This window comes from Pezoporus flaviventris, unplaced genomic scaffold (genome assembly GCF_033815535.1).
Source record: "Pezoporus flaviventris isolate CSIRO_AGI_PZ_B2104156 unplaced genomic scaffold, CSIRO_AGI_Pfla_v1 ptg000097l, whole genome shotgun sequence".
Taxonomy (NCBI): Eukaryota; Metazoa; Chordata; class Aves; order Psittaciformes; family Psittacidae; genus Pezoporus; species Pezoporus flaviventris.
In genome coordinates, this window is record NW_026892645.1 from 755575 (window position 1) to 877470 (window position 121896).

Here is a 121896-nt window from a genome sequence, read left to right on the forward strand (position 1 = left end):
ACTGCACAGGCTCCAGTAACAACTCCAGCTGTCACTGGTGTGCTTCTCGTTGCACTGGGGCCTTACACGTCGTCGTTTCATTTACAACCTGGCATTTGCTTTTCCTTCCCTTAATTCACCTCCCCAAAACCTCATTACGTTGCTGTTTGTTGCAACTGGGAGCAAATCACAGCCCAATCCAACCTGCCCCCAAAACCTCCTCAAGGTCTCCATGCAGGGGGGGAAGGACAGCAAAAAGACATGGAATTAGGAGGTGCCGAGGCTCATTTGAGAGGCGAGGAAGGGACTGTGGATGCTGACAGGATAGTAATGCAAATCCCCTTTGGAGCACCCAAAGAATCAGCCTAAATGGATTGATGTGAGGACAGAGAAGAAATGACTTCAGTTGTTTCCATAATTTGATTCAATTTATTTTTATATGGCATCTTCATAGAGAGCATCCCACAGCTGCTTCCCCTTCTGGGGAATAACACAGAGGCCGCTCTGGTGGGAGTGCTCACCAGTACAGCGTGAGAGCTTGATCAGGAAGGCACGTGCCATCTCTTCCTCTTCCCCAATTTCAGTATCACTGATTTCCCAAGGCTTTCCTCGGGGCATCTCCACGATGCACTGAGCCTGATTCTGGTCTCACGCTGCGTTTACAGCACTGTAACTCTGACCTCACACTGGTTTTACACCAGTGCACTTCCACTTACTTCAGCTGAGTGCATTCCTGATTTATGCTCATGTAAAAGGCAGCAGGAATAGGCCCATGGTTTTCCCTGGAGCAAGACCTGGCCCCTGCTGGGGTGAGGGAGAGGAAGGCTGGGTCCCTGGCAGTGCAATGCAGAAAACTGCCATGAAGTTACATCTGGACCTGACTGCAGGTACAATTCTGCTTCCTTTCAGAAGGGTGCTGTCACAGTCACAGACACACGGGACACCAGCCGGGAGGCAGCGCAGGGCACGCAGCTCTGGTGGCTTGCAGCCCCTCTTCCCCTCTGCTTTTGGGGGACAATCAGCCTGCACCCCCTCCTTGCTCCTGTCACCCATCCGTGCACAAGCCGCTGCTGTCCTCCCGGATCCAGTTCTGCCCATGGGTGCTCCGGGTTAAACTGGGATGCGTGTGTCCTGCTTGCTTTAAAATAGGGAAGTGCCATCCTGGGGGATGGAATCCCTGAGGGCAGCACAGCCTGAGCCCCGTTATCATGGGGAGGGCCCTGAAGAGCACCCAGGTGTGAGCTCCAGTGGGTGCCTCTGCAAAGAGCCACTGAGGGAACTCTGATTCATTTACTTTCTAAGGGGGAGCGGTCAGTGCCTTGCCCTGGCTCTGCTTTGTTTGGAGCATGGAGCATAGATCATCTCCTTGATTGATTCTCTGTGATGGGAAAGGACGTAACCAGCATCTCGGTACCTGCCTCCGAGGCTGCCCGGTCCCCTCCCCACAAACCACTGCAGCATTCCCAGCTCCTGAATCCCCATGCAACACCTGATCCCTGTTAGTGGCTGCTATTAAAAGCAGCTCCCCCGGCTGCAGGGCAGTGCTGCTGGATTGACACCAGGCATCTGTGCTGGGACCTGTGCTCCTGACCCCCCTCCAGACCCTGCTGCAGCCGAGGGGTCCTGCTGGGCTGCGCCCTCCACACAGGCAAGTCTCATTCTCCCTTGGCTCTGTGGTGGAAGGAAGTTGTTTCTGCTCAGGTGTGGGTCTGGTTTTGTGGACAGGGGTCCCTCAGGCCCTGTGCTGTGCCCTAAGGAGCCTTTTCTTGCAGTGTGAAGCCGCCAGCCTGTTGTGGAGGTGTGTGATGGTCAAAAGAGCAAATAGCTCAGGGTCAGTGGTGTCACCCACAGCTTTCCCGTGCTCTAGGCCAGGCAGGCCCTTGCTGGTGCACATGGGGGATTGAAGATTCGTTTATCTCCATCCATTCTCTGCCTGCTGTGAGCTGGTGCAGGGAAGCAAGTGATGCTGCAGCCCCTCCAGTGGTGCCCTGGCTTTGGGCACACAAAACCAACGGAGGGAACAGGATTCAGGTGCCCCAGCTCCCAGAGCCACGCTTGGGAAGCCTTGTAAGCATGAATCCGTGTGGCTCTATTGTTTTACAGGGCTATGCTGAATTATGCTGGCCGAGGACCCTTTGGCATGGCCCAGCCTGATGGACAAACATCCCCCTTCTCACCCAGCTCCTCCCCTGAGCCCCTCTCCTCCTGCTCCTCCTCATCGTCCATGCCAGCACAGCCTCCCTGCGCACACATCCCAGAGCATCCCCAGGGAGCATCCCTGGTGCTCCCCAGCAGACCCAGGAGGATGAGCTGCCACAACCTGCCATCAGCAGAGTAAAATATGGCCCTGGCAGTAACCTGATAGAGCCTGGTGGTAATTTGGGGTGGGGGGAGGAGAGGAGGAGGCATTGAAAAAGGAGGCATTGGAAGTACACTTCCTTTCAGTGCATTGCTGGGAAGACCATTAGGAAAACCACTAGATTATTTTTCACATTCTTCAGTGCAAAACTACTGCATTTTATGACCACTATCAATAACAGCTATCATATTACTAATGCTACAGTTGCCACATATATAATATTTAAATCACATTTGCGGCTGACAGAGACCTATGGATATTCTCGATCCCAACAGGCTATTACAGTTCATATCATGTCTGTCATATAAATATTATGAATCATTTTCCACTATCTTTATGGGGGCTACATTGACATCATCAAAAAGGCTCTGGGTACTGCCTGATACTGCATATTTATACACACCTTATGTATATGTATGTGAATGGAGGGAGATTTATACAACAATCATAGGTAATAAATGCCTATGATAAAGCATATTATCTTCACACTTCATTTGCAAAGTGTTCTGTATGCAGGGACGAGGAGGCTCTAAGTGACTGAGTCACATCCCAGCCCTGGTGCACATCAGTTGCTTCTGTGCCATGAGGCTGTGCAGCAGCAGGGCAGGATGAGACGCAGCAGTGCCCAGGCTCCAGTTTGGTCCATGTGCTGCTGCCTCGCTGCAGGTGAGGACTTGGCTCGTGTCTGGCTGGCTGGATGGGTGATGCTCCATGTGCTTTCCCAAGAGCTGTAAATCTCCTGGTTCATGCACTGCATTTCATCTTTCACTGCTTGCTTTGCTGGCTTCCTTGGCAGCCAAGCCCTGGCCTGGGTGATGAGATGAAATAAAGACATCTCCAGGTGCTGCAAAAGGCAGAGCCGGGCTTTCCATTAACAGAGTATTTCTGCAAAGCGGTTAAACTTCTGTCCCTGCAAACCAGGTGAGAGATGCTAAACCCAATCCACCAGCAGAGCACAAGAGGGGAGGGAACCTCCCACCGGATCATTCAAGGGAGATCCAGACAAGAGCCCAGGCACCCCGAGACCTCTTCTCCAAATCTGTTTTAGCTGCTCAAACACTCTATTAAGAGTCGCTCCATATGTGGAGACAGACAAGAACAAATGCAACTTTATGGCTTGGAAGTCAGGAGGTCTCTGATAAGCATTTAATGTCCGGTTCTGGAGCAGCTGGAAGGGCAGCGCAGGACTCGTGCCTGTGCAATGCGTTCTTTTATCTGAGCAGGCTCCAGAAGAGGGGAGAATGTGGAGTCTCTGCCTGTCCTTGGCGTGGGAATGTGGCTCTCCAGCTCCAGCAGATCAAATAAATCATGTGCATTCACTTCATAAACAAACATCAGCAGCCTGTTAAATGCTGCCGGGAACAAAGCAGAGCAGTTTGAATCTCCAGCACTCGGAAATGTCTCAGCCTGCAGAGCTTTTGCTGGTTTGTGTGTGTGGAGCCTCCCCGAGGAGCAGGGACCTTCCCCTGCATCTGTGTGGGTTTGCAGGGCTGGTCTGATGTGTCTGACAGGGCCTGGCAAGGGGACTGCGTGCCTGGGGACTGCCTCTGCTTCCAGCCTACAGGGTCCCTGTGGGATGCCACAGCCCCTGACCTGTCCCCCATAGTCCTGCTGTGTCCTGCAGCCAGGGAGCCTGGCTGATAATGGGAAGAAAAGCAACACATGAGCAGCTCATGCCCCTGAGCACAAGAGGCAGGTCCTGTCCTGAAGACCAACAGAGCCGGTACCCCAGGCAGAAAGCTCCAGAGTGCAGGGACGTTTCAGCAGCCTGAATGTTGGGAGTGATGGATAATTCAGACCCTGGCCTACCGCATCCAGAGTGTCCAAGGTCCTGGAACCTGCAGTGGCTTTGTGGGGAGCGGGTGCTGGAGCTGACACGCATGGAGTGTGCACAAACACCTTGAGGCTGGAGCCACCCTTGTCCCTGCACCAGTGTGCTCTGGGCACCCCTCGCTGTGCTGGGGGAGATGGAGCCCAGACATGGCCCAGGAGCTTCTCCTGCTCAGGCTTGTGTTTGTTCTTTCTTTAATCTGTAATGAAGTGCAGTGGGGGGGGATCGCTGGTATTTTCTCACTGTGCAGGACGGTAGGGGCAGGAGGGGAAGCACAGCAGGTTCTGCTGGTGTCCCATCAGATGGTTCTGGGTTCTGGGCAAGATAAGCTGGACTCACTTAAAAATGATAAAGGCTGTGATTCCCAAATCCCCTTAACTGGGTCCAAGGGCCCTGTTCTGGATACGGTGTCAGCCCCCACAGCAACTCGGCACCAACCTCCTGCTGATGCCCACGCACACCTACATCCCTCTGTCCCAAAGTCTTGAGCACACGTGGTGAGGATGTGGGGAGAAGCCTTTGTTTAATGGACTTTCATTAGTGTCTCTGTTAAATTCAGCTGGAATTGGGTGATGGGACTGATGGGGCAGGCGGATCCCAAATTACCCCATTGTGTAAGGCTGCTTCCCCAGCATCCCAGGCTGAGGGGTATTTGCATTGCCCAAGGGCAGAGGGAACAAGAGCCGCTCAGGCTCACCTCACAGCTCTCCCAGGCAGCGCAGGACCTTCAAGCATCCTTGCGCCGAGCAGATGTGTGAGCCAATGACCTGCAAAAATTATCTTAACGTCCCCCCATCGCCCCCCGTGACGATTTAAGTCCTTAGCTGGGAAGTGCAAAGCTGGAGTTGAGCACAGCATTAGGCAGCCTGGTAGAGCTTATTAAATTAATAGTGCATTAAAGAAGTGAGAGGAGGCGGGTGGGGGGGAAAGGGAAAGAGAAGGTTTGTAACATCACAGAAATATCCTTGCTACCTTCTGGCATCTTCAGGAGACTGGAAATGTGGGACTGCATCCAGCTGCCTTCTCTGGGGCAAAATTCCTTTGGCTTCTGTGGGAGGTTTTACCCAAATAAGGACTGCAGGATCAGACCTGTTATTGTCACTGCAATTAACATTTAGATCCACATCTAACACGAACTGTTACAGGCTGGTTAGGGAGAAATTTAATTTGCTCTAAACAGCTTGATGGGAGAGGAGCGTGAAATGTCCTAGTTATGGTAATTTCATGTGTTAGAGTCTCACAAAGGTGGATTTTCAGCCATGGGTCTCACAGCGCTGGTATCTGCTGCAGCCATCATCTGAGTGTGCTTTGGGATGCTGAGGTTTGGGGCAGACCCTGACCCATGCTTAGTGGTGTGAGCTGTGTACACCAATGGGTTGTGTGGTCTCTGTGGACCTGCTCAGAGTCGTTGAGGCCCTCACTCACCTTGGGCTGTTTTGGCACTGGTGTAGTGTGGGCACGGTGGAGAGTTTGCCCTCATCAGACACCAGGATGAGCTTTAGTTTATCAAGAAACCAATTTTACCTTTCTGTTGTTGGGTTTTATACACAGATCCATGGGATCCATGACTTTACCCTGCTGATCCAATCTTGGAGACTTCAGGCCCTCTTTTTCTAACACCCCCCAACTTTCTCTTATATCCTTATGTATTCCCCTTTTTCCCCCTCTTCTCCCAGGAGTTAACGTATCTCAGCCATAAAAACTAACTTGGAGATGAAACTTGGCATTTAAGGTCCCAGCCCGGGAGCAAATGAAGTTACCAGTTATAAACACACACCAAAATCTGTTTGGACATGCTGAAATTACAAGAGCAGAGGATAAAAAGGATCCAAGATGTTTTATTTTGCTTCAACTTCTGCAGCTCCGCATGTCAGCTCGCAGCCTGACGCAAGATGGGTCCTCTCGGTGTTGCTCTTGGTGGTGGTGCAATTAAAGCTGAGCATCTCAGCGTGCCAGGGAAGAGGCAGGATCCGCAGCAGGACCCTGAGGGGCTGCTGGCTGCGCACCCCTCACCTCACCACGGCGTGTGGGTCTGCCCCGGAGCCAGGGCAGGGGCTGTCCTGGCAGCCAGCACAGAGGAGCAGGCAGGAGTTGTAAGGAATCAGGTATTAGGGCCTTTCCAGGGCCTCTCCTTTAGATACTACAGCGACAGATAGGAGATAGACTGATAAGGGCACGCAGGTGATAGACAGGGATATGGCAAAGGAAGATAAGAGGCTTCATATTTATAGGAGGAGGTGCTGGGTTGCTAATATTTATGACACAGGACGCTTTGCCAATTAAAGAGTAAATCACGGCAGATAAGAGCCTCGGAAGCGCTTCCACAGCCGGATCCACCACACACGAGGTGATGGCTGGCGGCAGCAGCGCACCCACGGCTGATGGTTGTGTGCCAGGATGGTGCTGGGTGCCCCTGCCTCCCCCATTCCCCAACCCCATTCAGTGCAGGGAAGCTGGGCTCTGCATAAGGGGCTACCTCGGCCCCCAGAACCCCCAGCAGTTGTCCTAGTGTCATTTCAGGCTTCCTGCACGGCTGTGGGGCTCCCACTGTGTGCGACCAGAAGCAGCCGTGAACCTAGCCTGTTTGTTGTGCGTGTTACAGCCATAAGGAGAGAGGGTCGATATGATGTTTAATATGCTTCAGGCACAGCGGAGTCGCTTTGGTCCATCAAGTCACTAATACACATTCTTAGGGGCTGAGTATCATTTATTAAACCCCGAGGCATGTGGAGATGGGGGGGGGGGGGGAGCTGGGGCCTGGTGATGCCGCTGGGGTGGTACCCACAGAGTTTGTGGCCGCACACTCACAGAGACTTATTTGTGGTGCCTCGTTTGTGGGGAAGGGGAAAAATAGCGCTGTGAACGCTGCCCACTGCGCAACGCACCCCGGGGATGGGGCACACGGCTGGGGGCAGTGGTGGTGGCTCCGCATCGCCCTGGAGAACCCGCACCCGCACCGCTACCCCCATCTCCGTCCTTATCGTTACGTGTCCCTATTTTCCCATTACGTGTCCCTATTTTCCCATTATGTGTCTCTGTTTTCTCCCCTTTCCCACCGCTTCAGCAGACCCCGCGGGCCGGGGCCGGGGCCGGGTGGCTGCGGGCGGGCGCGGGGCGGCGCTGCGGGGCGCGGGGCGGGCGCTGGCGGCGGTCGCGGCGCTCGCTCCCCCCCTGCGCGGGCCCCGGCGCGGAGCCGGAGCCGCAGCCGGAGCCGATCGCGCCCGGCGGAGCCCCGCGGCCGAGGGACGTTGTGGGGAGTTTGCAACAACTCCGCGGCCTCTGCGGGGCCGCCGGTGCGGGGCCGCCGCCGCCTTCCCCGCCTCCTCCTCCTCCCCTTCCTCCTCCTCCTCCTCCCCCTCGGGCTTTTCTCCCCCCCTTCCCCTCCCTCCCCGCTCGCTCTGATTCCGCTCTCCTCCCCTCCGCGCCCTGCGTGTGTGTTTTTCGCCGCCGCTCTCCGCCGAGCCCCTTGGCATGAGTTAAGCCCCAGCCATGGACACCAAACACTTCCTGCCGCTCGGTGAGTTTTGTTCCGAAAAAGATTCTCCATTCCTGCGGCGGGGCGGGGGGGGGAACGCGGTTAAATAACGTGAACCGAGCTGCGGCTGGCCTCTTCCCCCCGTGCCGCGGGGTGCGCTGCGCCCCTGCCGGGGAAGGGGGGGGTTCCCGGACCCCCGGGGGGAGCCGGTGTCAGCGCCGGGCAGGCCCGGGCCCCCCTCTCCGCCCTATCCCGGTTGTTGGTCTTGTTTTGGTTGGGTTTTTCCGGGCCGGGCGCGCAGCGCAAGCGGTATTTTCAAACGGGGCAGCGGGGCTGGGCCGGGGGCGTCCCCCCCCGCCCCAACTCGGGGCTCGGTTTGCGGTAAGGGGGGGGCGGCACCGCGCAGCCTTCGCCCCCCCCTTGATTTGCTCCATCGGCTTCTTTTTTCCCCCCTTGCCTCCCTGTCCGCGCCCGTGGGGACCCCTCCGGCGGCATCGCCCCTCGCCGCCGACCCCAGCGCTCGGGACCCTGTGCCCCGGTGTTTTCCTCTCCTCCTTCCTCCCCCTCTGCTTCTTGGTTACATTTTAAAGCCTATTTCCAGCTGGAGTTTGCCACTGTTTCGGTGCCTGAGTCAAGTCCTGGCTTGTAGGGGCGAATGCCTCCTCGCGTCTGGCTTTCGGGAGCAGCGAGATTGCGGAGCCCAGCCTTGGGGTGGGGGGAAGAAAAGTTTTGGCCAAGTAACCCAGCGCCAAGTCCAGGAGGGGGGGGGCGGTTCGAGCCCTGCCGGCTCCAGCACACTCCGTGCTTGGGCCACCAGCCTCCGGCCGAGCGAGCCCAGGGCCCCCAAGAACATCCATTGCCTAGTGAGAGCAGCCCTTCTCTGGGCTTTAAATCTGTGCTCATCTCTGCTCCCCCGCGGTGCTGTTTTGTTTCTTTATTTCTTCCTTTTTTTCAGTGTTTGTTATTTTTTGCGTGTTTGTTTAACAATTGCAGTTTTAGTTGTTCCTTTCCAAGAGTAGAACAAATACAAACAGCACCAGATGCCCAGCCAGCCCTGTCCTATGGGACTGCCGGGCTCTGGGGGCTATGGCAGGGAGAGCCTGGGCTGGCAGGGCTGTGGCAGGGCTCTGGCACCTTCCTCCCCTCCTCAGATGCTGGTTTGGCCGTGGTGTGCAATGTGCCCGGGTTCACTTCCCCGGAGCTGTGGCTCTGCTGCATTATCCCTTGGGAGCAGGTCTGGCATTCCCAGTCCCACCGACCCCGTTTGGGTGCCTCCGGCGCAGGTATTGCGGTCAGCACAAGCACACCGAGGCAGAAGGTGCCTCTTGCTGCGCACAAGTGGTTCAGTCTTGGGGGTGGCTGCTTTGAGTATTTCGGTTTCCTTTGATGCTCTTGTCCAGATCCCTGTGGATAGGGGCAGGATCAGGCCCCTGCGTTCTCTTCCAGAGCTCTCCTGTTACGCTGTAGATGATAAATAATGGGCTGTGTGATTATATTAGTGAGGTTGGTCCCGACAGGGGGAGAGGGGCAGCACGTGTCACCTTGCTGCTGGCTCGGGAAGGGTTTTCACACTGGTGCGAATGGAAAACAACTAATTTATCTGCTCATTTATCCATGGATGTGTGTAATGGGGGTCTGAGCGTCCAGAGGAGAACCAAGGCAGGCACCCCAGGATGGGGGTGCTGGGTCAGGGCTGTAACTTTGTGTTGCTGGCTTAGGAGAAAATCCAGCCCTTTTGGGGTGTGTGGTCTGGGCTTGTGTCTGCTGCACGTGGGGCTGCTGCAGAAGTGGCTCCTGAACTTTATCCACTGGGCTTTGGTCCCTGATTAGTGGCAGAATCAGCTTTGGTGTGAGGGCAGTGGGTTCTGCGGGGTTTGGAGGGGGAGATGCGGGTCCTGCCCTGAGCAGGTTGAACCTGAGGGGGTTTGAGCAGGATGGAGAAGCGAGGGTGAGCAGAGACCTTCCCATAAACCAGAGTGGAGCTGGGGGGGCCTCGGTGCTTTGTGGAGGTTGAATGGTCCAAAACCTGCCGGGTCCTGACTTCACAGAGTGCCAGGGTGTTTCACCAGCCCCGTCCCATGCCACGGCTGGGAGCTGTGTTTGCGAGTTCAGGGGGAGAAAAGAGCCAAGCTCAGAGTTCATTTCTCTGCACACCAGTGTAGGCCTGAGCTGGAGAATGGGAGCAACTGGGGACCAAAAGCAGGCGCCGTTACTGTGTGGCCCCGTCAAAATCTCAGCTGAGTTTGGCATAAAAAGGGTAACCTGGGGGAGGTTGTGCCAAGCGCTGCCCGTGGTTATACTCGGATAACCCCGCTGAGGTCATGGGGAAGCGTGGCCAGCGCTGGCACTTTTAATAGTAGTATCTCATTTTCCTGCTTGTCCCGGGAGCTCTGGCGGGTGCCAGACAGAGAATCCTGTGAGGACAGCGCGTTCCCCTACTCCAGGACCTGCCTGTGTGCTGTGCTCCTGCATGGAGCAGGTACCACCATGGCTGGGGTCAGGCTTCAGCACCTCAGGGTCCTGCAGATGCTGCCTTGGGAGCTGTCTGGGCTATGGATCTCCCTTTACTAGGCTTTGAACAATGGGGATGTCTTGCTGTTGCTCCTGGGGGGAGGCGGTGCTGTGCCGAGTCTCCAGGAGGAGGAAAATCAAGGAAAAGCCATTTCTGTAGTGGTTGTGAGGCTGTGGGGATCCACATCTCCAGTCTGGTGGGTGCATGGTCAGGCTTTGCACAGGGCCAGGCTGTGCATGATGCACAAACCGGGGAACTTGGTTCTTTGGGAAGCTGCTGGTTCCCAAGGCTCTGAGATCCTTTCATTGCTTCGTCTTCTCCTTTGCACACTCCGGTGAGGAGGTGGTGGCTCCTGGGGAGCAAAAGGGGATGGTGAGTTCAGGGAAACCCTCCCTGAGGCTCAGCTTCATGGGGGGAAGAAGCACTTAATGAGTGTCCGAGCTTCCCTGCCGCAGGTCAGCTCGCCAGGTTACAACCCCTGGAGCCTCTTCCCACTGTGTGGCCATGCCAGGGATGCTGCAGCTGCTCAGGATATGGGGTGAGAACCGGCTGTGCACGAGGCCAGGCCGGGAAGCAGCAAAACAGCCCCATGTCCAGCGGGGGAATGACCTGGAGCGTGGGAGTGGGAGCAGGAGCATCCATGAGACATCTCCATCCTGTGTCCCCCGGCCTTGCCACTGCGTCCGGGATGCAGGAACCCGGGGCAGGGTGGTGGGAGCCTGTGCCTGGCTGAAACCTCAATGTGATCCTTGATGCAGCTTCTTTTAGCTTCGGAAATTCACAGCTGGCATGAAATCCATTGGGAGGAGAAAGCCTGAAAGTGTCAGGGCTTGTTTGGCATCCCTGGGAGGAAGGAGGAATCCTCTGCCCCACATCCCGAAGCTGCTGGAGCTGCTCCGGAGAGGGGCCTTGTAGGAGCAGGAGATAAAGTGTAGTCACATCCTGGTCTCTTGCTGGAGCAGAGTGTAGGGCTCGACCTCTCCCCATTGACATATGCAAAACAAGCTGGGAAGGAATTTCTGCCTTTTCCAGTTTCTGGGCTGTGACAGTTGAATGAATCCTGTGTGGGTCCCTGCGCTGGGTCCGTGTCATCCCACTGCCTCGCAGAGAGCGTTTGTGTTTCTCATGTTTGGGGCATTTTGTTTGTTTAAGAGAGCGCGGGGGAGAAAGCCACAGAATTTTAGTTATTCCTTGCAAATATTATTATTGGCGTTTGGCTGCTCTTCGGAGAGAAGAAAGTCAAGGGGGGAATCAAAACATTTCACTGGAAAATGCACCCTGGCTCCGTCCCACCGCGGCTCAACAAGAAATGTTTATTGAGAAATGGGTTAAAAACCTTTCTGTTGGAGCATTGTCTCTGGGAGCTGGGATGGGTTCCCATATGCTGGAGCCACCCGGCTCAGTAGTTGGCTCTGTTGTGTTGTTGCAGGATGGGTATGAGAGCAAGCAGACAGCGGAGCTGCGGATGCCGCGGGCAGGGGCTTGGGGTGTTCTCTGGTCCTGCCTCTTGCACAGGCTGCTCCTTCCTACAGCATCCCGGTGCCTTTTGGCCGGGGGGAACCGCGTGTGAGCCTGGGGCTCCCATGGGGCTCTGGGCTGCCTGGAATCACCAAATCATTCCTGCTATAAATATCCCCTGGCCCCGCTGCAGGAGGCGGCGACAGTGAGGGGTGGTGGCCCCTGGTGAGGGGCTTCACCGGGGCGATGGAGCAGGGATGCTGAGGGGTCCCTGTCCCCTGGCTGGGCTGCTGCTGGTAACCAGAGCCAGGGACACCTCCAGTCACTGCTGGCCAAGTGCTGGGTAGTGCAGGGACCTTCCCTGGGAGCTGGGGAACCTAATTGGGCTCTAATTAATCCTGTTCTCTGGCTCCGAGCCGTGGCGCGTCTGCCCGTGTCAGAGCCCTCGTCACCTCCCTTGGACACGCGGCATGAGGGGATGCTCGGCACAGCGAAGGGATGCTCGGCACAGCGAGCTTGCCACCGGTGCAGGAGCCAACCCAGCAGTTCCATAATTGCTTCCAAAAAGGCCCAGGTGGGCTTTCAAAGTCAGCAAAGCTGCAAAGCAATAGGGGAGGCAGCCTGGGTGGTTTTATTTTAATTGATTTTGTCAGGAGTTGCTGTATTTTATTACAGTGAAAGACGAGACTCTGGAATAACTTTGAACGTTTGACACGCACACAAAAAGCAGCTTTCTGACATTTTCCTCTTTGCTTGTCTTTTATTTTCTTTCTCCCCTCTCCTCCTCCTCAAAGGGAAGCGTGTGCCTGGGGGGAGGACGGGAGGAGGGAGGGGTGGTGGTGCCTCTCCAAAGGCTGCTCCGACATCAAGGCAGCGCAGAGCAGATGAAATAATATTGCAAATAAGGATTTAAAAGCCCTACAGAAGGATCCCCACGCGCGCCAGCTCAGGCTGCTCCGAGATCTTCAGACAGCAGCAATTTAGCCTGGGAAAACGCTCCCCGGTTGAGATGGAAACTGGCTGCGAGAACTTGCCTTTTCTGACGACGTTTTGCTTCGGAAAAGCAAAGCAAAGTCAGGGAAACCACCTGAGTTTGTGTTTGGAGCCGGAGCGTTTCAAAATGGAGGGTGTCCTCCGAGGCAAACAGGGAGCGATTCCCTCGCACGGAGGGGAAGCAAGGGCTCCGGCGCAGCTCCCTCCTGTTTGACGTGCAGTTAAAAGCTAACCCAGTTCAAACGGGCCCCTCGTCACAGCGCGGTTGTGTGGGGTTTCCTTTCTGTCACCGGGATCCACAGCAGTAGTTGCAGGGCTGCACCTCCCAGCTGTAGCTCTGATCTCGGCCCCAGCTCTTGGCTCCTGCCTCCGCAGCACCAGGGCACGATCGTGCCTTGGGAAGTCAGAGCCTGCCCGGGTGAGACGGGCTCGGGGGGAAACTGAGGCACTGGGAGCGTCTGCGTGAGCAGGGAACGGGGCCTGGGGCCGGGCGGTGTGAGAGCTGGGCTGGGAGCAGATCCGGCTGGGATCTGGGCTCCACAGGGCTCCTGTGGGTGTCGGAGGGTCCCGGTCCCTGGTACCCAGAACCCCCCATAGCTGCTTTTTGGCCTGGGAGCAAAGAAAAGCTCATAGATATGGTTGTGTGTAAGCCAGGAGCTCCCACACCAGAGGGGAAGGAAAACCCACCCTCAATACTTGTTCTATTAAGCATCGGGAGAAGGGCTTACGTCCCCTTTCTCTCCAGTGGAAGATGATTCCTGGCTTTGGTGGGTTTGGGTCTTGTCTGAGCCATAAGCCCTTCCCTGGGTGGCATTGGCTGCAAAGCAGAGAGAGGAAAGGTGCCCGACTGGTGTTTGTGAGCAGTAAAACGGCAACGGGATCCCCCCTGCCTGTTCTTCTCTTGGCCTCCTCTGTTGTGGAGGTTTGGTTTGTTTCGGCTTTTGCAGACTTTAAACACAAGGACAGAATTGTGTGGAAGCTGAGGAAGCGCTGGGGCCCCCTGAGTTTTGCAGCCCCTCGGCACCCAGAGCAGTCCTTTGGGCTGGGGCTCCAGGAGCGGATCGGGGAGGGATGCCCTGTCTCGTTTCGACTGTGCCACACTGGGCGTGAAGGCAGAGACGCTTGATTATTGATTCCCCAGTTTTGGCTCACAAGTAAGTGCTGGAAGGTTGTGTTTTCCCATGAGCTCTGTGGGCTGCTGCAGGACGGCTCTGCTGTGAGCACCAGCTCCTGTGTGCCCACCACAGAGTCGATACGAGGCGATGGCAGCGATGAAGGCAGAGCAGAGGAGAAGCAGGAGAGGGACTGTGCTTCCAGCTGGAATATACTCACATATGGGGATGTGATGGAGGAGGCTCAGTGGTGGGCAGTGGCACAGGTACAATCTCCTTCTCCTTCCACCTCCTCTTCTTGCTGTCCTGTTTGTGCCATGAGCGGTGTTACCAGGTGTGGAAGCTGTCCGGAGGGGCTGTGGCCCTGTGACCCGGGGCAGTTAATGGTGTATCAGTTTCTGGTTGTGCTGGAGGCGTTCCCTTGTGCTGCGTGGGGAGACCCTTGGCCCCGTGCTGCTGCGCATCAGTGGTGGGGGCCTTCTGGAGACCCCGCACCCGGGAGGTGCTGCTGCAGCCCATGGGAAACCCCCACCTCGCAGCCCTGCACCCGCATGGCCGGTCCCCTCCTCACCTGCGCTCCTCCACGTGTGACTTCCAATTGCTGATGGGAATCCAGCGGGATTCCCGGCGCTCCAACCCACCGGGCTCCAGCTCTGCGCCTTCCCTTCGCGTGACAGAGCAAATCGCCCTCGGGTTCATCCTCCCTGTTCCTAACTGCTGCTCCCTGGGTCTGCTCCCCCCGCGCGCTCCTTGAGTTATAACCCATCAGAAACGGTGGCTTAGGATTTGATTTAATTTCCTCTCTTTTTATTCATTTATTTATTAAGAACCCCCATTTCAGCCCAGGCTCCCAAGCGTCGGGCTGGGGAGGGGGTGCAGCTCCCGCTCCATCCCAGCACAGACCCCGTTGCGTGCATGTGGCTCACAGACAGTGAAATTGCACCCTAGAGTTATAAAGCAATTGTCTGGCTCAGCAGCAGGATGAGCATGAAATGGTGCAGAAAGCAACTAAATAAAATTGGGTAAGGCAGATGCATGGAAATAATGACATCTCTGTGCTGCAGTCAGGGCGCTTCTGCTTTCTCACACACGCAGATAAACTTTTATAACAGGCTTTGCATTCATTTTCCCAGGAATCTCTCCTGGAATGGAGATGTGTGTCAGTGTGGTGCGAGCCCTGTGTCCCCTTTCCCATGCATCCAGGGCTGCCGTGCCGAGCATCGCTGCTCTGTCCCTGTGTCCCTTGATTCCAGAGTTGGGGTTTTGCGCTCAAGCCCCAAAGCAGTAACCTTTGTGCCTTCAGTTCCCTTCGGCTGCGGGGGCTGACCGCCGTGTCCCATCGGACTGGACAGGAGATGCTCTCCGGGCCTGCTCTCCCTTTGGAGTTTTCTCCTTTGTTCCCCCCAGGATTATGGCAGTTGTAAGGATGGGACCCTGCGGGCTGTTGTGTGGAGCTTTAGGAGATGTGAGCAGGGATGGAAAACCCAGGTCAGTGCACCGGCCATGTCCTGCATCCCTCCTTCCTGTTAAGGGCTGTGGAAGCAGGGACACCCGCTCCCACCCTCTGCATTTATGTGGCTGTGCAGGTTAAAATGCCCCAGACTGGGGGCCTGCAGAATTGATCCAAACTGCGATTCCTTCCTGGTGCTTCCCCAGGCTCTGTGCTGCTGGAGGAGGAGGAGGAGGCTTCAGACGATGCCAAGGCTGCGCTGCAGCAGCAGAGCAGGGAGGTGCACGCATGCAGGAATCAGTGTGAAGGCATAAATCAGGCCGGGAGTGAAAGGTTAAAGAAATCCAGAGGAAGCAGAATGATGTGTGCGATGGAAGGGGGTTTCCTGTACCCACCCAGGCCACACGGGCTCCCTTCCTGTCAGGGAACCTGCGAGCAGCACAACTTTCTGCACCCCTCAGCACATCGTGGTCTCTGGGCGGGCAGGATGAGAGCGAGCTGTGCTGGTGGGGTGCGAAGGCTTTGTGCTCTGCCCCAGCCTCTGGAGGTGGCTGCAGGATGCCTGGGAAATGCTGGAGCCGGTGGTGGGGAGCAGGAGCAGAGCTTGGGAAGGGCAGGATGCGATGACCCATGTTGGAAGCTTTGCTGCTGCCCTAAACCCCATCCTGTGCGCTGCATCCTTACTGGGGTGGTTTACCACAGGTGATCAGTGCCCTGTGCTCCTCATCAGGGACTGGGCATCAGAGGTGGCTCCGGGAAGAGTTAAGATTCAGGACAGTTACCTGCAGGCCCCAGTTAAGCGCTTAGGAAGGCTTAGGCTGATCCCAGCCCGAGATAGCCTGGCCCCAGGCCAGCAGATACCCATTGTTTGCAAATGTCAGGGACTGTTATCTAAAGAGGGGTTCAGAGCTGGGGGCAGGAATCCCACGTGCTGGGGGAGGGGGGCTCTGCTGACCTGCTGCAGTGTGTGTGTGTGTGGGGCTGACCCTCTGCAGGGGCTTGCTCCTCACGCAGGTATCAGGGCAGCAGCCCAGGTTACTCCCTGCCAGCAGGTCGTGGGAATGGGGTCACAGATTTGGTTCGTCGGGGGTTTTGCCTGCTTCAAGCTGTATTTGTCTGGGGCTGTGCTTGGAGCTCAGGGCAGCCCTATCTCGGGGTGTCACCATCCCCTTGGGCTGCCGCAGCCCGTGGTCCCCCGTGGCAATGTGCTTCCCTTTGGTGCCTCACCTGTGGGGCAGGTTGGGGCTGTGCCGTCGGAGGCCACCCGTCACCGCGGGCGTTGTTCCGCCCGGGCACTCGCCGTTCCCATCTTTGTTGTCTCCCCGCCTGCGCTGTGATCCCATAGCGGCCGGTGCTATCCCATGGGAGCCGGGGCTGGGCGGGCACGGGAACCGCGTCTGGCTCCTCCAGCGAGGTTTCACAGCCCCGAGGTGCGCGCAGGAAATGTTGCAGGGCAGGGATTTCTTGCAGCGAGCTCTCGATGGCAGATAACAGCGCGGTGCCCGTCTGAAGCCCTCACCTACGCCAACGGGAGGCTCCACCTCTCCCAAAGGCAGCGCAGGGCATGTGGGGCTGATCCAGGCGTCCTCCCGGGTCTCTTCATTGGAGCGGTGGTGTTTGCCCTGGACGCGGCCCTAAGGTGCAGCCCCCCGGGGGTATCTCAGCAGCACCCGGTGTCGGGAAAGCCCGAGGGTTCTTCTCAGGGATGCACAGGCAGGCGAGCCCCAGGAGCTCGTTGTTCCTGTTGCTGGGTGGTGGAATGGCTTGGTGCAGCGCCGGCACCTTTTCCAGATGTTCACCGTGTGTCTTGCTGTGAGAAGGTGAAGTCCTGAGTGTACCTTGAGGGAGCATGTGGGAGAAGGACGTTCCATCCAGCTCTTGGCCCTGTCAGTAGCTGCAGCACAAGAATGTTATAAGGAGCCATTCATCATTGCAATTATTTTATTAAGAGTACACAGTGTGCTTGGGAGCTGGAAGAGAGGGAGCTTTGGGATGTTTTCAGCATTATAAATACCGGTTGGATACATCACCCAGCGTTAAAAAATGGTGTGTGTTGTCGTGGGGATGGAGGCTTTGCAGACAGCCTTGGAGAGCAGAGCTGGGTGCCTGTTCCCACAGGGAGAGCAGCATCCTCTGCCCCTGCATCTTCCTCAGGACCGGCGGGGAGAGAAATCTGCATCTACCCCTGTGCACAGTGTCTGGGGGGGGGAATCTGTGTTTGTGGGTGCCTCTTAGGGGCTGGAGATGGGCGAAATGGGCTCCTCAGGGCAGCAAAGCACTGTTACTGTCACACAGCCCCGACCCCGCGCTGCCATTGCTGCCCGTGACCTCGTGCCACTGGACCCCAGTGCTGCTCTGAGGTCCTGTCATTGTGTCCCATGTGGGACCTGCGTGTTCTGGCCCTGGTGGCACCCAGAACACTGGTGCTGGTCCCACTGCAGGTCCCACATGGGCTGGCACCTCCGTGGCGTTATCACAGCCGCGCTGCACTCGGGGTAAAGTCCACGATGGGAAAATGCCCGATGGACTTTTAACAGGAGCCCTGGGGAGAGCTGGCTCTGAGCCTTTAACTGTTTTGTGCCTGGGAAACAGAGCAGCGGGGCATGGGGTCAGGTCCTGCAGCAGTGATGGGCACTGCACTGTGGTGCTGGGGTCATCACTGCACTGCACGCCCCTCCTCTGGCTTTGCTACCACCCCCTCTGGGCACATCGAGGCTGCACCGGGGTCACTGGGACCATCCTCATGGACACATCCCAGCGCGGTCCCTGCTCTGCTTCCTCCTGGGCTCTCCCTCCTGCTGTGTGGCCTGAAAAGATGAACCCTCCCTTCGGGAGGGGTGGGCATTGCTCTGCAGCATCCATATCAATGGGAAGCTGCATCTGGAGGTTGAAAGGGGGATTGGCTGCTGCTGGTGTTGCTGTGCTGTGGCTGGTTTTGCTGTTCTTCAGGCACCTGCATGGAAGGGGGGGATGTGTGCATTTCATCATCTTCATCCTTATTCCTCTTGCCCTTTCCCTTGCCTTTGGTTTGAGTACTTTGTTTCCCTGTGAGTTGTGAGGGGGTGTGAGGGGTGTTTGCTCTGGGTGGGTCTGTGGGGGCTGAGCAGGTCCCCACTGCCAGTGATGCTGGTAAGAGCAGGATGGGCTCAGGGACAGGCCGTGCTTCCCCAAAGGAGCAGGGCTTCAAGGGGGGATATTCCTGCAAGCAGTGGCAGTGCAGGGTTTGTGGCCGTTGGGAGCAGCTCAGCATGGGACAGTGTCATTGACATTCCCAGAGGCTTTGCAGGGAGTGGGAAAGCTCCACGTGTGCCACAAGCTGTGCCCTCAGTGGAAGTGATTCCTGGGTGAGAAATTCCCACTGTGGAAGCCTTTATTACCGGGCAGAGCTAGGTTTGTTTTGTTTATCATCCATTTACTTGCCTTTGGAGGCATGCCCAGAGTTCTCCAATTCTCTGTGTGTGGATGTGTGATTTATTAGGATTCAGGGCTTTTTTTTCTCTGGTTTAATTTCACTTCCTCAAGCTGACAGCCCGCTTGAGCAAACTTCTGCTGGATGATTTCCTCTATAGTTTTAAAGGGACACCGAAAGAGAAAGAGGGGACGTTGAAACATGGTTGGTGATGGAGAAACACCGGGGCTGCAGTGGTGACAAACCTCAGCCCTGATTTCGGTGACAGAGGGTGAGGAAACGCCACAATTTCAGTTGTGGGTACTTGGAGCTTTTGGTAGCAGCACCCCGGGGATCTCTCTTGTTCAGTGCAGAGCCGAGGGAGCCGTGGTCCTGTGTACACCAGGGTGTGTTCTGTGCTCACTGCGTGCAAGCGGCCCATTAAGACCTCTGTGCGTGTCTCAAGCTCTGCCAGCTCCGGCTTTGGTTTCCTCTTTGGCTTGGCCTGTTCCATAGACATCAGGAAAAGGGATAAAAACATCCATGTGAGGAGCAGTGGAAAATGTAATTGCAGCCTCCAAAGGATGGGGAGCAGGTAGGCGAGGGCACAGCACCCATCGCTGCCGTGCGCTGCGGGTTTACGAGCCGGGATTGCACAAGGCTGACGTGGCTCTGGAAGCTGCTCCGACTGGGATTTGCCTGGGCGTTCTCTGGGGCTCAGCGCCGGGTGCGTTGCTGCCGATGCCACCCGCAGTGCCAGGAGGTGGTGGGAGCCGGCAGCGGGGCGATGCTGGGGTGATGCTGGGTGCAGGCAGGGACCTACGGAGCTTCATTGCACTCACGGTGCCTGTCAGCGTCACAGGGAGATTGAGATGAAGGAAAAGTTCCTTTCTCCCTGTCCAAGCTGTAAAAGCATGTGAGAGAGAGAGAAGGATTTCCCCAGGGATCAGCAGTGACAAAAAGCCTCTCTTTTGAAAAGCAGTGAGAGGAAAGAAGTGTGTCTAATCCTCCTGGAGAAAGAAAGGGAGAACATCCCTCAGCCGACAGCCGTCTGGGACCTCAAGGACCCGGCATGGATACAGCAATCAGTGCCTCTGCCCGGCCAGATCTTCTGTGCAGGAGCAGAGATGCTTTTTACTGCACAGGACCCAGGTGGACGGGCTGGGGGGAGCTCCTGGGACCCAGCCTGTGGGTCCCCGTGGGGCTGGGGCTGGCTGTGCTGCAGTGCAGGATGCGGGCAGCGGTGTGGGGCTGGGGAGATGCTGCTAGCTCTCTTCCCATCCCCACATTGCTCAGTCTTAGCAGAGGACCTGTGCTGGTACCCATGTGGGAGAGAGGCACTGATCCTCTTTTCCCTGCTACCTGTGGCCCTAGGGTGGAGGAGGCTGGGAAGGGAGCTGCAGCAGAGCCAGGAGGGACGCTTATCCCCAGGGTGGGTATCCAGGGGATGCTGCAACTCTTGATGGCTTTTTCCCGGTGATACAGGGGCGCGCAGCCATGCTGGCAGCTGTGTCCACATCGGTCCTCCCTTTCCTGGTACCACCGTGTCACCGTTTCCTCGGTGACAACCAGCAGCATCCGTGCTTGGCACAGGAGCTGCTGCGGGGCGACGGGGCAGGGATCCGGCCGCTGGTCCCGTGCGTGCGAGCCCCGCGCCGAGGCGCCCGGTTCAGTTCATTGCTGTTGTGGTTGATGATTTATTTTGAGCAGCATCCGCCCTGTCTCGTGACTTGGTTAAAAGCTGAAACACGCGGAGCAGTGCAGTGGGTGCTGAGAGGCGAGGGGGCCCTCCCCCGAGCCCCCCCGGCATTCCCAGCCCATCTCATGTGGAGTGGGGCTGCCCTGGGGAGATACAGCAGGAAAACACACTGGGGAAAGGCAAACGGCAGCATCATGGTGGAATGACCTGTCCGGCCGGGAGAGCGGCTCGGCTGGGATGGAGGGATGGGTGTTGGTGTAGGAGCCTCCGCACGCTGGGTCCCACACACCCAGGCAATGGGCCTGCCATGGGGCTGGGATCCTTTTGTAGGTTGTGGAGCTTGTGAGCAATCGTTTGTGTCTCCTCTAACTGGGTAATGGTGACCAACAGCCAGTGAAGGCCTCGTTGTGCTGAAATTTATGTTTAAGAGGCATCAACAAAGCCACCCAAACCCATGCCCCTGCAAAGGGAAACCCTCAGGGAGCAGCGGGGTGATGGAGCTTCTGCCACAGCCCTGCGGCTGCTTTGGTGGCTGGGGAGGAGAATGGAGCTGGCATCGGGGTGTACCCATGGACTGCACAATCTGCATCCTGGGACACAGCCGCCTGGGATGTGCTTGTGGTGCTTCTGGGGAGGATTCGGGGGACAGCACAGGTGTTTCGCTGTTGAAGTGTGCCAGCACAGGGCACCCCGGTGTGCGGGGAGCCTTTGGGACACTCGGGGTTAACACATTATCATGTCTCGGTGTCACCTCCTGCCTGGCCGCTCTTCTTGGTACCTGTGGGAAACTGGGGCTGAGATCTGAGGCCCATTCTGGGATGTCACAGCCGGTGCTGGGGTTTGTGCCCCGGCCCCGGGGAGGGCTTTGAGAACCCAGCACCCTCTGCTTTTGCACAGAGGGAGCGAGTGACTCGGGAGCCCCTTGCAGCGAAAGGGGAGCAGAAACCAGCTCAGGGCTCTTGTGAAAGAGCAAACCTGCCTCGATACCTGTAATTAGAGCGGGTGTTGAGGAATGAGGTGTGAATTCCTCAGTGGGCATCTCACCGGGAGGGAAAGCGGCACCTGCCGCTGACCTGGGAGCGGCTGGGGGGAAACTGAGGCACGGGGGGAAACTGAGGCACAGGGGGAAGCAGGGGTGTTTGCTGTGGGGAGCGCTGAGCACACATGCACTGGCTCCAGGCTCCTGGTCCCACCTCCAGCTGCTCCTACCTGCAGCCGCTGGGCTGGTGCCAGGAGCCAGCAGCGCACAGCGGGGACCCCCTGGTCACCCCACATGGTCCCTGTGGATGTGAGCGCATCCCAGTGAGTGTGCTGAGCAGATGGAAAAACAGAAAGGAAAAAGCCCAGCCCGACAGCACGAGGAAGAAATGCTGGTGTGTCCGGGGTGGATTAGTCGAGACTCCTTGCCGGATTCCTCCGAAGGGAGGTGCTCGCGCTGGAAGCCGGCCACCAGCCGGGCCTGCCGCATTTTTCCTGGATTCTCTTCCCATTTGGGGACTGAACTTTTGTCTGAAAAACATGTATTTTTAACTTGGGGCTGTCTGCAGCCTGTCTTGGTGGCGTGGCTTTCCCTGGCCGGGGTGGGAGGTGAGGGCTGGATCCTTCATCCTGGACCGGACCAGGAGGAGGAAGCGAGAGAAGGAAGGTTCGTTGTGATGCAAAGACCCTGGTTTCAGAAGGTGCCTCCTGTTTGCCCCATCGCCCGGCACATGCAGCAGCATGGAGCAATAGCACCGGTGTGTCAGGACAGCAGCAGCAGGGACAGGGACATCAGTGAGGAAGTTTGTTGTGAGGATATTGAGGGGAAAAGAAGAGGGTAAATGTCTTGTAAGGCTGCAGCCCCTGCCGCGTAGGACTGATGGATCCACATATGTGATTGCCTTAGAAACAGCCACTGAAGTGTGCGATGTTCTGCCCTTGAGCACTGCCAGGGATGGGGCAGCCACAGCTTCTCTGGGCACCCTGTGCCAGCGCCTCAGCACCCTCCCAGGGAAGAGCTTCTGCCTAAGAGCTCATCTCAGTCTCCCCTCGGGCAGGTTAAAGCCATTCCCCTTGGCCTGTCCCTGCAGGCCCTTGCCCAAAGTCCCTCTCCAGGTTCCCTGCAGCCCCTTCAGGCACTGGAGCTGCTCTCAGGTCTCCCCTTCAGGAGCCTTCTCTGTTCCAGGCTGACCCAGCCCAGCTCTGGCCACTGGGTGCCCTGGGCTGGCTGCTGGGGCACTGCAGCACCTCGGCTGCTCCTGCCCGTGCCTGGCAGAGCCGTAACGCGCTCACCAGGGCCGGGGAGGCGCGGCGGGGCTGTGTTTGTGCAGGGTTGCCAGCTCCGCAGGGTGCGGAATCGCTTCCGAGCAGCGGGACCCTGCGGGCGGGGTTCTCCTCCTTCAAAGAAACGCGGCCCCGTCTCGGGGCCATTGACAGCGAATGGGAAGCGGGAGCCCGGGATTGTTTCCTCGCCGGGTTCTCCCCTTTGTGGCTCACACACGAGTTTGTTGTTGTTGGCTGCTCCGGGGCCGTGGGCTTGTGCGCCGGGAGCCGGTGCTGGGCACTGCCTGTGCCCGTGTGGGTTTCACTGCGTGGCACGTATGGGTTTGGTGTCTGGATGCTGGTTGGGAAGGGCGGCCCTGCGGGGCGGTCCGGGGCTGCTTTGGGAAGCGAAGGGATGCTGCTGGTCATGGGGGGTGCTGCCGGCACGGTGGGGATGAGCTGAAACGGTGGGGTTTCCTTCGGGGGGGCTGGCAGGGGATTTTCCAGCATCACTTCGTGCTTGTTCCCTGCTGCTGCCATCCCTGAGGGGCTGCACCAGGTTGGAGACCTGGATGGAAGTGCTGCAGCGTGTGGCAGGCCAGGCAGGCGTTGTGGTGTCCGTGGGGAGCAGCTCTGGCTCCCGGCTCCCACCCAGTGCTGTGAGCAAATGTCCTGAGGATGGAGAGGGGATGAAGCTGCAGTGGTTGGGTGCTGCTTCTGCCGGGCAGAGTTAGTGTGGTCTCAGGTGGTGAGGGATGGGTGCTGAGTGCTCACTGGCCTTGAGCAGCCGTGCACAAATACCCTGTGGATTGCAGGGCTCTGCATGCCTAGCTGGGCAGGGCTTAAAGCTGGGCTTAGGAGGTCAAAACTAATCGGTTAATGGCAATTAATTAACTCCAGGGCACTTTATTAACTACTGGTGTTGGTGTGAGCAAGGTCCATGCAATTACCCCACCTTTACAGGCTGAGGTGTGGAGGAGCCGCGCATCCGCATCAGGGCTGCTCCTGTTGATGCAGTGAACATCCCTCAGGGTCCTGGGCACAGCAGGGTCACATCCCACCGTAGGCTCCTGTCTGTTTTCCTGGGGAAGCACACTGCACCCAAGGACTTCGGAGCCCACATGTCTCTACCTGCTCCATCCCTGCCTGTGTTTAGGGGATGCAGCCATAGCCACGATGCTCTCAGTACCCATCACCCACATGGGCAATCTCGTGCCTGTTGGTGCTTTGCTGTGGTCTCCATCAGCAGCAGCAGCAGCCTCTGTGGGTTGGGGTTTGCAGCAGGACTGGGGCCCTCCACTGGGTGTGAGCAGGGATGTGCAGGTACAGCTGTTAATGAATCACCAGGGCAGAACGGTTTGGCTCTTGTGTGCTCACTGTTTGTTAGCTTGTTTACTCATTTGGGTGGCCTGGGAAGTCTGTAGACATGCTGGAAACGGCAATTGAGTCTGTCAGCTTTTGGGGAGGGTTGAGCCTCAGGGGCCCATTGTGTGGGGCTGATCTTGAGCCTCTGATCTTAAAATAGAAGAAAGGAAAGAAAAAGATGACAATAAAGAGGCATTTTCCCCCAGGCCAAGGGGAATAGGCTGCAGCAAACCAGCACTGGTGAGAGAGGTCGCCGGAGCTGCTCTGGATGTGGGGATGAGGCAGGGATTGATCCAGGGTCTGATGGTACCCACCAGTTCTGTGGTGGTGAAGGGGGGGTTTGTGGTACAGTGACCCACCCGGGTACTCTGTGTCCACAGACCCCCATGGCTGTGACACCTCATGTGGGGATGACCCCGGCTCCATCCCCGCATCCTTCCCCCTCAACATGATAAAGCCAGCGAGGCGTCCCTTCCATGGGCCGGCTCCATGGAGGCTGGATCCCATTCTGTGGTGGGGCTCTGTCATCCTGTGAGCAAATATCCTGGCTGTATTAAAATGCCTGGGATTTTCTAGTGAATTGAAGCTCTCTGAGCAGTGCCAAGAACAATTCAACAGCCTCCAAAAACAGCTTTCCCTGAGGAGTATTTGTTCCTCTTGCCAGGAGGATTGATGAGAACTGGTGGATTCAGGTGACTCAGCCCAGCGTGACCCGATGGTCTCATCCCTCACCGCTGTGCCATCCCATACTGTGCTGTGTCATGCCGTGGGTCCCACTCTCTGCACCCCCAGAGATGCTCAGCAGAGGCTGACACCTTGTGCAGGGCTTCTCGGAGCCATCCCATGTGTCAGCACTTTGTAATCTCTGTTCTCCTCTTGCAAAGGTGCTGACAAACTTGGGGGTGCTGAGGGAGGTTGTGCTGAGGGATGGCACAGGAGCAGCATGTGGTTGGCTTGGTCACCCCAGCAGGCCCAGGGCAGGGGATGGGAACCTGCTCCCATCACGGGAATGCTTCTGGCTGCTCCCTCAATAACAAGCCCAGTGAACACTGTGAGCTGCTGTTTAGACCTGCCAGAAGCAGCATCAGCGCGAGGCGTGCGTTGAGGAGAGCTTCAGTCTCCGGGTGTTTTTGGAGGAGAAAACACACACACAGGAGGCTGTTTTCTTTTGGTTAAAACCTCTCTGTGATTCCCCCTCTCCAGCGCCCGGCAGCTCACGCAGGAGCTGGATGTTTATGCTTGGAGATGTTTTTCCATGCGATTCCCATAGCTCCGCTCGCGGGTTTGCGCCTGGGGTGAGGGGGAGGCGGGCTGCTCTAGCGCCATGTGATGGTATGGAATTAGCTCCACTGTGCATAAACGGAGCCTCCTGGGAGGTGCTGGGGGCTCTCCTCCCCTCTGCCCGCCTTGCTCCAAGCACTCAACCGCTTTCTCCCGTAATCCTTTGCCTGCAGAGGGTGAATTCCAGCCCGCGGTGGGAATTTAGGTCAAAGGTGCTTTTAGTTCAGAGGAATATGGTCAAATTAGGGCTCTCTGTGCCCGCCTGTGTTTGGGTGTTGGAAAGGGACCGGTGTAGGCAGGGCTGCAACAAGAGCTTGGCAGGTAGATGGTCAGATCCCGACCATCCTGAAATCAGGGCAGTGCTGCCTTTGCCTGCGGCAGGGCTCGGATTTCTGCTGGAAAGGTCAGAATTGGTCCAGAGTTGGTCTGCAGCCAGGGATGTGCTCCTGGCAGAGCCCCTGGGCCTGCGGTGTCCCCCTGAGTGTACCCAGGTGTGGCTCAGGAGCCTTCCTGACCTGGGGGTTGGAGGGATTAAATCATATCCCTTGGGAAAAGAGGTGGGATCCTGCTGGTTGTGAGCTGGGAGCTTTACACTGAGTTCCCTGCAGTCCTGGTGAAGAGGGAGTTTGTTCCTGCTCATCCAGTGCCCCAGCTCTGCGGGAAGAGCTGGTGGGGTGCATCAGCCATGCTCCCTCTGGCTGGTATCCCGTGGGAGCTTCCTCTGGTTCTGTTTGTTCCATGGCTGCCTTTTGGGTCAGGGTGGGCTTGGTGAGGAGCAGGGCTCTGCAGAGGGTGCTGAGCCCTTTGCAGGATGGAGGCAGCAGCCCCAAGGCGCCTACTCCTGGAGCTGGCAGCTGGGGAGCGGAGGTTGGATGGAGATGGGTGTGATGTGAGCAGGAGATGCGGTGTGCTCCCAGCGGGATCTGTGGGTGACACCCCCTCGCTTTGGTGCTGATCCAGTGAACCAGTGCGAGCGTGGCTCCCAGCTCCTGCTCCCTCTGCAGCCGGGAGCGGGGAGGAGGCGCAGGGAAATCCGGCCCTCGCTGGCAGCAGGGCTGAGGTGTGGGGAAGGGACAGCAAGGATGTTACTGAGGGCTGTGGTTGAGCACTTCATCCCCTGGGACCTCTCCACTGAGCACTGGGCTTGGGCCAAAGCCCAGCTGTGTTGGTGCCGGGGCGTTAATCCGCTCCGGTCCATCTCTGCCAGGCGGGAGCATCCCTGCAGCCGTGGTCCTTCTGCAGCATAGGGGGATGCGGGGATGCTCAGGATGCAGCAGGGCGCCCAGTGCTGCCCTGCTTTTGCTCAGTGCCACCCCTTTGAAAGCATCAGGGCTGAGCCAAGAGTGGGGAGGGAAAAGTCTCTTTGCTGCTCAGGCCTCCAGGCTGGCTGATGGCACCTTCCTGCTGTGAGCGTTCATCCGTGGATGGTTGCAAAGTGACTTGGAGTCATGGGGGGCTGATCCTGGTGGGGCTGTGGGACTGTCCCTGCCCATGACCCGGCTGGATCTATCTCCATCCTACCTGAACCGTGTGCAGAGCTTGTGGGCGAGAGCTGGGGATGAAGGGGCAAGTGCGGGACAGGTTCTTGCTGTAAATAGCCCGAAAAATAAGCTATTATGAAGAAATACCTTAGTTGTTGTCTGCTGGCTTAGCCAAGCTCCCGCAGCCTCTTAAAACCTGTTTGTTTCCATCCCTACCATTAAGGCCATGTCTAAAATAAGAGCTGCGATTTCCAGACACTTCTGCTATTAGTGATAGGCAGGAACGAACCATTCAGGCTGAAATGAATTGTGCTGTGGCGTGGTTTGTGTTTTTTTATTGATGCATAATGTATGATGAGAAAAAGTGAAAAATAATTAAAGTCTGAAGCGCGCTGCATGGATTCATTCATTGTGAATCTGGGTCAGCCGCCAGAGCCAGGGAGCGAGGGGGGGCTGCTGGAGTGGAAAAACAGGACCCGAGCAGCGCCGCGAGCACCGGAGCAGTCACCAAAGGCCCTTTTCAGGCAGGCTGGGAAATCCCACCCTGCATTGTGGCTGCTCCCGAGGAGGAGCCAAGGTTCCATGCGGGGCCGTGGGGAATGGGGCCTGTGCTCCCGTGGAAGGGATCCCCTGTCGTGGGGTGGGGGCATGCACCGTGTGCTGAGCCAGCAGATCCATGGGGGTGAGCGACGGAGAGCTTGGAGAGGTGGAAGGGGCTGTGCTGGGCCTTGGGAAAGCTGGGGCTCAACAACAGCGTGATTCCAAAAGGCTCCGCTTGCCCTGAGCATCGCTGTGCCCTGAGCATCGCTGTGCCCTGAGCATCGCTGTGCCATAAGCGTCTGCATGCCACTAATGCAGCAGAAACAAGACTCTGTCTGTGTCTTCCTGTGCAGTCACAAGTTGCTCGGGTTTCGGTCCTTGTCTAGAACACAGCTAATTGAAGTGCAAAGAGTGTGGTTGGAACTTGGAGTCTTCCTTCCCTGTTGGCAGGAAGCACAGAGGATTCAAACCGTGCTTTTGTCCCGATTTAGGAGAAAAATACAGTACTTTTGGAATTCAGTTGCAAAATGGAAATTCCGCTCCTCCCCCTTGCTCTGTCCACAGGAAACACGGTCCAAATTGATCAGACTTTGCAAACAGTCAGCATTCATCCTCGGGAACTGCCCCCATCATAGGAGCATTCATCCTTGAGAAATGATTTTCTGACCCAGACAGATGAAGTGCTCTTTAGAGCATGGAGTCTCCATCCCAGTTCCCAGCAGAACAGAGACACGATCCCAGTGGGAGCTCTTGAGCTTTCCCTTCAAGCAAATATTAATCCTGGCAGGGATGGGAGGACCTTCCTCCTGTTTTACCCCACTGAATGGCCATGTTAGCCTGGAGGCATGCGCCACAAACCTGGGTTCACGGGGCTGCTCCCAGGGAAACCCTTTGGCCTCGCGTCTGCACACACACGGTTCTGTCTTTCTCCGAAGATGCATTTCCTGCTCTCGCAGTTCTGCTTGTACCATGTGGAGACCATAAATAAATTGATGTTGAATTTAGATGCCTGTGTTGTAGCAGTGGGGATGATATAATCTGGCGCGCAGCAGACACGGCAGAGTGGGATGGGTTTAAGGATGGATATCAATGTGCATTGATCGCCCGGCTGCTGCGGCGCATGCAGATCCGCCTTTCCCTCCCGGTGAACTTCCCAGGGCACATCCAGCTTTGTGCTGTGGTGGTTGCAGGGTGGGAGGTTCTGTCAGTGTGGAGAGGAGCAGCAGATTGGAGCAGGGGGGTCCCTGTGGGATCAGGATCAGCCTGCGGCACACACTGGTGTGTCCTGGGGTGCTGTTTGCCTCTGTGATCTCCCCTGTCCCTGGTAGCGGCACCGTTGCAGTTACGCTTCCCTCAAGGTATCTGGTTTCTCCTGCAAAGGCCGCCCTGATTTATTTCCAGGCTACGCAAAAGGGATGCTTTGGGGTGGGGAGTGCTGGGAAGGCACGGTTGAACCGGAGGTGCCGGGCTGTTTTCCCACACGGTGAGTGGTGGGGGGTGCAGAACAGGGGCTGGGGCAGAGGGAAGCAATAACGCGCCTGATTTTCCTGTGTGATTTAATAAAAATGTAAATTGGCTTTGGGGATGACTCACTGGGGAGGGTGGTGTCGATCCACGTTAATAGGTGGCTGGGCCAAACCAGTTGGGCTTTGTTCCTGCTCCTCAAAGGCAACTGGGATGGCTCCGTGGGGATGGTGAGCAGGGTCCGGGTACCCCTGACAGACACCCATAGAGCCCTTTGGGCCCTCTGGCCATGGTGTTTTGGGGCAGGGATGGGTGGGCAAAGCCTTGTAGCTTTACCCATTGTCGGTGGGTGTCTGCCATTGGGACCCCAGCGCTGGTGGGAGGCAGGTCTCTGCCCGTAGCTGCAGGAGCTCAGGACAGGATTTGTCTTGGAGCAGGAGGGTTTTCCATCCCGCATCCTGCTGGGTGAGCGCAAGCGTGCCAGGACGCTGCCCTCTGACCCGGGTTCAGCTCTGGGCACTAATGGATTACAAATAACAATAATAAATTACAGGAGATGGGATAATCTACCTACTGTAATGTTGTATTACCGTGACTGTTAGTTATATACTAATGTATAATTGTATTACATCAGCTACATATGCATAAACCTCATGCTGCGGGGCCTCAGCCAGCCTTTAACTCTCTGTGGTTTGCGAAAAGACTTCAACCAGGGCTGGCTGTCCCATGTGGCACTGGTGGCATCCTCTGCCCTGGCATCTGCCCTGCTTTTATAGCCTGGTGCTGCTGACAGAAGCATCATTGCTGCATTGGGCTGTGCTGCCTAGCCCTTGGGGTACCTGCATCCCCGGCTCCCCGGAGCACGGATGGAGAGATGCGATCCTGAGGGCAGAAGCAGGGATCTGAAGGATGCTGGCTCTAAGGGATCTGTGTGTTTCGCCACAGCAGGTCAGAGAGAAGGGGGAAATGAAGCCCCCTGCCGCCCCTTTCATCCCTGGTCCCGTTAGCTTTGGCTTCACACCTCAGCGGCGCGAGGGATGGCTGCGGCGCGCGGTGCTGTGATTGCTCCCCAGCAGATACTTGGCGTGACCAAGACCCAGTTCTGTCGGAAGTAATGAAGTGCGAGCCCTTCCCTTCAGTTATTTTTAATGCGCTGAACCCTGCCATGGGTTTGCTCAGCTCTGGTGAATCCCAGCGAGCTGCCTGTTGTTTGCAGAGCCTCCCCTCATGCTGCTGCATTGCTCCTCATGGGGTACATTGCATTACTTGTTGGGAGGCTGGATGGATGCTGCTGGCTTTGGGCTCTCCCTGGTCTGATTAGCTCAGGTGCAGAAGCTTTCCCTGCTGCTGTGATTGGGATCGGGAGTCTGGGGCTATGGATCAGTGCCTATGCTGGGGCTGAAGCATCGGGAGGGATGGGAGATGGGAATCGTGCCCTGCTCCCTGTCCCGGCCCTTCCACCGTCCTGCCTTGAATTTTTGATCCCTTTCTCTCCTCCTCTCCCTGGAGCGCGAGAGGCAGAGGCAGGAAGCGCAGGCTCTGCCAGATGGCTCGAAATGCAGCATCTGTAATACTTTATCAGAAGAAATTACAGCTGAATCGCTCTCCCTGATTAAACAGCCTGTCCAGATCCTCTGCGAGCCAGCTGGACAGTGTCACCCTCCATGACAGGAGCTGGGGACAAGGAGCAGAGGGTGGCAGGAGGACATGTGGGTGCGGAAGGGATTGGACTGGATCCTCTTGCAGTGGGTGTGCATCCGTGGGCACATCCTTCATGGTGCCAACTCCTGCCCTTCGCTATCCCATGGGTATCCATGGGGTATGGAGATGAGCATCCCTCCTTTGGAGAGCAAGGGGGAAGGAGAAGCGGAGGAGTTGGTGTTTCCCCTCTTTTCCCCTTTAAAACCCAAACCCAGGGATGCCAAACCACCCCATGGCCTGATGGCACTTTGCTGTTGGAAGTTGCTGTGTGAATAGTCAGGGTGTGAGGGGCACTGTGGGCACCCAGGGCTGGGTGCAGCATCACCTCTGCATCCCCAAGGATGCATTAAAAGCCCCTGCACAGCGCAGGCAGGCAGCAGCGTTGGGCAAGAGGAGAAACTAAGGCAGGGTGATGGGCTGCCTCTGAGGCCTGAAAACCCATCTGCAAAGCAAGTGAGAGGTCCAGAGCTGAAGCCTCTGAGCAACCTGTCCTCTGGCTCACCCTGCCCTCGTGCCTGCGCCGAGCGCCACGGCCAAAGCACAGTGCTACCGGTTTCAGTGCTCTTGGCGTCGGGATGACTTGTCTGTGAGTTCCCTCTGGCCGGTGGAGCGCAGGCGTGGACGCGGGCCACTGATTTCCACTGGTGCTGGTGGAAAAATCTCCTCCTGGCACGAGCAGGGGCCGGTTTCCCCAGCGGCTGCGTGCGGGGATGAGCTGAGAGGGATCTGCATCCAGGCGTATGGAGCCGTTTTCTTCCCTGATTTGCTGCCCCGGCACTTGAAGTGGGGACCAGATTTTTTCCTAAATGAAAACCAGGTGGAATCTGTGCTCTTCACTGCATGGAATTAACTGTAGGCTGTAGGAGGTCTGTGTATAAAACACCTTAAATAGAGGGAGAGAGGTGTTGAGTGTTTGAGTGGGAGAGAGGGAGATCTGGTGTCTGAGCATGGCCTGACATGGGATGCTTTTGGCCAGTGCTGCATCCCTATGCAACATCTCTGCCTCCCCATGAGGCCCACGGGGACCCAGTCAGCACTGGCACCCGCTGCAGTCATGGATATACTCAGCCCTGGTCTTGCCTCTGCCCTTGGTAGGGAAGAAACGCTTGGCCCAAGAAATGCACCAAAAAACGTATGTTTTCCTCTCAAATCCAGTGGGATTTCTCCATAAGAATGCAGGTGGAGCAGTGACTTAAGTGGTGCTTGGGGTCTCCCATTCTCCTGGGGCTCAGGAAGGGTTGGAGCTGTGGGGTCCTGCGTGGAGGAGGATGGAGAAGCAGCTCCCGGCTCCCACAGCAGCCTCCCGGGGGCCTGGGCTGGAGGAGGGAACCGTACACCCAGAGAAACATCATCCCTTTGCCTGCCCGTAAATATTTCACAAGCAGATTAAACATTTAAGCCCAAATGAGCTCTGCCATAAGAAGAAACCGGCTCGGTTTCAAGTTCTGTTTAAGTATTTTTCTTTATAATGTAGCTGTGTCAATTAGGAAATGACATTGCTATTTAAAATGCTGTTCCGTGGCCCTCTTTAATTAAGGCAGCGATATAATGCCAATCTGCTCTCATTAATGAATTTTTAACCATCAGGATGAGCGCTGCATGACGCACGGTTGGACTTGCAGCGCTGTGTTTTCTCTGTGGTGCTGTTAAAGGAGCAGCGGCTGGGCGGGAGGAAGGATGCTTTTCCTTGCGCAGCCTTGGCACTGGGATGAGCGGCTGGAACGGGATCCCGGGTGCTGTGGGATGGGTATTGAAGGGCTCCATCCTAGGGGGAGAAGGTTCTTCTAAGGCTGATGGGTGGCTTTGTGTGACTTGCGTGGGAGCACTGTGACAAAGCTGAGACAGGCGCCAAAGTCTTGCAGGAGCCTGAGCTGGTCACAGTTCCCTCCTTGTGCAGCTGGAACAAGGGATGTAAATGTGGTTGTGAGCCCAGAGGCCGCCCTGAGGGCCATGTCCTGCCTGGTGCAGCATGTCCTGGCTGCTCAGACCCTCTGGAGCCCTCGGAGCATCCCCTGGCCGGGTCTTCCCTGGAGACGTGCAGTGCCGCTGTTCTGCTGCAGTGCCAGGGCTTCCCAACCCAAACCAAAGCCCCACTCACAGCTCTTCCCACGAAACGTTTCCTTTTGGTTCTGACCAGGCCGGGCAGATCCAGAGATGCTCCCGCATCCCAGCTCACACCTACTGTCCCCATGGCTGGAGCAGGGAGCCTTTCTCTGCACGGTCGTGATCTGTGGTTGCTGGAAGGGCTCTCTCTCCTCTGGTTCTTCCCTCGAGGAGGCAAAACAAAGCCAGGAATTTCTTGGGATAATAACAAAATTAGCCAGGTGTGAAAAGCACGAGTGCAGTCATTGCCATGGCCTGTTCTGGTCTGAGCTGATGCGATTTGCTTGCGCTCTTCTCCTTCCTCCCCCTTTCCTCTCTGACACCCACCCTTTGCTCTGTCCTCTCCCTGAGGACCAATGCACTATTGCAGAAGTGTGTGCCCTGTGTGGCATCCCTGGTGTGCCTGCTGCTGGAGCAGGGGCTGCAGGCTGGACTGAGGTGGATCGAGACTGGGCTGGGCTGGGCTGCCGATGCAATGGGGATTTCTGTGACCCTGTCCCGGTGTCCCCCTGCTCACCAGGGCCCGATGATGCTCCTGGGCCTGCGCAGCCTTGGACTGACCCCGATGGGGCAGAGTTTGCCTGATGAACGCCCCAAGTTTGGCTTTCCAAGAGTTGTGTGTGGAGCTGGTGACCGCCCGGGGGGTCCGGGGCTCCCCCCCCTCCTCCCTCACCTGCCGAAGCCCGGCGAGTGGGTTGAGGTTTCCTGGCTCCGTGTTTGTTGCCCTAGGGAAGAGAATTGAAGCCTGGAAACCATCTTGTGGGTGAAGGGCGGAAGTGTCAATGTCTAGGAAAACAGAGAGAAAATAGCAGCGGCGGCAGAGCCCCAGCGGGAGTTGGTGCAATTCCTCCTGGGATCCGGGAGAGGCAACGGGATCGTGTTTGCCCGTCCTGGTGTACGTGTGCCCGGGCACTGCTGGCACCGGGCTCCCGGGAGCGGGGCGGCCATCCCGGGATCCTGGCTCCATTCCCGTTCTGCAGGGCTGGAGCAGGAGGAATGCATCCACAGCGAGAGAAAAGGGAAAGATAAAAAAGGGAATATATTCTCTGATGATTTCAGGAGGAGAGAAGCAAAGGCGGCTTTGAGCTTCTGCCCAGGAATAGCCGGAGATCTGCTTGGAGGCTTACATCCCACTGTCGATAATTTTGGAGCTGAATCATCTGCATTTTTGCTGCTCCGGAGACAGTGTCAGGAACAAGCATCCCCAGGGTGTCAGAGGCACATTTTTGTGGGTTGACAATGGACCTGATGATGAAAAACATCCCAAATGACATCTAATGCAGACACCCTCCAAGTCTGGACTCTTGTTGCTCATCTCCAATTCAGACACCTCGCAGGGTGTGCGTGGTTGTTCTGCAGACGGATGGAGATGTGTTAGATGAGCTCATGTGGATGCGGAGGTGCTGGGGACTCCATCGCAGCCGGGGTGGGCAGCAGCACTGATTGGGCTCTGCTGTGGGGTCATGCTTGTGCTCTGTGCTGGACTGCAGGGTGCCCCGATGCTCCGGCTGCCCTGGCAGGCGCAGCCATGGGGGGAACCGGCTTCTCCCGGTACTGTGTATGTGCCTGGAGACCAGGGGTTGGCTTGGCAGTGCCCAAATCACCCTAAGCAGCACCCTGCATCGCCAACACTCACCCTTGCACCAGCTGGCATGAGGCCTGTGGGATGCGGGAGCGTGGGGGGATGTTGGGAGCCAGCCCTGTGCGCACTCTGGGCTGTGGGGTGTTTAAAGCCCACGAGCAAAGTGCCGAGGGAGAGGAGGAGGAGCGGTGGAGCAGGGCAGTCACAGAGCCACAGAATGGTTTGGGTTGGAAGGGCCCTCAGAGGTCATCTTGTTCCAACCCCCTGCAATGAGCGGGGACATCTCCAACTGTCACAGGCTGCTCAGGACCACATCCGGCCTCCAGGGCTGGGGCATCACCACCTCTCTGGACAGCCTGAGCCAGTGTTTAGCACCCTCAGTGTAAAGCGTTTCCCCAGGGGCTCTGCTTCAGCCGGTCAAGGGTGTCCGTGGTGATGCTGGGGCTGTCGGGGGATGCAGGGGGCAGCGGGAGCTGCATCACCAGCGCCTGTGGCCACCATCGGGGTCAGGCAGTGGTCACCGGCCTGCAGCCCTGCTGTCACCAGTGCCGAGGTGGCCGGAGCCAGTGCCCTGTGCCCACGGCACAGCTTGTGGTGGGAGCAGGTGTCAGAGCTGGTTAACATGACCTGTGCGATGGGGGGTAACCTGTGCAATGGGGGTAACCTGTGCAATGGGGTAACCTGTGCGATGGGGGGTAACCTGTGCAGTGGGGTAACCTGTGCAATGGGGGTAACCTGTGCAGTGGGGTAACCTGTGCAGTGGGGTAACCTGTGCAATGGGGTAACCTGTGCAATGGGGGGTAACCTGTGCAATGGGGGGTAACCTGTGCAGTGGGGTAACCTGTGCAATGGGGGGTAACCTGTGCAATGGGGTAACCTGTGCAATGGGGGGTAACCTGTGCAATGGGGTAACCTGTGCAATGGGGTAACCTGTGCAATGGGGGGTAACCTGTGCAGTGGGGTAACCTGTGCAATGGGGGGTAACCTGTGCAGTGGGGTAACCTGTGCAATGGGGGGTAACCTGTGCAATGGGGTAACCTGTGCAATGGGGTAACCTGTGCAGTGGGGGGTAACCTGTGCGATGGGGGGTAACCTGTGCAGTGGGGGGTAACCTGTGCGATGGGGGGTAACCTGTGCAGTGGGGTAACCTGTGCAGTGGGGTAACCTGTGCAATGGGGGGTAACCTGTGCGATGGGGGGTAACCTGTGCAGTGGGGGGTAACCTGTGCGATGGGGGGTAACCTGTGCAGTGGAGGGTAACCTGTGCGATGGGGGGTAACCTGTGCAATGGGGTAAACTGTGCAGTGGGGGGTAACCTGTGCAGTGGGGGGTAACCTGTGGAATGGGGGTAAACTGTGCAGTGGGGGGTAACCTGTGCAGTGGGGGGTAACCTGTGCAATGGGGGTAACCTGTGCAGTGGGGGGTAACCTGTGCAGTGCGGGGTAACCTGTGCAATGGGGGGTAACCTGTGCAATGGGGTAACCTGTGCAGTGGGGGGTAACCTGTGCAGTGCGGGGTAACCTGTGCAGTGGGGGGTAACCTGTGCAGTGGGGGGTAACCTGTGCAGTGCGGGGTAACCTGTGCAATGGGGGGTAACCTGTGCAATGGGGGTAAACTCTGCAGTGGGGTAACCTGTGCGATGGGGGGTAACCTGTGCAATGGGGTAACCTGTGCAATGGGGTAACCTGTGCAATGGGGGGTAACCTGTGCAATGGGGGTAACCTGTGCAATGGGGGGTAACCTGTGCAATGGGGTAACCTGTGCAGTGGGGTAACCTGTGCAATGGGGGGTAACCTGTGCAATGGGGTAACCTGTGCAATGGGGTAACCTGTGCAATGGGGGGTAACCTGTGCAATGGGGGTAACCTGTGCGATGGGGGGTAACCTGTGCAATGGGGTAACCTGTGCAGTGGGGTAACCTGTGCAATGGGGGGTAACCTGTGCAATGGGGTAACCTGTGCAATGGGGTAACCTGTGCAATGGGGGGTAACCTGTGCAATGGGGGTAACCTGTGCGATGGGGGGTAACCTGTGCAGGGGTAACCTGTGCGATGGGGGGTAACCTGTGCAATGGGGTAACCTGTGCAGTGCGGGGTAACCTGTGCAATGGGGGGTAACCTGCAATGGGGTAACCTGTGCAATGGGGTAACCTGTGCAATGGGGTAACCTGTGCAATGGGGGTAACCTGTGCGATGGGGGGTAACCTGTGCAATGGGGGTAACCTGTGCGATGGGGGGTAACCTGTGCAATGGGGTAACCTGTGCAATGGGGTAACCTGTGCAATGGGGTAGCCTGTGCAATGGGGTAACCTGTGCAATGGGGTAACCTGTGCGATGGGGGGTAACCTGTGCAATGGGGTAACCTGTGCGATGGGGGGTAACCTGTGCAATGGGGGTAACCTGTGCAATGGGGGTAACCTGTGCGATGGGGGGTAACCTGTGCGATGGGGGGTAACCTGTGCAATGGGGTAACCTGTGCAATGGGGGGTAACCTGTGCAATGGGGGTAACCTGTGCAATGGGGGGTAACCTGTACGATGGGGGGTAACCTGTGCAATGGGGGTAACCTGTACGATGGGGGGTAACCTGTGCAATGAGGGTAACCTGTACGATGGGGGGTAACCTGTGCAATGGGGTAACCTGTGCGATGGGGGATAACCTGTGCGATGGGGGGTAACCTGTGCGATGGGGGGTAACCTGTGCAATGGGGTAACCTGTGCAATGGGGGGTAACCTGTGCAGGGGTAACCTGTGCAATGGGGGGTAACCATGGCATTCCAACACTTTCCTGCTCATCCCATGGCACAGGAGCTGCTCCCAGCAGCATCTGCTGCCTCACTGCATGGTCCTGACTGCAGCAGGACAGACACCACATCCTGCATTCACCACTTGGCCGTGGGTAGAGCTGACTTAAGGGGTGGATTTCAATGTATTTTATATAATATAATGTATTTAATAGTAAGCTTTCTGTTAAGTGCTGCTTTGGGAGGTCAGGCCCTGCTTGTGAGCCAGGCTGGGCTCAGCGAGTAGTCGGATGTCCCACAGCAGGACTGCAGGGTTTGTACTCTCCTTCCTTCGCTAGTCCGCTTCCAAGCACCGTTTCACTTGTATAAATGGGAAGGCAGCGCTGGGTGGGACACGGGATGCTTTGAGCTCACGAGAGCCATTGGGCCACAAAAACATGTTCCCTACTTCTTTGGACTATGGAAAACCTGGAGGTTTGGGGCTTTGCTTTAACCCCATCACTTCCATGTGCTCGCTTTTCCCAGCCCCTCTTTGCCAGCTCGGGAAAGCCGGGAAGCGAGGACCCAGCTCTGGGAAGCGCCGGGCAGGGTTCCCGTTTGCCTGCGTGGTGCTTTCTGTGTCTGAGCAGCACGTCCCTGTGTTGTCACGAAGCAGCAGCCGGGATAATTAAATTGCCCTTTTCCCAGGAAAGCGCTGCCGTCGCCGTGCCGCAGCGCCCGGCCGTGGCCGGCTGCCAGGCACACATGGCTCGCTGCTGATGGAGGGTGTGAAAAGCGGCAGGGAGGGGAGCGGGGGGCAGTGGGGTGGGTATCTGCCACCCTGGGGAGCAGAGGCGCAGCGGGGAATGCCGCAGGGGGGTCTCGGCTCCCCCCGCCCGTCATTGCCATCCTTTAAGCTGCTCGAGGGCTCCGGGTGCGGATGATGGAGATATTCCTGTCGCTAAGCCTCTCAAGTGTTGTGGGTCTTATAAAGGGCTCCGGCTGTCGAGTCCATCGTGCTGGTGAGGGGCTTCCAGTGCCTAAAGGGGCTTCAGGGAACCTGGAGAGGGGCTTTGGACAAGGGCCTGTAGGGACAGGCCAAGGGGAATGGCTTTAACCTGCCCGAGGGGAGACTGAGATGAGCTCTGAGGCAGAAGCTCTTCCCTGTGAGGGTGCTGAGGCGCTGGCACAGGGTGCCCAGAGAAGCTGTGGCTGCCCCATCCCTGGCAGTGTTCAAGGCCAGGTTGGACACAGGGCTTGAAGCAAGCTGCTCCAGTGGAAGGGGTCCCTGCCCGTGGCAGGGGTTGGAGCTGGAGGTGCTTTAAGGTCCCCTCAACCCAAACCAGTCTGGGATTCTACAGTAATTAACAAAACAGCTGTAACAAGCTAATAGCAGCCTCACATAAAGGCAGGATGTATTTATGCTGTTTGTCACCCTTCCTCATCTGCTTTCTTGTCTCCTTCCCTCCTCCTCCAGCCTCTGCCACCCCAGGTCCTCAGATCCATCAGTGTTATTGCTTTGCCGTCAGCTATAACCCTGCTTGTTGACTTCCACGGGCTGCTCGCCCCAGCCGTGGCCACCCCTTCGCTCCCCTCCCCTGGAATATTAACACCACAAATCACAAGTGACAGCAGTGGCCGGAGGAGGTGACGGGAGGGACGGACACGGCGGGGCTGTGCCTCTCCTCAGGGGCTGTGTGCAGCTCCCGGGTCAGAGGGGACCGGGTGAGCGCCGTTTAAAGACGGGGAGGTGGGAGGGCAGGACAGCGGGGCCGGGTTGGTGGTGGTGTGTGTCCCCCAGCCGTCGCCATGCGGGGACAGGCAGTGCCTTCGGGTTCCTTCCTGCGTGTGGTGTGGTAGATGCTGGATCGCTCACACGAGGATGAGCTCGGCACAGCAGATGTCAGGGGGATTACGGGTGGCTCTTTGCACGCACGCAGCCGGGCAGGGCTGTGGCTGTGTGTGAGCCCTGGGCCCGCTCTGCAGGCAGGACCGAGGGGCACGGCTCCTCTGCGGGGCTCTGCAGTGCCCTGCCCGCTGCTGGGGTCGGTCTCCAGCAATCAGTGTTCAGCACTGGTAGGGTCCCTCCGTGCCTCGGTTTCCCCCAGCAGTGGAACAGGAATGGGATGGCTGTGTTGTTGGCAAGGGTGGGTGCCTCTGCTGGGTGCATCGCCAGGCACCACATCATTGCGAATCGCACCCCGCTGTGGCAAACAGCATCCCGGTTCCTCCCGTTGCCAGAGCCCCAGACTTTCCCTGGAGAGAGCAGGGAGAGCAGGAGCCAAGCAGCCCCTTTGGCTTTCACAGTGGAAATGACAGCAGGGAAGGGGTGCAGTGGGACCTGGAGGTGCAGGCAGTGCTGCTCAGGGCTCATGCAGACGTGGCGTTGCTTTCCTCTCGTGTTCCCCCAGTGATGCACTTACAGGGTTTGTGCTCAGACACCCGCAGGACAGGCCTTGGGAAGGGGATGCCCGGCGCAGGGCACGCAGGTCACTGCTGCCCACGGGGCAGCCAGCACTGCTGCTGGAGACAACCTTCCCGCTCCACTGACCTTCATGCCCATCAGCATCAGCACGGCTGCCTCTGACATCCCTCGATGCGAGCAGTGGCTGCTGCTCCCGCAGGATGTGGGGGCTCGGCCAGCACGAGGGGGCTCATGGGCAGAGCTGGGGGGGTCCGCTGGGCTGGGTAATTCCAGGACTCCGGCTCGCTGGCAGCGGTTAAAGGGCAGTGCTGTGATCTGCTGGGAAAATGAGGCATGGTCACCGCTGCCCATGTGCCTCCCCCCGCCAGGGGAATTTGCCTTCTTTAGCCTGTTCCATCTTGGCTTTGTGCAGCCGTGGGCACTGGGCTGGGCATTGCCTGGGGGAGCACTGCAGGAATTCCCAACCTCCCAGAGCATGTGGGAGACCCCTCAGCCATGACCAAGCACCACTGGAGGGGTTCTGGACCAGAGCATCGGCAGCTGCTTCTCTGGAAGGGCCCCAAAGCATCCCATGAGCTGAAGCGTGCCCCAGCCTCTTCCTTGTCCTTTGAGCCATCCCATTCCCGCAGGTGCCCCAGGGAATATTGGCAATGCCATAAGGAAACAGGTGGCAAACAGCAACGCCAGGGTCTCCCCTTGCACCCAAGGTGTGTGATGTTTGTGCCTTCCCTGCCTTGAGGCAAAACTTCCTTCTAATGGAAACTCCTGTACCAAGAGGCTGGATTGACGGATGCCTGAACTCCCATCAGCTGGATTACAAATGGAATGGCTGTCAGCTTTTTGGGATACCGCCATTTCCAAGGGCTGCCATCCTGGAGGCACACATAGGTTGGACTCAACGGGTGCTTTGCTGCTGTGGTCTCTGCACCAGCCCCGTTCCTGCCCCGCACCAGCCGAGCTGAACCCCTCAGGGATGCTCCAGGAAACCCTCCTCATTCCCATGGTTGTTCTCCTCTTGGGCCTGCTCCAAAGCCCGTCGGCAGCCCTGGAAGCCCTTCTCAGATGGCTCTGCCTGAGAAAAGCGAGTGTTGAAATACCCCCGGGGGGAAGTGCTGCGTTCTGAGATACCTGCCTCAGCCAGAAAAGGGAGAGGACCCAGATCTGGGGTGAGAGGAGGGGGTTTTGTGCTGGGCTGCGGCTCTCGGAAGTTTGTTTCACCCAGGAACTGGCCTGAGTTTGGGTGCAAGATGGGGGCAAGCGACCTGAAGGAGCAGCTCAGCGTGGCCATGGGGCCACTGTGCCCATGCCCCGGCAGCAGCACCGGCACATGGGGGTTTGTCACCACATCATGCTCTGCTCCGCACCCCTCCTCTTCAGGAGGGTTCCTGCAGCAATGCCCCGTTGCAGTTGTCTCCTGTGTTGAAGCAGCACCCTTCCCAACACTGTGTTACGGTGGTACCTACTCTCTGAGCAGCTTGGGAGCCGAGGGACCGGCATGCCAGAGGTGTCTCCTGAGGCACCCTGCATGGGGAGCGTGCTGTATAGCACCCTGGGGAGGGAGCTGCAGGGAGGGAGCCCACCTGTGCCCGGTGTGGGGCAGGGACTGCTCCCTGCTGTTTTGGCCTCCTCCGTCAGCCGCCCGCAGCGGGTTTGCAGGCAGGGATACGTCAGCATCAGCGCTGCTCGGTGAGGAAGAGGAGGAGGCGAGGCAGGGACCAGCGGCAGCGCCCGCCCTGCCCATCGCCCCCCGCGCCTGCCCGGGGCTGTGCAGCGCAGCCGGGGAGGGGGCCGAGGCCTCCCCGTGCACAAGGAGGCAAAAATAATAATCTGCAGGCCAAGAAAGCCGGGGCTGGCGGGAGGGGATTTATCACGGGAAGAAAAAGGCTCTGTTGCCGCTCCCGCCGCGGCTGTTTATCACACACACACAGGGCTAGGGAGAAAATGTTCCGTTTGTTGGGTACAGCCGTCGGCCCACACAGCCGATAAATTAAGGGCTTTTACACGCAGCGTTCCCGAAATAAAACACACACACACAAAAGAGAGGAGCTGTGCATCGGCCCCGGCGCGCTGCCTCTGCCGGGCTGTCCCTGCGCCTCGGCCCCGGCCGGCGCTGGCTCCGGTTCAGGAATTCCACATTATCTCCGACCGTTTCCAGCTTCCTCAGCAGGGAACAGCTCCGCTTCTGTCTTCCTGCAGCCACATCTGGAAAGTGTTACGCCAGGGTGTCAGCGTCAGAGCTGGCATGTGCTCCCCCTGCTCTGGCTGCGGCCCGGCTGCTGCCCTGACCGGGCTTTGGGGCTGGGGGGAGCTTTTGTAGCTGCCGTGGGGTTGATGGGGAGAAATGGCCCCAGGGACCCCCAAGGCAGGAGCCGCTGTGATCAGGGATGCTCTGCTGTGGTCAGGGATGCTCTGCTGGGTCAGGGATGCTCTGCTTTGGTCAGGGATGTTGTGCTGGGTCAGGGATGCTCTGCTGGGTCAGGGATGCTGTGATGGGTCAGGGATGCTCTGCTGTGGTCAGGGATGCTCTGCTTTGGTCAGGGATGCTCTGCTTTGGTCAGGGTTGCTGTGTTGGGTCAGGGATGCTCTGCTGGGTCAGGGATGCTGTGATGGGTCAGGGATGCTGTGATGGGTCAGGGATGCTGTGATGGGTCAGGGATGCTGTGATGGGTCAGGGATGCTCTGCTGTGGTCAGGGATGCTCTGCTGGGTCAGGGATGCTCTGCTGTGGTCAGGGATGCTCTGCTTTGGTCAGGGATGCTGTGCTGGGTCAGGGATGCTCTGCTGTGGTCAGGGATGCTGTGATGGGTCAGGGATGCTCTGCTGTGGTCAGGGATGCTGTGATGGGTCAGGGATGCTCTGCTTTGGTCAGGGATGTTGTGCTGGGTCAGGGATGCTCTGCTGTGATCATGGATGCTTTGCTTTGGTCAGGGATGCTCTGCTGTGGTCAGGGATGCTCTGCTGGGTCAGGGATGCTTTGCTTTGGTCAGGGATGCTCTGCTGTGGTCAGGGATGCTCTGCTTTGGTCAGGGATGCTTTGCTTGGGTCAGGGATGCTCTGCTGGGGTCAGGGATGCTCTGTGTGATCCTTGGCTCTTCTGCCTGCTGGGAGGCAGTGGAGAGAGATACGATACGCATCTTCCTCTTTGCACCCTTAGTGGGCACTCCCCACAGCTCAGAGGAGTGTTTGGCTCCTGGCCTGTCTCTGGGCTGGCCAAACCTTCATCCCTGGGCTGCAATGTGGTCAGGATGTGGTGCTGTGTCTGCTAAATGCTGGAGCTCGGGGTGGGGGAGTGGGGTGGGGTACAGACGAACCTGGGTGATTCCCCAGTGCTGCTGGAAGGGGAGATGCTCCCTGCACCAAGCCAGGGCTGTGCTTGCTCCTGGTGACTGTGGGTTTGTCTTACTGGGATTTATTCATACACAAGGAGGTACCTGGGCTGTACAAAGGCGTTTGGCTGTCAGCATCCCAGTCCCACAGGGGAAATCCCTGCAGCATGGGGAAGCACACAGGGATGCTCAGACGGATGATTGCAGCAGGGGAGATGGAAACGAGAGAGCTCCTGGCAGCATCCCGGTGTCTGGGGTTCCCTCCTTGGTGCAGTGTGTTCCTCATGGCACCCTGGTGCCTGGCTGGGTGTGATGGGTGACACTGCAGAGAGCGGGTGTCTCCAGGGATGGATCTGCCCTTCAGAGCAGAGGGCATGGAGAAAGCTGATGTCTTGGTTTTAAATGGGGGTAATGGCAGTGACCTGGAAGCAGGTTTGTGCCTCAGTGCTTGGCGTCTGCTATATATATTAGAGACTTTAGCAGGGAGGGATGGTGGAAGTGATTAAATGTGCCCTCGCTTATCATCAGTGGGAATCAGAGAGGGCTCCCTGCAGCCAGCTTTTGGCCCGTTTCTTATTGTTTTGCTCTTGCTTTTAAACTGGCAGGCTACCATGATGGGGTTGGGAAATGAAAGAGAGAAAAAAAAGCAAAGAAAAAGCAAACAGGCCTTGGTTTTATAGACCCTACAGATGCATCCGGCACCAAACTGATCCCAGATGCAGCTCCACTGTCAATAGTGTTCCACGAGGGATCAATCCCCTTCATTGTTTTATGTGGCCTCTCCAGCATCATCAGCTAATTAAAGCTAATGGGTCCCAGCGCAGCACTGACAGCATCTGATCCTATCGGCCCTTTCAGCCTGACGGGTGCTCTGGGGCCGGATCCTGCACTCCAGACCCTGGCAAAAGCCCGTGTTGACCCGGGGGATCCGGCTCCAGATCAATGGGAGCTGTTGTTAAACAAACCTTGCCGGATTAATGTCAGCTCTGCAGGGGACGAGGTCGATGGCTGCTAATTCGAAAGGGGTGGGAGGGAGGAAGGGGCTGTGACAGCGGTGACAGGGGATGGGGGGGCAGAGGCCAGGCTTTGAAATGCTCCCTGGGTGTGCGGCAGCATCTGAGCGTTCCCCAGGCTGGGATTTGCTGCCTAAATCCCTTTGCTTTGTGCGTTAGGGGAGGTGAGGTGGCCTTGGGCTGTCCCCAGGCAGGACAGGGACCGCTGTGTCTGTTCTGCATGCTGGCTTTGGTGTGGGCATCTCCCCGTCGTGGTGGAGTGCTGCGCCTCAACTCCCTGCTTCCCCTCAGGGCAGAGGTTGCCCAGAAAGTCTTTATTCCATAGGAGCGGTATCAGGGATGGGGAGGGTCTGTGCGGTGGGACTGGCCCTTGGCTTTGGACTTTGTCCCTTCTACGACTTTACCGAGAGGAAAAGCCTGAGGAAGGTTCCTTCCCATCACCTCTTTGTCATCCACCCCCCCTGCATCTGCTTGCACTGGGATGTCTCCTAACCAGGGTGTTCTGCTGGGGCTGGTGGGGAGGTTGGGCTCACAGGAGGCAGCAGGAACGCTCCTGGAGCTGTCGCCTGCTGGCATCTGGGGCTCAGCAGAGCTGTGGCCTTGGTGTGGGTGAAAGCAGGAGGTGGGAAGCCCCAGACGCCTGCAGCTGGGTTAATACATACTTATTTGGAGATGACAAATACTCCTGTGGGTAAAGCAAGGGAGCAGAGGGAGGGCCGCGAGGGAGTGACGGGGTGTGCTCCTCACGAGGGTTTGCTGTGGGGATGTTGAAAGAGCAGCTGAGGAACCGGAGGGTGTCGAAATCCACATTCATTTCCCGACACGGCCCTGCCTGACGTCAGGGGACCAGGAAAACATCCCCCTTGGCACCTCATCCTGCAGGGACCGCGGCACCGGGCTGGGCTCACCCCATCCCTGGTGAGATGGGGTGGAGGGGTCGGGGGTGGGGGGACGTGGCTAAGGCCTGGTGGGGGTGATGAAAGGCTAAAACTGACTTGTGTTAAAAAGGAGAAGCGAGGGGAGGGGAGCGGCCCCAGGGAGGTGATGGGTGCTGTCACCTCACTGTGCCTCCAGGCTCCCGTGGGTGATTTCATGATGCTTGGAGCAGGGACTGGGTGGATGTCCCCAGCAGTAAACCATCCACCTCACCCAAAGCTGGCCCTTTGTGCTCCTGGGGAATGGCAATGGGAAAAGGTGCTTCAGCTTCTCCCCTGGTCCATCTGTGTGTGATCTGGGGAGGGGAAACTTTCTGTGCTGGAACTTTCTGTGTATAATGGCAATATCCATCAGAGTTTGTGCTGTAGGCAGTGGGACAAGCCTGTCTCCTGGGGTTTGGCTCTGTCCTTGCTCCTTGCCCTTGGCCAGTGCTCAGCTCTTGGCAAGCAACATCTGACTGTGATACCCATCACAGTGGTTAGAGCCTGCTAGAGGCAAAACACAGTGTGGGTCACTGCTGGGCTGCAGGAAGCACCATGTTCATCCTGGCTAGGCTGGTGGGTGCACATCCATCCCTGTCCTGAAGCTTCTGCTGCTGCTTCTGGTGGGCAATTGCATCCCATGGTACCTCCAGCTACAGCGCGGGAGGATGAGCAGGGCAGCTCTGTGCTGGTGCCTCAGTATCATTGGATGTTGGAGATAGAGGCTGCTGGAGGTGCTGATGCACATGGGTGCTGTGAGGCCACATCCTGCTGCGGCTCAGCCCCACGCTGGAACAGGAGCCTGGGATACAGCAGGGTGTGGGAGTCCAACCCACTCGTTCCTTGCCAGGCGCATACTGGTCTGCAGCACATCGGGATGCTGCGGCCAGTGTGATGCTCTTGGGGTGGGCACAAGCACCAAGAGCTTCTGGTGTTGTGTGGGGAGGTTTTGTGCTGGGAGCCCACGCTGAGCAGGTGGCTGGGTTGAAGGAACTGGCCTGTTTGAGCTGAAGGCTTCATGCAGCCTCCTCTGTGCGTCCTTGCACCCGGTGCTGCTGTCGCTGTCCCCAGGGCCGCTTGTTCATCTGTGCTGAGGCTGCACATGGGAATGGTTCAGCAAAGCCAGGCCTTGGGAAAGCCCCAGCCCTGGCACTGGAGGAGCTGTGTCCCCCCAGGAGCAGTGTGGCTCAGCCAGGGAGCGATGTGTGACAAGCACAGCGGGGCTGTGGAGCCGCTCCAGCATCCCCTCTCCTCCCACGGGGCCAGGGTGGCAGTGATGGAGCAGGAGGGAGCCCGCAACCTGGGAGATGAATAATGGAAGTGCTGGCATCCGCTGTAGATGAGTGAGGGAAGGCTCGGGGCCCATCTCGCCCAGCATGTAACTTTAATGCCCAGATAATGATATTTATTTGTAAGAGATCTGCAGATATCGGTGCCCGGGAGCTGCCGGAGCCGCTGCTCCCGCTGTAACCCAAGCGCTCCCCTCCGCCCGGCTCACTTTCCACACTGCAGCTCCGTTACCTGAGCAGCGCACGTGGTCCCGCTCGGAGCCGGGCTAAGATTTGCTGGAGCTGCTCGTGATTTGGGCTGCGTGGCCAGGAGATGCTGAGACATCCCGGTCAGGCTGCCGGGATGGGGTTTAACCCGTCTCTGCGCCTGTCCTGCTGCTGTGTCCCTTCCCAGGCAACGCAGGGTGTGCAGGGGGGCTGGCAGGAAGGATGTGGGGTGCAGGGAGGAAGCAGCAGGGCAGCAGCCGAGCTGGTGAGGGGTGGAGGGTGCGCAGACCCTATGAGCTCTGTGAGGTTTCGGGGACACAGCTCTCATGGGCATCCCGGCTCCTCCAGGCCCCCACTTTGGGACAGGGCAGCTCCTGCTCCCCTTCCCCTGCCTGGTCTGAAGGATGGAGCCGCCACCGTGCCCAGCCTGGTTGTGTAACTGGGCAGGAGGCTTAGGCTGTGCTTGGCAGGCGGGTGTCTCTTCTTTATTAAGCCATCCCCTGGGTAATTACTGGGTTAAGGCGTGATGAGATAATGCTTCATTATTTCTGTGCTATTGGGGGATTAGGAGCAGTGGGATTTCTCAAAGACTTTATCTCTGCTGAGGCCCTTGGGCTGCGAGGCGGGTAAGGGCCCTGGGCTCTGCAGCCTCTGGTACCATCAACATTCAGTGGTGGTACAGGATGGTGGGTGCAGCTTTGGTGAGGGGAGCCCAGCAGTGGGGCTGCTCGTGCGTGGCCCTGGCACAGGCTGATGAGGCTCCGTGGTGAGGGATCTCTGTTTAATGCTGCTGCAGCCCCATCCATCACCGTGGTCCCGCGGCGGGGAGGAGGAGGAGGTGACACTTGCAAATAAACAGGGAGCTGGGTGGTGTGCGCCCAGGCGGGAGCAGAGGGCGTCCCGTGGGCTCCTGCTGTGATTTATGGCCAAGAGGATGCAGAGCTGTGGCCTCTGGGCGCTGTTTGCTCAGTGTCATCTCCTGGCTGTCACCTGGCCAGGGCTGCTCACAGGGCTTGCAAGGGAAGACATCACCCGAGCATCGCTCCTGTGGCAGGACCAGCTCCCAGGATGCTGATGGACGTTCAGCTCTCTTTGGGAGTGCCAGGGGTGCTCCTGTGAAGGAGTTCGTGTCACTGGAAGCAGGAATAGAGTAAAATGTGCTTAATGAAACAGGCCTGGCTCAGTGGGGCTCCCTCCCCCTGCCACCCTGGCGCAGCCAGCCCTGGGGCTGGAGGGATGGAGCTGGCACCAGCGCAGGAAGCGGGCAGGCTGGACAGGGGCCAGGCTGTGCACTTGATCCAAACACAGCTGGAGCTGATCTGATGAAGTGAGAGGTTAAGAAGAGAGCATCTGTTATCTAAAGGGGACACACAGTGGGAAACTGTAAGCTCTTTATTCCCCCCACCCCACCCCCTCTGTTCAGTGCATCATCCCTGACTTTATTTCTTTGATTTATTAAGGAAGCCTGCGCTTCCGGGGCTGTAATTAAGTGCCACTGTGTGAGCTTTCGATAGCGAGTGACTGATATAATGGTTTGCACATTCGCCGTCTGCTCAAGTGCTTTAGGAACCAGATAACACGAGGAAGGATTTCTTCTGCCCACCAGGGAACCGCAGTGGTGCCGGGGCTGAGTCACGGCCGGGGCTGCCGGAGGAGGCGGGGACGGAGGCGGGGAGGGATGCGAGGAGGGATGCAGGAGCTGCTCAGCACTGCTCTGGAAGTGGTTCAGGAGGGTACCCATGACCCAGGCTACAGCTGAGCTGAGGAGGGAGTTCACATCCTCTTGCGAAAGATCACAGCATCTTTGCAGGCTGCTGGGGACCAAATCAGGTGCTGACCCTCCCAGATGCCCTTCCCAGCCCCAAGTGGTGCTGGAGGTGCCACCCGGGTTTCACTGGAGCTGGGTCACCCTGTGCAGTTCCTTGTGTTCCACCTCTGTGGAACCTGCCCTGCATCTCCCTGTGGAACCGAAGGCTCCCAGGCAGGGCTGGCATTTCTAGGCAGACATGGAGAATATTATTGTACTGCCAGGGGAAAGGTCTGCTCCACACCAGGAGCCCTGCTCTGGTTTGCATTCCCACTGGGCATCTCTGTCCTCTGGGCAGCCCATCACTGGGGGGGTCTGGTGGCCAAGAGCCATCGGAGGAGTGAGCCCAGGGGCCGGAGCACTGCTCCCTGCGTGCACATAACACACTGCGGCTGGCTGTGAGGGAAGGAGGAGGAAGGAGTAAAACACCCACCCCTACATGTAAATAAACTTGAAAATAAGAAGTGACAGAGGTTATTTGCTGCTTAATGAACTGAAATGTCCAACCTCCCGCCGGGCAGCAGCACCGTTTGTAACCTGCAGAAGGGTTTTTTTTGTTAACGGGCAGGAAACCTCCTCCCATCCCCAGCACTGGCCGGCAGGAGCATCAGATGAGCAGCCTGGTGCTGGGCACAGCCTCCCTTGCCCACATTTGCTGTTTTCCTGCCTTCCTCCTCTCCTTCCCAGTGCCCTCCACCATGGCAGTACCAGGGTTATCTGGCCAGGAGCGAGGAATCCAGCCCTGTGCCTCGGCATGTCACATCTGCTCCTTCTGCTTATTCACTTGAAAAGTCCCCCCCTCCTCACTGTGTCTCTGGGTGGCAGCTGGAGAGTGGCCTGAGATAATCACAGCCTTATTTTTTATTTATTCCTCTTAAATAAAGCCTCCTGTCGCCTGCAGGCAGGTTTTTCTGCTCCTGCAAACAAGGCGTGAGAGTGCTGATGGGAGCAGAACCTCAGTGCTGCAGGCAGGTCCCCTGAGCATCCCTCTCGCAGGGGACATGGTGGCTCCAATGCAGGGACAGTCCCACCGAGCCCAGCAGGAGCATGGGCAGGGCCGGCATCCAGGAATGGCATCGAGCAGTCAAATGGTTGCAGGCACAAAATATCCAGGGATGTTGTGTGTTGGGCAGGGAATGGTGGAAAGTAAGTGTGTGGTGTGGGCATCCATGGACATGAGAGCCTCTGAGCTGGGGGTGAGATGCTCGGCAGAGGTTTGGCTGCTCTGGGTTGGAAGGGATGCTGACACTCAGTTGTTCTGAGCTAAACACAGGTTTGGGACTGGTCAGCCTCATGTGGCACATGGCTGTTAGGGGGCTGCTGAGGATGGAGCTGGGGCTTGGGAGCTGGTACCCGCCATGGGGAGGGACCATGGTCAGGCCAGGTGGGAATTTCAGATGTGTTTGATACAGGCACTTGGAAACTTCTGCCTGTAACTCACAGGGTGATGTGCTCCTAAGGCAAGAAAGAACACAGTAAGTTATCTGTTCCTGTTGGAGTTTAATATCTGTGATCTGCCATTAATCATACTGGGACTATAAGATCCTTACTTAGGCCTAATCAGTGTGTAATGGATTATGTACAGGAACTAATAGAAGGCAATTATCTATCTGTGCGAGTTCCAACGACTGTAATTCTGTGATCAGTTCATTCTTGTAGCAGTCTCGCAGGTGCAGTTTGTGTGAGCGTTGTGCTGCAGGCAGAGGCTCGGTGCAGGGTCAGCAGGGATGCGGGGCCGGCAGCAGGGATGCAGCACGGTGCTGGCGCTGCTGTCCCTCTACATCCCGGGCTGTCCCGGGTGCAAGGAGCTGTGGGGCATCACAGGGCTGGCATTGGCAGGTTTTGGACTGTTCACAATGGTCCTGCCCCAGCCAAAGCCCTTCTGCCCTGAGCTGTTCCCCTCCCTGAAGCAGGAGATGCAGCATGGGTTCGGCAGCCGCTAGGCCCTGTCCATTGCTGCACATCCCAGAGGACGTTGCCCCTGTCTCGGCATCACCTCGGGAAGCCCCTTGCTCCCTTCCCATGCCCCGGCCCGGCCGTGCAGGCAGCACAGAGGCAGCTGGCTCCAGTCATCTCCTCCTCCCGCCTGTCCTCGCGTCCCTCGCGCTGGCTTGCGGAGCCATCATCGCGTCTTAGAGGAGGAGGAAGCATTCCAGCAATGTCTGTGCAGTCTTAGGGGTGGCTTAAAATCACAATAAATTTGAGACACTTCACATGTCCACTCGGGGCCCAGCATTGTTATGGTAATGCGAAGCAGATTGAGTCAAGGCTTGTGGCAAATGGCAGATCTGAGGGCTCCCTGGATGGAGCTGAGGATGGAGGAGGAGAGGTGATGAGGAGTGGAGGGGAGCACCATTGCTGTGATTCTGGTTGGAGCTACGGAGGCAAATCCTCCCAGGGTGACCCTGGGCACCTCTTTGCAGTGGTGCAGCGCTGACTCAGCCTCAGCCTTCGGTTCTTCCTTCACTTCTGGGGGCTTTCTTCAATCTTCTGTAGCTCTGTAACCCAGTGTCACCTTCTGGTGTCCCCAGGACTGCACCGTCCCTGCTTTGACCTGGCTTTTCTCTGTGTAAAAAGAGGAAAGCAACCAGTAAAGAGGATGAGGGCTGGCCAGGGGGTGCCTTTCTTCTGGGGTTTTGGAAGCATCTCTGAGTCAGGAGCATCGTGCTCCCACACAGAAAGGACCATTTGGAACAGTTTGGGTTGGTTTCAGCCTTTGCAGAGAGTTTCATGTCGCTGCAAAGAAGCAGAAACAAGAATTTGTTTCAGTATAAAACTTGTTTTTTTAATGAACTGTTGACATGGGATCTTCTGAGAATTTGCATTGTTACTTTGAAATTAACTCGTCTGTTGGAGCCCTTTTTCTGGGCACAGTCTCGACGTTTTTGGTTAACAAGGGAAAAAGCAAACCCACTAATAAAACAAAAAGGAAAAAACACCCCCCAAGCCTTTCTGCTTGAAGAGGGAGCTCCCTCCCAGTGACCACAACACAAGCACTGCTTTGTTCCCAGCACGGCTCGTGTTGTTCCCAGCCTGCTCCGAGCTGGCCCGGCAGGGCAAGGGGCTGTTTCCTTGCACGAGCTCTGGGACACGGTGGCACCGGGGGTGCAGGAGGGTGTTTGCTGGAGGAGGGCGTCCCGGGAGCACCGGGTCCCTGCAGCATTGCCAGGTCAAGGGACCGGGAGGTGGCAGTGGGCAGGAGATGTTTCACGTCCCCATCACCTGCAGGGGAAACCAAGGGATGGTGGCAGCTGAAATACCAGACCTGAGGGCACAGAGTGATGCTGAGGATGGGAACCAGCTTGAAGCACAGTGCTGATGCCCCGACACAGCCCCCTCCTCTCCCCGTCAAGGAATCATCTAGGATGGGGAAGACCTTTAAGATCATCAAGTCCAACTGTTCCCCAGCATCACTTGTGTTCCCCCTCCCCATGCCGACCGCAGCGCCAGTCTCCAGAGCTGCTCCTGCTGCTGCTTCTCTTCCATTTGTTTCTGTTTCTCTTCTTTTTGTTTTCTCCATTCCAAGCGAGCCACCACAGGCTCCTGCAGACGTTCCCCTCAACATTGTTCTCCCACTTGTCTGCAGCACGTTTGCGATGCTGGAACTCCCCTTGCCCCATCCCAGCCTTCAGCGCCTGCTTTCTTTTCTTGGCTCAGCTTCTGGATCGCAGGGGCTGCGCCTGGGCATGCCAGTTCCCATTCAGAGCATTTTCATACCTTTGATTCCACCTTTCCTGGGGCCGGATCCCGGAGGCTGACTCACTGCCGCGAGATGTGCATGGCTCTGAGGGCTGACGGATGGCGATGGCTTTGGGAGGTAGCAGGGTCAAACGGGTGATGCTGGCCTGAGGCTCAGGTTCCTGATGTGGTGCTGGGTGCAGGAGGGCAGGATGCTGTGCCCCAGCTGCACTGGCTGACCTATAGCTCCCCATATTCAGTGCTGGGTAGATGGTCACAGTGAGCTGGGTGCATTTGTGTCGTCAGACAGTGGTCAGCATTCATGTTTCAGACAGCACAAACTGTAAGTGTTGCTATAAACCCCAATCAGCTCCATTGATAGGGTTTGCAAAGTGGGGTCCTGTGGGGTTGGCTGCAGCGGGTGTAGAATGAGAGCGATACAGAGCATGTTTGAAAATGCCACTCTTGGTGATGGGGAATCGCTTCCTCCTTGGCAGCAGGAAAAGGCCAATAACTGTTTGTCTGGTTTATGGAGTGCGGTTTGGCAAAGCCTGGTTTAGCAAGGGCTGGGTGCAGATAGACACATGTTACAGAGCATCTTTGCATTTGTTTGCTTGCTTTGTTTTAATGTGAAACTCAAGCCTCTTCCCTGTAGTTAGATCCTTCCAGCTAAGCAAGTTTTAGCATAGAGAAGCTGCTTAAGGAAGAGAAAGGGTGCTGGACATGGTGTAAAGTGAGAGCGACCGCTGTCACCACAGGCGCTTCCCAGCCTCTGACAGGAAAATCTCCAGTGCTCTGTCTGCACTTCCCTCCCTGCAGCCTCCTTTCCAGCACGTTGTTTTCTAAGCCAACATTGCAGGGTTTATTCCCACTGCTGTGTATTTAAATAGAGCCAGAGGTGTACGCAGCACTTCACAAACATGGGGGAAGAAAAGGCCCTTATGGAGAGGAGTTTTGTTATAATGAGATGATTGCAGTAGAAGTCATTATGGCTGGGAGGGGGCAGGAGCAGGAGCTGCAAGGTGAAAGGACCAGTTTGAGCAATTGAGGTCCTTACGTGATCTTCCCAGTGGGACTGGGGATGCTGATCTCTAGCAAAGGGGTGACAGGGGAAGCACCGGCTCTGCCACACCAGGTTAAGCCATTGGTCCCTTGGATGCAGCTCTTGTGACAACAGGAGGGCTTCAGAAAGGAAAGGCAAAAGCAATGCAGGACTGGTGCCACCCGGTAATGCACTGACCCAATTGTGCACTGCTGTGTAAGGGGAGAGAAATTCCTTCCTGACCCTCGTACTCATCAACCCATGCCCTCAAGCATGAGATTTGATTTTCTTTATCTGGCTTTCCATAATTGCAGATGCCGTGTTTGGTACTCCCTGTATCCCACCCCTCGGTAAACAGCATCTGCTGCATTTAACTCAATGGACCTTTTCCTCTGGGAGTTCGATCCTGACTGGAAGTGCCTGGAAGGAGGGAGGGAGACCTGGTCCCACCAACCTCCCAGCACTGGGGGTGCTCCCCTGGTATGTTGGTGGTTGCTGGTTGCTCAGCTGGAGAGGGGCAGTGTCCCCCCACACCGTGGCACATTCTCCCCATTGCCATGGACAGGTTTTAGCCCGACCTTCCTACAATACTTGGAGTTTACTTTGTGTGTAGGTGTTTGTGAGAGTCAGGGGTTCGTGTTGCTGCCTCTGCTGAATGCTGAGGAGCTGAGCACGCCAAGGCCAGGACTAAGTCCTGCTGCTGGTCTTTGCTTTGATGAAGGCACTGGAGGCTGCACGAGCAGCTCAGTGCTTGGAGGGGCCCATGGTATGTGGGCAGGAGGTGCCCCTCGTGCCCTCTTGGGGGTAACCTCTGCATTGAGCGCGCTGGGGCTGCTTGGGCAGCAGTCACAGGCATGGCTGGCGGCTGCTGCTGCCTGCAGCGGGGTGAGGACCAGGGGCTTGCTGGGGCATGCAGCTATCGCGTGCTGTCACTTGGCACTGGTTGCTTTGGGGCTTTGCTGTTCCTGAAGAGGGCAGAGCGTGCTGGCACAGGGTCTGCTGGCCAGGAGGGACAGAGCTGGGGAGGTCCCCGTGACCATGGGCACACGGCTGCCTTGGTTTGCTGACCCCATGGGTGCGTGTCGAAGGCTGGATGCTCACCAGCACCGGCAGATAAACCTGCCCTTAGACCTGCACCCTGACCAGGCAGCTCACCCCAAACCAGCAGGAGATGGTTTGTTTTGGCAGAGAGCGATGGGTGGAAAGTCCATTTTGGATAGTGCCAGCAGTGAGCGTCACTCAGCTCCATCTCCATAAGCGGCCCATCTACCCTCCTGCTCCAGCCACTTCGCGTTGAGAAGGGAACCAGAGGGTGCTGCAAACCCAGTGCAGCCCCCAAGGACCCGCACTGAGCCACTGCCTGCTCCGGGCTCCGGCCTGTCCCCTGCCCAGCACCAGGTCCTGTGGGATGGAGTCGGCAGAGTCCAAACTGAAAGAGTTAAAGGCTCTCTCCCGTCCAGCCGGGGAAGTGGGATTAGTCACGGCCTTCAGCAGAGTGCTGGCCAGGTTATAAAGGTGACAAACGAGCACAGATCAATAATGAAGTCGGTGCTTTCTGGGAATGCCAGGCACGGACAGACATGGGTGGTGGGCACCCGCGTGAGCTGCTCCGTGCACACGACGGGGTGGCACCGTCCCTCTCTCCTGTCCACCACGGTTGGCTCTCCCCTGGCACCACCGGTGCCGTGGCAGGCTGGGATAGCTGCGCCCATTGGCATTCCCCTGGGATTTGGGGTGCCTTCTGGAGCGGAGCTTGCGCGATGCTGGCTGCTGCCTCAGAACAGGGCACTGGGATGTAGGAGGCTGGGATTGCAGATGGTGCCCTGGGGAAGCCTGGAGTCTGATTGATCCTCAGGAGACTGGGAAGCATTTCCACAGCACTGAGGGAGCGTTGGAGGCCATGTTTCCTTTTCCAAGGGGACTTGGGCATGTCTGGGAAGGAAACAGCCTTCTAATTGAGTGGCTCGAAAATCTTTACTGTCGTTCATTACAAATCCATTCTTGTGCCCATATTGAAAGGACCGCGCTGCATAAATAGCTATTATTATTATTAATAATAACTGTTTAGATCTGATGGGGTTAAGCCGTTCCTGGCCTGGGCATGCTCAGGAGGTGATCCAGCATCCCAGCACTGCCTCTTGGTCCCAGGGTCTCCATAAACCTGCTGGGGATGTCTCAGGGGTTTCAGCAGCGCTTCAGAGGGGACAGCTTTAAAATGGATGAGAGAAGAGGGGAAATGGGCTGGGGATGTGACTGGGAAGAGGTGGGTGTGATGGTGCTGAGTCCTTGGTGCTGAGCCCTTGCTGGGAGCTGGGTGCTGGCAGGAGGAGACAGTGGCTCCAGAAGCACAGTGCTGTGTTTAGCACTTCAGCATTGGTGGCTTTCCCGTGTCTGTCATTAATATAAACTTCCTTAATCAGCCTTCCCAATGTCCTGGATCCAGGCTGACCTCCGAGTGCTGGGGCTGGGTGTCCCACTTGCTCCTTTGGGATACGGTTTCTCTTGGAGTCAGTGCCCGGTGCCCGGAGCAACCTCCGCAGCCCGGCCCTGTCCCTGCTCTGTCCCCGCTCCATCCCAGCCACAGATGCTGGGCAGAGCCTCAAGGGTGAGTGTGAAAACACAGATACTGATGTCGTGTTCAGGAACCTCCTTCATGTACCTGCCACTCTGTGTCGTGGCTGTGTCCCTCCAGAGCCTGAGGAGGGTGAGCTTCTGCAAGGCAAGTGCAAGGGGTCTGTGGAGGCTGAGGGTGATGGATACCTGGGAAATCCATCATCTGGGATGCTTATGCTGCTCATTTACGAGGGGTTTTCTCCTTCACCACTTTCCAACTGAAAACAGCGGGGTTAGCGTGAGCAAGCTCATTCTTGCTCCCCCCCTCACTTGACCTATGGTGCCAGTGAGGCCTTGCCATGCTTCAGGCCAGCTCTTTACAGTGCTGCAGGATGCTGAGTGCAGAGCAGAAGCTCCAAACACCCCAGGAACTCAGCAAGCTCCAAAACCCCACAGCAAAGCAGCCCCAACCATCCCACTGCTTGGAAGGGATGAAGCAAGACTTGGGCAGGAAGGTTCCCAGCCCCTCTCCGCCGTCCTTCAGCCGAGGTTGCCCTTTGCAATGAAGAGGTGCGTGGTGCCCTGTTTGGGTGAGGTGGACCTCGGCTCCCATGGGATGCTGTCAGCACTGTGCCCATGGCACATCTCGGCGTGTTATGGCACTTCCATGGGGCTGGTGCTGGCAGAGCCAGGCTCTTGCCATGGCCACGGCTGCCAGAGCTGCTCTGGAGTGCTGCTGCAAGGTCCTGCCTCGGCTCCCTGCTAGGGCTGAGAGCTCTGTCCCATGTCCCCGAGCAGGCAGTGGCACGGATCCAGCCCCACACCAGTGGCATGGCTTCAAGTAAGAGTTAATCAGGTGAGTGCTGCAGGTGCATTCCTTGCTCTATGGACACGCTGCTGTGTACTCGGTTGTGCTCTTGCCCAAAGCTGCTGCACCAGATGTTTTGCAACAAAAACCCCAAACCACATGAAAGCCGTTGAGTTTCATGTTTCATTATAACCCCAAATTCAGGTTTGCCAAGAGTTTCAGCCATTTCACAAACTTTTCCTATGAATGGGCAGTGGAGGCTGGTGTTGAACCTGGTTTTGATGAAAACCCAGGTGCGACTCAGTTGCTTTTTAGCAACTTCTGAGGCTTGCACAAAGGCAAAATTGGAAAGCTTTTGAGAGGAAGAAAGGAACTCAGAGCACGCCAGAGCTGGTGGCAGCGTTTGCAGGGAGCCCTTCGCCCATCAGGCTGTGATTCCTTGGGGACCTAGGACTTGGAACCTAGGCATGGTTGCCAGCCCAGCATGCCTGGCACCCAGGGATGCTCTGCGTGATGCTTTGAGCCCACTTGGCAGCAGCATCATCAAACCGGCCGTTCTGATTCCGTGAGTGCTGCCGGTGCTGTGAGCGCAGGGTCCTTGTTGGCAGCATCTCCTGGTGTTCTCCGCGCCTGGGGCTGCTTGGCTTGGGGCGGTGGCGAGCCCGGGCTTTGCTCTTGGCGTTGCTTTAGGAATAACTCATCGGTGCCCAAGCAAGCTGCGAAGCCAGACCCAGGTAGGAGACAGGTGGGGATGGGGCAGGGGATGGGGCTGGTCCCGAAGCGCGGTCCTGCCCCGGTGGGGCGGGCTGTGACAGCCACACGCGGCCGCTTTCGGCAGCGCCGGTTTCCCTTTCTCCAGCAATTTCCTGAAGTAACGTTGGGAAATGGGAAAACGCTGAACTTTTGAACCGCCCGGAGGACATTGTGCGGGGGGGACACAGCCGCCGCTGCCCGCCGTTTACTTTGGCTGCGGGGCCGCGGGATGCAGGGGGGCTGCGGAGCCGGCGCTGCCCCGTGTTAATGAATGGCTTTCTCGCCGGTGGGTCGCGGAGCCGAGGGAGCCAGAGGAAGTTTGCTTTTGCTCGGGAGAGAAGGGGAGTGCCTGGGCTGGGTGCGAGGGCAGGGGCTGACACCGGGTGATGGATGGGGCCGGGCTCGGGGTGCGGGCAGCTCGCGCCGGTGAGGAGCAGAGGAGGGGAAGGGGGATCCGCTGCGCCTGGAAAGTGCTTTTCCCTCTGATGAACTTGAGAGCGAATAAATCAGTGCCGGGCTGCAGCTGCGGAGCATGTGACGCGCCGAATCCCTGCTCCTTTGGCCATCGCGCTCCCCCCGCACCTCTTAAAGGCACAGCCGGTGGCCGGGGATGGGAATGGGGGGTCAGGGCTGGGCTGGGGGAGCCTCAGGGATGCGGCTGCTGGTCCCTGGGAGCAAGGAGCTCCTGCCAGGCTCTCCGTGGTTCAAAGCTCTCCGTGGTGCCAAGCTTTCCCTTGTTGGAGCTCTCCATAGCACATCATGTGAAGTTTTCCATAGCACAAAGGTCTGATGGTGTGATGCTCCCCATGTGGGCTCCTGCTCTGCTGCCCGTTGTCCCTGTACTAACAGGAGCAAGGTGCTCCCGGGGATGCGATTTCCCTCAGGGTGCCTTGGGCGCAGGGTGGGTGCCTGGTGGCAGCTCCTGCTCTCTGTGCAGGGGTGCCTCTGCTGGGCTCACCCAGGGCCACCACCCCAGCCCCATCCCACTGCTGGCCCATCACACCATCGAGCCCCTCTTCCTCGCTCTTGCTCTCACAAGCAGTGGTGGAACAGGAGGGAATCCAGCGCTGCGGCTTCTGCCCATTGCTGCTGGCACCAGAAGGGGAGGGAGCTGCGTGGAGCACAACACTCAAAGATTACTGAAGCCTTCCCCACTAGATGCAGGGTTCCACGCAGGAATGCCAGAGGACATGGGGTGATGGGGAGGGCGCTACTGCTCTGGCTGCATTTCACAACCCAGTGCAGTGATGCTGGGCTCAGGCTGGAGGAGGGCCTTGGGAGGGGATGTCCCAGTGGAGCTCAGTAAGGATCTGGCCCAGGCTGAGCAAGAACTGAAGTGTTGTGCAAACCCACTGGGGCTGGAGGCGGGTGCTGGTGGGGGCTCAGCAGGACCAGGGTCAGCCCCCCTGGGTGGTTTGCTGGGAGGTGAGCTCGGAGCACACCCCGGCGGTTTAAACTGCTGTTTATTTTCTAAGTGCTGCTGGAGCAGGGAAGTCAGGCATGGAAAAAAACCCAGAGCCGCTCTGTGATTTACGTGGTAAAGGAGATAAGTGGGGATTTAAAGAGAAGGGAATATATAATTGAGACGAACGTGTAATATGAGCAGGGATCCAAACAGAGAGATCGTAATCAGAGCGTTGGGAGAAGCTGAGGTTTATTAATGAAACGTCTCATCTATTTGTCAGCTGAGCAGGAGCAGCCTTTCCCAGCGGCTGGGGGCGGAGGGGGATTGCTCTGGTGTTCCCGGTGTTCCCGCTGCCACCGCAGGGATCGAGGCTGCCATCTTCCTGCCGAGGTGGATGATGCTGAAACCAAAGAAGGGTTAGAGGGAAAAGAGAAAGCTTTGGAAGCTGGACATTGCCGTTTTCCTGCTGTAATCTGCTGTAGATGCCTGGGGCTGGCAGCGCCCTGCAGTGATGCTGGTAACTGCCTGAGCAAGGGCTCAGTGGAGCCTTCTTTAAAGCCCTTCACCTCCCTGTTCCTCTGCCCATCTCTTTGCCCTCTGGTGCAGACTTGTATTCTCCTCTGGGAAGGGACAGCAGATACTTGGTGGATACTCTGGGATACTCGGTGGATACAGCTGGGAGTGAATGTGCGGCCTTGGGCTCAGTCTCCTCTGCTGGGTTCAGCTGGGGCTTCTCCACAGCTCCAACCTGCTCATGGGCATGAAGAGCTCCTGTCCTGCTCCTTTCTCACCCTGGCACTCGCTGGGTCCCCCTTGCTGCTCTCCCTGATCCCAGTGCTTGACTGCCCTGTGGTTGGTTGGTACCTGTGTGGCCGGGGGTTTGCTGTGTGGGTTGGTGGATCTGCTCCCCAGGTGATGTAAGGCACGTGGCATTGCTCACCAAGCGCCTGTTCTCGGGGTGACACCGGGAGAGATGCAATCGCCCTCTGTCACCCTCCACTCACTCAGCCCTGCCCCAGCGTTGCCATTGGGGCTCCTCAGCCACGAGGATGATGCTGGTGGTGTCCAAGGGGTTAACCTGGGACTGCAGCATGAACAGGCTGTGACTGGACATGAAACGAGCATTTTTGCAGGGTCCTTCCCCTTCCCAGGCCCTGGCAGTTATCTGCGGGCTGACAGAGTGCCTGCAACAGAGACCCGCTGGACATTGACCCGTCCATGCCGAGCTCAATTAGGCTGTATCTGATTGGACTTGGTGCAGCCTCATTAGCTTTGGACTCAAACCAGAAACTTAAACCCAAAGGCAGCTCGCAGGCAGACCTGCCTTTGTGCAGCCTGCCCGGGCAGGGGGGAGCCTTTCGCAAGCCTCTTTCCTGCTCCGGGAATGGGGCTCAACCCCTCATCCATTCCTGCCCATCCCTTCGGCCACGCCACCCTTTAGAGTGATGTGGGCCAGTGGTTGCTCTCAACACTGACCACAGATGGGAGCAGAATCACAACTGGGCAGTGTGAGGAGCTCTCACTCCTGCACCTCTTGTCCATCCCGTAATAAGGAAAACCTCATCATCCCAGGGCTTCCCCTCCGACCCCGTGGGGCAGCAGCACTGGTTCAGGGCTCCCATTTGCCAGAGCTCTTGGTTGGCTCTGCTTCATTGTGCTCTTTTGGCTGCTTCTTTCCATGCTTTGGAGAGGAGCATTTCAGGGCTTGGCAGCAGCTCCCCCAGGAGAGGAACCTGCTCAGCTCCAGATCTGAGCCCCATCTCCTGTCCATGTCCCAGCCCAGTGTGCAGGGAGCAGTGTGTGATCCGGGTTCACTGCTGGGCTCATTGCATGCCACGAGCGCAGCGCATCACTGCGGGAACCTCGACCTGAGAGGAGACCTCTTTCTGCTAGGGCGAGCCTGATGCTTTTGGGTTTCCCTTGTGTCTCGCTGGATCCTGCTTGGTTGTTCATAGCTCAGAGCGTAGCACCCCCTCAAGGGCAATCAGATCACTTCCCATTTGCCCACAAGCCCATAAAACAGCAATTGAATGTAATTAAAAGGCCATAATGAGCTTCAGCAGCCTGCGGGGCCACTGAGTGTGGGCTCTCAGAGAGCTCTTTTCGGGGAGCAGGATGGAGTGAGGAGCTCGGAGCAGAGCTCCTGGGACAGGATGGGCAGGCACGAGGAAGCACCCAGGTACCACCTCCACCACGTGCCCATGTGGGTGATGCCCATTGGGAAAGGCTGGAGGGACCCCAGGGTGCAGCCCTTCACCTTTGCAGAACAGAGGGAGCATGTTCCCCTCTGTTGGCATCTTTTGTTGCAGTTCTGGCTTCACTGATGCTCTTCAGCACCAGGGAGGTACAAGTTCTCTCTGGCCATGGCCTGGTTTGCTCCTGGCTGTGACTGGGGAGGGTTTGTCGCAGGGGACATAGACAGGGATGAGGGCTCAGTCCTTGTGCTGTGGTAGTGAGGTCTGAGCCCCCCAAACCTTCCTTTTGGGGTGCGTGCGGACAACCCAAAAGGATACAGGAGAAGGGGGGAAGGTTTTTGGCTCAAAGAGGGGAGATTGAGATAAAAGGAAGAAATTGTTTATGATGAGGGTGCTGAGGCGCTGGCACAGGGTGCCCAGAGAAGCTGTGGCTGCCCCATCCCTGGCAGTGCTCAAGGCCAGGTTGGACACAGGGCTTGGAGCAAGCTGCTCTTGTGGAAGGGGTCCCTGCCCGTGGCAGGGTTGGAGCTGGAGGAGCTTTAAGGTCCCTTCAACCCAAACGAGGCTGGGGTTCCATGGTCCCCAAGACAGCTGGGGCTGGGCTGGGGGCAGCGGCTGCTGGGAGGGGGCACAGGGAGCTCGGGGCTGCAGTGTCCGGAGCTGAGAGGGGCCGCGCGGAGCCCGGCACACACTGCCCCCATTATTGCCTGATCCTGCCGCGGTTCCCAGCCAGTAAATTAGGGGCAGTGGCTGCGCCGCTGACAGCAGAACAGAGCACATTGTGAGAGCAGGGACAGCGCCGGCCCTTGAGGGATGAAATCCGAGCCTGTAATTTCTCAGGACTGTTGTGACATCTTTGCACAAGCGTGTGATTGAGTCACATTTGCTTTATCAGCAGAATCCTTGTTTGCTGGGTGCGCCCTCCCCCTCCGCTGCCCGGAGCCCAGCCTTTCCCTGCTCTCCAGGGCTCCTCACACTTTCCATGTCACCCTCTTGCTCACGCTTCCTGCTTTTCCCTTCTCCACCGCAGCTCCTGCCAGGGGGGCTCGGGGCTGCCCCGGCTGCGGGGGAGAGGCAAAGGGAACGGGGGTGTGGGTCCCCTCATGGATGGGGAGGTGGCTGACGATGGGTGCGTGCAGGGAGGAAGCCGCAGGGATGGAGGAAGGCGTTCGGGAGCGTTTCCTCCAGTGACATGGCGGCTTCTGGAAAATTCCTCTTCTGAGTCCTTTCCCCCTCGGAGATGGGAACAGTCCCCACAGGCTTCGGGCTCTGCCCCCGGCTGCAGCAGTGAGCTGTGCGGGCACAGGGCTCCTGGCAGGCTGCATGGGGGTTTAAAGGCAAAAAAGGATGAAATGAGCCCCTGTGCTGGAGCTGGGCATGCTCCAGAGTGGGGTCTGTGCCCCTCCTGCACCCTCGTGGCCGCAGTGGGGCTGCTCCCCCATCCATGCTAGCTTGGTGGGGGTCATCAGACCTCTGGGCACCCAGGCTCCACTGCGAGGTTTGGGGCGAGGGGCAGCAGCCTGTTGATGGCCTTCAGGGGGCCGGGCAGCAGCACCAGAGGGATGCTGCTGCATCTCCTCCAGCCGAGGGAAGCCCCTGGACCAGGAGCCCGGGCTGGAGGCCCTGGGATGCGCTGTGCCCCTCGCTGGGTTTGGGGCGGCCGTGCCAAGGGTTCCACTGGGGGGAAGCTGGGGCGAGGAGCCGAGTGGCTTTGAGGTTTTGGCTTGGTCAGAGTGAAACCTGCAGGGAGGAGGAACCCCCGGCGCCGGGAGCCACCAAACCCCAGTTCCCACCATCGGTGCGGGGCTGGAGCGCTGCGGTGCCGCTGGCGCTGCCCGGGAACGTGCTGAGCACAGTGAGGAACCCCCAGACCTGGTTCCTGAAGAGAGGCTGCACGTGGTGGCTTCTGAGTGCCTGCAAAAGGCACAGTACTGGGGGTGTCCCCTGTGCGGACCTCGGGGGCTCAGAGGGACGTCCTCGGGTTTGTCTCTGCAGTGACTCCAAGGATGTAAAAAGAGACACAAGTCAAGTTACGCTGGGGTGAAATCGTGGTTACTCAGGACCAACATGCTCGGTGGTCCAGTGCTCCTGCACCCTCTTGCCTATAGGTGTGGCAGCAATGCTCAGAGGGGTGTGTGGATGTATGGATAACATAGAGCTGCATCTTCTGACATCTTCTATGGCATCTTGGGGTGCCCATTCCCAGTGATGGAGCACCTGGTGGCTTAATGGGCTCAGTTGCCGCTCCTTGGTGGGCATAGTACTGTAAATGCAGTTTGATGTGCTGGAAGCGCAGGGTGATGTTGTTTCTTGTCTGGTTTCTGGGGTAACAGCCAGGCTGCACCGTGCGGGTTGTCTCCCCATGTTGGGCACTGTCAGGTCCACGGCAGCAGCCAGCATTGGCAGGGGTAGAGTCAGTTCTTGCTCCATCTTTGCTTCAGTTCTCAGCTGTGCTGGTGTAAATTGAGAGCAAACTTACTCAAGATTGTAGGCCAGGGGCTATTTAAATCCATCTGCTGAAAACATACTCTGTTCTTTTAGGTTTTGATCAGGGACAAAAGTGAGGACCTGACCTCTTGTGGTCACTGTATTACCCTGGCTATTTTCACATGAAACCTATGGGCAAACCCTCGTGTCCTGCCCTGGTTTGGTGCCTTCCTGTGGCTCTCAGCATCCCACTTTGCGTGCAGGCTGTTGACCACTGGTGCCTGGGTTTGCTGTGCTGCCCACACAGGGACAGTGAGAGGAGGGGAGGAATCCTCCATCACGTCAGGATCCTTGGAAGAGATTTCTGCACCACTTTTGAGGAATGGGAGCAAATGGACAGTGTGGTTTTGATTGCCAGGTTTGTTTTGGGGTGCACCACCCGCAGGGGCACCGATGGAGCAGCTCTCGGTGCTCTCAGTGCTCTCAGCTCTGAGCGTGCAGCTTCTCCACGCAGATTCCCGTGCATTTGGGTGTCAGTTTTGAACGTGGTCAGCACCAGAGTGACACTTGGCAGCGCAGGAGGAGGAGAAGGACGTTGCCAAAAGCCTGATCTCAGCTGCACAGTCCAAGCACGAGGCTGCTGAAGGAAGGGAGCGGCCACCCAAATTTAGCATTTCCTGCTGTTTAATACTCAGAATTGATCTGCTTTCTGATTAGGGAGGAAGAGGTGCTGGGGGGGAAGCGGAAACAGGGGTGAGAGCGCAGCTTTCCAAAGCCTGGCTGGTGTTGGGCCCTACACCCCCTGTAGCCATGGGGTCCCTGCAGCCACAGGGTCCCTGCAGCCCCTCTGGTCCCACTCGGACGGGCTGTGGGGTTGTGTCTGGGTCCGTGACCCTCCTCGCCTGCAGAGGAGCGCGGCTCCTGCAGTCTGTGTGCCCGGAGATGTGTTTTGTTGACGTTCCCCTCTCCCAGGAGCTGCCCAGCAAACTCCTGGCTGTGTGAGGAAAGGTTTTCCAGCAGAGCGAGGTCACTGGAGCTTTACTGGCAAAGCCTCTTACACGTAAATGAAGATTATGCTGGGGAGAGCTTATGCTGGTACAGTTTATTCTGGTACAAATGAGCTATCCTGGGAAAAAAGCACCTCTGCGCTGTTGTTTGTTTCTGCCCCGGGACATTTTGTGGTCTAGAAATGGTAAATCACAGCCCATGATAATGCTGCTGAGTCAGCTTTAAGGTTGCCGTCCTGTGATTCTGTGATCCAGACGTGGGTGTCTGCTGGTCCAAACTGGAGCTTTCTGCCCCAGGAATGCCAAGGGGATGGAAAAGAGCAATGAAGCTGCTCAGGGCCATTGGGTGCTTGTCTGCACTGGGTGAGTGGCAGCCGGATGAGGATGGGGACTAAAGTTTTATGAAGACATTTTCTTCCCTTACTGAGAATTAATAATAGCACAAGAACTCTGTCTGTCAGGAGGCAGGAGAGGGGGAAAATACGAGTAAGGTTGAGCCAGCAGTTGAGATGCTGCCTGGGTCTTGCAATAGCCGGGATCTATTCCCAGCTTTGGCTCCGATTTCCTGTGTGACCTTGGTGAAGGTCACAGAAGCCTGAGCCCTGCTTGCTCTGTGTCTGTTGACGGGGCTGTTGTGTTGTCAGGGTATTGCTCTCTCTGTACCTCAGTTTCCCCACTGGATGATGGCTCCAAAGGGGAGCTTGCAGAGACAGGGATCTGCAAGGAGGCAGGGCAGCAATGAGCACCATGCCAGAAAAACAGGACTAGGCTCCTTATCTTGAGACCAGATCCAAACCCGGTGGCTCCAGTCTCCGTGCGGTGTATTCAGCTGAGGCGGGTTCCCTGCTGTGGAACACGCTTCATCACTGCACATGGATCATGAGGCCCAGGCCAAAATGCCGTGCTCTTTGGGAAAAATCCCCCCCCAGATTCTGTGGCTCATGGGTTCGTAGTTTAGAGAAAGGAAAAAGAGCTCCACTGCGAGTTCCTGAGCTGCTGAGGAGCTCTCGTTGCCATCGCCCAACTGCCGTGGGGCATCGCACAAGATATATAGAGGTCGTTGTGTTTAAACAAAGGACACAGAGAAAATAGCTGCAATTTATGGGTGTGACACGAGGGGAAATGCTTGGAGAAGGGTTTTGTTTTTAGAAACAGGCACAGAGTTTATTTTGGTCAGGAGATAGTCACAACCCCCCGACACGGACAGTCTCGCACTGCTTGAGCTGCAGACGTGCTCAGCAAAATACCTCCCATCTGCAGCAGTGTGAGCGGTATCCATCAGTTTGGGGGTTGTTTGTTTCTATGGGGTTATTCCATCAATTGAGGCTTCTTTCCTTTTGTAATTCATCGTTTTCTAGTGCTTCTTAGCATTCAAGGTCCTCAGGGATGCTTGTGATGAGTGAGGACTGTGGACTTGGCTGGCCAGGTTGGACAGGGCTTGGAGCAACCTGCTCTAGTGGAAGGTGTCCCTGCCTGTGGCAGGGGGTTGGGACTGGATGAGCTTTAAGGTCCCTTCCAAACTGTTCTATGATTCTCTGATTCTATGGCTGATGTCCAGCTCTGATCCCCATCTCTCCGCCTCAAGTCATTATTTTTCCCATATGCATCTTCCCACTGGAGCGTTCCAGGCACTGGAAGTGTCTGTGCAGAGTTGCCTCAGGCGGAATCTTGATTTTCCCCTGGAAAAAAAGACCCGAATCTTTTTCCCTATTTGCAGTTATTTGAAGGTGAACGTTTCCCTTTGCTGCTCCTCGCACAGCAGTGGGAATCGCTGTGCAATTTGGGCTGCGGAGGAGGAAGCATTTGGATGAGGAGTGCAAACATCCCTGTGTCCAAGGGGTTGCTTTGAACCGGGCTTTGCGTCACGGTGCTCTGAAGGAGTTCAGGTCTGGTTCAGGTTTCAGAGCGGTTGGCCAAGGGTTGGGTGAGAACACACCCAGATGTGTCCGTGCCTGCACACGCTTCTCCCCGACGGGCCTGTGCAGCACAGGGTTAGTGCTGCTCTCGCCTCCTTCCCTGGCTCTTGCTGCTGCCTGAGCTGTTTGCTCCAGACCAGCCCTACCTCACACCCAGTTCCTCGCTGGGTGCCGGGACTGTGTCTGTGGGAAGTGTAAACAGGATGGGTGAGGGGAGGTGCAGAGTGCCTGGGACTGGGAGCTCCCACGGTCCCAAGGGATGAGTGTTGCGGGACCCAGGAGATGGGCATTTTTGGTACCCAGGGGATGGGTGTTTTGGTACCCAGGGATGGGTACGTTGGTAACCAGGAGATGGGTAGTTTGGTAGCCAGGAGATGGATATTTTGGTAGCCAGGAGATGTGTGTTTTGGTACCAGGAGATGGGTATTTTGGTACCCAGGAGATGGGTGTTTTGCTACCCAGGGATGGGTATTTTGGTACCCAGGAGATGAGTGTTTTGCTACCCAGGGATGGGTATGTTGGTAGCCAGGAGATGGGTATTTTGGTACCCAGGCGATGGATATTTTGGTACCCAGGAGATGGGTGTTTTGGTACCCAGGAGATGGGTATTTTGGTAGCCAGGAGATGGGTATTTTGCTACCCAGGGATGGGTATTTTGGTACCCAGGAGATGGGTGTTTTGCTACCCAGGGATGGGTATGTTGGTAGCCAGGAGATGGGTATTTTGGTAGCCAGGAGATGGGTGTTTTGGTACCCAGGGATGGGTATTTTGGTACCCAGGAGATGTGTGTTTTGGTACCCAGGAGATGGTTATTTTGGTACCCAGGAGATGGGTATTTTGGTACCCAGGAGATGGGTGTTTTGGTACCCGGGGATGGGTGTTTCAGGAGAGGTGCCGGCCCTGCACGTGGCTTTGCTTTCAGATGTGCTTGAGTAGGCACGGGCCGGTCGCCAGTAACCTGCCTGTGACCTCTCCTGCCTTATTCAGGATCTTTTAAAGGAAGGACTGTGCTTTGCTGCCTTCCCTTTGCCGGCAGGTCAAATGCCTGTTTCCCCTGGCCAGGGGATCCAATGTGTCCTTGGAAGGTGTCCATCCATCCATCCATCCATCCATCCGTCCGTCCGTCCGTCCGTCCATCCCCTTGGCTAGTGAGAGTTTCTGGGGGTCCTTCAGAGAAGTGCTGGCAGGGACCCCATTCCCACAGGCCACATCCCAGCTGGCTGGAGCACGTTGTAGCACCCATCCCAGCCATTTAAAGGCACCCAAAGCAGAGAGCCAGGGAGCCCAATCCTGCTGTGCTAAACCCCAGGAGCAGATCCCAAAGCCTTGAGGAATATCCCAGGTTACTGCTGTGCCACTGCACGTCAATCAGCTGCGGGTGGCGTGGTGGCAGGCGGTTGTTTTATGTCGACATCCTGCGGGAGCCGAGGCGAGGCCAATCCCCAGGGATGGGGATGTTCACCTCTGCCATGGAGACACATGCCAAGGCCCGTGGTGCTGGCTCACTGCGATGCTGGGATGGCTTTGGAGAAGCTGGCCCCATGGCTTTGGAGAGGAGCATCACTGCTGTGCTGGACCTTTGCTTTCTCGTGATGGGGTTTCCTGCTGGGATCAGTGATCTCTGGGCAGATTGCTGGGGCTGGGCTTGCTAATTTGGAGCTAATTGCTCCAAAATCCTGGGGATAGAGCTGGCCCCGTGCAGGTGACTGCAGGCACCGCTTCCCAAGCTTCAGTCAACTTCGGCGCCTGGAGCCAAAAGCCGTGGCTCCGGGACCCCATGAGCAGCTCCTGGGCAAGCGGCTGTGCCGGTGCCTCCCGCTCCCTGGGCCCCCCTTTGCTGGTGCGAGCCGGGGCAGTGCCGGGGGTGCTGGGGTGAGCAGGGCGATGCCGCGGGGCCCCCGGCGCCTTCCGGCAGCTCCGCTCGCAGCCAGCCCCTTCCTCGCTGCGGATTGTTTTGCAAGCGGCGTGACAGGATGGGGAGGAAATGTGCCAGGAGCGGCTCCGTGGCTCCTCTCGGGAGAGCTGGAGGCTATTTTTAACCCCCCCTTCCCGCCCTCCTCCTCCTGCTCCCCCGGGACGCGGGGCCACAGGGGCAGGCACAGCCCCGCGCTGCTGCCTGCAGGGAAGCTCCGTGCGGCGCACGCAGGGTTCCCCCCGCACGCTCCTGCCCTGGGTGCACAAACACAGCTCGTGCAATGCACAAACACAGCTCGTGCAATGCACAAACACAGCTCGTGCAATGCACAAACACAGCTCGTGCAATGCACAAACACAGCTCGTGCAATGCACAAACACAGCTCGTGCAATGCACAAACACAGCTCGTGCAATGCACAAACACAGCTCGTGCAATGCACAAACACGCTGTCCCTGACAGACCGCCCTCCGCACCGCTGCCGCGTGCGGGTGCTGCCGCGTGTGCAGCCCCGCCGTGCTGCTGGCGTAGATCCGAGTTATCCTGCAGCGTGGGGAGCACTGGTGGGTTGATCCCGGGCACCAGCCGCAGCAGGGGTGCTGCCTTCGGGGCAGGGTTTAAAGCTGGGTGCAGCGGGTGATGAGTAGGATGGAGACAGGCATCCTGATAGGTCTCGGGGTGGAGGTGCCCTCAGCGCCTGCCCTCGTGCCTGTGAGGGTCCTCCAGCGGAAGGTGGTTGTGAAAGGTGCACTGGGAATTTCGAGGGCAGGTTCAGAGCCGCCCCATGGCAGGGCAGGGAGGGGGGGACTCTGCTCAGGGCTTGCTGCAGCGATGCAGTCAGACTGGGGACTGTCCTGTCCTGGATGGGAGACTCAACCCCGCTTCTCTCTTTCCTCTCTTACAGATTTCTCCAACCAAGTCAATTCCACATCCCTGAACTCTCCCACAAGCCGGGGGCCCATGGCCACCCCATCCCTGCACCCGTCCATCGGGCCAGGCATTGGCTCCTCGCTGGGCTCCCCGGGCCAGCTCCACTCACCCATCAGCACCCTGAGCTCACCCATCAATGGCATGGGACCTCCGTTCTCCGTCATCAGCTCCCCCATGGGCCCGCACTCGATGTCCGTCCCGTCCACCCCCAGCCTGGGATTCGGCACCAGCAGCCCACAGGTAAGGGGCGGTGGTGGGAATGTTGCAGCTGCCTGTTTAGCCGGGAGAGGCCACCTCTGTGGGGTTCCTGATCCAGAACGGGCTCTGCCCTCCCTGCTGCAAGCCTCGGCTAGCAGGATGCTGCAGTGGCCTGGGTGGGCTACAAGGGACCAACACAGCCGGTGTATGGCCATACATCACCTCCCATTGCTTGTACCCTCCAGTCCTGCCCTGCTTGTCCCCAGGCTGGGGGTGACAGGGGAGCAGTGACTGCCTCTGGGAACCCTGAAGCTCTGGATGGACCCGGAGCCACCCCAATGCTTCTCACTGCCCTGTCTCTCCCTTGGGAAGCCCACAGTCCCCATGGTGCAAACCGAGGGGCTCTCCTCGAGGGCAAGGGATGATGTTCACTGGCTGGAGATGAGGTAAAACCCCTCCAAGCCTGGAGCGATAAGCTCTGTTTAAAAATAGCATGATAGGGCTGGCCCCTGCCACCTGCTGCTGGTGCCGTGGTGTTCAGTGAAAGGGCAGACTAAGGAATTGGCCTCCACCTGCCCCTGGATGCGGGTTAGTCATTCCCGGCCCCAGCAGGCACCTGCCGGCACCTTTATTTTTAACTACTGGATTCATTCCCAGAGATAACGGGTCTGCTGGTCCCAATCCCAAGGCAGGAGGTGCATGGGGTGGATGTGCCGCCTGCGTCCCTTGGCCAGGGGAAGGGGGAACTGAAACAGCTCCTGGGAACGGGCGGCTGGAGCAAAATTAGCACCGAGAGCACCAAAACGGTGGGGAAGGAGTGGGAAGGGGGATGTGAAGCAACACGGGGATGAGCCGTAAGCTGGGGTGGAAATGGGGAAGGGGTGATGCACCCCCTGCATCAATTGCAGTGGCTATAGGGAGCGGCGAGCCGGGGGAACTGAAAAAGCAGGGCAGAAAAGGGGAATTGAGAATGTGGTGCTGGGGGTGAGCTGGCACCACGGCGGCTCCATCGGCGCCGGGCAGGAGCCTTCGTTCAGGGCTTGTCTTAAGCGGTTTTCCTGGAGGTGACAGCGAAGAGGTCTCCAGCCTAGTGGTTCCCACCATCTGTTCCCTGTCTGGGCAATTAGGTCCCTGTCCCATCCCTGCAGCAGGCAGAGACACCTACCTGGGAGGATGAGGCTGGTGCAGGCAGGCAGTGGGGCTGATGCTCAGGGGGGAACGCAGCCCCCCCACCACTGCAGCGGTGTAATGAGGCGAGAGGCCCCCATGGCTGCACGGGGATGGCACTGATGGAAGGTGCTTTGAATCAGATGGCAGATGCCACTTGCCATCAGGCCATGCCTCATCACCTCCGGAGAGCCAGCGGAGCAGAAGGGCACAGGGCGTGCAAGGGGTGGTGGTCCCCCCACCCCTGCTCCTGCAGCAGCTGGGGTGGACAGGGGTGTGGAATGCTGGGTGTTATCCCTGTCCCATGTGGCTCCTCCAGGGTGAGGAGCCAGCAGCCCTGGGTACCAGTGTCCAGAGGATGCTCAAACCGCTCCCGGCGCCCTCCCACTGCACTGTGCAACTTCCCAGGTTTCCAAATGCAGCCCCAGTATCAGGGCGTGAGGCAGGGGTCCTGCCATGGGATCCCAGCACGCAGGGATGCTGGGACGCAGCTGGGGTAAGGCGTCTGGGGCAGGAGCTGGTGAAAGCAGGGGCAGTTTGCAGTGGAGAGCAAGGTCTCAGCCGCGCTGTGGGGGCGGACCCAGCGCTTTACTGGGATTTAACACATTTTGAAGCCCTCTTGTCTACAGATTCTGGAAAAACGGGAAAAATCAGGATTTTCCGCAGGGGCTGGGGGGAGGGCCCTGCCCACGCGCTCGCAGCCGCCCCAGGCATCGCTGGCAGCGGCTCGGGTGAGCGGGAGCAGATCAGGATCGGGCTTTTCCAGAGCCGCGCTGCCTTTGCTCAGGGCTTTGTGAGGGTGCCCGGGGGACCGGGGGCGGGTGCGGGGGTGGAGCAGAGCCGGCAGGGACAGCCCGGGTCTGTGGTGCGGAGGGGAGGGAGAGGCGCCGGGGGCTCCGCTCTGAGCCGGGCCGTGGAGGCAGCGCGGGCGCCGGGCGCGGTGGGAACCCCCGGCACGTGGTGCCCGGCCGGCGCGGGCAGAGGAACCCGTGATTTCCTGCAGCCCAGCCCGGGCTGACTCAGCTCCAGCCCCGGCTCCTGCTGGGTGTGGGGCTGAGGAGGGTGGGTGACCCCCCCCCCTTGCCCCGTTGTGGTTCTGCACACTGTGCCCCCCAGGGGCTCTTGGGGCTGCCGTGGTTGGCTCCGTGAGCTCTGTGGTGAGGAAAGGTTTATTATCATCGGCATAGAATCGCAGGAGCACGGAATGGTTTGGGTTGGAAGGGACCTTAGAGCTCACCCAGCTCCAACCCCTGCCATGGGTAGGGACACCTTACACTGGAGCAGCTTGCTCCAAGCCCTGTGTCCAACCTGGCCTTGAGCACTGCCAGGGATGGGGCAGCCACGGCTGCTCTGTGCCAGTGTCCCACCACCCTCATAGTAAAGAAATTCAGGCAATGACGAAATGGCTCCAAAAGTGCCCTGGGAGGAATTCCCGGAGCTGGAGGGATGTGGTACAGCAGAGCCAGCAGCTTGCAGGGTAGCTCAGAGAGAGGCTTCGTGCCTGGGGGCCCACAGACCCCAACGAGTGCTCCTGCCTGGGGCCCACTCATCCCTCCCCTGCCCAGTCTCTCACAGGGTAACCAAGCAGCAGCTAAACCCTAGGAGCGTATCCGGGGTGGCACCGGGTCCCACTGCCTTTGGTTCCTCCGCTGGCACAGGCAGGCAGGAGGGGGAGGCAGATCCGTCGCATTTCTCCGGGGTGGGTTTTCCTTGCTCTGTTCCATGGTTATTAGTCATCCTCCTCCTAAGCCCTCCCCACCAGCCTGGAGCCTTCACAGCCAGAGCAGCGGCTGTGTGGCTCTAATTGATGGATCACGAGCCCTGGGATTTCCCTGCATTAACGTGTGACAAGTGCAGTTGCTGAGTGTGTCTGTGAGGGTGGAGAAGCACAACAAACCAAGGCACAAATCCTGCGTATCCAACCTGGATTTAGCAGCTGGCAGGGATGGAGGCTGTGTGCCTGGGAGGGCAGCCGCAGCCTCCCGCCTGTGCTGCGTCCAGAGCTGCCTGAGCCCGGCTCCCCCCAGCCCGCTGTCCCTGTGTCTGGCCCACATCTGAGTTTCTCTTGGTACATGGAGGGGGGGGAAAACTGCAGAGGGCAATGTGGGAATCAGCCCAGGCATCCGCTGCTCAGTCCCAGCACCATGGGGCCATGGCAGCACTCAGCTTCCAGCCGGTTCCCTGCTTTCTTCACCAGCCACTGGAGACCCATCTCACTGGGGAGGGAAGCGGAGGTGTGCAGTGAGGCTGCTGCAAGGCTGGAGGTTGCAGGGGAGCGTCCCACCCAAGGCAGCTCTGGAAAGCCAGGCCCTGTTGCATCTGGGATCTATTTATTTGCTGTGAAGGTTTCCTTTGGAGGGATAATGCAAAAAGGATATCTATAAATCGCAGAGCTAAAGCGCGCGTGTCCTGGCCTTCATCATCCATGCAAGTGCTTGCTCCCAGCCAGCAGCTCTCCCACAAACCATCACTGCAAATCATGTCCCCACTGGAAGCGTGTCCCCTGCCCCTGTCTGAGCGTACAGCCAGCCCAGCTGTGGGGCTGCTCAGCCCCACATCCGTGTCCCCAGCTCCCCGCTGAGCACTGTGATTCTGCCTTGACAGCTCAACTCGCCCATGAACTCCGTCAGCAGCACAGAAGACATTAAGCCCCCCCTGGGGCTCAACGGAGTCCTCAAAGTGCCAGCACATCCCTCAGGAACGATGGCCTCCTTCACCAAGCACATATGTGCCATCTGCGGGGACAGATCTTCAGGTGAGGCCAGTGCCTGCCCCGGGGGGGTCACAGCGGTGTGTGGGTGCCCTGGGGAGCCTGGCGAGGGCTTGCACAGCTCCCTGCACACAGGCCATCGGGAGAGGAGCTGCCCGTGCCCCCATAGGGGTCTCTGCTGAGGGTGTTACACCCTCATCCCCAAGCAGCACAGCCCTTGTCTGAAGACAAGGCAGCAGTGAGCGTCCCTCTCTGTACCCATCCTTTGATCCGCAATGGTATTGTCACATCTCACCAGATAGAGAGATGTGCTTCACATGGAGTGTCTGCACTCCAGGGAGATAAAGATGTGCTAATTCCCTTTATTCTCATGCTGTTTCAAAAGCTTTCTGCTCCAGAATTGCTCTGGTTGCCTTGTTTGTGAGGCCCTTAGGGACACCTCCCGCCCCTGTCTGGCTCTGAGGCTTCAAGCAGAGGGCGGTTCTGTGCTGCAGAGTGGGCTGGGGCATGTGTCTGGTGTGGGGAGTCCATGTGGGTCACAGGGGATCGGGGGGGGGTCCCCAGTTTCACTGCATGCTCACCCCTGATGTATGGCTAAGAAATGACAAGGGCTTTCCCTGGGTATAAGGCTGGTGGTAGCCCGTGGAGGGCATCCTGGTTTATGGAAGTCACTGCTTTTTAATTCACAGCTCCAAGAAACCCCTGCTTCCCACAGACATGGCCCTGGGAATTGTTGATGGTCTTTGTGGCCAGGGGGAGCAAAGGGGGGACACTCAGTGAGTCACAGAATCATCGAATACCGTGTTGGAAGGGACCTCAAGGATTCTGGTCCATCCTTTCTAGGCAAAGCATCACCTAGACTGGATGTCCCAGCATCTTGTCCACCACCTCCCTGTGGAGATTATTGCAATGGTTGCTTGTTCTCATGGTGAACAAAGATCCTCTTGTGTCTTGAGTCCCCCTAACCCGATTCTCCCCCCACAGGAAAGCATTACGGGGTTTACAGCTGCGAGGGCTGCAAAGGCTTCTTCAAGCGCACGGTGCGGAAGGACCTGACCTACACGTGCCGCGACAACAAGGACTGCCTGATCGACAAGCGCCAGCGCAACCGCTGCCAGTACTGCCGCTACCAGAAGTGTCTTGCCATGGGCATGAAGCGAGAAGGTGAGGCAGGGGGAGCCTGCCGCGGGCTCCCAGGGGTGCTGTGGGTACCTTTCCTTCGCCAGGGTGCTCCTGTGGGCAGCATCACGTGCACCAGAGCTGCGTGAGCCTTGCGGAGGGCTGCTTGTGCCGGGGTTTGCATTTTGCCTTTGCGCCACAGCCGAGGTCTCTTTTGGGCTCCAAACCAGTGCCAAGCCCCAGGATGGTCCCCAGCTGGGCACTGGCGAGACAAAGACCAGGTTTAACTCATGGGTTACGGAGCACCATCCTCCTCCTCAGGGTCTGCTGCTTGGGCACCCACACTGAGCACTGGCTGCTCCGCCTCAGCCCTGTTCCCATCAGCACCAATGCTGCTGTTGTTTTCTCATTGGGAAGAAGAAGGAAATTCAGTCTCACAAAAGATCTCTCTCCCCCCACTGGAATTTAAATGCAGGCTCTCAAGCTCCCTGGCAGTGCCTCTTTCAAATGCTCTTTTTAAATGCTGACTGCATCTGTTTTAAGCTGCTGGCAGAGCAGGCTTTTACCAGACGTGACGTGAGAATTGACCCCGTGGTGCTGCTCAGTTCTCTGCTGCCTTCTCCCCTTACATCTCCAGAGCCACACTTGCCTCCCTGCCTGGCGATAAACCCGTCCCTCTGCCCAGTCACCCTGGTTGCAGCATCGCTCCAGCCGGCTCTCTTTGAAGAGCACTTAGTCCTGTCTGGAGCATTAATTAAGCAGGGCAGTGCTGGAGCTGCAGCTGAGTGCTGCGCAGCCCGGCCGCGCTGGGGTCACCTAAGGACCCACCGTGAGCAGAGTCTTCAGCTGTCAAAGCCGTCTGGGCTCGAGGTGCGGGGGGATTGCATCGCTTTGGAGTTGGGGCACCCAGGGCTCCTCCGTGGCCCTGCAGAGCTTAACCCTTTGGTGCTCGGGAGCGGAGCTTCCTGGAGCTCCAGACCTCCGGTCTGAGGTGGAGACATTCAGGAAATGCCGCTGAAGATGAGAGGGGCAGTGCAGGAATAATCCTCCGTGTGCAGGAGGTGGCACTGCCCTGGCTGCTCCGCAGATGGGCAGAGCATGGAGCACGCAGGATCCCATGGGATGTGTGCGTCAGGAGGAGGAAAGGCTGATCTCCAGCCATGGGAGACTCGGGTGGCTAAAATGAAGCCAAGAAGTCTCCTGTGGTTTGGAGAGTGGAGCATTGTGGAGCATCCCATTGCCCTGGCATTGCATCCGGAGCCTTGCACTGGAAGCTGGAGACCTGCTTTCCTTTCAGACCCCTAGAATGCCTCAGCCAGCATCCATAGGGAAGAGACTCCAGAGCTAGCTGGGAAGGGAACCAACCCCGCAGTAGTGAGAAGGGAACACCATCAGTAACGCTTTAACCCTGCAGCCTGCACTGACACTGGTGATCGGGTCCTGCTTCATGCCTGCTGCAGGTGGTGATTGCATGGGCAGCACCACTGATGTTACAGGTCCATTAATTAATTCCTCCATGGTGGTGGAATTCCCCAGGGAGTGCATACAGCGTGAGGACTCGATTAATTCATCTTGATTAACGTTATCACAATGAATACCAAATGAATTCATAACCATCAGGCAATTATTTAGAAGTGTGACAGATGGGATCCTCCGGACTCGGGCAGTGCTGGCGGATCTGACACTGGCACTGCTGGGGCCAGCTCAGGGAAGGGCAGGAAGCCAGGGCATCGGCAGTGAGCAGATGTTTGGGGTATGATCCCTGTGTAGGGAAGGCTGGAATGACTCTCCCAGTCCTCAGAGAAACCTTTTGCTTGTTATAAACCGAAAAACTCGGGGCAGGTTTGGAGATGTCCCAGTGTTATCCCAGATCTGACAGTGAGAAGCTGGATCTCGCTGAGCTTTGGGTTTGGGCAGCTCTTGAGTTTCACACATGACAGCCACCTGATTTGCCAAACCCAGAACATCCTTCCCATTGCATCCATCCTTTGGCAGGCAGGAGCCTTGTCCTTGCACCAGTCCCGCTGCCTCCCCATCACCTCGGTTTGAACAGTTTTGGGCTAAATCCTGTATTGCTAATTCCTTTTGCCTGTATGCTCGCAACATAGCTGGCTTCTTATCCTCTAGTGTAAACTTGTTGCATCTTTTAAGTGACAGAACCAGGATAATAGGCCTCATTTCCCCCAAAATTATCTTTCTCTGGAGACCTAATTTATTGCTGCATAAAAGCACAGAAGATTTCTGCTGGGGAAGCATCTCTCTTGTAGCCCAAAGGTATTTGTGTGTCATGGAAGTACAGTAAAACCCTCTGAACCAAGGACTGTAGCTCTGATGAGAGAATAGCTGCTAAAGGCACCCTGCCTGGTGGTGAGCAGACCTGCAGAGTGATGCTGGGAGGATGAGGGCTGAGGGGTGCATACGCAAAACTTGTGCCAGAGGGGTGAAAGGAAAGGGCTTCTTGCATAGCCAAGAGGTTGATTTAAAGGAAGGAAGGAAGGATGGATGGAGGAGGGGTTGGTTCAGGGCTGTGAGGCTCAGCTTGAGGGGGTGAAAGTCTGCGGGAGCAGAAGGTTCCTTCTGCTGTGTACACCTCTTCTTGCTGCTCCCCATGCAGAGCATCTAAGATAGATCCTGGCACTGTGTTCACGGTGAATGAGCCTTCTGGACTCTGAGGGTTTGCAGCGGTAATAAACAAGCAACTGGGAACTTTTTCCTCTATGAATTACTGCCAGCTGTGTGAGGCTTTGGGGTTTGTTCTCTGTCTCCCACTAAATACCAGATAGCCAACAAAATTAAGATTACCATCAGGGATCTTGACTAAAGCAGGGATTATTACTGTGGGGGTGGCCGTTTGAATCCAGAAGCGTAACTCTGCTTGATCTGTTCCTCGTTGAGGTCTAAGGTGTCTGTGTATCAGCAGCATTGTAATTTGAAGGGAAAATGTGGACTCTGCCTTGGAGTTAGGGAGGCAGAGGTCTTGTGAAGAGGTGGGAGTGAGCACTGAGGGTCTGGGGATGAAGGCACTTGCATGCAGTGCCATTGGCGGGGGTTACTTCAGGGGTGAAGGGAGTCACTGGGGACTCCCCACCCCACAGGCTCGTGCTGCAGTGCATCACTGTCGTGTGATGAAGTCCTGGCCCCTCTGCTGCTGGCAGCGCCGCGGGATTGGGATCGGGATCGGGATTGCGCTGAGCAGGAAATACCAGTGAGGAGCCTTTCCCATGCTCCCGCCGGCCGCCCTTGGACTGCTTGCAGGGAGCGGAGTTGGGAACCAGCCCTGCTCCATCTCCTGCCTCTCCCTGCCCCGGTGCTGCCTCCGGACGTGAGCAGCTCGGCTTGAAGCCCATCTGCAGACCAGGCCATCCTGCCCTGGTTGGTGCTGCGGCTCGGGCTGAGTAACTCGCACCCAGCATCATTCCTAAATCCAGGCACAGATACTGTAATGGTGGGCTGGCTACAGCGCGGCTGCAGCTTGCCTCCGTCAGCTGCTGCGACATGATCCAGAGCTGTGCTCTGAGGATCCAGGACATCTGTCCGGTTGCTTGCCTGATCTCTCAAGACCTCATTAAACTTCACAGCCTGCGCTAATTCTTCCCCTGTGTTTGTGGGTTGGTTTTCCCCCTCTTGTCAGGCTGAGGGATTTAACCTAGAAGGGGATTGACTTGCAGCATCACAGGGAGTGACTCCAGGCTGCGGCTCAGAGCTGCTCTAATACATCACCAAGTCCAGAGGGTCCAAAGGTTCCCCCTGGTTTAACCTGGAGTGACTTGAGCTCAGCTCCTGCACCAGCACAGCAGCCCCTGAGCTGTTCCTGATCCCCTGCCCTGGCTGGGCATCCCCCTGCACCCCGGCGCTGGAGCCATCCCGGCCCCCACCACATCTCTGGGGACCAACAGGAGAGCAGCCTGGGGAGAAAGGGCAGGAATTCAGGTCTCCAACCCTCTGTCCGAGTGAATGTAAAAGCAGGCAAGTGGCTGTGCCCTGGTGAAGGGGCAGAGGTCAGGAACACAGCTATTTTTAGTAATAATTTCGGAATGGAAAATGTCTTTCAGCTTAATGAGCTTGTTTCTTATATCCTTTTAAAGTGCTGTCTTTAAACCAGCTGGTTAAATGATGCTGGGCTTGTTCTTTGTTTTTAAGGGTACTCTTGGGTTGAGGGAAGGGTTTGGTTTGTGGTTTTCTCTCGTTGTTTTAGCAATGCTGCTGTTTGCTTCAGCTTCACAGGGTCTGGCTTGGAGAGTGGAGTGAGCATTTAATTGAAAATGTTGGAGAAAACACCACTGGTTTCTTGTGTCTCAGCTTTTGAGGTTGTTTGTAGCAGCAGAAAGAGGAAACGCTGGATTGGTTTCCTTGGCTGGATAGCATTTCCAACATGAGCAGGTACCTTGGGCATAAGCGCTTCAAGATGCTGGTGATGCCCAGCAAAGATGTAGCTTCATAAAAGGCAGCAGAGCCAAATAAATCCTACCAGTAGTGAAACAGAAATCCCCAAAACTCTCCAGCCAGCACCCACCTGCAGGCTCAGGAAACACTGAGCAGGTTTGGGGCTTGGAGACCACCAGAGCCCTAGTGATGCTGGGGCATGTGCCCAAAATGCATCCAGTTGGAGTGGTCTGGAAAGCATCGTTATCCCTGTTTGCTCTGGGGACTCTACATTTGCTGGGAAATGGCAAGGAGCAAAAGGGATGAAAGCAGGAGAAGATCAGAGTGTGCTAAGAAGAATGGGAGAACCAAGGCCAGAAAGTGCATCTTCTGTTCATCCCCAAGGACCGAGCTGAGCATTGGTGCTGGGCTCCCCTTGCCCAGGGGCTCCAGATGCTGGGCCTGTCCCCCAGAGAAAACCCCATTCAGTCCAATTTTGGTGGGAGTGAATTATCCTTCTCCATGGAAAGAAGCAAGCCCCAAGCCAGTCATCACGCTATTGTTCCTGGATGGATGGATGGATTTTCATCTCGGAAACAAACACATGTCTGTATTAATAGTAAGTGGTAATGAGGAGCCGTCAGTGCCTCCATGTCTCTCCCAGCAAACAAACAAGCCTGGGATGCTGCTACCCACGGAGGGTCGTGGTGAAAATCCTGTCCCTTTGGGCCTCTTTCTGCTCTTCTTAACATTCCTCTGGCACAAAAGCCGGTGCTGAGCATGGCCGGGCAGTGGCCGGTGTGGGGAACCCGCTGCCACTGCCCATGTGGCATCTGTGACCGCGTGTTAAAGACAGCAAGCACTTGACAGGGTTTAACACCTGATTAGTGGGCAGGTGGCAGAATCGGGTTTCTCTGCAGGAGCCCAGGCCTAGGAAAGAACTTTTGCTGTAGGACTGGGATTATGGGAGCTCACAGCACAGGGACTCAGCAATGGTCATCATAGTGCTCGTGATGCAGTGGCACGAGCTGGGGATGCTGCGGTGGTTTCTCAGCATCTCCAAGCCCTCTCCAGAGCCTCAGGAGCAGCTTGGTCTTCTCCAGCAGCTGAAACATTCATTACTTGAGTCCACCACTGGCACTGGTTGGTTTGGTCACCTTGTTTAGCAAAGGCAAGGAGCCCAGCATGGATGGGCACACCAGCAGAGGATGGGTCTGGCCTTTTGCACATCAGCCCTTGGACGTGGGCAGCTGGGGCTCATCTGCAGTCCATGGGATGAGGTGATTTGGTTCTTAAAGAGAGAAGTGGTCGTGACACATGGGGCTTCGTCTCTTGCTGTGCCATGGCCTGGGGAAGTGCAGATGGGCTGGGAAGCTCGAGATGAAAAATGACAGCAACCAGCCTGAGGCAAGCACAGGCCAAATCAAGCAGAATGACACTCTTCATCAGGTGCCATGGAAAACAGGCTTCTGTCCTTGGCTCGGCTGAGGCATAGCTGGAGGAGGTGGGGCTGCCTCGTGAAGCTCTTGGACTACAAAAGCTTTTTTTCTCCTCAAGTGGATTGCGAGGTCTGGATGCTTGCCTTGCGTTAAGAAAATGAGACCAGAAACCCTTGCAGCCACATGAATCTCCTTGAAGACAATTAAAAGCATTGGCACAGCCACAAGCACAGGAGAGCACGCGGAAGCTCATCCCTGAAAGCACAGAGTGAGGAAGAAGGACCAACAGCCTGGGGTGGCTTTGCCCCTCAGGAGGGTATTTTTGGGTTGCAGCAAGCCATGGGCCTGGCTCACCTCCGGCACTGGAGGTGAACAGACACACATCCAATGCTGTGCCTCTTTCCTGACCAGAAAAAGTCTTGGAACAGCATCGTCCTGAGAGTGGATCTTGTCTGACTCCTGCAGCCCGAGCAGCGAGGTGGGAGGACAAGGACACAGGCTCCCCTCCGTGGCTTCCTGCCTCCAGCCCGCACAAGCCCCATGGTTTATCCCTACAAGCCCATCTGCTGAGGCGGTAACTGAGTGTGATGGGACACAGGAGGGTCACGCCGGTCTTGCAGGGCTCTTGCCAGCCCGTCCCTCCTGTTGTGTGGCACTGGGGATGTGTTCTCCAGCCCTTTACCTCGTTATCACCATCCTACTGCTGTGAGAGCAAGAGAGCCCCCTGAGGTTTGGAAGGGTCCTCGTAGGTCACGCTGTCAGGTGCCTTGTTATCACAGGCACGGAAGTAAATCCTCTTCCCGAGATCCTCTTGAACATCCTCTGGATGTCTCCTTGCCCACCGAGCCAAGCACAAGGGCACATTCACAGCGGGATGTGGATGAGGAGCAAGAGATGGGAGCTGGCAGCACTGCCATGCTGTGCCCTGTCCTTGCTAACCCTCGAGGGATCCACATGAGACAGGAGGGAGAAGCACCCTGTATAATATACAGAGAATATACAGTGATTGTGCCACAAGGGAGAATTGGGGTTGGAGGAGCCAATCACAGCTGGAGTATTCTCTTCAGCCTGGGAGTTTACAGCTTCCATGAATGGAAGAGAAAGATCCAGCAGAAGCATCAAGAACCAAGTGAGATAATGATCATTGTTTCTAAACTTTACTGTGTTACAGGGATGGAGCACCATCCATCCCGGCGCACAGGACCCCTGGGAAGCCGAGAAGAACCAGGTATTCCCATTTCAGTATTACCAGACGAGCTGCTGTGCAGCTGCCACGTTTGTAGTTCTCTTTTTTTAAAGATAGATAAAATAACTAAAGCACAAACCAGCTCCCAAACCAAAGCCACGGGAAAAATGTATTTGTCAGCTCCACCATAGTTCATTTGACCAGTCCCCAGTGGGAGCGGGGAGCGGACTCCAGGGATAAGGTTTGAGGTGTTTGTGGTGAGGGCTCTCCTCACTGCTGATGTTCCTTCACACAGACATCCCCTACGGCATGATTGAAAGAAAAATAAAGCTGATTTGCTTTGCATACCTACTCCTTTCCTTCCCCCTCCCCTCCTGCTGTTTTTCTCTCCATGTCCAGAGCCACAGTCCCCATTCTCTTCTGAAATGGTGATGTGTCCCTCAGCATCTCCACCAAGGAGCACCAGCTCAGGGCCTCAGCAGGGAAATACTGATTGCAATAAATTGCAGACATCTACCACTGGCTATGACTGCAAATCCCTGCGGCTTCTGGGATGTGTTGAGCTTTGTCACCCATGGGCCAATCTGAAATGAGGGGTTAGAGACACGAGATCTGAAATGAATTCAACCTCTGGATGCTGCAGAGGGACTTTGGGATTGCCACACCTGGAGGGATGAGGTGACTGGAAGATGACCATCAGAGGGGAGTTCATGTGTGCACCGGCGACTGCACCCCAGGGCTGGGCACAGAGCTGCTGCAGGAGCAAACCTGTTGCTCACATGAAGTGAAGCTGTTCCCTCTTCATCCTTGAGCTGCCTGAAGGGAGAGAAAATCACATCTATGACTGGTTCGGTACCTAGATGAGCCGCTGCCTCATGGGCATCCCTGAAAGCCCCATCCAGCAAGGATGTCCTGCATCGCATCCACACATCCCGGTGTCCAGCTCAGTCACTGGCAACTGAGCATGGGGATGTGTCTTTTGGACCAACACCACTTCCCAGTGGAGTGGTCCCAGCGGTGGAGGAGGTTGATCTCACGTGCTGCACTTTTATCCTTGAGCCCTGTTGTGGCTGTGATCAGGTCTTTGGCATTTAAGTCATTTTACAAAAGCCCATTTGTTGAGAGTCTGCATTCCTCTCAGGCTTTTCTGTTATTTAGTGGGTGTTTTATCTCTTCTACTGTGCCCAGAGGAGCTTTGGTGCATCTGTGCTGTTGAGGAAGGGTTGGCATTAAGCAAGAATCTCTAGCCTTTTGATGACTGAGAAAGCGGGGGGGCGGGAGGGGGGGTGTGTTAGAAGTTTAAGCAGGATTTTATGTTGGCCTCAAACAGTGAAGAGCAGGATCCAGCCAGATGGAGAAAAGCCACAACAGGAACCCGAGCTCACCTGGCTGGGGTAGACCAAGCAGGGACATTCCTGCCTGGAAGATTTGGGGCATGGGACGCGATGATTGAGGAGGAGATAGTTACCGATGGAACTGTTTGAATGAAGCTACTTCCCAGGTTTAGGGAAGCGTGTGCTGGCTTCAAAGGGACACCATTAATGAGAATTTTATTAGCATCTAATAAGTGTTTTTCATCTCTGCACTGCTCAGACATTTACTCACCACCATGTGACGTGCTCCTGGCTGGATTATTCCTACCACACAGGATTTGGGACAGGTGACTCCTGTCTGGTTCGAGTTGCCCAGAGGCAGGATGATGGTTTGCATGGGGCTCCTGCCGCAGTCCCTGCTCCAGCTCCTGTCCCACGGTACCACTGTCCTGCCGGTGGCACCCCTGCTGTTAACATCACTGCTGGACCAGGGAGCTAGATGCATGACATGCCCTCCATGGAAGTTCAGCACTGACAAGCTCAGAAGGTGGCTGAACTGACTTAGCTTTAAACTGACCCATTTCTCTTTTCTTTAGGATTCCCTTATGTTGTCACCTCACCCATCCATTTCCCTCTCCCGCGGTGACTTGCTTTGCTTTTCATCATTTGTCTTCAACCTTTTTGCTTCCAGGACCTCTCCCTCCACACAATGGGAAGTTTCCAGGTCTGAGCAGGAGCCTCTCTTTCCTGCACACCCCTTCGGACTATCCAAGTCCGAGACCCACTGACCACGCTGGAGGGAAGGTCGGGTGGGTGTCTGTGCGATCCCGCAGGTCTGAGGATGCTTTGGGTTTTACGGGGAAGTAACTCCTGTAGCTCCATGGAGCGCCATTGCCCAGCTCAGCCCTGGCACCGTGGCCGGGAGCCCTGCACTGACGCTGTCCCTTCTCTGTCCCCTTCCAGCTGTCCAGGAGGAGCGGCAGCGGGGCAAGGACCGCAATGAGAACGAGGTGGAGTCGACAAGCAGCGCCAACGAGGACATGCCCGTGGAGAAGATCTTGGAGGCTGAGCTGGCGGTGGAGCCAAAGACAGAGACGTACATCGAAGCTAACATGGGCTTGACACCGAGCTCGGTGAGGCACCGCTCCCCTTGGCCCCAAGGGAGGGAAGGGATGGCTTGTGGGGCATCAGGGTGAATGGCACGAGTACAGCAGCCTAGGTGAAAGCAAAGCCCCTGCCCCTGCACAGGCCCCAGCAATGGGACTTTCCTTCTCAAGAGAAGATTCTATATTAGTCAAGAGCCCCATGTGCTATAGGGCAGGGAGACCCTTGGTGATCGGGAGCTCAGAGTCCAGTCGAGCCAGCAAGCAGACCTGAGTGGCTGAAGTGCAGGGAGATAAGAGCTGTGAAAGCCGGCTGTGACTTCTCAGATGCAGAGTTACAGAGCTGCAGGACTCCGAGAAGGGAAAAGCTGCAGGAGGTGGTTGAGGAGTTTGCTTTCAAGTGGTCCCCTTTAGAAGCTTGCACTATAACTGGGCCTGCTTGAAGCATCCAGGCTTTAACAGGGCTTTGTGCAAACAGGAGAGAAATGGGAAAAGAGTGAGCAGCTGCGATGAGGGAGATTCACCTGCTCCCTTTCCTAAGAGATTCCCATACCTGCAGGTTAAAGCCAGCCTGTGAAAAGCCTCCCTGCAAAGCAGCTGCCTCCAGATGTGAAAGCCAGCCTATCGCAGCCCTGTTTCTAGGATAAAGCCTATGCAAAGCCCTTGTAAGGAGCCCTGTCACAGAGAAGGTACTCGCTGCCCAGGCTGGTGCAGCCCTTGGGGAGCACAGGTAGAGCTGGGCTCTGTGAGCTAACCCCGAGCAGGGTCACGCACTGAAATACCCCTCTGCAGTTCCTACAGCTCTGCTTGGTGTCTCTGGGGTTGGGATGATGAAATGCAGCTATTTCCAGCAAGTCTAGCAAGCAGTCTGCAGTATTTGCTGCTACAATAATACTTTATATGAGGCTTGGAGGATTGAGCCAGGAATACCTTCTCTGGCAGGGATTGACAGCAGATCCCAGTGTGTGGGAGTCCAAGCCTTGACTGCCTCAATGGGATGCTCTTTTTGGCTTTTACCTACAAGGATACTCTGTGGCTGGCTTGCTGGGTGAGGGCTTTCAGTGCATAAGGCTTCCTGCTATGGATGGAGATGATGTTCAGAAGCAGATCCAGGGCCATGGTACTCACCTGCATTTGGGAGCGATGCCCTGCAGCCGAGGGTCCCGTCACCATGGAGCTGCAAAGGGGCTTTTGAAGGGGGCAGCTCCACTGTGGTTAGCGAGGGGCTCTGATGCCATCAGGATTGAAAAGACTCGAGGAGAGCTGCAGCCAGCGTTGTGCTGCCTTGAACACAAACCCCAGAGAGCGAGCTGAAATAAATGGCTTCATCTGGCACTGCGTCTCCTCAGCCTCTTGTAGCAAATTGAAAGCTGGTTCCTGCATAATTCAACACGCATTACTGTGAACAAGGATGTGTGCTGCATCTAAATAGGAGCGGGAGGCTGGCTGAAATGCCCTGTTATTGTCAGGCAGCTTCTGTCGATGAGGTGACATGTGTAGCAGGTTCAGCAGATGTATGAGGTCAGCAGCTCGCAGTGACGAGGCCACTGCATGAGGTGAAAGAAGACAGAGGAGCTGCCTGCTCCCAGCCCTCCCCTGGGAGCCCCTGCGAGGGAAAGGCAGCCGGACAGACAGGGGCAAACCTCGAGCCGTTTCCTGTGAGCCGGGAGCCCTGGGTCCTTTTATCTGTGCCCCTGCACCTCGGTCTGTCTGCACTGAGGCTGCCGGAGCTGCAGAGCTCCAGCACTTGCGGGGATGTTCCCACCGGGCTGTGCGCAGGAGGTGCTGCCGGAGCAATCATCTCCTCTCACAGATGCTCTTGTGTCACTTTGTCACCTCCTGGTGCCCTGGCTGCTCCCAGAGCAGAGATCCCAGCACCGGGCCCTCTGCTTGGCCAGGCTGGTGCTGGCACCAGCTCCTTCCACCCCAGTGCGGGGCTTCAGCACAGAGCTCAGGGCTGGTCAGAGCGGGGGCCAGGGGCTCTGCAGCCCAGGAGCTGATCCAGCAGCCCAGATATCCAAGCACACTGCTGATGAAGGCTGCTGCTCTGAGGCTGAGCATGGGACCAGGGAGGGGACCTCTATCCCAACACCATGATTGACAGCAGGGAGGATGGGGTACATTCATAGTTTGAATAGATGAAGTTTTGGGAATGGGGAGTGCAGTGGGTTGTGATCCTTGTGAGTGGCAGGACACTGAGCCAGGCAGAAAGGAGCTAAGACAGACGGATCTGGTGGTGCAAATTGCTCTCTTTCTGCCTCAGGTGGTGGGAGGGTACCCGGTGTTTAGGTGACCATCAGTCACTGAAACACTCACTCCAAGTAGCTGCACCTGTGAACCCCTGATAAAAGCTCTTCAGCTGCTGCAAAGAGCTGATGATGGTTGGGCTGCTGGCCCTGGTGAAGGGGTGGACCCTCAGGTAGGGTCCTGTGAGCCATGGATGAGCAGGGCTGCAGGATTCCTCCACCCTGTGTGACCCCCGTCCCTGGAGAGCCGGTCTCACCCTCAGCAGGTACCTGTCCTGGGCAGCACTGGGGGTGTGAGGATGGGTTCCCCCTGTTCCAGCATTAAGCACCACCTCTGATGGGCTCCTGCCACCGAACGGCAAAGCCTGTAACTGAGAGCTCTTATCCCCATCAGCTCTTAATTGGCCTTTGAACGTTTGGTTTCAAGTCCCCCTTTTCTGGAAGATGTCTCCAAGCTCCGGTTTTCCAGCGGGATCAGGTGCCCGCGTGTCCTTTCATCCGGTCACACTCCGGCTCCGTGCCCTTGCTATTTACTGCAGGAGGGATTTGCGGGGGTGCGCGGGGAGGGTTTCCAGCGCCGCGGTGCCGATCCCTGCCGGAGCCAGGCAGGGCCCTCCCGGCGCTGCCACTTTCAGCTGCCTCTCCGCTGCCGTGATTAAGCTCTTCCAGGAAGCACCGAGGTGGTTCCAGGAGCTGCCAGCCGAGGTGTAATTAAAGGCTGGGCCCCTCGCTGGGGCTTGGCAGGGGCACGGAGGCTGGGTACAGCTTGTGCTGCCCGCAGAGCAGGGATGAGCAGCCTGCCTGCTGCGAGCCCTAGGGACAGGGACGCCCTGCGGGAGGCAGCCCCTGATCAAAGCTTTGGCAAAAGCATCCCACTTCCCTGAAATCACCCTTTCATGGGGCGTGCAGGCTCTTGCTGCTCCATAGTCAGGTTCTGCTGGAGCCTGGGGTCTCCATAATTCATGTCCCCCTCCCATGGGAGCCAGGACACTGGGTTCTCCACCTGGCTGCTGATTAAGCTTAGATGAGTTGAGGTCAGTCATGTTCCTGTAGCCTGGACACGGGCGTCCCTTTCTTCACCCTTCCTGCAGGTGCCTCTGAATGCTTACGTTCCCTGTTTCCAGTGAAACCCTTAAGGCTACAAAGCTCTTACTTGCACCCACTTGAAGGTTTTCCTGTTGTCCAGTGGCAACCCCACCTCGTCTCCCTCTCCTGTAGAAAAGCCCAGTCCCTGCTCACATCCCCTTCCCAGGGAGTACCCAGCTCCCCCAAGTGACACCCCCTGCCCTTGTGCCCCTCGGGGAGCTGCTGGAGCCGGGCGGAGCAGGAGGGATGATCCCAGTAGCGATGCTCCTGGGCTGCTCTGCTGAACCCGAGCCGGTCCCCATCCATCTCTGCCCGGAACAGGTGAAGAGGCTCCTCAGCTGCCAGACCCTGGGTATTTTAAGCCTGGCGAATGGGAGACGTTGGCCACTGAGGCCTGGGGTTTGTGTTTGCTTCCAGGGAACAGCGGAGGGGCTGGGATGGGAGTCAGCAGCGTGGTCTGCCCAGCCTGGGGGGGGTTCCTGGGGCGCAGCCAGCTCCGGGTGAGGAACAGCCTCATCCCAGTGGAACCACGGCTCGCAGGAGCGAGAGGTTACCCCGGTGTTTGTGTCTGCTCTGCCTCCAAAATCACACCCTTCCCCTGTGATCCAGGGGTGAAGTAAACACTGCTGCTCTGCTTGGGAAACTGCTCTTTTAAGGACATGGGAGAAAAATACTCGTACAATCAAAGCTGCTAGGTATCAGCAGGGATTACAGCGGGACGTGTGGAGGGGCTCATACATCCCTGTCCAGAGAGGTAAACCCTATATACACACTCGTACTAGTGAGGTCTGTCTTGGCCAGGCTTAGACAGGCTCTTCCAGTTCCTAATCATGAGCCCACTTGAGCTGTTAGCAGTTCCTTTAAACAGGGATTTGGTGTGTTTAGGCTGACTGTCCTCCTTGAGAGCAGATGGGTTTTGTTACAGGGTAATATTTCAAAGGAGAGGGGTTTTCTCTGTTTTTCTGCAATGCCCCCCCTCCCCATGCTGGTTTATGGAGCAGGAGATGCTGGCTCAGGGAGCCTGCCCTTCCCCAGGCTGGAGCTCACTTGGTCTGTCAGTCATCAGTCATTGTGATGGATGTTGGGTCTCTGCACTCCTGGTTCTGGTGGAGAAGCCAAGTCACCTCCTGATAACATTCACTTCTGGGGTGCTGCCAACCTCAGGTCCTTCCCTGCAGCAGGGAGGCAGCAAACCCCTTCGACTGCTCCTCCAGCCTCTCTTCTCCTTGCTCTGCCCCCTCCCAACTTTTCCATCTCCTTTCCTTGGCAGCCCAATGACCCGGTGACAAACATATGCCAGGCAGCAGACAAACAGCTCTTCACCCTGGTGGAGTGGGCCAAGAGGATCCCCCACTTCTCGGAGCTGCCCCTGGATGACCAGGTCATCTTGCTCAGAGCAGGTGAGTGGGAAGCATCCCCCTGGGGCTCTGGGATGCAGGAATGCCGCATCTCACCAGTGATGGGATCACACTTAGATTTAGGTCCCAGCCACTTGAAAGCCATTAGTGATTCTGAGTAATAGGCTCTGATAATTCAGTTGCTAAATAGGATTCTAAAAGCCCTAAGGGACGTGTTGCTGAATGGGATCCAGAATGTTGCACAGCTGCCAATCAGCTGAAGAGTGGCCTGGCTTCATCAGGGATGGGTGAGGAGCTCGGGATGTGCACGGGGTGGTTAAACCAGGGCAGCCACACGCTGCCTTCCTCCCAGGCTGGGCTTGGAAGACCGAGTGTGCTCGGGGTCTCCGTGAGATCTCATCAGACCAGAATGTTTGATCATAATTAAAAGCAGAAGGGGGGAGGGAGGCATCGCCTCTCCCACCCACCACGATGAAAATGCAGTTCCCTGGGTTTATTTGGAATTCCCTTGTGCTGCAGGGGTCTGCAGGAGCAGGGCTTTGGGAGGTGAAAAGCAGTTCACTGAAGAAAGGGGTCTTCTCCCACCGAGTAAATGCAGGCTCCTGCTGCTGGCAGGTTGTACACACGGACCAGGGAGGGCAGGAAACCAAGAGCAGAGCTCAATGAGGCTGTGTTTTAGGCATGAAGCTCCTTGCAAAGCTCCAGTCAGCAGATAAGTCATTAAAACAGCTTTGGCTTGGTGCTCCCTTAAAGAGGAAGAAAAGAGGATGGATGAAGCTGCTTCCATGGGGCAGGAGGAGAGGGGGCTGCAGACCCCATCCCAGGTCTCGTGGTGGCTCTGAGCTGGAATGGCTCCGATGGGCTCCCTGCTCCAGGCATTGCTGCCGGGGCCTCAGATGACCCCCCCAGGTAACCAGGGCCTCCATCTATTATTGAATGGGGCGAGTGGCCTGCGGAGAGCAGCTGCCCATGAAATATTGAAGTATTAAATGTAGCTGAGAGCATCGTGAGGCTCAGCTCCAGCGTCCCTGGAGGCAGAGCTAAGCAGAGTGCGAGTGTGCATGGGCCAGCAGCAGCTTTCCTCTCATCCTGAATCATTCAAGAATCTTCCCTCTCTGAGCTTTCTGGAGAAGGGAACCAGCTTCTGAAGCCTCTTTTCGCTGGGTTTTCTTGTTTCCAAGCTTGCTGTGGCTGAGACAGGAATAACCTGATGTTTTCTCTGCACTGAGGCCAGGCTGGCAAAGGATGCTGAGCACATCTGCAGCTGCAGTTCATTTTATAGGGCTGGTGAGGAAACTTGGGAGTGGGATGGATTCACACAATGGTCACTGCGCTGCCAGGTGCCTTTCCTGCTCCAGAGGAGCCAGAGCATCCACAGAGGCTGCAGCCACCTTGTTTGATGAGAGTCAGAGGAATCTGCTCTGCTTCTCCAGAGCTTGTCCTGAAATGCAAAACCCTTTGGGTAGATTTGTTTGGTTCCTAACTCGGATGTGCTGCCTGTGGTTATCCCTGATTTTTCCTGCTTGCCTCTATCCTGTCAGCTCTTTGGGGATGTTCTGGTGAAAGCACTGGGTAGAAATAGGTTCCCCATTCCAGCTGAAACATTCCAGCTCTAAATGGGAATAATTCAGCTGAAGGATGCTGATTAATCCAGTGCTCTGTAGCTGGAATAAACCCAGCACAGATGCTGGCAGCTCCCTGCAGCCTCACTGCTTCCATGTATCCTTGGCAAGCAGGAGGCTGGATTCGGCACCACTGGGGCTGTGAGGAGCTGCGGCGGGAGGGTGATCGTTGGTGGCTGAGAGTCAGGGCAGAGCTGAGAGAGCTGGTGCCACGGAGGGATGCTGTGATGCAGGGATGTTGTGCTCCAGGGACATGAACCAGCCCTGGGTCCTGTTGGTTGGAGTTGCTGTGGGTCTGGTGGGCAGCCCCACAGCCCCTTTCTGTGGGGCTGGCTCTGGGAGGTGCTCTCTGCAGCCCGGGTGCAGCCCCACGTCCCCTCCTCTGTCCCATTGGGTTCCACAGTGTTGCAATCCCTCTGCAGGCGCCAGGCCTCGCCCAGCATCGCCAAGTAAATGTTCCCGTGACTGGGGTGGAAACATCCTGTGGCCACTTAGGAAAGAGTGAACTTTATTCCTTGTCAGCATTCCTCACGGCACAGCCCATCTCTGCCGCAGTAGGTAAATACAGCACGTGGGGACCTTGTGCTTAGTCCAGGCAGTGAGAGAAGACGTTGCTGTGGCAGGAGAGGAGGCGAAGGATGTTGTTGTATTGCTTCTTCAACATGGGAAAGAAAACGCAATCCGATGTCCTGATGTTTCTGGACCCCAGAGCACCTTCAGGCCACGTGCTGCGTGTTGCAGAAGATCCCTCTTGTCCCACTGAAGATGGGTGAAAGCCACCAAAATTTCCAGCCTTCAAACTTTGCAGCATTTCTTTTGTTAAGGGTTTGCTTCAGGCATTCTTGAACTCGGGTGGGAATGAAGAGGTGTTAAATTAGGCAGAGAGCTGGATGGTGGGGAGGGAGGTCACGTCTCCCTTCCCTTCCCCATTTGTAACAAGCTCCAACGGCTCCCATGGTGTCTGGGCTCAAAGGATGTGTTTTCCCATCCAGTACCATGTCCAGTAACTAATGAGACAAAAGCTGATTTCCAAGCAACTAGGGCAAGCTGTTAGTGGAGCAGTTTGTGAACGTAGGACATCCCTGTACAGTAGCAGGAGGGAGGAGAGGTGATCCCTGCCCGTATCTATATGGCAGAAGCAACAAACCTGCAGTCAGAGTTTTCATGGTCCGGATTTAATGGACCCTGAACCTGTGTGCCCGAGATGGCCTGACAGTGAGCCCAGTAGCCACACAAAGTGTTAACAGGGCTTGAACTGCTCAGAGAATGCAGGGTGGAGGGGAATTCGGGGCTCACAGTGAGAGGAGCAGGGCAGAGCTGTTTGCTCTGGTGCCTGCGAGGTTTATAGAGGAAGCTGCTTCCCTTATTAGCCATGTATTTTTAGTGCATTTGTGCCTTAATGGTTTTTTCCTGCCCTGACATCCAAGAAAGGGGTGGCTTCCACTCCCTTCCCATCTCCATCCAGCAAAGGCAGCTCTTGAGCAGTTTCCTTCTAGCGCCAGGGAGGTGACATTGCCGGTTCCCAATCCCACCGGGCACCCCATGGCTCTAACCCACAGCCTTGCTTGTTTTCTCCTCCCAGGGTGGAATGAGCTCCTCATCGCCTCCTTCTCCCACCGCTCCATAGCCGTGAAAGACGGGATCCTGCTTGCCACCGGGCTGCACGTGCACCGGAACAGCGCGCACAGCGCCGGCGTCGGGGCCATCTTTGATAGGTGGGCAGAGGGCCGGGCGCCGGGCAGGCACCTTCCCGGGCATTCCCATCCCCAGGCCAGGCTGCTCCGATCCCTGCGTTGCAGCCTGCTTGAGGGGTCGGACGGGGATGAGCTGTGTCCATCCCATAGTGTACATGGACGCACCGTGTCGTGGTCCTTGCCTGCGGAAACCAACAGCCCGAAATAGGCAGGGAGAAGGCTGCCCAGTGCAAATCAAAGCCCCTTTCATGGGGTCCAGATGCCTTCTACTGTTACGAGAAGGCCACTCCTTGAGTTCTTTTCATCTTTAATTGGAGCAAGATGCGACTTTATTCTCACAGTGAGAAAGCACCAAACGCGCCCGCAGGTTCCGCATGCGTATCCCGAGGGCTCTTTAATCTCGGCTGTGGGAAAAGGGCTCTAAAGCCAGGCTGCCGGGGACCGCCTTCGTGCCTTTGCTTGGTCAGGAAGTTGGTTTTCAGAGCTGGTGACATCGTTTGTTTGCTGTGAGGTCACCAGTGCAGGACCATGACTTCACTGCAGGATCCAACAGGAAAATCTGGCCAATCCATGGAAAATATTTCATGACCGGCACCTGCAGCAAGAGCAAAGGGAGCAATAAATATTCCCGCAGAGGAAATTGCTTTTAGATACCTGTTGGGGTCTTTATTATGATTGCTTATTTTCAGGCAGCTCTGAGGTGCCGGAGTCTCGGTGAACGTTGAACCTGCTTTTATGGTCCCTGATGTGTCTCACAGGAGCTATTGATGTCCCTAATGAGCTGGGTTTGATCCAGGAGGACAGCGAGGGCATCTCTTGGGCTGGTCTAAGCGAGCGCTGTCCCCTGGCCTCACTGCCCGTGCCCCAGGGGCACGCTGGCTCTCACCTGGCTGTTTCCATTCCATTCCAATGCTAATGCCTGTGGTTTCTGTGTCCTTTGCAGAGTACTGACAGAACTCGTGTCAAAAATGCGAGACATGCAGATGGACAAGACAGAGCTAGGCTGCCTGCGAGCCATTGTCCTCTTCAACCCCGGTACATGCGTTACCTTCTCTTCAATCCTGGCTGATGCTGCATCCTTTTGGCTCCCTTTCGTACCTGTAAAGCTCCATTGCAAATAACTAAGGGTACCCAACTCCCAAGGGCAGGGCAAGAAGGATGCAAGTTGAATTAAGAGCTGCACGTGCATTTGCCACCTTACAAGCACATCCCTTGGAGGCCAGGGATGGATCTGGGTCCATGCCCTGTGTTGCTCTCCAGGCCTCCCTTCCCAAGGGATGTTCTCCCCTTGCAGAAGGCAGCTCAGTTTCATGATCCAGAATACTCCCTATGCAGGGCTCAGCCTTGGCTGGGACCCGGCTGTGATCATCCAAGGGGATGGTGAATGCTGTTGTTGGAGCCGAGCTCTCTGCTGAGCTTGAGGGGCTTTGGCTCGATCCACATCACACTCTGCCCATTTTCAGATTTACAGCGGTTCTGTGAAAACAAAGTTCTGGTGCTTCAGGGAATTGTCCCTGAATAGGAGCAAAACTGAATGTAGATATCCTTTAGGAGAAAAGTGTGGATTAGAGCGAGGTCGGAGCATGAGCATTATTGTCCTCTTTCCCAGCCTTGTCATCCAAGGGCTTTTATTAACTGTGTTTCTGGAAAAGCCCTCTGAAGACCTGGAGAGGGTGAAAGCCGTGAAACGTGCTCATAAAACGCACCAGAACTTGAGTTTCTGTCTGCAGTTTGCTTCGGTTTACACACTCCAGGAGCCATCGCTGCTGCTCTCCTCCCCCTGACCCTTGGCAAGGAGAACGTTCAGTGCCAGGGCTCATCCCTGCTGTTGTGGGGAGCAAAGCTGCCAGCCCGCAGATGCCTGCGCAGCTCTCCTGGGGTCTCTGTGTTTTAGAGAGGGTCAGCCCAGAGCAAAAGCAGACAGCAACCAAGGGCAGACCTCCACGTGCGGCCCCCCTTCCCTGCCTGCCTGCCCTGGCAGGAGTGTGGGCTGTGCCCCAGCATGGCTCCTGCTGTGTCCTTTCCCACCGGCACCAGGCCAGGCCCTGCCCCAGGTTTGGTGCTGATTCTGGGTTGTTTTTCTGCTTGGCTTTTTTTTCTCATCCCCCCCTCCCTGTAATCAGCAGTAATTTATTGTCTGTAATTCGGGATTAGCCGTATATGGTAAAAGAAGGGGAATCTGGAGAGGTTCCCATGGCACGTGTGCTCAGGGATATCAATGGCTTGATTGTCCCTTTCACCCTACTAAAGCCAGCCTCTGGGGACCTGCTGAGCAGAGACTCTTCATTCAGCCCTGCCACAGTGCTCTGGAGGGAGAAATCCCACAAGGACAGGGCTTAATCCCTTCAGATGAGGGTCTGTGACCACTGGAATGAGCCAGAATGGTTGGGGTCAGGGTGTAAGGTGGGGTAAAACAGAGCTGTAGTCACAGTGCAAACCTGTCAGGGCTTGGATGCTCCCGGAGAGGTGCTGGGTAGAGCCATAAATACCTGGGGTTGGGACCCTGTGTCCGCACCGTGCCCTGCTCTGGTGGTGCCGGGAGGGGTGGAGGGAGCACAGGGGGTTCCCTGCCTGCCTGCAAGGTTTTGGCTGATGGTCCTTCCATTGCCTTTCAGACTCGAAAGGCCTCTCCAACCCGTCCGAGGTGGAGGCGTTACGGGAGAAGGTGTACGCGTCGCTGGAGGCTTACTGCAAACACAAGTACCCCGACCAGCCTGGGAGGTGAGTTACTGCGGTGCAAAGGGGGCTGCAGCCCAAGGCAGGCTCTGAGAGCCATCCACAGGGTCACTGCACCTCCATGTGGGTGCTGGGTCCCTCTGATCAGGGTCACTGCACCTCCATGTGGGTGCTGGGTCCCTCTGATCAGGGTCACTGCACCTCCATGTGGGTGCTGGGTCCCTCTGATCAGGGTCACTGCACCTCCATGTGGGTGCTGGGTCCCTCCAGTCAGGGTCACTGCACCTCCATGTGGGTGCTGGGTCCCTCCAGTCAGGGTCACTGCACCTCCATGTGGGTGCTGGGTCCCTCTGATCAGGGTCACTGCACCTCCATGTGGGTGCTGGGTCCCTCCAGTCAGGGTCACTGCACCTCCATGTGGGTGCTGGGTCCCTCCGATCAGGGTCACTGCACCTGCATGTGGGTGCTGGGTCCCTCTGGTCAGGGCTCTCTGTTCCCAGGTCTCCTGGGAGTGAGCATTTCTCTGCAGGGAAACCTCTCATTTCTCCCTGCTTCAGCTGTGAAGGTCCTTGGGCAGTGCCCTGTGAGTGCAGAGGGGTCTATTGCAGCACATGCAGCCGGGATGGGGTCGGTGCTGAGCCCTGGGAGCCCCCGCAGCAGGGGGAAGGGCATCATTTCCCTTTTGGCAACCCCGGAGCACAAACCACAGTGAAAATCAGACGCACATGGAGTTAATTTTCGGTGGCAGATGAGCATCATTGCTGGGAAGTGAAAGCCTCAATTGATGCTCTTTTCTCCTCTCCCCGCCTCCCCCAATCCAGCTGGGAATGGGAGGGGGAATTAGGAATGCTTTCCTGGACTGCTCTGGAGCTGAGTGGGCGCATTTTCCCAGTTACAGCCTGAAGCTGGCAACTGCCAGTTAAGTTTCTGACAGTCGCTTGAGAACCCAGGCAGAGCGCTGGAAACTGCTGCTTGTGCGTGTTGCTGCCGAGGCGGGAATACCGGGAAAAACAACACACACAACTGGGATTCGCATCTCACCTGGGTGGCTCAGTGGAGGAAAGGATGCTCTTCCAGCAGTGGATGCCGTGGGCACATCACGCCATCAGAAGGGATATCGGTCTTATTTTCTGCCCTGTTTGGGTACCAGTGTGCTGGTGGATGATAGCGAGGGTTGTTGAGGGGCTTTCTGGATGCTCCTGGCTGGCTTGTGGCAGGGAGTTAGGATGTGTTTGACGTGGTGAGGGATGAGCATGGAGCAGGGGCCGTTACCTCTCCTCTCCAGGGTCTGTGTGCACCTCAGGCCAGCTCCCCTTCCAAGAGCGTTATTAAATTGCTGTTCCTAAACAAATCCAGACCCGGGCTTGGCTGCTGTGGTGGTGCAGAGGAGCTCTGCTCCCCGTGGGGCTCAGTGCGCTCAGCCAGCCCTACCTGGCCCCGGGAGAGCTGCCTGGGGAATCGTGGCCAGCAGCAATCCTGCATTGGTTCCCTGCTGGGGTGAGCTCCGGCGCTGCTGAGCCGTGCTGCCCTCGCACGCTGCTGCTCGGTGCTGCAGCCTGGGAGGGGGCTGGCACGGGGACAGCCTGCTCCTCATCCACCAGCCCTGTGCGTGACAGCAGAGCCGCTGAGCCGCGGCTCAAAGGCAGGTCCTCGGGGCTCTGCCTCAGTGGTCAGGGGTGTGTGAGGCGGTATTTCAGGTCTGGTACCCGCACCGGAGGCTCTGGAGTTTGATCTCTCACTGGCTTTGAAAGACCTTGGTCTGGGGACTTCCTTGTGTGAGCCTCAGCACCCTTCTCTGGTGACCTGAAAGGCTTTTGCGTGCTTAGGGCTGTCCTGAGAGCTGCGGCTGGGCACTGCTGACCTTAGCTCCGTCTCTTCTGCGGTGCGGGGCGATGGTGCAATGAGCCCAGGTGCCTCGGGAGGGTTAACTCGTGGGCTGGGAGTCCAGGGTTGCACAAGAGCTGAAGGAAGCTCTCGGGAGCTCTCTCCATCCTCCTGGTCTCACGGCACGATGCGATCCCCATCTGGGGCTGGAAACAAGTTCTTCCTGTGCTTGAGCAAACACCTGGTGGGGCGAGTGTGGGTGTCCTGCGCCTCTCTGCGGGCAGTGCTTGGCTCCCACTGCTTCAGGTGCCCTTTGGTGTGGGGCTGCAGCCTGGTCCTGGCCATGGAGAGCCGGTGAGCACCGTGTAGACAGCACAAGGGAACCTCTCTGCAGCAGGGAGATGGAGTCATTCCAAGGAACAGCCCAGCCGTGCCCCCCTGCGCCATGGGCAAGGCTTGGGGTGATGCCTGGCAGCTGCAGGGAATGGGGCTGTTCCTCCCCTCGGGCTGCAGCCCTGGCAGGGTGTGCTGCGGGCCGGTTATCTCACAGTTAACCGCGTCCCAGGGCTGGAGCCATCATCTGGTTTGGTTTAAAGCGAAACTTCCTGAATGGGATGGTAGGGCTGAGCTGTTTTTCCTGGCGCCGCTCCCACCGTTCTCGCCAGCTCAGCAAAAAAAATGGGGAGAGAGAAGCATGCACGCATGGAATAACTCCGTGTGTGTGTGTGTGTGTGTGTGTGTGCTGGAGAGCCCCTTCTCCCTGCGCTGCCTCAGCCTTTGCTGATGTTCAAGCCCTGGCTGTGCAGCACTAAAACCAAACACATGCTCCTGGCCATTAAAAAGCCTTTTTCCATGTTGAGAGCACTCGCACGAGGGCTGCGTGCAGGCAGGGTGCAGGCAGGCGATGTGGGACCCCATGGGCATCTCAGGGTGCTCACTGAGTGGTCATACCCATGCATGATGATGCACGAAGCCAGCAGTGCTCCCCAGCCCAGGGATGGCCTTTTGTTTCTTACTGGACTCTTGCAGCTCAGCTCTCAGCACGTTGTCAGTGTCCACTGTGGGGACCTGCTCTTCAAGGCTGGGGACATAACTCATGATTCCTCTGGGTGTAGCTCCATGGCTTTGGTGAGAGAAGAGGCTGCACCTGACCCCCAGCCCTGCTGAGCAGGAGCCCCCAGGGAAGCTCTGTGGGGCAGGGCAGGAGCAGGGGTGTGGATGGGATGTGTGACCAGGTCATTCCTCTTGCCCCCAGGTTCGCCAAGCTCCTGCTGCGTCTCCCAGCCCTCCGGTCCATCGGCCTCAAATGCCTGGAGCACCTCTTCTTCTTCAAGCTAATAGGCGACACGCCGATCGACACCTTCTTGATGGAAATGCTGGAAGCACCTCACCAAATGACTTAGAGAACTGCTGCCGGGTCAGTCCCTCGCCCGGCCGGGGTCCCATGGGCCCCTTCCTCTGCTCCCCTTGCCCAGCCCATCCTCGCCTCCTCCCCCCGGCGCTGGAGGCACCGTCTGAGCCGGGGACCCCCCCGCCGCCGTCCTTGCCTCCTGGTCGCCTTCACCCTGCTCCATTTGCTGTCACTGCTGCGTCTCCAGACCTGCTCGCTGGTTCCCTGCGCTATGTGTGGACAAGTGGGAGTGGACAGAGCCTGTCACCCGCCGCCGCGGCTCACACCCTGCCCCGGCAGCTCCGGATCGGGGTGAGCATCACCCCCCGGGCGGGCTGGGGACATGGGGACACCCCGCCCCGGGCAGCGAGGGGAGCGGTTGGACTCGCCGGGTGGTGCTGGCTCTGTTCGGAGGATGGAGCTTTTGACAAAGAGAAGAAAAAATTGAGAAAAAAAAGAATTCAATTTTTGGTCTGTACCTGGTGGCAGCAGTGTCGGGGGTTCCTTCACTGCCCCACGTGAGTCACCCAGGGCTGCACAGAGCCTTCTCCTTCCAGGTGGGAGCAGAGGATTTGGGATTGAGCTGGATGCCTCCCCAGTAACACGGTGACTCCCTCTCACCCACCCTGCAGAGGGTCCCATGGGCACCAGCACCTGAAAAACCCCCTTTTGCCATCCCCAGGACAGCCGGGCATCACTGCCCTTCCCAAAGATGCCTCTGCTGGTGTGGAGCTGCCCCGTGGACATGAGCTGGCTGCAGCACGTGCTTTAAGGCTGCCAGGGACTTGGCATCAGCCTTCCCCAGCTCACAGGGTCTTGCTGGACCCCAGCCCTCAGCAGCGCATCCAGCAACCGGCACCCGGCACAGCCCTGCTCCTGAGGCTGGGTCCAGCCTGTCCTGCTGGAACCATGCTTGATTTCATGGGCTGTTGCATTGGAGCAGCAGGAGCTGGTGTCAGCAACGGCTCCTCCTTGGACTTTGGGTCCTGACCTGGTCTCGTGAGGTTTGAGGGGCATTTCCAGCTGTTGGGGTTGGCTCAGAGGAACACCCTGAGCCCTGGCTTCCACCAGCCCTCCCCTTGCACAGGGGTTCCAGCTCACGCAGGAGCCTGCTCCTGTTGATTCAGCAGCTCTGTAAAACACTGCAAACAGCAGTTAGTGGGAGTGCTGGTAACTGTGGCTGTTTGTTAGTAGTGAAGCAAGAGCTGGGTACCCCCTGCCCTGATTCTCCCGTATATGTGGGGCTGGGAGGTCCCAGATGGATGGGGATGCAGGAGCAGCCCATGCCCATCCCTAGCCCATCTGGGATGCTGAGAGCACCAGCAGCACCTTGGCTTCTGCGTGGTCCTTCCCTCGAGGCTTGGTGTGGGGACAGCAGGGAGATGGGAATTAGGGACACAGTCCCAGGAATGTGCCCACACCCCATGGGATGGGATTCCCTAGAGAGAGGTCGGCCAGGGAGCAAAGCCCAGCAGAGCAAGCGATGAGGGATGTCGGGGTTTCCCCCCTTGGCAGGACTGGCTGTCCAGCACAGCGAGGGGAGCTCAGAGCCAAGAACGAGGTGCCTGTGGTTGGCCAAGGGCTTCCCCTCACTTTTGTATCTTCTGTGCTTTACAACAGCAGTGTTAGGTCCCAAAGGTATTTCTCTTCTTGCTCCCTGTGGGTTTGTAACTGTCTCTTCAAGCATCTTTGTGCTGGAGGGGGATGGAGCAGCGCCCACCTCTGGTTTTGGGGGGGCATGGTTGTCACCCCCCCGGCAGCTCCATCCCTGCAGTGGAGCAGCCCATCTCATTGCTAAAGAAAGTAAGGATGTCGGGGCATCGCCTGCCCTCAGCCTGGCCTGAAGCAGCGACCCCAAGCAGCGCAGCCAGGTTGGTGCTGGGCTGGGTTGGTGCTGGGCTGGGTTGGTGCTGGGCTGGGTTGGTGCTGGGCTGGGTTGGTGCTGGGCTGGGTTGGTGCTGGGCTGGGTTGGTGCTGGGCTGGGTTGGTGCTTGGCCGCGCTCCTCCAGCAGCCTGCGCGCCGCTGAAAATATTATTAAACAGCTTCACCCTGCAGGGCTTTGCCAAGAAAACCAAGCGAGAGGCAGGAACACGCAGCGGGTGCCAGGGAACACGAGCAGGCGGCTCCGTGCCAGCATCAGGCTGGCGCAGCCACGGGGAGGTGGGAGCCCAGAGCCGCTGCGGCCCCCAGTGCCGCCCTCAGCAGTGGGAAGGAGCCTGGGGCTCCCTGGCCGGGGAGGCTGAGGGGCGGCTGTGGAAGGGCCGGCGCTCCCTGGGCTGGAATCAAGCCATGGTTCCGTGGGGTGGAACCGCTGCTTTCTGATGGAGGGCCTGGGAGGGGCTGGTTGGTGCTGGGCTCTGGTGGCTTTGCAAGGCTGAGGTCTGGATGGCTGCAGCCCTGGTGCTGCCAGGCTGCAGAGTGGGAGCTCCCATGCCATGCCATGCCATGCCATGCCATCCCACCCCGTTTCATTTCATGCCGTGCCATCCCATCCCATTTAGCATTTGACGTGATGACATCAAATTGCCATGAGCAAGGGGTGTCCTCAGCCAGTCCCGTGGTGCAAAGGGGAGGCTGTGGGGGTGTCTGCATGCCTCAGTTTCCCCACTGGAGCAGAGCACAGCCTCAGGTCCTGCACTGGGGAGGACTGTGCATAGGCCTGGGCTGAGAGCCCTCGTGTTGCTGTAGCTCAGCATGACCCTGTTGCTTTCGTAAAGCCCATTTGATGTCCCCAGCAGCCACACAGGTTGTCAGAGGGTCCTGGATGCTTGTGATCAGCTCCCAGAGCCCCCCAACACCACCAGCCCTGGCAGCAGGAAAAGCTTTTGTGCATCCGTCCGGCCCCATCTGCCACAGCAGCCTTAAAGCAGCGTGCTTGTGCATGAGTTTGAGTCTTTCATTTGTATTCTCTTTCACTTTGGGCTTTTTGTTTTGTCCTCATGTTATTAATGATCGATATTCTCCAGGCTTGTTTGAGGAGGTGATACGTGGTTAAAAGAGGCGCATGATCCGCTCGGGAGGTAGGACTGTGATTTAACCAGATCTCCAGCAGGAACCTGGTTTGATTGGGGTGATCTCTTGCTGAATTCTTATTTTTGGTAATTCCTTCTCGTTGGTGGGACAATCTTTAATTTTCTAAAGATAGCTCAAAGAGCAGCCCCGCAGCCACCGCCTGCACCCTGGATGCTCCTCGCTGCCTTCTTGTGTGTGTGCACGTCTCAGCTGAGCCTGAACCCCAACCCAGTGAGTCCAGGGCCACCCCTGCGGTGCTGAGGCCTCCTGAGCATCCCCCAGCACCCATGGGTGCAGGGAGCCCCAGCCCCACACAGCTCCCGTGCTGGGCCCAAGACATGGGACCACGGCTCAGGAGCTGGTGCTGGCCCCATCAGTGCTGGGCGAGCATGGGCTGGCTTCAGCTGACACGTATGTGCGTGTGTATACATGTATGTACTGTAGATATATACACTGTATAAATAGCCTCACTCACATATACATATATTATAACTGTAGCAATTACAGACTTCTCGTGGTTTCTTGTTTTAAGTCCATTTTCCCTATTTTTTCCCTTGCTTTTTTGTTTGTTTGGGGTTTTTTTTTGCTTCATGTAAGCGAGTACATCGTATCCGCAGCCCTCTCCGCATTGGCTGATGCCAAATCTGGATCTTTATTCCTCGTGGCAAAGGAACTGCATCTATTTTAAGATGCTTTTTTGTTTTGTTTCCTTGTTTGTGTTTGTGTTTTGAGCAGCAGGTGGGTTTAAGACTGGCTTTAGCGATTCCCAGTACTTAGCGACGGATGCCTTGGCTATGGGATGCATAGATAACAAATAAAATACATTAACATTTAGAAAGAAAGAAAGAAAAGATAAGGAAAAATATCTAAAGCATCAATAAAGTGAAAATCTATTTTTGTACAAATGTAATTTTATCCCTTCCGTATTCTTGGCTATTTTCTTTCTGGATGGTTTGGTTTCCTCTACAGAGATTGTTATAACCTCTCCGTTCCCTCTCTTGCTCTCAAGTGTGCAGCCCCAGGGCCAGGGATCTGGAGAGGAGGGAGGAATTCTGACGTGTTTTAAAGGCTTTATATGAAATCTCTTTTGAAATAATTTTTTGGAATGAACTTTTTATTTCCCCCCCCCCCCCACTTCCAAGATCTCCTTTTGTGGGGTGGGGAGGGAAGGGGCTGGTCTGGGGGTGTCTTTTGTCACGTATATCCGGCGTTCCCGCAGGTCTGTTTTACTGTGAAATCACTACCGTGTATTATTATTCACTTTAAAAAAGAAAAAAAAAAGGAAAAAACCCAGGAATTGCTGCTGGAAACGCCAGTGTTTGATGAACAATTGTACCAGAATTGTGGGAAAAGAGAAAAAAAAGAGAAAAAGAAAAAAGGAGAAAAAAAAAAAGAAGAAAATATATGAGCATTTTAAAATATAACCCCGTCCAAGTCCTCTTTTGTTCTTCACCCGTGTGTCTGCAGTGAGTCCTTCAGGCCCCCCCACTGCGGGTCCCCATCGCCCCCCTTCCCAGGGGATCATCCTTGCAAGGCCGAGGCCAGGTAACCCCAGCCTGGCTGTGAAGGGCAACAGCCGGACCAGGGCGTGCTGACCGGCTCCAGTGGATGCTGCTGTCCAGCCCCATCCCTCTGGGAGCCACATCCGTGCCGTGGAGCAGGGCGAGGGAGGTGCTGGGCCCCCGGAGCAGCGGGTGTGTGAACAGGAGCCGTTAGCACTGGCCTCAGCTTAACCTGGATTCGTTGCCAGGTACAAACAAGATTGAACTTGCTCGTGGGTTTACAGTGGAGATAAATCCTCCCCAACGGCTGCAGAGCCGGTCGAGTAGAGAGGGAAAATAGTTTCAATTCGGTTAGTGCCGATCGTGTCTCTCACTTGCCTGCAGTGGTTTTTCATTCGGAAGCCCTGGGAAGGAGCAGGATGATCCTGCTCAGCCCCATCCTGCTGCTCACGTCCATCCCCTGTCCCGCTCCCCACCGGCCCCAGGGAGCAGGCACCCCCCGGCCACGCTGCCAGCCCATGGCTCCCGGTGCAGAGGGTGGGTTTGTGCCTCGTTAACCTCCAGGCAGCAGTTTGTGTTTAGAGAGTAAATATTTACCTCCCGGAGGGTTTTCCCCCATCTCCAGGGCGGAGCAAGCTGGGATCCCAGGGGATGCTCATCCCTGTTCCATGGGCTGCCCACTAGCTCCAGACCCAGCCTTTGCTTTGAAACCCGGCTTTGTTTCTATATTTAAAGATGTTAATAATGGAAAGAAAAGCAAAGCCAAGGTGGCCGCTGATGGGCTTTTTTTCCTTGTGGCTGGCTGCTGCTGTGTGTGCTGCTGCCCTCCCAGAGGCCACGGCTCCTCAGCCCCAAACCCGCTCGGGAAGGGCTCTGCTACCCGGGAGGCAGGAGGAGGTTTGCACCTTGGCCAGATCTGCTCGTTGCTGTTTCTCAGCCTCTGCAGGGATCAAAGTGCCTGTTTTGACTCCCCTCCTGATGCCTTGATAACAGAGGGTGGTTGTAATGCAATTAAACATCCCTCGCATGCAGCGGCTCAGGGCTTTTGTTGTGTCTCAGGGCTGGGTGTGCGCAGGATTTGCCCTTGCCCTGGGAACAGCAGGGAGACACGGAGACACAAAGTGGGAGCAGAGCTCTCTGGTTTATCAGGAGTTCCCAATACCAAATTTCCATAAACCCTGAGCTCTTGGATGTGTGGAACTGTGAGAGGACATCGTCTTCCCCTGCAAAACACCGCTCCTGGTCCTCTGGGTACTTGAGGGGATGCAGGGTGGGGGATGCTGTGTTGGGGGTGCAGAGCATCCGTGGGGTGCTCGCTGTTGGAAATGCCTCTTGCTTGGAGGCACCAGGCTGGCCACTTAATCTCTGTGCATCCCCAGTGCTGACAGAGATGGAGTGAGGTGTCAGCAGGGTGTTCTGAACTCCTCAGGCGAAGGGCTGTGCTCCTGGTCCTCCACGGGCCCCAGCTCTGCAGCGAGCGATGGCTCTGCAAATAAATACAGACAGATGAGCCCCGTCACCAGTCATTTATCACTCAGTAATTGCCAGGGGAAAGCAGGTCGGTTTTCTCCTCCTGACCTCTCTCAAGGAACCTTTTCACCCCAGCTGGGGCTGGGGTCCCATCGACAGCTTCCCCCCCCCCCGTGCTGGGGCTGCAGAGGGAGCATTGACCTTCTGCAGCGTGTCCTCCAAGGGACATTTCCATGGGTGTCCCCATGGCATTCCCAAGCTATGCAGACACCCACAGTGGGCCCCCAGTGCATCCACCAATGGGATCTGATGGGAGATCAGGGATAGTTCCTGCTACAAACAGAATTAATGGAATCACAGAGCAGTTTGGGTGGAAGGGACCTTAAAGCTCATCCAGTCCAAACCGCCTTCCACTGGAGCAGCTTGCTCCAAGCCCCTGTGTCCAACCTGGCCTTGAGCACTGCCAGGGATGGGGCAGCCACAGCTTCTCTGGGCACCCTGTGCCAGTGCCTCAGCACCCTCACAGGGAGGAACTTGCACCTAAGAGCTCATCTCAATGTGGCTTCAGGACCCGAGCAGTGCAGGGCTCCAGGCGTTTTCCTGCGGGACTTTGGGATGGAGCCCCTGGGGCTGGTTCTCCTGCAGCAAAGTGCTGCTGCCACCTCCCGACCGGAGCGAGCCCTGCCCGGTCCCGATCCCCCTTTCCAGGGCAGCTCCAGGGCTGGAACCGAACAACCTGTGGAAAACAAGAGGCATTTTGTTTCTCCTTCCTTTGACAGCATCCCGCAGGCTGTGGAGTCCCCGAAGCGAAGCTCTGCATCCCTCTCATGCTCCTGGGCATCCGGCAGGGCCTCAACCCCTTCTGAGCAGCTTCCGGTCCCTGAAGGATGCTCCACTGTTGGTCACCTCCATTTCCTTCCCATCTCCTTGCCCTGACTCTGAAATTTCTGTCCTGATTCAGCTGTTTCTTGCGGTGGGAGCTGCAAAGCTGCCCATTGCCTAAACCACTGCATCTTGAGTGCTTGAGCTGATTTTCCCTCCCAGAACACAGCGCCTGCTTTTTCCTTGCAGTGTGGCAAAGGGTTAACAAAATGCTTCAAGCAAAGCATTGCCTAAAATGAGGATTTTTCATTCCAAAGAGCCTGAGATCCCAAGGCACAGGCGAGAAACACCAGCCACAAAACCCCTGCAGCTCTCCCCCTTGCACCACTGGCAGTGAAACCTTGTTTGGCTTCATATGCAAGATTTTCCATCCCGTGCTCCAACGCAACTCAATCCCACTAAGCCCACATCTTGTTTTTCTACTGACAAAGTGAGGTATGATTCTTGGCTCGGAGGTTTTCTGCTGTGGAAGACTAAATGAAAAGATGCTTTTAGAGCTCATTCACTCAACACTCAACCCCAAACACAGGGGAGGGTCAGATGGAAATACGCTAAAGTCATCAGCCGGGCTTTCTGCTGCGTTTCTTTTATGGTTGGTATTAGGCTGAGGAAAATGAGATGAAGACAGGAGTGTTTGCTGGGAGCCTGCTAGAGGTAGAGCAGCCGATGAGTAAAGCAGCCAAGTCACTTCATTTCTTTTCTTATAAAAAGCCGGGTTTGAGTCACTGATTCCTCAGGACCCAGCTCTGGGGTTCTGTTTGTCCGGGCTTTTTAATTTATAACACAAAAGCCTTGTAATAAGTGCAGCCCCATCCCTGCTCTCTTCCTGCTCTATCCCTGCCCCATCCCTGCCCATGTGCTGTGTCCAGCATGGAGGCTGCGGAGGGCCAGGCTGGGAGCTGCTCCTGTGTGTCCGCGGCCATCAGCAGCTGCCTCCCCTCCCAGCCCTCCTGCGCAGACACATCAGGACGTGGGTTCCTGGGCGATCCGAAGACATTACCTAATCCTCTGAAACTGGATCCTCCCATCAGACCCGGCTGGATGGGAAAAGCTTGCTCTGGCCTGTCTGTTCCTGCTCCAGAAATGTTTCCCTCCTTATGGCAAAGAATGTGCTGCGCACCATTTCCTGCTATCTGGAGGGTGGAGGTGGGTCCCCGGAGACCCCAGGGGTTAACCTCTGCCTGCGAGGAGCTGGTCTGCGTGGGCTGATCAGTCTTGATCCATTTCAGGGTAGCACTGTCCCTGCTGGGAGTTCCCATCCCTTCTGCCCTGGGCTCCCTGCCCCTTGGCAGGAGATTCCTTCAAGCACATGGCAAGTGCTCACCGTGAGTTGCAGGCTCTGGCTTACAAAGCCAGTGCAGCCCAGGTCCAGCAGTTCTCAGCTCTGAGCTCGCACAGCACCCTGTCCCCAGGCACGAACCGGGCTGGGGCAGCCGGAGGGTGGTTGGGGTTGAGGAAGGCACCGCATGGCCTGGCAGGTGCTCCCAGCCCTTTGAGCATCCTCCTAGGTGCTGGGGCAATCTGAGCACCTCAGCCTGCTGACAAGTGGGAGGAGGCCGTCAGGAGAGACGATTTGTGGCTATAGCTCCTTGCTGTTGTCACTCCAGCTGTTTTACCTTAAGGGGCAATAAAGATGAAAGCAAATAATAAGCAACCAGGCATCGTTTGGGGGGGGGGGGGGGAGGCTGTGATTTACACTGCTGGGGCTGCAGGGAGCTCATCTGAGGCCGCTGCTATCGACAGCAAGTCCATGCGGCTGCTTCTTACAGCACTTCCGTGCGCCCGGAGCAGGGGAGGGTGACATTTTTAACAGCTAAAAATACACAGCTGGTGGTGAGCTCCAGCAGCACGGGGAGGGGGAGGATTCGTGCCCAGAAAGGTTTGAGCTTGGAGAGAAGAATGTTGTAGGAAAGGTTCTGAAGGGGTGATGGGGGCAGCAGCCCTGGGCGGTGCTGCCCCAGGAGCTGCTGCACTCGGGAAGGGTTCAGACCCAAGCCAAGGACCAGGTGCTGCCATGCGGGGCTGTGCCCGCTGGGCCCCGGTGGGTTCCTGTGCCTGGAGGAGGTTGATGCTCAGGGAGGTGCCATCGCCCTGGGTCAGGCACACACCAGCTCACCCTGCTCCGCTGCTCCATAGGGTTTGCTGGAGCAGGTCAGCCCATGGCCAAGGGTGAACCTGGCTGCAAAGTGAGCAGATACATCCCCTTTGATCCATCCAGAGGACAAGCTACTGCAGGCCCCTGTGTCATCCAGGAAACCCAGCAGAAGTGAGGGTTTTAGCCTCCAAGCAGGATGATTCCGATTCTCATTTATTTCTGCTCAAAAGAAGCGGTAGCCTTGCTGACTCCTTTCCCAGGAGCACGAGGACTTGATCCTGTGGGTCTGGGGACCTCAACGATGAAGACACATTGCAGCCTTTTTCACAGGAGCTTCAATTCCTTCCTTCTCCTCAAGCCATTGCCTTGAGAGGAGGGAGGAGGTGGTTTCAGGAGACACAACGAATGACTAATCCATCTCCTGCCTCTGCCAAGGGAGAGCAACCAGCCCCACGAGCATCCCTGCTGCCTGCGAGAGCTCGGGGATGTCAGCAGGGTTCTGATTTACAGCAATCAATCCATCATCCTTATTTATAGCTGCAGCTCCATGTGAGATTTCACACAGAAAGATTGGCTTCTTCCATGGCCTTGCTCCTGCCAAAATTGTCTCTGGGCCTCCCAACCTTCCTGGGGAGGCTTTGCCGTTGCCTCTGCCACGTCCGTGTGGGAAGCTGCCATTCCTGCCCCATCCCAACGCAATTACTGCCTCTATCATTAAAGCACTTCCTCACAGCCAGAGGTTTCCAGGTCAGTGGAAGGAGGATGAGGACGGCGGAGGTGGGAGGGGAGGTGGTCCTTCTGCCCTGCAGCACTGGGCAGGAGCAGTGGCTCTGAGCACAACAGGGAGCCGTGCGTTTCCTTGTGGAACACGTGGGTTTCACCCCTGTGAAATGTCCCTCCTGGCTGCCCAAAACACTTTCCCCCTTGCCAAGATGTTGTTGATCGGGCCCTTTCCCACCCTGCTGGGGTTTTGCTTGTTTGCCCTCTGCTCCGTGGGGCTGCTGCTGGTTTCCAACATCCCAGGATCTCCCCATCGCCTGGGAAACTCTGTTTTCCTGAGGAGGATAGTGAGGATTTCTGATCCCTCTGCAGCAGAAGGCTGGGGAAGCGTGACTCAGATTCAGCCCCCAGTGTTCAGAAAACACAGGCAAATCAAAGGCATGAGCAAGCAGGAAGGAGCTGTAACCAGCAGAAGGGAGCGGGGGGCTCGCTGCCACCCGGGGCTGCGTGTTCTGTCTGCTCAGCCGGGAATGGGCACCCTGGAACCCCCTTTTCCCCCTGTAATAGGTGGTGACAGTGAGGGAAAGTGCTGCAGCCTGTTTAAACGTGAGCCTGCTCCCCGGGGCCCGGCCAGCGCCGCTCCTGCGCCGTGATGAATGGAGCCCTGGGACCCGGTGCCTGCAACAGCCAAAGCACTTACCTTGGAAATGCAAACCTTATGGAAAGCAAATCCATAATTCCTGGGGCCTGGCTTTCGCTGACACGCGCCCGAGCCCGCAGGAAATCAACCCTTTGTTAATCCTCCTCGAGAGGCGCGCGGGCCCCTATAAAAGGCTCCTGAAGTAAGTAACTAATTACAGCCCGCACGAGGCTCAGTCTGTCACCCCGACAGCTCAGTGGGAGCAGGGGCTGGCTGGGATGATGGACGAGTGCGCGCCAGCTCCTGGCTTCGCTCTGAAAGAGGAAGAATTAATGGGCAAATAAATTACAAATCAATTATTAAAGCTGAGCAGGGCCCTGTTTGACTGGGTATCAAATATACATTTCTAATTAACTCAACAACCCCTGTCTATGTGCACGGGATGCTGCCTGCTGCTAGAAATAAGAGTTTCCATCACACACTCTAAATAGGGTCTTTTATTTCTCTCTTCTTGCCTACCGAGGCAGCTCAGACCACAGATCTCTCTGTAAGGAGCAGTTTTTATGCATCAACAGCACTGAGAGACCCCCAGCTTCATGCCAAGGCTCAGGACACCCTGCTCTGCTGGGGTGGATCATGTCCTCGAGGTACCAGCATCTTCCAGGCTCAGCACCACCCCTCCTGGGGGAAATTGGGTGCCACCGGGGTGCGGGTGGCGGGTGATGTTACAGGGTTTGGGTTGGAATGAACACCAGAGCCAGGAGCAGCAAAACCTGTGAGGCATCCACACACTATTTCTGCTGCTCACTAATCAATTATCATTCTTAGACAAGCTCCCATATGGTGCCTTTATAAATCACTCTCTCCCATTATCCAGTCTGTCTTATTTGCCTGACATGAGCTATAAGGAGGGTGGTTTTTAGGCTAATGTTAACTCAAGCGCACAGAATGTGATTTATTTATAGAGTTTAAGAAAAGTGTTTCAAAAGTCAAAATCCGGGTTCTAAGGAGCTAAACAAGAGGCTGAAGACTCATTCTGCAGCCTTGGCATGAGCATCACTATAATAAGTCCTGGTTTGGGAACTGGCCCGTGAATACCTGTTCTCAGCCACAGCACAGAGGGGCTGGTATCTCTCTGATACCAGCAGCTCTCCATCCCAGCTTGGCCTGCAACCTGGGCACTTGGCAGAAGAGCTGAGCTGGGAGCCAAGAACAAAGGGTCCAAGAAGAAACCAGAGCAAAGAAAGGAGCCCTTCACCTCCCACCTGAGCAGAAAAGAGCACAAGGCCTTTGGAGCACTGATCCTGAGCACAGGAGGTTTCTTAGGATGTCTTGGGAAGCTGCCATTGAGCAGCTTTGTTTCCTACTGCGAACAAGGTAGAACTCACACCTACTGCAAAGCCGGTCTCGGGAGGACTGGAGGAAGCAGCTGCCTTGCTGGGACGGGGGTGAGTCCGTGGATGATGCTGAGCCCGTGGCAGGACGCTCAGCTTTTCCCGCGGGGCTCCCTCCGGGTTTGTCAAAGAGACGAAAGAGCTCCCCCCGCCGTGCTCGCTGTTGGATTCCAGGCTGGAACCCGCCTGCAGCCTCACCCTGCGGCCCGGGGAAGCCCCACAGCGCACCCCAGGGTGCCCACCCCCGGGCTTCGGGGTCCCCCCGCCGGCCGCTCCCGTTGGTGCCGCTGCAGCGCCGCGCCGTGCCCACCAGGTGGCGATGTGGCACCGCGCATTGGCCGCAGCAGCGCCCTCCCATTGGCTGGGCGCGCCGCCCTGGCAACGCGCTGGCAGCTGGTCCCGCCCCCCATCCCCGCATCCCTCCGCCGCCCATCGCCAGGGTCGCGCCCCAAATCTCTGCCTGTGCCCTCTCTGCTCACCCCGGCCTCCGTCGTTTCCCCTTCTCTGCTCCCCTCAGTCTCTGCCCCGAGGGTCAGCAGTGCTGGGGAGGCACCCACGTGCGCCTGTGTGCCCCGAGCAGGGGAGCACAGGGTGGGAGCCGGGCTGAAGCTGCTGCCAGAACCATCACGCTGTAGTACAGGGAGGGAGGGCTGTGCGCAGCTGAGCACTTTGCTAATGCTGCCTCTGTGACTGCTGCTCCCGGACCTGAACAGCAGACAGGATGTCTCTCTCTTGCCTTCTCTCTGCTCCTTTCCTTCCCTTTTTCACTGCCCGAGCTCCCAGGCTGTTGTGCTGGTTGGTGCCGTATGGTACATGGACCAAGATGCCAATTCCAAGGGTCCATCATACTGAACTCCCCTGGGAGGAAGATGATGGCTCTGCTGAACGTGGACAGCGGTGCAGCCAGAGACCTTGGTGCACAGCTGGACAGGGGCCTGCAGTAGTAACGTCTGGCTGGCCTAGGCTAAGAAGCCGATGTCCAGACTATCTAGAAACTCAAAACAATGTTTCAGAGGCCAAATTCCCTTTCCTTACTCCGGCTTCTCCAGCCAGGTCTCATTCTTGCCCTGGGTGCACTTCTCCGCCATTGCAAGGCAGGGAGAGCCATGGGCACAGCCCCACTGATGGGATTTGTCCCAGTCCCCTGGGACTGCAGCTTCTCTGTCCCAGCACATCAGGGGTTGTTCAGGAGGAAAGAGGCGTTTCAGAGGGTGTGACTTCTTCTTCCCTCTCCCCAAGGGAAGGAGCTCAGTGGGGAGAAAGCAGGGAGGTTTTCAGGCACCTCCTCTGGTGTTACCCTCCTCCAAGCCAGCTCAGTGAATTACAGCCCTAATTCAAACCTTGCCTCAGCTCTGCTTGCCTGAATCATGGTGTGAGCGCTTCTGCCTGCAGTGAGGCTGTTGGCAGGGATGGAGCTGCTCCTCCGGTGTCAGCGAGCAGGGTCGGTCCCACTTGATGCTCCAGCAGAGCCATGCAGTTTCACCCTCCATCATATGTGGGGTTGGATGTGGGCAGCACTTAGGGGTCTAAAACCTGATGCAAGTGCCTCACGTGAGGCTCTCTAGGTGCAAAACAACCCCTTAAGCCGAAGGTGTGTGAGTGGGTGCAATGACCCCCCAGAGGCATTGCCAACCCATAGAAATGGTGTGAAGGGCTCCGAGCAGAGGAAGGGGCTGGGAAAGGCTCTGTCGGGCTGCTCCGTACAGGGGCTGCAGCATCCACCTCCTCTGGCTGCAGAGCTCCCGCTGCCACGTGGCCTGCTCCAGCGCAGCTCCCTCCTCCCATCTCTTTGCTTCTTCCTTTTTTTCCTCAGGAAACATCTGGAAGCTGAGTGAGGGACGTTAAAAGGGGAAAAAAGAAAGAAGGGGAAAAAAAGCCCAGGAAAGAAGCCAGGGGGAGGGACTCGGGAGCACCATATGATTTCGCTTTCCTAAGACAACTGCAATTATGCCTTTGAGGCTTTACCCGTCACTGTAGATTCAAACCATGTTGGATGATGTCAGTGGGAAAATATGAAGGGCCTACTGGCTGCTTGGAAATAGGAGAGGGAAAGATCAGTCTCTGGTGTTTTATTTAACATCGGAGTCAGAAGAAGGCACCGTCCAGATGGGCTTTTTCTTTGTGGCTTTCCTGGGGCTGGTTGGGCCTGGCCGCTCCCTTGGGAGGGGGGAAATTCCTCCTGTGTCTACCCAAAGGATGTGCTGCCCTGTGCTGCAGAGTCTGCTCCTACCACGAGCCCTGAAAAGGCTGGGGCAGCGCTGGGGCTGGATTCCCCCAGTGAAGGGGACAAGCAGGAGCTGTCGATCCCGCTTTAGCAACCACGGGGACTCCTGTTTGCAGGCAGCTTCCAGCCAACCTGCCCATTGCCACCGGCTCCTCCTGGGAGGTTTGGATGTGGAGTCTCCACGCAGAGCCTCTTGAAAAGATCAAGGCGTTGCTGTCAGATTTCATGAACCTTCCGTTTGGAAAAGCAGGATGCTGCAGGAGAGCTGGGCCTTGAGCTGACAGGGGTCAAACTGCCGGAAAACAGGCTTGGGAGTAATGAAAAATCCCTCCCTCCCGTTCCCGTGGGAAGAAATCAGGTGTGCAGATGGGGAGGGGAGATCCCGTGCCAAGAGATGCTCAGAGCCACCACTGCTGATGCAGGGGGAGCTGGAGGCTGAGCAGGGGGGTCAGATAAATGTGTGAGGGGTTTCTTCACTGGGGGTAAAGCAGCAATGTGAGTTCCTCGTGTGGTTCTTTTCCTGTTTGAGGAACAGCTCCGGATCCCAGCGTGTCTGGCCCAGGAGCTGACGCGAGGACGTGTCGGGGCCTCACCCTCACCGACATGAGCTGGATCCGGATTTCCTGGAGCTGTGGCTTTGAGGGACCCAGCTCTGGGCTCACAGGGCTCCTCTTGGTCTTTTGAGCTGCACCTCAATGGGGGGGATTGCCCAGGCTGCTCCCAGGGATGTGCCCTGCTTTGTGCTCTCAGGGTGAACACCCAGTTAGATGTGATCCATGAGCACCCAGTTAGATGTGATCCATGAGCACCCAGTTAGATGTGATCCATGAGCACCCAGTTAGATGTGATCCATGAGCACCCAGTTAGATGTGATCCATGAGCACCCAGTTAGATGTGATCCAGGAACACTCAGTTACATGCAACCCACGCAGGCAGCGCACACCTCAGCTGTCCTGTGCACATCTGATTTCATCAGCCTGACCTTTTCAGGCTGTTAACAATGCCCATGGCATTGAGCCCTTTACAGGGGTTTTCAGCAGTGACATTAAAGAGCATCTCCTGATGATCTGGAGATGCAGGTTAGACCTTTTGCTAACACACCACAAACACCCTGCACACGGTGTCCTCATCATCCTGAAAGGCTTTGGAATCCTGAAATCCTTCAGGGGCGGCAGGGGTGCAGATGAGAATTGCAAGGGTTTCTCCTGTTCAAATGTCCTTTGTGTCACAGAGACACAGCCCTGGAAAGATATGTAGGGACCTGAGCTGCAGCAGTTTCCATCAGCTGGGTGTTCAACAGGAGGTACCCAGCCCCCTCTAACCTTCAACACCCGCCTTTGCTTTCCTATTCACCATATGAAGAAAATATTATTCCTTCACTGCTATTCTTTATGCAGGCTGCTGCCCTGTGCTCACGTTACAGCTCCAGCCTCACCGTCTGAAGCCAAGACTAATCCTAAATCATGAATGGGTATGAAGCAGGCAGTGCGATGGCGAGGGCACCGCTCCACACGGCTCAACCCCCTGAGGACACCGAGGAGCCGGGCAGGGCTGGGAGCTGGAGCTGCTGCTCCCCATCAGCCACATCCCCACCGCTGCCTCCTTGCTGCTACTGCCTCTTCCTCTTCCTCCTCCTCCGTCCACTCCCAGCAGCATCTCCTCCTGGACAGGAGCCCCAGCAGAGCACCCATGGGTGCCTTGCAGCTGAGGGCATTTGGCTCAGAAAGTGTTTAAAGCATCAAATTCCTCTTTTTAACCCAATTAAAATGTTCATTGGAGGACTTCAGCGCTGAGATTACAGCAATTAATCCACTGCCGTCCCCAGGCACATCTTGCTCAACTTGCTCAGGAGAAGTATTCCAGTTTCTATCTAACCCCACAACTTCAGCTGTCCCTTTGGTGGCTGGGAACTGAGCCTAGACATGAAATAATGAACTAAAACCCTTCGATGCATTGACCAAAGAAAACAAGCTGTCAACTAGAAATATTCCCTTGCTTCTTTCTGAGGCTCACCAAATCTCCATCCCATCTGTAGGTATCATTATGTCAGGAAGGCAGCCTAAGTAACTCAGCGTGCGATTGTCAGCGGCAGCATGTGAGACTGTTTGTAGAGCATAAATCAGTCTAGGAAATGAAAAGTGCTGTCTCCTTTGCCCCAGGTTTGCTCAGCATTTCGTACCTCTGTGGGGAGGTTTTGGCAGTTTAAACCCAAGTCCCACATTTGTTGTTAGGGCTTTAATTATGTTCAGTCATCTCTTTGCCATCCGCATTAGGCCCTGACATCCCCCCCTCCTGAGCTCCAGCCACCCCAGCAGAGGCAGTGACTCCACTTTAGCATGAAAACGCTGATGGAGAGGTGGAGCCTCCCCAGGTTTGCCTGCCCTCAGCTCTTGGCTCAGCCTGGAGAACGGAAGGAGCCGCAGTGGTTCCAGTGCTCCTTTCACCATGGCTGTGCTGAGGCTCCTGCCTCCACAGCGGCAGTGGATGTGCTGGAGGATGATAGAGCAACCTGGGCACTGACTTCTGAAGGCTGGTTTTGAAAGGGCAGCTTTGCGCAGAGCAGCCCCCAAACTCAGGGTCTCTGGAGGGGCCTGGGCTCTTCTCCCATGTAACAAGGGATGGGACAAGAGGAACCGGCCTCAAGCTGCACCAGGGCAGGTTTAGATGGAGCTGAGGAACAATTCCTGCCCCAGAGGGTGCTCAGGCATTGGAACAGGCTGCCCAGGGCAGGGCTGCAGTCACCCTCCCTGCAAGTGTTCACACACCATGGAGCCAAGGCCTCAGGGCCATGGGGCAGTGGTGGCCTTGGCAGGGCTGCGAATGGTGGAACTTGATGCTCTGAAACGTCTTTTCCAACCTGGCTGATTCTGTGATCCTATGACCTGAAGCCCTCAGGAGCTCAGTCATGTTGTCCTCCGGCACTTCCAGCCGGTGCCATCAATGCCCAATCTCAAACAGAGAGGAATTTTGTAATTAGCCTTTAATCCCGTTTAAGGATGATCTGAAACACCCAGCCCCGTACCGAGCCCTGCTCTAAGTGAAAGGACAAGAGCCTGTCTCCATTCTCCTTCTGGGAAGGAAATGTGTGAGGTTGTCCGATATCTGACACGGAATCTCCATCCACATGGATCTTGCAGTGGAGTTTGCCAGAGGAAGAGGGGCCATTTCATTCAGGCCAGTTCCTTCTTTTCTTTGCAAACAGCCTCTCCTCACTGTTTGGCACCAGGCACAGCATGCAGTATCCAAGCCCATGGAGGGCTGCAGGGAGCCCATGGGCATTCTATGAACAAAACTCCACTCTAGGGTGGAAAGCAGGGGTAAAGCACCACATCCAAAAAGACCCATGAGCCCATTCCCTGCATCACCCATTCCCTGCATCGCTCATTCCAACCTCGGGAGCCGCATAGAGGAGCCTCAGGGGGATCCCAAGGAGCTGAGCTGGAGGGGCAGGGGAATGAATAGAGCTTCTGTTCCGTGCAGAGCGTTGGGTTTCGGCTCGGGAGGGGTCTGGTCTGCAGCAGCAGGAGAGGCCCTGGTTTACAAAACAAATAAACCACTGTGGCTTTCAGCACGAGAAATCTGTTATTCTGAAGGGTCCGGGGTAACACCACCTGATGGCACACTGCGTTTTGAAAGGGCGGTTAACGAACGGGAGCTGAGACGGAGAGGGGGAAATCCAGTTCTCCTAAAGCTGCTTTGATTTGAACTTCCTTAACCCAAGCTAAGGCTCAGCGTGTTTCCCTGTCTCTGGGGACAGGGGTGAAGGTGGCCACAGCTTGTGTCCAAAACCAGGCAGCCCCTCTGCAGGGGTGCTGCCATCCCAGCACTGCTCATCCTGTCCCATGGGATGGGCATCACCCCAAAGCCTCCAGTCACCTTTCTGCTGGCCTCAGAGGCAGGAGCCTGGTGTGAGGACACAGGGGTGCACCTAAGGGTGTTCCTCTGCATCTGCTTTGGGGTCAGACCCTCAGAGGGAGAAAGAACCCGATTGTTTTCTCTGGCGGCTCCATCGGAGGGCTGACAGAGCCGTGCCCGCCCCTTCCCTGTTTACACGACATCGTCCCAGCCCTGCCGGCGGGGCTCGGAGCAGGCCCTTCTGTTTGCACTGATTTAATCTTCCCATCCTCAAACCCCTGTAAACACTTTTAAGCCCGAGGCTGAGCTGGATGCCTCAGCTCCCCCACGCGTGGCACTTGCCCAGGGGTGCTGTGTGCAAATCCCAGCTGGACCATTCTGTATCCAGAGGCAATTCGTGTCTGAGATCCCTGGGAACAAAGTATAAGGGAAAGCGCAAGGATGTGATGCTCACAGTGACAAGTTCCTAAGGCATTGGAGTGACTGAGGAGCGGGGATTTCCCTTCAAGCAGCCTTTCCTAGGAGCTTTCCTGCGGTGTTTGCAGTAGAAACATTAGGTCAGCCCTTAACCAGGAGCAGCAGCAAGCTCTGGTTTTCTAACCTCCGATGCCCAGACCCGCCAAGCTTCGTGGATCAGCTCCGGTTTTTGCCATTTCCCAGCTCATCCCAGCAGCACTTCGCATTAGGGTGATGTCTCCATATATGCTCGGTGGAGCCCTTGCGGGGCTCTCACCGGGGCTGCCTGGGGTGGGTGACAGCCTTGTCTGTGGCAGGGGATGTCCCTCTGAGGGGTCCCATCACAAGCATCACATCAGGGTTCTCGTCTCATTGCTGGTTTTTGGGATGCAGACCGCAGATGGCAATGGAGAGCTGGGAGGCGCAGAGGGGGTAACCAGCAGTGAGGGTCAGGCTCCTGTGGCTGATAAAGAGGATCCGTGCTGTGGGAAAAAAGTAGTTTTGGAAAGAGGGAGGGAGAACTGAAGAGCAAAACCTCCCTCCAGCCTTGAAACGCCCTTGATGTCCCTGCTGACCCCTGCCTGCCCGCGTCCTGCAAACAACAGGGCAAAGCCGGGCTTATCTCCAGCCCAGTTTGTCAACCCCGTCCCAATGTGCTGCAGGATGCTGAGGAAAGCAGGATGCTGTGGGAGCCATTGGGCTGCCTGCCCCATCCAGACCTGGGTGTGAGACATCCCAGGCAGAACTCCAGCAACTGCAACTGTGTGGGGCACACAGTCCTGGATAGAGAGTGACTGGGAGGAGGCGGATGCAGGCAGCATCCCATCATGGGTGGGAAAGGCACCAGGCATCCGCGGTAGCAACCAGGGGGACCACTGCCTGTGGGCACCGACACCAGCGGGTTTACAGGGTGTAGCCAAGGTTGTGGTATCTGCTTTTGGCGATGGGAGCCAGGCAGCACCCTCCTGCCCCGCTGCCCTCTGGGGTCCCTGGAGGTGCTGCTGCATCTCCTGCCTCACACCAGAACCCACCCCTGGTCCCCTCCCTGCTGCAGGCTCCGGCAGCCAGAGCCGGGAGGAAGACACTAGGTGGCAGGTTGAGGCCATGTCTGAGCCCCTGGCTGCCAGCCCAGCCCCAGAGCAGGGCGGTGTGGGATCGCTGATGGCTCGCAGGGCTGTGCTGGCCTCGGTGGCTCTGCGGGACGGGGCGGGTGCAGGATCCAGCTGCACATTTGCATGAAGCTGCTTTAGAACTCTTGCCTTGGGCATCAGCCAGGTTTGGCAGAAGCTGGCAGGGAGGTTTGAGAGGAGGGATGACGGGGATGTAGGAGAGGCATGGCCTGAGTGCTGCGTCTGCAGCAAGCCAGGCTGGAAAGGAGAAACAGAGATTATCTCTGTGTGACCCCCGTGCCCTGCACACAGGCACTGCCTCTGCTCACCACTGCAACCCCGGTCACTTCTGAGCTGCTTAACAGAAGCTGGAAAGAGCCACGCATGGGGGTTGAGGCAGGATTCGTGCTCCCAGAGCAGAGGGTGATGCACGTGAAATCCAGCCCTGTCAGTCACCATCCTCATGAACCAAGTTTGCTGTGCAGAGCATCCTGAGCCCTGCACAAACCAGGACAAAATGGGATTTGTGTCCCAGAAACAGCTGCTATTAAAGGGTGACTTTTCAGGAACAGTTTTGTCTTTCTCCTTCTATTAAATCTGTGCAAGCTGGAACGCCAGATTTAGTACTGCCTAGGGATCCAGCAGGGATCCACATGAGAGGCAGATAGAGGCATGCCAGGACTGCTTAAGGACAGGGACAAGAGGTAAGGCCACCCTCCAGAATGACACTCACACTTCCCAGGGTCTTGTGTGCTTGCAATGAGGTTTGTAGCTGTTTGATGCCTCCGAGGGCTGCCAGGAGCTGCAGAAAATCAGGGAGCAGAGCAGGGTCTGAGCTTTGGGTCCACGTTTGCCAGTGAATGCACGGAGCTGCCGGTGAGCTGTGCATAGCTCTTTGCTTCCTGGAGCAAAACCTTGTTAGAACAGAGAGGCGGGAGCTGTGGGATGCTGGTTCTCAGAGCTGAGCTCAGGGTAACCCTGCCCGCAGAGGGGCTGGTCAGCTCCGAGCTCTTTTTCCGCTCCTGGGATTTTGCCTCTAAAGAGCAGCCAGTGGCCGGGACACGGTTTTCTCCGGGCCAGTTTTGCACATTGGAGACGTTTCACATCAGCCGAGGCTGAACTCCTGAGCTCCCACACACTTCCCAGGGCTGCAGCCCGGCCCCGGGGCTGGCCCTGCCTGCGGGAAAGCCAGTTCCCCTGGGATACCGGGACGTGTGTCCCCAGGGCAGCTTTTGTCACCCATGGAGCCTCGTCGCTCCCGGCACTTGCGGGTTCCAAGAGCCAAGAACCGGGTGAAGCAGCATCCAAACCATCCGGGAAAACGGCACAAGCCCGAGTGAGGGCTGCGCACACGAAGTGCGGCCGGTTCACAGGGAGCTGGGCTGTCCAGAGAGGAATATTCGTGGGGATCCGCTGGGATTTGCTCTGAAAAGGGAAATCTGCTCCTGCTGCAACTGTTTTATGGGGCAACTGTGATGAGAGCTGCAGACAAGGTGAGGAGCGGGGCTGCTCCAGTGCTGGCGCCCTGCCCCCTTGTCCCCATGTCCCCAGCACCTCCCAGCACCCTCCTTGGGTCCCTCCGATGCTCTTCATCCACAGATCCATGAGTGTTGCGGGTTCTCAGGTTCCAACTGGGGCTCGCTCCTCCTGCAGATCCGGTGCCGGTGCTGGGTGCTGGGACCGGTGCTGGTGCCGGTGCTGGTTCTGGTGCAGGCTGTCGGGAGCCCCAGCAGCCGGGGCCGTGCCTCAGCAGAAAGGAATGTTCTCCAGAGCTCATCAAGGCAGCCTGAGACGCTCGGTCCAGCTCTCATGAGTCACCTATGGCCGCACATGTGGGCTCCGAGGCAGCCAACAGCAACACGGCGTAGCCTAGCAATGGGGAGCAACCCGACAATAATAAAGCAGGGTTTAGCATAATCCCCTACAGCAAACCCGTGTAAACTAATTGTTTGATGAGGATTTTCCAGCAGTGTCTGTGATTGTGAGGAGGGAAAGTGGAGGCAAAGCACTTGCCTGATGCAGCTTGAGGTCAGGGCTCCGTGTCTGCTGCTCTCACACCTCCTCCATCTCCTTTTCCCTCCCCATTCTCCTGCATTCATCCATCTCTATTAAAGCTTTTCTCCCTGACTCCCTTTCGGGCTGTTCCTTGCCTCCAGTGCAGGATGCAACCCTCCACCATGGCCGAGGCAAGGGGCAGCTACTCTGACCTGGGGAAAATGTTTCATTCTGAAATAGGGATGCTGACACAGCTATGGTCATTTATGGTGTCCTTCTGGTTAAGAAATGGGCATCATTTCTAAAGATTTAGAGTCCCCACCTGCCTTTAATGGGACTATTCTCACAGCTGTTGCCAAAGGTAGAGACTTAGAGTCAAACAATAATTACTCCCAGGAAAGAAGCACTGTTTTCTTGTCATGTTCCATTAAAGAGTTCACAGCATGAGCTAAGGAATTAATGGCCTTATTATATGGCCTTCAAGCCAGATCATATTAAAGAGGAGAAGGCAGCTCTGAAGAATACAGGAGATGCTGGGGATGCCACTGCCTTGGATGATGCAGCTGCATCGGGGTGTTTAATATTTTAGCTCAGTGTTGGCTCTGTCAGCAGGGATGGAGGGTGGCAAAGGGCCCTGGACCAGGAGAGGAGGCTGGGCAGGCTGGAGATGTGCCCTTCTTCCCATTGGGAATTGCTTCCCGCAGAGATGAGGTTTATTTCCCATCCTCGGTGTGTGTGGTGGCTCCATCCCGCCCTGGTTGTGGTAGGTGTTGGTGCTGCCGGGCGATGGCTGGCATCTACCCCTCTACCATGGTGGCAGATGGCAGCTGGGGAAGCAGACGCGCCGCAGCCACGTGCTGGCAGCAGGAGCCTGAAATGTGTCTCATTAATGCTCGTTGTTGTTGCTTCCCCTTGAGCAGGAGAACCTGGCAGCCTCCGTGGCTTGGAAGTACACCAACCCCCCCAGGAAAGAGAGGTTCCAGCCCTCCCAATGACTTCAGGGCTCCCTGTGGAGACGACTCAGCATGGTTCATCCCCCAGACACCTGCAGATGCACTCAGGCACGTGCATGTAGGTGCTGATTCCCGGTGGCCCAAGGGTTGCATGTTCCAGCTCCCTCCCTGGCTCTGGGGGTTGAGAGACCTGCTCCGTTTTGATGAATTTGGGCAGGATGGCTCCGGTTCTCCACAGCTGCTCACAGTGCAGCTTGGCCATGCGTGACAGCAGGGAATGCCCTGCCCACAGACCCCATTTCCCTGTGCGCCCCTGTACAGACGTCCCGGTAGAGAGGTCCCACCAGCAGCAGGGCTGTGCTTACAACAGTTCACACGGCTCAAGGAGAACAGCACCAGGCAAATGCCAGTCCAGGTCTGCCTTCGAGCCCTCAGGGTTCCACACTTCCCTAGGGCGTGCTTTGTGCAGCAGATCCCAGGATGTGAACTGCCAGCCTGCTGTCACACATTGATGTCAATGGGACATGTCCCATTTTGGATGGGGGACACAGACCATTACCTTTCACTTCTGAATGGACAAAGAGGCTGTAACGTTTTTAATAGCACTTCCTCTTCGGAACACCATCTAGGAGGCTCATTTTCACATGCTTTGGTCTATATTTGTTCCTTCACCTATTTCTATTTCAACACTGCTGTTACTGGAAAACTTACACAGCTTTGGAGACCAAGGAGCACTCTGCTGCTGATCCGTGTCCTGCTCCAGCCTGATGGCAATCATCTGGTTTGCATGATTTCCTAATTAAGGGGCTTGGCCTGATGGCACTTCATGGTTGCAAAACATCTCTGCACGCTTGCAGGGTACTTAGAGCATACGGCCCTCATCCAGCAAATGGAATAGTGCTCGAGGCAGTGAACTCAGCTGAGGACAGTGGGATGCCTTGGAGTGACACCAGATGTGATGGGGTAGGAAATATGTCCTTCAAAAACCAGACTGAGATGGAAGTGCTGAGCCGGCCCTTCTCACCAAGGGAATGGCACGAGGTGTAATCACTGTGGTGCTTTGCCACATTTCCAAGTGTGGTTTTTAATCCCTGCTCTGTTTCTCCAGGCACCGGTGGTGTCTTGGATTGGGTTTGATGGGGCTTTGTAGTTTTCAAAATGTTCTTTTTTTTCCCTCACAGAGGGAACAGTCTCTGTCTTCCTGTTACTCCACGGAGCAGAATATTCCAGTACAAAGCCAAACTGCAAGAACAAAACCAGGACTCACCATCAGCAGCCAACCTGTCTTCTTACAGCTGTAGGAGTCACAAGCTAATATTCCAACAGTTCTACTTGGGCACGGGGAAATGGAACGTTATCCAGAAACTATCTTGGATTTCTCTGGGTAGGGAAAAATACAAAGCTAATGCCCTCTTGTGGCTCCTGACGGCAGAGTGCTCGGCTGCAGGGTGGTGGCAGAGATACCCACCTGGTTGCTACAGGGTAGGGAGGATAAAGGGCTGTGAGTCCCCTCTGCAGCATGGGAGGTTCCTGGAGTGCATTCCTTCTGCTGCGATTAGAGACCGGGATGAGGCTCGGTGAGAGCAGGGGCGCACACTGCTGCAGCGGGCTCTGGCTGCTCTAAGATGTGCTGGGGGCTTCGGGCCTCATTTAACCTGGAGTTTCCCTAAGCAAGGTTTGACCACGTCCCTTCGAGCTGCCCAAAGGACATCAGCACACTCCTAGGTTGCATCTGACGCTCTCTGCACCTCACTTTTGCTGTCCCCTCTGTGAGAGGTGAGGGCTTTGTCCCTGTGAACACGAGCGGAGCCCCATGGACATCCACTGCCGGGGTCCCCTTCAGGGCAGTGCTCGGTGGGAAGAGCCGAGCCCTCACAAGCCAAAGGCACTGCAGCAAGCAGGAAGAGCCTTGCTGCGCTTCCCAGCAGCTCCACTCCATCTCCATCTTGTTAAGGAATACACAGCATGTTCCCAGGCTGGGCTGACAACCAGACTCCCCTGTGTCCAGGGCCCCGCTGGCCCCTTCCTAGGTGAGTTAAGCAAGCACAAATGTCCTCCCTAAACAACAACAGAGAGGAGGCAGCTGGATGCGAACGCGCGGTTCCTGTGCGGGCTCCCTTTCAAATGAGTCATCCAAGTTCCTTGGCAGGCGCCCCTGTGTATCTGACTGGGATCAGGTTAGGGGCAATGTGGATAGCTGAGGATGGAAAATATGTGTCCAATTTACTCTTCTGTCCCACTGCTGATCCCGAGGCTTGGGAACGCTCCTGTTACACACCAGCTCTGTGCACTCTGCTTTGGGCTGTTTGGGGCTTGTTCTCCTTCCCATTCCCTGCTGGAGGCTCTTCTTCCATCCTCTCCCATATGTCCCTCTGTATTCCCCACTAGAACCCAAGGCAGAAGCATTGCCTTGCCATGCTGCTGGGTACAGAGGCAGCCACAGGGCTGGGGCAGTCCCAGAGCATCCTCCTGCCTGCTCACTGCTCAGCAGAGACCCAGCAGAGCTCTCACTTGTGCAGTGTCATGATTCCGTCTCTCTGGTGCAAACCCATCGCGGTGGCTGCACTTAGAGCAGGCTGACACCAACCGATGCGTCCTGCTCTCTAGGTCTTGCTTTAGCTTGGAAAGAGCGGCAGGGCCTGGAGGAAGCACTGTGTTCCATAGAGCAGGAGGAGCAGCTCACACATGGTGCCCAGCAGCTCTGCGCACCACTTCCCTGCAGACCTCCAGCGAAGGGGGGAAGGACCAGCACAA

At 56.9% G+C, this 121896-nt stretch overlaps 1 protein-coding gene across 2 annotated transcripts; it reads left to right on the plus strand.

Moving 5' to 3' along the window:
- The first annotated feature begins 7356 nt into the window (after positions 1 to 7356).
- RXRA (retinoid X receptor alpha) lies at positions 7357 to 97294 on the plus strand. Of its 2 annotated transcripts, none has more exons than XM_061476885.1 (10): positions 7357 to 7686; positions 68316 to 68581; positions 72311 to 72461; positions 73401 to 73580; positions 82799 to 82968; positions 87541 to 87670; positions 90833 to 90965; positions 91888 to 91979; positions 93560 to 93665; positions 96700 to 97294. In XM_061476885.1, exons 1-10 carry the CDS (start codon positions 7659 to 7661, stop codon positions 96845 to 96847), a joined length of 1404 nt encoding a protein of 467 aa, XP_061332869.1. In that variant the 5' UTR covers positions 7357 to 7658; the 3' UTR covers positions 96848 to 97294. The 2 variants fall into 2 exon arrangements, with proteins under 2 accessions (XP_061332869.1, XP_061332870.1); XM_061476886.1 differs by lacking the exon at positions 7357 to 7686 and adding an exon at positions 65552 to 65573.
- The last annotated feature ends 24602 nt before the right edge of the window (positions 97295 to 121896 follow it).

Excerpts from the sequence above, each read along its gene's own strand:
- RXRA (XM_061476885.1), top strand. The coding sequence starts at position 7,659 with ATGGACACCAAACACTTCCTGCCGCTCG. Across the intron at positions 90,966-91,887 it reads GTCGGGGCCATCTTTGATAG|AGTACTGACAGAACTCGTGT; the intron begins GTGGGCAGAGGG and ends TGTCCTTTGCAG. Across the intron at positions 93,666-96,699 it reads TACCCCGACCAGCCTGGGAG|GTTCGCCAAGCTCCTGCTGC; the intron begins GTGAGTTACTGC and ends TCTTGCCCCCAG.